Source organism: Lupinus angustifolius, chromosome LG14 (genome assembly GCF_001865875.1).
Source record: "Lupinus angustifolius cultivar Tanjil chromosome LG14, LupAngTanjil_v1.0, whole genome shotgun sequence".
Classification (NCBI taxonomy): Eukaryota; Viridiplantae; Streptophyta; class Magnoliopsida; order Fabales; family Fabaceae; genus Lupinus; species Lupinus angustifolius.
The window spans coordinates 1,496,218-1,640,396 of record NC_032022.1 but is presented as its reverse complement, the minus strand read 5'-3'; the positions used below and the strand labels follow the sequence as shown (position 1 = coordinate 1,640,396).

The 144,179-nt window shown below is 32.0% G+C and overlaps 14 protein-coding genes, 2 long non-coding RNA genes and 1 other non-coding gene across 27 annotated transcripts; 10 read left to right on the top strand and 7 right to left on the bottom strand.

The window, feature by feature from the left end:
- On the top strand, positions 4,303-11,193 carry LOC109327016 (casein kinase 1-like protein 2). 2 transcript variants are annotated; one of them, XM_019559983.1, is made up of 14 exons: positions 4,303-4,521; positions 4,636-4,676; positions 6,551-6,620; positions 6,758-6,906; positions 7,216-7,311; positions 7,396-7,466; positions 8,685-8,746; positions 8,853-8,916; positions 8,998-9,082; positions 9,163-9,289; positions 9,435-9,517; positions 9,603-9,666; positions 10,446-10,585; positions 10,751-11,193. In XM_019559983.1, the coding sequence occupies exons 1-14, from the start codon at positions 4,446-4,448 to the stop codon at positions 11,042-11,044; spliced, it is 1,422 nt and encodes a 473-aa protein (XP_019415528.1). In that variant the 5' UTR covers positions 4,303-4,445; the 3' UTR covers positions 11,045-11,193. The 2 variants fall into 2 exon arrangements, with proteins under 2 accessions (XP_019415528.1, XP_019415527.1); XM_019559982.1 differs by having other exon boundaries at positions 4,304-4,521; positions 10,443-10,585.
- LOC109326199 (diacylglycerol O-acyltransferase 1-like) lies at positions 13,745-23,022 on the bottom strand. Of its 2 annotated transcripts, XM_019558891.1 has the most exons (16): positions 22,596-23,021; positions 21,059-21,139; positions 20,816-20,889; positions 20,624-20,699; positions 20,370-20,437; positions 19,870-19,993; positions 19,424-19,522; positions 18,278-18,379; positions 18,016-18,152; positions 17,189-17,270; positions 17,051-17,071; positions 16,647-16,709; positions 15,806-15,853; positions 14,747-14,809; positions 14,367-14,420; positions 13,746-14,262 (listed from the first exon to the last, which is right to left on the bottom strand). In XM_019558891.1, exons 1-16 carry the CDS (start codon positions 22,938-22,940, stop codon positions 14,158-14,160), a joined length of 1,542 nt encoding a protein of 513 aa, XP_019414436.1. In that variant the 5' UTR covers positions 22,941-23,021; the 3' UTR covers positions 13,746-14,157. The 2 variants fall into 2 exon arrangements, with proteins under 2 accessions (XP_019414437.1, XP_019414436.1); XM_019558892.1 differs by lacking the exon at positions 17,051-17,071 and having other exon boundaries at positions 13,745-14,262; positions 22,596-23,022.
- On the bottom strand, positions 25,851-29,184 carry LOC109326853 (eukaryotic initiation factor 4A-8-like). Its single transcript, XM_019559729.1, has 5 exons — positions 29,043-29,184; positions 28,152-28,218; positions 27,874-27,980; positions 27,138-27,568; positions 25,851-26,740 (listed from the first exon to the last, which is right to left on the bottom strand). Exons 2-5 carry the CDS (start codon positions 28,214-28,216, stop codon positions 26,105-26,107), a joined length of 1,239 nt encoding a protein of 412 aa, XP_019415274.1. The 5' UTR covers positions 28,217-28,218; positions 29,043-29,184; the 3' UTR covers positions 25,851-26,104.
- On the top strand, positions 38,317-41,160 carry LOC109326047 (protein phosphatase 2C 77-like). 3 transcript variants are annotated; one of them, XM_019558688.1, is made up of 5 exons: positions 38,317-38,335; positions 38,544-39,358; positions 39,454-39,798; positions 39,894-39,999; positions 40,680-41,160. In XM_019558688.1, the coding sequence occupies exons 2-5, from the start codon at positions 38,681-38,683 to the stop codon at positions 41,018-41,020; spliced, it is 1,470 nt and encodes a 489-aa protein (XP_019414233.1). In that variant the 5' UTR covers positions 38,317-38,335; positions 38,544-38,680; the 3' UTR covers positions 41,021-41,160. The 3 variants fall into 3 exon arrangements, with proteins under 3 accessions (XP_019414233.1, XP_019414234.1, XP_019414232.1); XM_019558689.1 differs by lacking the exon at positions 38,317-38,335 and having other exon boundaries at positions 38,442-38,843; positions 38,898-39,358; XM_019558687.1 differs by lacking the exon at positions 38,317-38,335 and having other exon boundaries at positions 38,442-39,358.
- On the bottom strand, positions 42,234-49,201 carry LOC109326274 (pre-mRNA cleavage factor Im 25 kDa subunit 1). Of its 2 annotated transcripts, none has more exons than XM_019558978.1 (7): positions 48,906-49,201; positions 48,744-48,789; positions 47,886-47,979; positions 47,722-47,795; positions 47,022-47,108; positions 46,830-46,940; positions 42,234-42,419 (listed from the first exon to the last, which is right to left on the bottom strand). In XM_019558978.1, the coding sequence occupies exons 1-7, from the start codon at positions 49,088-49,090 to the stop codon at positions 42,348-42,350; spliced, it is 669 nt and encodes a 222-aa protein (XP_019414523.1). In that variant the 5' UTR covers positions 49,091-49,201; the 3' UTR covers positions 42,234-42,347. The 2 variants fall into 2 exon arrangements, with proteins under 2 accessions (XP_019414523.1, XP_019414522.1); XM_019558977.1 differs by lacking the exons at positions 46,830-46,940; positions 47,022-47,108; positions 47,722-47,795; ... (1 more) ...; positions 48,744-48,789; positions 48,906-49,201 and adding exons at positions 42,814-42,924; positions 43,006-43,092; positions 43,730-43,803; ... (1 more) ...; positions 44,752-44,797; positions 44,914-45,205.
- LOC109327226 (bromodomain-containing protein 4-like) lies at positions 54,576-57,188 on the top strand. Of its 2 annotated transcripts, XM_019560308.1 has the most exons (2): positions 54,576-55,452; positions 55,579-57,188. In XM_019560308.1, exons 1-2 carry the CDS (start codon positions 54,639-54,641, stop codon positions 56,637-56,639), a joined length of 1,875 nt encoding a protein of 624 aa, XP_019415853.1. In that variant the 5' UTR covers positions 54,576-54,638; the 3' UTR covers positions 56,640-57,188. The 2 variants fall into 2 exon arrangements, with proteins under 2 accessions (XP_019415853.1, XP_019415852.1); XM_019560307.1 differs by having other exon boundaries at positions 54,576-57,188.
- LOC109326188 (myosin-17-like) lies at positions 63,083-84,481 on the top strand. The gene is made up of 39 exons (XM_019558877.1): positions 63,083-63,107; positions 66,437-66,565; positions 68,362-68,505; positions 68,617-68,762; positions 68,843-68,999; positions 69,165-69,223; positions 69,700-69,859; positions 69,969-70,118; positions 70,195-70,331; positions 70,434-70,580; positions 70,975-71,076; positions 71,147-71,204; positions 71,292-71,393; positions 71,627-71,664; positions 71,881-72,007; positions 72,120-72,290; positions 74,157-74,288; positions 74,395-74,504; positions 74,692-74,752; positions 75,737-75,914; positions 77,316-77,521; positions 77,630-77,749; positions 77,853-77,951; positions 78,067-78,288; positions 78,959-79,098; positions 79,626-79,743; positions 79,829-79,879; positions 79,981-80,061; positions 80,368-80,538; positions 80,705-80,860; positions 80,962-81,165; positions 82,672-82,809; positions 82,898-82,968; positions 83,067-83,166; positions 83,243-83,299; positions 83,382-83,438; positions 83,523-83,603; positions 83,908-83,990; positions 84,129-84,481. The coding sequence occupies exons 1-39, from the start codon at positions 63,105-63,107 to the stop codon at positions 84,259-84,261; spliced, it is 4,599 nt and encodes a 1,532-aa protein (XP_019414422.1). The 5' UTR covers positions 63,083-63,104; the 3' UTR covers positions 84,262-84,481.
- Positions 88,776-93,509, top strand: LOC109327141 (protein PLASTID MOVEMENT IMPAIRED 1-RELATED 1-like). 2 transcript variants are annotated; one of them, XM_019560193.1, is made up of 4 exons: positions 88,776-88,931; positions 89,339-91,758; positions 92,060-92,326; positions 92,360-93,509. In XM_019560193.1, the coding sequence occupies exons 2-4, from the start codon at positions 89,339-89,341 to the stop codon at positions 93,219-93,221; spliced, it is 3,549 nt and encodes a 1,182-aa protein (XP_019415738.1). In that variant the 5' UTR covers positions 88,776-88,931; the 3' UTR covers positions 93,222-93,509. The 2 variants fall into 2 exon arrangements, with proteins under 2 accessions (XP_019415738.1, XP_019415737.1); XM_019560192.1 differs by having other exon boundaries at positions 92,060-93,509.
- LOC109327019 lies at positions 94,406-108,907 on the top strand. The gene is made up of 3 exons (XR_002105309.1): positions 94,406-94,416; positions 105,554-105,560; positions 108,794-108,907. It is a non-coding gene; the product is annotated as an uncharacterized LOC109327019 (long non-coding RNA).
- Positions 95,385-99,588, bottom strand: LOC109327017 (PHD finger protein ALFIN-LIKE 4-like). Its single transcript, XM_019559984.1, has 5 exons — positions 99,421-99,588; positions 99,109-99,141; positions 96,308-96,536; positions 96,056-96,191; positions 95,385-95,816 (listed from the first exon to the last, which is right to left on the bottom strand). Exons 1-5 carry the CDS (start codon positions 99,515-99,517, stop codon positions 95,553-95,555), a joined length of 759 nt encoding a protein of 252 aa, XP_019415529.1. The 5' UTR covers positions 99,518-99,588; the 3' UTR covers positions 95,385-95,552.
- LOC109327018 (nuclear transcription factor Y subunit A-7-like) lies at positions 103,399-106,886 on the bottom strand. 2 transcript variants are annotated; one of them, XM_019559985.1, is made up of 5 exons: positions 106,744-106,886; positions 105,057-105,179; positions 104,910-104,981; positions 104,477-104,656; positions 103,399-104,105 (listed from the first exon to the last, which is right to left on the bottom strand). In XM_019559985.1, exons 2-5 carry the CDS (start codon positions 105,129-105,131, stop codon positions 103,734-103,736), a joined length of 699 nt encoding a protein of 232 aa, XP_019415530.1. In that variant the 5' UTR covers positions 105,132-105,179; positions 106,744-106,886; the 3' UTR covers positions 103,399-103,733. The 2 variants fall into 2 exon arrangements, with proteins under 2 accessions (XP_019415530.1, XP_019415531.1); XM_019559986.1 differs by having other exon boundaries at positions 105,057-105,174; positions 106,744-106,850.
- Positions 110,556-112,605, bottom strand: LOC109326279. Its single transcript, XR_002105226.1, has 3 exons — positions 112,404-112,605; positions 110,717-110,839; positions 110,556-110,641 (listed from the first exon to the last, which is right to left on the bottom strand). It is a non-coding gene; the product is annotated as an uncharacterized LOC109326279 (long non-coding RNA).
- LOC109326761 (protein Brevis radix-like 4) lies at positions 115,085-121,002 on the top strand. Of its 2 annotated transcripts, XM_019559562.1 has the most exons (6): positions 115,085-115,418; positions 116,184-116,569; positions 119,185-119,320; positions 119,510-119,570; positions 119,601-119,910; positions 120,889-121,002. In XM_019559562.1, the coding sequence occupies exons 1-6, from the start codon at positions 115,296-115,298 to the stop codon at positions 120,965-120,967; spliced, it is 1,095 nt and encodes a 364-aa protein (XP_019415107.1). In that variant the 5' UTR covers positions 115,085-115,295; the 3' UTR covers positions 120,968-121,002. The 2 variants fall into 2 exon arrangements, with proteins under 2 accessions (XP_019415107.1, XP_019415106.1); XM_019559561.1 differs by having other exon boundaries at positions 119,510-119,910.
- On the top strand, positions 121,761-121,832 carry TRNAH-GUG. The gene has a single exon. It is a non-coding gene; the product is annotated as a tRNA-His (tRNA).
- On the top strand, positions 125,556-126,884 carry LOC109326762 (protein BIG GRAIN 1-like C). Its single transcript, XM_019559563.1, has one exon. It carries the CDS (start codon positions 125,597-125,599, stop codon positions 126,710-126,712), a length of 1,116 nt encoding a protein of 371 aa, XP_019415108.1. The 5' UTR covers positions 125,556-125,596; the 3' UTR covers positions 126,713-126,884.
- Positions 132,865-133,503, top strand: LOC109326764. Its single transcript, XM_019559566.1, has one exon. It carries the CDS (start codon positions 132,974-132,976, stop codon positions 133,343-133,345), a length of 372 nt encoding a protein of 123 aa, XP_019415111.1. The 5' UTR covers positions 132,865-132,973; the 3' UTR covers positions 133,346-133,503.
- LOC109326763 (40S ribosomal protein S3-3-like) lies at positions 134,797-140,279 on the bottom strand. Of its 2 annotated transcripts, none has more exons than XM_019559565.1 (6): positions 140,146-140,279; positions 139,904-140,051; positions 139,091-139,262; positions 135,466-135,520; positions 135,248-135,379; positions 134,797-135,154 (listed from the first exon to the last, which is right to left on the bottom strand). In XM_019559565.1, the coding sequence occupies exons 1-6, from the start codon at positions 140,176-140,178 to the stop codon at positions 134,975-134,977; spliced, it is 720 nt and encodes a 239-aa protein (XP_019415110.1). In that variant the 5' UTR covers positions 140,179-140,279; the 3' UTR covers positions 134,797-134,974. The 2 variants fall into 2 exon arrangements, with proteins under 2 accessions (XP_019415110.1, XP_019415109.1); XM_019559564.1 differs by lacking the exons at positions 139,091-139,262; positions 139,904-140,051; positions 140,146-140,279 and adding exons at positions 136,584-136,755; positions 137,397-137,544; positions 137,639-137,772.

The following is a 144,179-nucleotide window of genomic DNA, read 5'->3' as shown; positions in this document are numbered from 1 at the left end:
CTCCTGCTCAAGGCCTTTTTTCAACTGAATCCATAATGAATCTTACTGGTTTTACAGATTCTGGTTGGACCTGCTACTTAGATACACGAAAGTCAATTACTGGATTTTTTGTTTTATTTGGCAATTCTCTAATCTCATGGAAAACAAAGAAACAAAATATAGTGAGTCGTTCCTCCTTAGATGCCAAATATAGAGCCCTTGGCAGCCTTGTGTGTGAAATCCAATGGCTCAATACTTGTTCAATGACTTACATCTTCCTCTTACCATTTCCACTAATGTCTACGACGATAAAAGATCTACAATCTACCTAGCCCATAATCCAGTTTCCATGAGCGCACTAAATACATCGGAATCGATTGTCGCGTGGTTTGTGAGAAGATCAAGAAATGACTCATTCATTTGCTTCCAATCTCTTCTTCTCAACGACTAGCAGATGTCTTTACCAAGCCTATGCATTCTACATCTTTTCAGGGTTTCATTTCCAAGTTAGGACTTATGGATGTCCATTGTCCTACTTAAGGGGGGATGTTAAACTACACTGACCAAGGCTTTATTAATCTAGCTCATGGCTTGATTGAGCTCTCTATTCCATAACTCTTTTGTTGTTTCCTTCTATCTTAATAGCCATAATTTCTTTTCTTTTGTTTTACTAGGGCCTTTATTTTATAAACAGCCCAATACCCCTCTATAGATTATTAGGTTGTTATTTCAATTAGTTCAGTTAATCAATTGTTCCATTTTTAGTAACTTTCTTATATAAGGGGTTTTGCATCTCCTTTTTTGGATATTGAATAGAATAATCTTCTTCTTCTCCAATAGCTCTCTTTCTCTCTTATGCCTTTCGTTATTCTCAAGATATGTTTATGAATTGAGTTTTGGGAAGTAAAAGAAATAAAATACTATGTTATAAGTGTATTTCATGATACTAAAGTACTTTATTTTATTTTTTTCTCTTCAAATCTCAACTTGCTAATAGATCATAAAGGTCTATGTGTCTCACAACATGGGCTTAGGCGCTCACAATGCATGTTCACACTAGGGGTGAACATGGGTCAGATAAAACTTGTCACGTACCTGACCATAGATGTTGATCAGATCATTTTTTTGAAACCGGACCCGACCCTATACCAGATCACACACACCCAAAGTTATGACTCACCACATCTTCTGTCTCACAAATACCTTTCAATAAGCAACCCTTAACTAGTAGAATATGTTGTAAACAATGGGACTTAGTTGTAGAAGGGAGAACCACACTGAGATCCAGCCACTCATAAAGGAGTTTCAAACTCGATAGGAGAAGTGACAAGATAAGAAAAGATGATCAATAATCTTCTGTTGAGTTTGATATCAAGTACACAAAATATCATTTCCGGAATAGAGAACACCCCTCTTGGCAAGATTCCACTTACTTGGAATCCTATCCAAAATAATTCTCCAAGCAAGCACACGAGTCTTCAAAGGTGCCCAAGATTTCTAAACTTTATTCCATAGTTTGTAAACTTCTTCACCAACCTCGTCATCTTGCCAAATAACTTGGTAAGCTGACTTGACCGAATAACATTTAGAACCATCATGGACCCAAATCCATTTGGAATTGTCATAGACTGTCTCAACTACTCCATAAGCTCCTCTATGACAAGTTTTTCTCACTCGAAAGACTCTCATGTCCACGAAAGCTGCCATATCCACCTCTACTCCCTCCAAACTCCTAATTGCCCCACCCGAGCCTCTTTCTCACAACACAAAATTATAAAGCCTAACAAACGAATCCTTCAAAGGACCTTCCCCCACCCAATAATCCTCCCAAAATCTAGTACAACATCCATCCCCCACCACCTTTTTAAAACCTCCATCAATACTCCCTCTACCACTACGTGACCCTCTCACAACCCTCTTCAAATCCCTCCACAAGGATTCCAAAGACCCAGCAATATCATGCACACCCTAGTCGGAATCTCTCTGAACCCCATATTTGGATTTCAGAACCTTAATCCATAGGACCTCTCTCTCAGACAACAACCTCCACTTTCCAAGAAGAGCTAGGTTAAAAGATTTTAGATGTTTAATACCTAGGCCACCCCTAGCACAATCCTTATAAACCGAATCTCATTTAACCCAAGAAATTTTCTTGTGACCATTCACACTTCCCCACAAAAAAATATCTCTAGATTTTAATCATCTCCTTTAACACACCTTGAGGAGCTTTGAAGAAAGAGACAAGATAAATCGGGAGTGCATTAATCAACATCACATGCCCTCATAGGACAGAAAGCGACCATCCCATGAAGCTAGCCTCTTTGACATGTTAGAAAACATATCTTTTCACACCTCCTTTCTTTTATGATTCGACCCCACCGAGATCCCTAAGAACTTCATTGGCCCAAGACCCCTTTTATAATTTAAATAATGTGCCATACCATCTAAAAAATTGGTTGGATGTTAATACTAGACAAACTGCATTTTCTGAACTTGACCCTTAAACCATAACAAGCTTCAAAGAGACGAAGGATGTACTTCATTCAATATACCATCTTTTGTTTAACTTAATTATATTTATCACATTTTTTATAATTTAAATAATGTGCCAGACCATCTAAAAAATTGGGTTGGATGTTAATACTAGATAAACTACATTTTCTGAACTTGACCCTTAAACCATAACAAGCTTCAAATAGACGAAGGTTGTATTTTATTCAATATATCATCTTTTGTTTAACTTAATTACATTTTTTATTTTAACAGTTGTGTATGTGTAAAAAGGAGGAATAATTTATGTAATTCCACTAAAATTGAGGAAACATGTGAGTATAGATTACTCTTATATTAATTATTAATAATATACTTTAAGGAGATTAATTCCATTTTTTTCCATAACCCACAAAATTCTAAGCAAATTATCTCAAAATATAGAGCTTTTCAATATTGTACTTCTCCTCAATCAGCCACGTGACATATATCAGCATTTTAGAAAACATTTAAATGTGAAAAAAAAATCATAATACAATGGCAAATAATAGAATTAAAAAAGTCATAATAAAAAAGAATGGTAAAAATAGATTACAAAATCAAGTCAACAATGAGATTTAAAATACAAATAAAAGAGGAGAGATCTACTGGCTCTAGAAATAATTTTTTTTTATAAATTACTCTCCATCCTAGCTGTAAGTGAATTCTAACTCAAAACAACAAATAAAAGTTAAATTAAGAAATACAAATAAGATAAAATGGAGTAATGCACTCATAATCATATATTATTTTTACCATCTATACATCATAAATAATATAGTCATTAATAGAATGTTATATTTACCAGAGAGCATATATATAGAGAACTTGTTTTATGCATTGTTAATATATTATTCATCATTTATGTTTAATTATTATTGGTTCTTCAAAACTAATACAAATATAAATGAGTGATAAATAATATATTGTATATAAAATTTTAAACTATAAATATATACTACACTCATATATTAAATTAGATTAAATTACACTGACATCCCCTGAGTTGTTTTAGTGAAATTACACAAACCATCTATCACTTTTCTACACATATACAAACCTCAGGGGATATCAGTGTAATGAAAGTATAAAAATTAGGGGAGGTTTGTGTAGGTGTAGAAAAGTAATGGATGGTTTGTGTAATTTCACTAAAACTCAGGGGATATCGGTGTAATTTACTCATTAAATTATATAAGTAACCCTAAAATTTATAGGATGTATTATTGACTTTTAAACAAAGTGATGTTGGTCTAAATGATACATATTTGATTTCTTTAGATAAAAAAAATATTCACTAGAAGAATTAGCACCAATTTATGATATTAACAAAATAGTATTGCATCAAGTGCTAGACGTGGAAACGAAAATAAATTGTAGGAATGAAGTTGATGTGATATTATGATATTTGAATGAAGAGTAAATTACACTGACATCCCCTGAGTTTTAGTGAAATTACATAAATCACATCTCACTTTTCTACCCCTACACAAAACTCCCTTATTTTTTTTTACTTTCATTACATTGACCACCCCTGCATATTCAACATATCATGTTTTGTTGGTCAATGTAATGAAAGTTTAAACATAGTAGAGGTTTGTGTAGGCGTAGAAAAGTGAGGTATGGTTTATGTAATTTCACTAAAAATCATGGGGTATTAGTGTAATTTACTCTTGAATTATTGTATGTAGTTGAATACTTGATCACAAATTCACAATCATATTCACAGAATTACCATTCACTCACTTTCTTAATCCAAATTCCAAAACACAATTATCTCCACTTCTTCTTTTTTCTTTTTTATTATTATTATGAATCAAATCGATGATGAGCTCTGGTTCTTAGTTCCAACAATTTCCCGCATTGAACTCTTTTCCAATTAGGGTTTCACAAAATCGCTCTCTCTCTCTCTCTCAATTTCTCAATTTCTCAATTTTTGAATGGAACCTCGCGTTGGGAATAAATTTAGGGTTGGTCGGAAAATTGGTAGCGGCTCGTTTGGGGAGATCTACTTAGGTTCCTTAATTTTCTTTTTTAATTTTTAATTTTTTAGTTAAAACTCATAATGTTCGTAATTTTGATTTGTTGTTGTTGTTGTTGTTGTTGTTGTTGATGATGATGATTATGCAGGTACTAATGTTCAAACTAATGAAGAGGTTGCAATTAAGCTTGTAAGTCTTCACGAAATTGGGTTTTACATTCCAATTTCACTACTTTTGTTGATCATCATTTGTTTCGTTGAACTCAGCTTTTAATTTGTATTGGCAGTGATATCTGTAGTGGGATTGGGAAAGGTGGCTTAGGGCTACTCGTTTAGGCTTGATTCTAAAAAAGTGATTTTTTTCAGAAGCTGAAAAATGTAGCTTCTAAAAGAAAGATGAATTTCAGCTTTTTCTGGCTTTTGGTTTTCTGTAAAAGCTCAACCAATGTACAAGTGTTATAACTAATATTTTTAATCAATATAAATATATAATCATTTTTTTTGGAAAAACTTAAACAAAGTAGCCTTTTTGCTCAGAATTAAATTTTCTACAATAGGTTTGTTATATTTCGTGTTCAAGTTTGCATTTAGCCCTGGAATTCTTACTGTCATTTTGTGTATCATTTGCTTTATTTATTTCTCAGGGTTTGTTGTCTGTGTTTTCACTGAATTTATTGTTGTATATACATGTATATATATTGGGAGGGCGACGGGATGGTCATGTCAAGAAGGGTTCTAATGAGAGAGATTTTTTATGTTTATTTAGTCACCGGTCTTGTTTGGAATAAAAAATTGAAGCAAATCTGGGATTAGGATGAACAGGATGATTATGTTTAAACCGTAATGGACAAAGTGAGAATTTTGTTGGTAATCAGCAGGTCCGGAAGTGGTCCAGTGACTTCGATTGCTAGTGTTCAAAATCGTAATTACACTGCATTGCAGTATTATACTGCTTTGTTTTAACATCTAAGAGCCCGTTACAATCTAAATTGTACACATTTTAGCTATAAAAGTGAGATGGGCTAGCAAAAGTTTTATAGGCATTGGAATGGAGAAGCTTGGTAATGTCCACTTTCTAGCATTGTAATGACTGTCAAAGACAAGTGTTTTCTTAACTCTTATGCTATTTTTATCTATGCAAATAAGGTGATAAGATTTTAAAAAATTATTGACAGTGGTTTCAGATTGTAGAGTTTTCTTTTTAATAAATAATGATGTCAGTCATATCGCACATAACCTTTTATGATGCGGATTCAAATCCTAGAGACAATGATATTGTACATAACCTTCTATTACAACCATGAGGTTACAAGTTCAAATCCTAGAAACAGTTTCTCCGCTTGCTCGGGTAAGACTGCATACATGTATCCTTCCCAGACCCCACTAAGTGGGAGCCTCATGCACTAGGCCGCCCCTTTTTTACAACCTTTTGCCTGGTAAATGTCAAAATAATTTATTTTTCTTGTTGAAAATGAACTGATTATCAATCACCATTTACTTGTGAAAGCTAACTGCCCGGATGCTTTGTATACATTGCTCATTAAGAATTGATTTTCTTTTAGGCTTTAGCAGACATTAAACTTTAAAGAGATCTAAAATTGGCCTCTTTTCCTCAAGGTTGGAATTCGTTTTGTTATTGTGTACAAGTCAAACCTTTTATATCATGCTTATAAGAAACAATAACCATGATATTGTATTTTTACCGGGGTCCATTTTATGTATAAAGAATGTATGTTTACAATAACACTTGATCATTAGGCACAGTTGTTAGAGAGAATTCTCTTGTCTTATAAATGTAAAATGTATGTCAAAGTGAATCATCTGTCAAATTTAATGCATATCTGCTATTCTTGTGTCTCACTGCTGAGGTAGAGTAACATTCTTATATGGCTTAACTTTATTCTTAATATGGCCTCTGTTTGAACTTCACTTGTTATTTTGGACTATGTTTTTCTTATGCAATTACTACATTTAGAATCGGATATCTTTGAGTGCTCCAGTGCTGATTTTCGTATTTATTTTTATGTCTCATGTTCGTTGCTGCTTTCTTCTCATTTAAATTAGGAAAATGTCAAGACAAAGCATCCTCAACTGCTGTATGAGTCCAAGCTGTACAAAATTCTCCAGGGAGGAAGTATGTAGTAATGACTATCCTCACATTAATTGTTTTTAACTCTATTTGATTTGAACTTTTTGCAATGAGCCCAACCTTTTATAGATTGGCCTAGATTATATTGATTACATGGTTATAACTCAAGTTTGGTCTTGCAGCTGGAATTCCAAATCTGAAATGGTTTGGAGTGGAAGGAGATTACAATGTTCTTGTGATGGATCTGCTTGGACCTAGTCTTGAAGATCTGTTTAACTTTTGTAGCAGAAAGCTCTCACTAAAAACAGTTCTCATGTTAGCTGATCAAATGGTAGGGTAGGCCCTTTGATACCACAATACATTTCCTCTTCCTTCAAGTTAGGGACAGAACTCTGCTAAACTATTTTATTAAATTGATACAATGAATTAACAACTCATTTAGGTCCTATAGTTCCTATTTATATAACTGAGTACCACTAACTAATTACTTGCTTTTCTAATGAATTAGTAGTAACTACCAACAAGTACAATTGCTACACCGTTGTAGGCTCTTTTTTTCTTCTGTAAAATGCTGTATCAATTAATATATATTTTTATTCCTTGTAATGAAAACTTTTTGCCGTTGTAATTTTTTTGCCAGATCAATCGTGTTGAGTTTGTTCACTCTAAATCCTTTCTTCATCGAGATATCAAACCAGATAATTTCCTCATGGGCTTGGGAAGGCGGGCAAACCAGGTAGTTAATCTTGTTTACATCTTGACCTACCATGTATTAACGTTCATATATTAAGGTATTTAAGGCAGGTTGGTCTTCATGTAGGTTTACTGTATTGACTTTGGTTTGGCGAAGAAATACAGAGATAGTTCAACCCATCAACACATTCCATACAGGTAAAAGTATTCAGTTGGTTTGCGTGAGTATGGTATTAATTCTTGGTTGTTTCTCTCTTGTTAGGCCTTGGAGGCACAGCGAACTTGATATCACTTAACTATAGTTTTTAACCACCTTTTTCCGATGGCATATACTGTTCATCTTCACATGAGAAAAGATTAGGAGATATGTATGCATTAGGGAAGTTGTACTCATGATATTGAGTATATAATATCAAGGTTGCATTATCAAAGCTTTTGGTGGAGAAAGTAGATAGATCAATCATGTTTGTCTTTAACTAGAGTATATGTTGTTTTGGTATAACCAAAGGTATCCCCTCACCTTATGGGTAAGAAACTAGCCCCTTTCGGGGTGCATGGTTGTCCCTCCCAACAAGTGTCGCTCCCAGGAATCAAAACCTTGACTTTTTGGCTTACCTAGGGATCCAACGAGGCCTTACACCACTAGACTAACGTCTTGTTGATAACTAGAGTATATATGATACTCTTAATAGCGGTCTAGTCATATCCTGTACAATATCTGGATTTTGTACCTTGTAGCAAACCTTGGGGGTCAACACTGGCAGGGAGTCAGGGACTAGGGTTTTGAGGGAAACATGAAACAAGTTCAGAGCTCTTTAAGTTTAAACTAGTTGCTTAATTTTTGTTTCAATAATTTTTGTTTGTTGTGAATTTAGTTTAAGTTAAGTTTGATATCAAAATAATACAATTCTGTGTTAAGTTTTGCTGAATATATAATAAAGTACATAGAACATAGACAAATAAGATTTCAAAGAAAGCTGACTAGTTCAAGTCAACTTCGTTTGTGATTTATATTTTGATTAATAATTTTCACTTAAAAAACTGATCAAATTAGAATATCCTCCCGCCTCCATAAAGAATTGTGTGATGAAGAAGTCATATTTTAAAGCCAACTTTGTTATGTCTAATTATTCACTGTACCTCATGAGTGAAATTTAGGGTCTTCCATAGGTAAGAAGGTCAATGTTGTTTGATGCTAAAAAGAGAGATGGAAATAGTTGGGAGTATGTGAATAGTGTATGGGTGTAGACAGTGATACATGTAAAAACAGTATTAAGTATGAATGAAAGAAAATGAAGATGAGGATACATGTAAAAACAGTAACAAGTATAAATGAAAATAGTGTATTTCTGGTACTGTTTTGATATTACTTTATCTGTTGATGGCAAATAATCTATTTGATCATTATAACTTCAGGGAGAATAAGAATTTGACTGGAACTGCAAGATATGCTAGCACGAATACTCATCTTGGCATTGGTGTGTATGATCATTTGATTCTTCCCTGACTTCTTCTTTAATGTGGGGTAAAGTTGAATCTAACACATACATGTTACTTGGTACGTTTTTGGTGATCGATGTATAGAGCAAAGTCGAAGAGATGATCTAGAGTCTCTTGGTTATGTCTTGATGTATTTCCTGAGGGGAAGGTGATTATTGCTATCTACCAACTTTGTTGTCTTCCAGTACAGTTTTTAAAGCCTTCAGCTTGATTTGCATTTTATATGTAGTCTCCCATGGCAAGGGCTTAAAGCAGGAAATAAGAAACAGAAGTATGATAAAATCAGTGAAAAAAAGGTTTCTACATCAATTGAGGTGGGTTCAATTGTTTAGCCTCCCTTAATGTATATCACACTATGTCATGAATTCCACTGATAATTTATCGCTTATTTCAGGCCTTGTGTCGTGCTTATCCAACTGAATTTGCGTCATACTTCCATTACTGCCGTTCATTAAGGTTTGATGATAAGCCAGATTATGCTTACCTCAAAAGAATATTTCGCGACCTGTTTATTCGTGAAGGTTTGAAATTATTCTCATATATAAAATATATCTCATCTCAGTTCTCAACTTCATCATGTGTATATTTTCTTGTGTGATTTGCTTTTCAATCTATGAAGGGCCATGCTATTATATATGTCTTCTGAGTACATTGGCATTTGGACAGGATTCCAGTTTGATTATGTGTTTGACTGGACTATCTTGAAGTATCAACAATCACAGCTAGCTACTCCTCCAGCGCGTGGCATTGTAAGCAGAAATTTTATCTTCGTTTTTCCCCTCTGGGATCTTCCCTCATTAAAAATTGGCAGGATTATGAGATGCTTTTTTTTAGGGTCCTAGCGCTGGAACTAGTTCTGGATTGCCTCTGGCTGTGACCAATGCTGATAGACAGACAGGTAGTTTCTTCGAAGTTCTATAGAGTGATAGACCTTTCATTTATGATGTCTTTATATTTCTATTTGATATTCAAGTTTGGTTAGTAACTTAGTATAATTGACATAAAACAGACACTGATACAACACAGATTCGGGGACAAAAAAATACAAGTTTATGAGGATTTTATCCAAGAAAATATTTTCACTTAGATGAAAATTAATGACCTCTACTTTATAGGGACTAAAACATATTTAAGTCTTTTTTATTTTACTCCCTGCCGTTAGCCAGGGTCTGTTAACTGCTGACGTGAAAGGGTCCAAATCCAAAACTCACATTCCATGGACCAAATCCAAGATTGGTACTATGGAGACCAAATCTTAATAAATAAAAAACCAATGTAATGCAGTATGTCAACTAACAGCAGGGACTAAAATCATATTAAACTAGTCTGAAGGGACTGCAGCCAAATCTTTTTTTATAGGGACTAAAGAGCCAAGGACCCTTACTTTTCAGAGACTAAACATATTGAAGCCTTTATAATATTTTGATAATATGATATCCATAAGCTTCCACATTTACAGTATCTTGATATATGTCATGCACCGATATTAATATAAATTCAATTATTTTTTAGCTGTCTTGCACTCCTTGCTGTTACTTCGAAATCATCAATTTTTTTCCAACTACTTGTTAATTTAGGTTTTGTTATAGCTCTTACTCTGTCAAGTTTAAATAATAACTGGCTGGCTTGAGCTTTCTATTTTGTTTTTTCTTTTGGTTTGCCTGTCTCTTACAGGAGGAGAAGAAGGGCGACCTCCTGGCCTGGTCTCAGGGGATTCCTCACGTCGAAGAATGCCAGGGCCCATAGTAAACTCTGCAAGTTTTGCAAAGCAGAAAAATCCAATCATGAATGATTCTGCTGTTAACAAGGATGCTACGGTGAGTTGCTTAGAGTGCCTTTGTTTCCTTGGGGTTCCTTTTCAAAATTCAGATCATTGATCTTCTGTTTATTCTCACTGATTATGAGTGTAATGTGTGATGTCAAAGTATGCAACTCATCCTACCGTTACTCTTGAAAACTCAATATTTGTGCCATCTATGCAGTTATCGAGTACCAATTTCTTGGGTCAGTCAAGTGGATCAAGGCGAGTTGCTCTCTCTGGTAGCCATGAGGCACTTGTTGGCAGTGAGTCTGATATTCGTACTCGTACAACTGAGTTTAGCTCCGGAGCAGCGTACAAAATTTCAAGCGGTCAAAAAAGTTCACCACTTGGGTCTTCAGACCCCAAGAGGGTAGTACCATCTGGGAGAAATGCTTCTCATGTCAAGAATTATGAAGCTGCAGTCAAGGGCATTGAGGGTTTGCAGTTAGAGAATGAAGAGAGGGGCCATCACTGATTTCTCGCATTTTCTTTCGTCTTGTAAATGTAAAATTGAGTTGACAGGCATCGCGATGTTTGCTTATGTTGCTAAGGTGAGCTATCAAGGGATGTCAATTTGAACTCATAAATCTGGGTTTGTATTGTTTAATCAGACAGATTCTTCAACACACCAAACTCACCCACATACACTACAATATTTAATTTTATAATACATTTTTTTAACTTGTGAAAATCTATTGTTACCCTCACCCACTCCACCCGTCCCTCACCCTTAATCTTGCAGCGTTGTTGGTGAGGGTAATAATGGATTTTGACAAGTTAAAAAAACGTGTCGTAAACTTAACTAGTGTAGTGCATCCATGCACTAGGCGAGTTTGGTATAGTGAAGAATCCGGCTTCATCTGCTCATAACAATGCAGCTCCGTTGCTAAAGCCGGGATTGTTCTTGCTTTAAGTTCGGGACAAAATTGGCATCTATCTTCTTGTGGGAACTCCTATATTTTGTGAGCTTATACTGTGAATTGTTGTTGATTTACCAGATGACTAAAGTGTCATTATAGTAAAAACTACCAAATAGCTGCAAAAGAATGTAACTAGCAAAACAAGTGGCTCTGGAGATTTGAAGTATAAAAAATACAAGTGGCTATGATGATTACTGTGCCATTTGAATATTTAAGGTTGTTGGGATGTTTCTACCTTGTGAAATTCCTGTCAAGCTTAAATTACTATCTCTAGTTTTTCAAGTATCTCCTGGTAACCGGTAAGAGAGAAAAAACTTGTATGGAGACACATATAATACGTCATATTTGGAGACAAGTGTATTTTATGGTCTTTGATCCTATTATTTAAGATTAAATTTAATTAGAATTAAAATATTAATATGTTGTTAGAATTTTATTGGTTGTCTCTACATGGTTTTGTCTTCATACAAGTCTTTCTCCTGGTAACCTGAGATTACTTATTTCCTCAACCCAATAAAAATGTTACACTTGTCTTCCTACTTAATGTTTTTTAATTATTAAAAAAACATAAATATTCAACATAAAATACTATACATCACTACATGAGTAATGAAGATTGTTGGAATGTGATGTGTAGTGTTTTATGCTGAATATTTATGTTTTTTTAGTAATTAAAAAAATATAAAGTAGGAGGACATGTATATATTTTAAAATGGTGATTTGTGAATTCTACAATATCAATGAGTTAAAAAGAAAGGAGAGGACCGGTCCTCCACACAATAAAACTTAACTAGTTGTTTATAGTAAGAGAATAATATATCTTATGATATAAGGAGGTAAATTATCTTAAATCATGTCATATGTTCTAATTAATTACTTTCTGTAAAAATATTTTTAAAACTAAACAAAATATTACATGTGTTATATTTTTATTGGTTGAATGAAATAAGTTATTTTCTGGTACAAAGAGATATTTTATTCTTTAATAGCCAAATTGGGAAGTCAAAGAGGAGTTTGTGTTATTTTCAGTTCTTCATAATGATTTCAATATTCTACATTCTTTGGTATTTGATTATTTGAGATAACTTATATAGACTTAAATCATTTTCCATTACTAGTTGTCTTATCAGCTAAATTTATCAAATACGATCAAAATTTGAGATCGATATTATAAGATAATATTCTTTTTGGTTCTTTGTTGATTTTTTCCACACCATCTTTGCATCTAAGAATCTCAATATCCTATATCACACTAATATTCCTCTCATTAGATCTTAAGATTCTTCAAATTGCACTTCTTACATTAGGATTTAGGAGTCAATCCACTAACTTCATTCATTCTAATTATTTACTGTATGTCAAAATATTCCCGAAAATATCACATTAAAAATTTAAGAATTCAATTTATTAATGTCTGGATAATATTTTTCATTTCATTTATATATAAACTTTTTTATTTTCAAATTTTATTGTAATAAGAAGATAATTGATCAAATTTATAAAAGAATAAAAACATGGATGCAGAGTCCCACAATGCACTGGTGCAATTTTTATTGAGTACTATTTATATACTATTAGTATAAATATTTGTATTACTTATATTTATTAATAATGATTGAATATAAATGACAGAAATACTAAAACCTCTTATAATATTATTGTATACCTTTTTTTTCATTTTTATTTTATACCAATATATACTTCGACTTCAATTTGTGGGAAGAATAATCTATCACATGATCTATGTGACATATCACGTTGTGAATTTCAATTTATTATTATAAGGTAGTATTTTTTTCAGATGTCATTCAACTACCTCATGTTTCAAGAATCAGCTATACACTAATAAATGTAAAGTGTAATATATATATATATAATCGATATATTATTCATCATTTATTTGTATTATTTTTTTTAAAAAATTAATAATAACTAAAAATAATATTTTAACAATGTATCAAACTCTTATGTTGTGAACTAGTACATTTTTTTCCTCATAAATATACTCTTGCAGTTAGGAACGTTTTTGTACCGAAAATTATGCTAGCAATGGACTCTAGTAGTCTTGTCTAACTTTCCCACGTAGTATAATTAAGAGTGGCATTTGATATGCTACTATTTTGCTTCACTCCATATATTCGGAAAAAATATTTAATAATTTATAATTTTAACTTCAATAATTTTTTTCGATCAATTAGAATTAATAGTACATTAAATGATACAGAAAGACAGACAATAGATGTGATCCCGGGATTAACAGAATAATAGCCATCATGTCATTCATGCACCTCATGTTACTAGTGACTTGTGACCTAGACTTCATGGGTTCAAGTATTGAAAGTAGTATTTTTTTATTGTGATGGTAAGGTACGTAAATCTACCACTTCCGGACCTCCGGACCTCCGGACCTCACTAGGTAGAAGCCTCTACATTTAATCTCTCTTGATATTATTCTTACCTTTTGGAAACCATGAAAAAATATATTGAACCTAACTCATTGCTTCCAAAATTGTTTGCATTAGGAATCACAAGTTAACAAGTACATAGATCAAGATGAATTAACCTCAATGCTAAACCCAGATGAACCATCCCTCAACATTTCTACATCAATTTTAGTCTGAAAGCGCATGGTTCATCCACATGAAGGGTTCATGATGTTTTGGTAAGCTTATTCAACTTCCCCTTTCCTGTTCATCAAGTCATGATAGTATAGCAGTACACACATTGGTTGACCAAAAATACAAAATATGAACCAAAAGATCATATTTCCAACCTGACATGAAGAATATAATAAGTAGAACCCAGCAAATGAACTTGAAGGTGATGAAGTAGTACTTATAAGATATACTGTGAATTAATGACATTTTAGACACATACCATTGAGTTTCTGTATTTATTTTGCAGGTAATTGGTGATCAAGCCCAAAGGAACCTAGAACAGGGGGAAATGTTATCATTTTCATGCCAAGTGAAATTAAAATACAATGCTATCATAATCATCAACTATAACTGAACTAGCATAAATTTCTCAGGGGAACATTTTCTTTCATTTGGCCCTAGAAGAATAGGAATTAATATGTTACTTCAGCCTTTACTTCTTCTGTTTAAGGGCAAGTAATAAAGAAAGAGCGGTGCACAAGACTTCCATCTAGTGGATGTGGAGATGGTACATGTATACAGCCTTACCATTGCGTTGAGACTAACCCTCTATGGCAATAAATGGACAAACGTAAGTAGAATATGGCAATAAACCTTTACCTGAAACATAATTCCAATAAAAGCCCACAGCTTGAACATGTGGCAAGGAATGGCAATGCACAGCTGCACTCAAAGGAAAGACAAACTATGAGTAAAATTGCTAAATTAGGTGTCTTTGGCAATAAAGTTGACAAATAATTCATATCAACATATGTATTTTTCTCGAGGAAAAAATGAAAGAATCATTGAACAAATTATTCATATCGACATGTGTATTTTTTTCTCGAGGAAAAAATGAAAGAATTAATAGAAAACATAATTTCAACTACAGGTGTTTGAAAAAAAAATTACCTAGTAATTTCCTATCTTACACTTAGTGGGCACTTTCCTACTATGTTACAAGCCAACTTAATTCCCTCTCTTAGATTGGACAATAATTGTACGATTAAGGATTAATTTGGACTTCTATTTACAATTTAGATTTGTATTTTGATGAACTAATTTGAATACAATCATTGTATTTTGATGAGTTAGTTTAAACTTGCATTTGAATTTGATAAACTTGTATTAGCAAAAATTCTAATCATATACCAAAAAAAATTATCAAATACCCTCAATTAGATACATTATAACATGAGTACAAAAGGAATCCAAGAACATGCCCTATATTATATCAAGAATACACTAGTAAACATTAAAATAAATAACAGTTGGTGAATACCATAGAATCCATCTTTAAGACACAAGCAGTTGTATCAGTGCCATCTATTGAAGCCAAGCTACAGGCTGCTGCCAGGCACTTGAGATGTTGGTAACTAGCTCTTAGCTAAGTCACTGTGACCCTAGTGTGGGGTTGCCAGCTCAAGGACACTATTGTCTCGATCATTTATAGAAAATCAATCATATTTCTATCTAATTCTCAATGTCAATGCCCACAGTCACAACTCACACCACTTAAAGGGAAAAGGGGAAAAAACAGGACCAAGATTGGGGTAGCCTCCCCTCCCCATAGAAAATTTCAAACCATAAAATGGTAAATGCAAGATCATCTGCAACTTTGATCAGTCATTATTCCATAGTAAAGAAAGAGGAAGATATAAAGATAGATGAACAACATACCTCATGGAACACAGCAGAAACCAGGAAAGCAATAAATATAGCAGCACTCTGTACAATATGATAAAAACCACAATCAAGAATACATCTAGAACTAAAAAAAACAAGAGCTCTAACTTTAAGAAAAGAATATCCAATCCAAATATCAGTCAATGAGAGTAACTATGTTAATAAAAAAATAACTGGAAAAAAAAAGGCCAAAAAGAAAAAAGGACAACATGGTTACAAAACATGAGAAAAATAAAGCTGAGTTCTTGTACTGTGTTTGTTTAATCATGTCTGCTACATGCAAATGCATGTTCCTGCAAAAGCCAATGTCAATATCTGACGTTACAAAACAGAAAATGCCGAGTTTGAATACTGTAAAAGTTCAAAACTTCCCATGAATAAACAAGTCCTCAATTTCAACATTGAAAATTTAGTAGAAATTAAAGTGAAGGAAAATGGTATAACATGAAATGAGGGTCTGGTTTTAATAAAATCACATGTAAAGAGAAGATAAATTCAGCTGAAAATAGTTTTCTGAAAAAACTATGCATTCATTGTTAAGTTTTAGCAATGATAAACCTTTTAATTATTTGATGTAAAAAAATATTTTTTGGACATCATAATTCTTACACCAAAAACCAATCAAAAATAAAACCAATGCATGAAAAAATAAATTTATGTACTTTCATGTTACTTATATAACATTTATAAATTATTTTACACATTTATTTATCATGAGAGAGTGACAATATCCTAAACAGAGAATATTGTAAAGAGAAACTTTTCATTTGTACCCAAAAATATTCTTAGAACGTATTATACAGAGTCCACTCAAGATGAGAGGATGCTTGATTACCTTGGGTAGACCAATCCTTAGGCATGGGAAATATATATGGCGAACCATCCATTTATGCACAGGCTGCAATATGATAGAATACACTCAGTTATATTGTAATGAATTAGAAATACAAATGAAAGTTGTACACATTTGCTGTTGTGTTCCAACACATGGTTTTAGAACTGTATATTCAATGAAAGATGAAAAGTTAAGCCAGAAAGTAACCGGTAAAAGAACAACTGTCAGTCATCTTTCTTCCTAATTCCTTTGTTTAGATTTAACAACCTTTAGATATCAACCATATTGCCCAGTGACATTTTTATTACAATTCACACACACAAATATAAGTTAACAAGAACTTCAACCAAAAAACTAGAACAGCATATCATTTTGCAAAGGCAGGAGTGAAAAGGAAAACATACCATATTCCACATTCTCCAATACTGATGATGGCAGCAGCAGTTATGCATTAAACAGAAACAAATCAAGAGGTCTCTTCATGAAAGGAGTGTAATCGTGTAACTAAACAATTTAAGAATAAGTCAGGACAGAAAGCATACATCTTCAACAGTTTTGGCATTCCACCAATCTTTGTAGAACTCACGATCACCAAATCGAAGAAGTTCTGCAAGTATATTTAACCTACATTGCAACAGTGGCTCTAAGAATAAACTGCTTCAAATATAACTAAGAAAAATAAAGAATGAGAATTCAAAGCCACTCTTTACTTTTAATACACATAGATCAGCACACGTCAAATGTAAGCACTTGTGTATGCACACAAGAACTAACTATCTAAATCGTTTTCATAAAAGAAGAATTTTGTCAAAGAGAAGAAAAGGGTATGAGTAAAGACAGAGATATATCCACACAAGTTAAAGAAAATGTAGGCAAACTCGTCATAAATTAAAGCTCTCCTATTCATCCCAAAAAAAGCCTCTCTAATTCCTTTGCAGATCTGTAAGAGAGATTAACTTAAAATAATTCTGGGCAGTGTAGTGAAGAAGGTCATAAACTAATTTTACATCTTAATTCTTAAGGAGCATATACTTCGGACAACAATAATTTCACATGGACATACCTATTAAATCAGCTAGCTCTACCCAAGTACTCATCAATGCAGCAGTTAATGTTCAGCTGTATATGGTTTATATAATTTCGAGGATGGTTTCAGAAATCAATCTATAACAAGCTAACACGTACAAGCATCATTACTAAAACATTGCCTAGGCAGATATCAATTTTGGCTGTTCCTAGTGCTGATGCACCACAATCTTCAATGCAATAACACATCAGACTAGAATTACAATTCTCAATTTATAAGGCAATTTCCTGCCAATATTTAACATGTGCACATAAATTGAACCAAAGCACAGAAAATGTGTACCATAGGTGAAAAAAGCAGTAGAACATGCAGAGCCACACATATACATTTGGAACAGAAAGCTTCAGAACTCTCTCCATGGCATATAGAAGGTTTCCCTTTAAAGGATGTTGTGAGTTTTGGACAATAGGATTCATATACTACAAAATCATATGAATAAAACATCAGCACTCAGACTATCAATACAGTTAGTGAATAAAACATTAAAGGGAAAAAATGAGTAGACTGGAAATGAAAATGCAATTTACTAACATCTACTGCTTACTTGTTCTATTATAAATCCCATAACTCCTGTGAATATTATCAGCATGATAAGTTGACGAAACACCCAACCCTTTCGAACAGAAGGAGTGCGAGGATAGCTTGGCTACAACAATAATTCATTACATAGGAAAAACGTTCAGTATACACGTGACTAATTACTTCACAAATGCACTTGTCTTAGCAAGTTAGCAATTAGCAAACGCAAAAAATAAAGAACTTCAGAAAAGTACTCATTAAGAGAAAGACCAAGGAAAGTTCTGTAGTTTTTAATCCTATCAGGATGAATATAATACAATTTTCTTCGGTTCTTCCTGCCTTCCCCAATTGGTAAGTGATGAATATCATAAAGACTGTGATTCTTATGCAGAAGAACAAATAACAAATATAACAGAAGCTGCTCAAGAAAACCCAGAATTCTGAAGAAGTTCCAGAAGTGTACACTGCATTTATATTTTCATGCCAGTGAGTATAATACCAGGCCCTTGGAAAAAATTATCTATAAAACGAGAGACAACCATAGGATTTAGAATGCAAAGAATTTGAACTAGAAACTAGCTCATTACAGTGGGGAAGTATGTCGGCAATATAGTGTGAATGGAAGGTACAAGTGAAGCAGAGGTGAATTTTGTGAATTCTGCCACAGATTTCATGACAGAAGTCTTCATGATACAAAATGTTGGGTTGCCTAAGGACATACACAAAGGGGGTGGGGGGGGCAAAGAAAGCCTTGAAAGGATGAAGTTGAATGGCCAACATTTAGAGATGAAAAGAAAAGATAGGATAAGAACTGAAGAGATTTTGGGAAAGATATAGCTTCTGTTAGACACTTATGTGATAGACATTTGGACAAATCCCAATAATCAATGATCACAGTGTTGTTGGATGAGAATTAGATTCCTATCTGTGCAAATTCTGTGCATGTGACAGATTCTGGCTGGACCTCTGACGAAAGTACAAAACCTCCAACACAGCCCACACCAAACTGACCAAAGATATATCTGTAACTGTGTCCATATAATAGTGCCATTTTTGTGCTTCAATGATGATGGAAAATGCATGCAAATGTCTATGGCAACAATGACAAATCAGAATAATTTAACAAACAAAAAGTACATAAATAAATAATTCAATTAAAAATTGCTGCTACCTGGTAGCATAATGTAGGAGCAAGCATGAAGTATGCCAAACTCTTGAAGCTCACGCTGTATGGATATTCCATATTCAAAGTACTGGGCAATACTTCTCCCTGTAACACAGGGAACATGATTGAATAAAGGGGAAAACATATATCACTAATATGCACAAATTCTAGCAGAACGTCAGCATGCAGAAAGAAGGGAGAGATGGAGAAGGAATTAGGATGGATGTTATTCTGATAAAGAAACAAGACTGTACTTTGCAATGTGATTTAGTTTTAGAACACAAGACCACAGACTACAATATGGTCATGTAGGGTAGTCTTAATCAAAAACTAGCCATCACATAACATGAATAGCATATCCTCTTTCAATTTCAATATATTATTTTTCAAAGAGAGTAGAAACATCAAGCTTGAGGGTTATATCTAAGTTACAAATGGGAGTTAACCAGTACCTTTTCATTTGAAACGGTAATTGCTCTCATATCATAATTTGTATGCGCATATGACACCAATTTTAACCACACAATGCAAGTTAATAGCATCAATGTGACACCTGATACAAAAGCAGAATCGCACCTGCACCGAAAAGCATTATCTCCATAAGATATCATCAGCTAGTTTTCCAAATAAACCTTTTTTTAGTTTAGTCGGCTACAAATATAATGTATTTCAGCTCAAGATAATTTATTTAGGGAACATAAATACATAAATAAAATAGGCTAGCCAGCTGTCCATTATTAAATATAAGGAAGCAACAAAGTTGTATTCAATTTTCCCTTTACACATCCTTCCTCGATGATGACAAATTTCATAATCATAACATCTTTATCAAATCAAAATAATATTATGTTAGCATGTCATTCTAAAAGGGATATATATAGCGTGGTCACAAATGTTAAAAAGAAAAGGTCTAAATTGAAGACCCAGAATCAGTTTTGAAGTCTACACTGACCTGAGGATTACTAAAACTGGATAAACAAATGCAGTAGTTGTAATGATTATATGAAGTAGAACAACAACCTGCAATATTCAAATCAACATCCCCATGTTTGTAAATACGGAAAATTATGTGATTGAAAAGGTAACACCAAAATTAACCACAGTTTTAAACTATTGCAAATTCTACAACAACTAACGAATGCATGTGGTTAGAGATTATTTTTCCCCATGAAATCAAATAAGATCTTACTTGGCCAGGCCACTTACTGATTCAGAAATACTCTTTTTGTATGCCAACTTTTCAACAAAAAAGGCAGCAAGTGGAAATATTGCTAGACTAAGACTGCAAAAGAAGCATAGATATTGTTAGAGAATGTCAAATAACATTTTAAAAAATAATCTTCAAAAAAGATACACAATACACACTCAATTCTTTAGGGGATTCATCAAACTCATTACCAACACATAAAGAGGGGCCAATCTCTCAACGATTTTGAGCTAAACCAAAAGTCATACTTAATCAACCAACCATACTGCAAAACATATAATATAAAGATAAAAATTTAGAAAGAAAACATGAACAGTCAAAATGGAGGCCATAAATCAAAAGCTACTCACACAGATTAATCGTGAATGCATATGTATACAATGGAAATTAAAACTCTGCAAGATAGATGTGAAGAATAAATGGAAGAGGCAGACCTTCATTAAATTCTCAATGATAAGTCTGCTGTTCACTGCAACAAGAACTACTATACATAGATTGAACAGTCCTGCATGACTCTGTAATTCATTGATTAATAGTTATCATCAGTAAAAGAAAAGAATTACAGACAATGTGAAAAGAAAAAGAAAATTCTAAGCATACCCCTATAAGACAAAACAGGAGGTTGGACAACTTAACTCTCCCAGTCTATTTATTAAACACATAAAATTGATCAAGGTAACAACCAGTATATGCATAACGAAACAAGTAGCACACAGCCAAATGGTGACAGACCTAGGAATTTTTGTTTGCACACAAAAAAATCAACATGCAAAAAAAAATTATATGCCATAAACATAGTTGTTGACTGTCCTGGATGTCTTGTTTGCACACAAAAATCATCATACAAAAAATGAAATTACAGTGTATAAACACAAAATAAAATTGATTTCTAGCTTATTGTAATGTTTAAAAAATACGGATGATAAACCATGTTTCCATGTATATGATTATTACTACAAAATCATAAACCATTTCAGTAGTAAAATTATATGTTGCAAATAATAGTGTTTATATAATTTATTATATTTATTAATATATATATATATAACTTAACCGATATGTGGTTTAATTAGTGAACTATTGCTTGAACCGTTATACCACTATAACAATACTCACATATATGGTAAGCGGTACAGTATCAATAACAGTGCACTTGGGTTTACCATTTGTCACTCTTTACACTAATTTCACTTGGGTTGAAAAATCACTTGGGTTCATTTGGTAAGAATCATGTAACAATATTTCAAGTCATATTTATTAGTTGTAAAGTTGGTACAGAGTGTAGTAAGAATAAATTTGATGAACCAACCGTATTTGAATATATTGGTTCATTGAAAAGTGTAAGAATAGTACAAACAATCGTCAGAAGAATTTTGTGTGCACACCATTTTGTTCACATTACTAGGATTTTCAATGATTATTATTATTATTGACAGAATTTTGGTTAACATTGTATATTGTGCGATAAAAAAATGATGCATGTTATGCTATCAATTAAAAAAGTTACATGGCCATTAGTGTAAAACTCGTGTAGAAATATAAGCATTGTGGTGAATTACATTAAATAAATTACAATAAAATAAAAAAAATATACATAGTCAAAAATGAAATCCCATCACTAAACATGAAAGGGAGCACTCCATGAGCTCTGATTGATGAAAGAAAATGTATTTAACTTAGAGTTTTAAATCTATACAACGTTTACTATGTAAGCACATCATTCATATTACGAGTCAATGATATTAGTTAACATATGAATGATGAATGATTTGTTCGCAATATAAAAAAGCACTTAAATTGTCGGTGTATTAACTTCAAAATATAAGTATTTTTCTAATCAATTGCAGCATCTTTTTTTCGATGACAAACATCTCCGGCTTATGCTACATGGAGCGACACAACATTTTGTGGGACAGTGCTCCGAACATGACATGTACAATTCGAACCAAAAATTAGCTTAAAGAAATTGACCTGTTTGAAAATGTTATCGGAGCTGAGAGGACTCTCCTTAATTCTCCGGTGAACCGGAACGTAAGGACGATAGGTGAATTTGACGTCAGTGACTCGTTCTCGATCACCGTTATCATTCTGAATCCCGTTATCGACGGTTGCATGTTGTTGTTTCTTATCATCATCATTATCTTCTTCCTCATTGCTCTTCCCGTTCAAGGAATCACTGGAGCCTAAATCTCTTACCAAATTATCGGCGTCGAAACCGGGGGTAGCGCTGTGTCTCCGCCGTAGAGATGAACGGTCGAGATCTGAGTCGGTTCCGAAGGTGGCGCCTCCGGTTTCAGGCACATCGGAAATCGCCATCGGCGGAGGTAACCGTTTTTTACACTTCAGAGAACAAAACTCAGAATATTCAGTTCTATTAGGGAATATTTTTTATTCTCTTTTTATATGTAAGAGAATGAGAGAGATTGAAATTGAAATCAGAATCAAATCTTGATAGTGACGAAATTATCCTTCCAAATATAAGAAAATAAATTCATTCAAATTCATAATTAATAATGATATAAAATAGATACAATTTAATGAATATTTATACTACAAGGAAAAATACAAATAATTACATCACCATAGTGTAATTTGTGATTCTCTATTTTGTCTTTATTATCATCTCATTTCAACAACAAAACTACATAACATTATTTTTATTTTACCTTCACTATCTTCTTATTTTGAAAGTGTATTTAACAAAGTTTAACATTACACCAACCGAATAAATTCAACTACAAATTATAAATATTTATCACAAAATACTATATTTGTCGATTATAAAATACAAACTATACATTACAAATGATAAGAGAGCGAGTTGACAGACACAACAATAACTATCACCCTACTAGTTTTAATAATGGTGAATTCAAAGTCATATGTTACACACCATGGATATTTATCATGGAAATATTTATTTAGATGGAATCCATTCAAAAAACTAACATTTATAAACAATGTATTTTCTTTTCAATTTCCTTGGCAATCTTAACTTTTACCTATTTCTAATTCTCACTTTCATTTTAATGTTTTATTAAATAAAATTTGTGAGATATATTCTTATTAGTACTAGCTAAGATAATGGTAAAATCAAGATAAAGTAAGTTGGTATGATAATATTAAAATTTATCCTTAAATATATAACATATATATATACATATCTGTTAAAACATATTTATACATAAAATCTTAAATGTCTCAAAGTAAAGATGGAAAGCTTCAGGAAGAACGCATTCACGTACTCATACTCACGCTTATTTGCATTATAGTTCAATCACTAAATTCATTATTAAATAAAAAATAATACAATTAAAAAATTGATATATATATATATATATATATATATATGTAATATTTAATTAAAAAATAATTTTGAGTTATGCAGATACAAGTGGGGCAGGTGTTATAATATTTGTACTCATCCATAAATTATTATTACCGGTTGTTAAGTTATCAATGAAGTCAAATATTTTTGTCATTCTTAGATTCATATTTATAGAATTTCGCAAGTTAAGTGATTTTTTCAAAAGTTAAAAAAACATTTTTTAAAATGTTTCATAAAAAAATTAAAAAACATTTTTAGAAATTGATTTTTAAAAGTGATTTAAAGGGAAATGGAAGGTGTTGTGATTTATGAGTTGGTGAGGAGAATAATAATGATATAATACTATTAGGAAAGTTGTTTTGGTTTTTCAGTTTGTATTTTTCATTTATGCTATGGTTGGTTGTTTTTTGGGTGTGTGATTGTTTGTTTCTGAAATGTGATTGAGCTTATACTTTATAGAGAAGTTGATGTTGTTGCAAAAGGGCAAGGTGGGTGCATGGAACTTATAGTATAATTACGTGGGAGGTTCTGCTTTCTCCTAACACATTATCTTACATTTTTCATTATCAACCATTATTTTTTTTGGTACCAAAAATATCGTCTTATATTTTTTTGGTAAGGAATTAATCCATTTCGAATTTGTAATTCTTTCTCTCAACAAATGTTGTTCCCAGAAGTCAAATCTTCAACATTGGGAATCAAATGGGATTGGTCTTGTTGGTGCTCAACATTATATATTTGTTACCTTCAATAATTGTACCCCACATCAAAATATGGGTTTTCTTAACTTACTTTGCTACGCCATGTCTTGTCCCTTTCTTAAGCCTCCTTTTCCCCCTTTTTTTCTAGTATTGTGGTCTCAAATATCAACTTAAATCACCATAGCCCAAGGAAATTTTCCATATATATCTAGACATATATTCATGTATATAAGAAGAACAATTGTTACATTAACAACCAAGAAATAACTCAAAACAAGTTGAATCAGAGCTCAACTAGATAAGAATTGGCTCAACTCAAAACATGACTCCAGTTTGACTCAGTTTAAGATCACAAACTCGATTTAGTTCTATGATTCATTTGGACAACTCAAATAATTAATTAAATTTTAAAAAATACTACAAAAGTTTTTATATTTATAAATATAATCTTATTTATATATATAATAGTAATAAATATAAAAATTAACGTGTGAGCCATAATAAACATAAAAAATAGTTTATACATGTGTATATATATATAAATATATCGAGTCAACTCATCATGAATTTAATGAGTCAAACTATATTCAACTCAAATTCAGCTCGCTTACTTAACGAAATCAATTATTCGCTCAAATTCAGCTCATTTAATTTATAAATCAAATTTATCGAACTAAATAACAAATCGAAGTTCAATCAAATACTGAGTTAATTCATGTATATTAATAATCATCATTAATTGGAAGTGGTTAACAAATTGCTAGCTTAACGGGTTGATTTTAAGTTAAAAAGTGATTTACATTTGTGCTACGCAAGTTAAATATTTTATAATAGGTTATGTTTGGAAGTATAGTTTTGGGAGGAAATGGATAGTTTTGGAAATCCTTGAGTTGGATGAAGGACATGTGAAGGTTTTGAAGAGTTTCCCTAATGATCTGAATCCCTCTACGTATATATTTTCCACAATTTAAAGTTTTTCTAGAGATAAAATGTGAAAACAAATATTTTTAGTAAAATTATATAATTACATAAAAATAAAAAATATTCTTCCCTTACCATTATTTTACTCTTTTCCAAGACTTCAGGATTTTGGTATTTACCAGAATTATTTCAACTTAATTATTAGAGCAAATATCATGATTATCATAACATTGTAAAATTAGAGAAATTATGTGATCAAAGACAATAAAGTGACTAATAAGAGCATAGTACGTAATCTTTGAAACTCGCATAGAGGACCATGGAAATATACCAGTTCGGGCAATAATGTGAGTACTTAACACTTTGGACATTCAGCCCACTGAAAAAACTTCAAATTAAATTACTAGACCTATAAATTGTTTTAAACAGGGTTTAAAAGCAGAAAACAAAAGGGAAAACACAGAAAGAAACATTACATGAAACTTACCTCAGAAACCCAACTTTCCTCTAATTGATGGACCCAAAATTTATCAGAGGAGTTCAGCAACGTTCGAAGGCAGCTCCTCGATTATCACATTGTAGAACTTCTGGATGTCAAAAAGCATTCTATCATCGTCCTTTGTGACAAAGTTGATGGCAACACCCTTCCTACCAAACCTTCCACTACGACCAATACGATGGAGATAGTTCTCAGGCTGTGTTGGAAGATCGTAGTTTATAACCAGAGACACTTGCTGGACATCGATACCACGAGCCAAAAGATCAGTAGTTATTAAAACACGGGAAGACCCAGAACGGAATTCACGCATAATAATGTCACGGGTATTCTGGTCCATGTCTCCATGGGTTGCTGAGACAGTGTGGTCTCGGCTTCGCATCTTGTCAGTTAGCCAATCAACCTTCCTTCTGGTGTTCACAAAGATAACACTCTGAGTGATGGCCAATGTCTCATAAAGATCACAGAGTGTGTCCAGCTTCCACTCCTCTTTCTCCACATTGACATGAAACTGCTTTATACCCTCCAAGGTAAGCTCGTCACGCTTCACAAGGATCCTCACAGGTTTATTCATAAACTTCCTTGTGATCTCAAGTGCCTCGGGAGGCATAGTAGCAGAGAAAACTCCCACTTGAATCTTAGATGGAAGCAGCTGGAATATATCATAGATCTAATAACAAAAAAGAAAGATTAAATAACCTATGCATAAATAAATTCAATTAGGGCACTAAACCAATAGGTCAGTAAAAATATAGTACAGAGGAGCTAACTTTCACATTTTAATATAATGACTACTAGTATATGGAGTTTCACATAGATAAAAGAAACACACATCTGATGATTGAAACAGAGTTGAAGTTTCAAAACTATTTTAAACTGTGAGAAATATAAATAAGGAAAAAATAGAATTAAGGAAGAAATTTGATGAAATTGGATAAAAGTATGACTTTAGCATCGATCCGAAAAGTAAAGACATATGTCGCAGCATTGTGTATCAAACAAACATAGGATAAAAAAAATAGTAATTAAAAGAAACTGGACAAAAGATGTTGTGAATTAAAAAGCACCTGGTCTTTAAAACCCCGAGAAAGCATTTCATCAGCCTCATCCAATACAAACATCTTGATGTAATCTGCCCTAAGTGACTGTCTACGCAGCATATCAAATACACGACCAGGAGTACCAACAACAACATGAACACCGCTTGATAGAATGCGCTGGTCTTCGCGAACACTGGTACCTCCCACACAAGCATGCACCTTCACACCTAGATAGTCTCCAAGTGCCCGCATAACTTTCTCAATCTGCTGAGCAAGCTCACGAGTTGGTGCTAAAACCAAGGCCTGGCATTCAGTCACGCCATAGTCAAGCTGCTGCAGAATCCCAGAGCAGAAGGTTGCTGTCTTCCCAGTTCCAGACTGAGCCTGCTGTATAACATCAAGTCCCTGGCAGAATGGGACTATTCCCCTTTGCTGAATAGCTGATGGCTTCTCAAAACCTAAGCATGAGCCACACTACTTTAAGGATTTGAACATACAAGTACAAGGAAAAACAGTGGCAGGACAATGAACACTATGGTATATACCCACAGTACAGCTGGAGAAAATTGTCCAAAGTATAAACACAAGTACAGCAGAATAAAGATGTTTGAAAGATTTTTTGAAAAATAGAATCTCTAGGCATAAAAAATCTAGAATACGATTTCCATTGTTATCACCGTATGAAAATACTTCATTGGGTTATAAACTAAATAAAAAACAGAAAGTAGAAGTGCTGATAAACTATAAAGAACATTGAATCTACCATATGCATAAATGCCTCTCAGGAGATTTTCTTGCAAGCCCATAGCATCAAAACTATCATGAACCTCGTCATAAGATGTGAAGAAATCCTGTCCCTCAGATGTAAGCCTGTAGCCATCAAGTTAAAAAAATCAAACAAATAACATTAGCATCCCACTGCAAGTATGCATCTAAAAGAGGATAGAAACATGCACAACAACATTAGTAAAAGAAAATGCTAATAAAGTAATATTGCATACTTTTAGTTAAGGAAGATAAAAGGTTCAGTGAAGTTCTTACAAGTCATTCATCTTAGAATCAAATTGCTTAGCATCGAACTGTGACCCTTCAGGTGCTGCTGCCATGTCTGCAGTACAAAAAGAAACTGTATTACCATGAAATTTAGAAAGCATGATTGGTTTGGCATTCAGCCAACCGAAAAGCCTTTGAAAACTCAAACATGTCTCAAACATAGTGATAAAAATGATCTCATCTAAGGGAAAATAAAATTTACACTCAAATGGCATGCTAACACCGCAGCCTAAAAGCAACATTCAGTTGCTTCTGAGAAAAACCCATTTAAGTGAAAATACCCACTATATAACTCAATAATTTGTAAAAAACATCTTCTACAAATCTATATTTAAAATTAATTTACTTTCGATCTAATCTAGCTCAAGCAACAACATAATCCTTTTTTGAGTAATTACATCTCCAAAAGTAACTTTTATCAACACACTGCAAAATAAATTACAGTGATTAACAAAATCACTTTTCAGATAAAAAAAAATTTTAAAAACCATTTCACTCAATCTCACTTATAAATAAGCTCCAGTTTGCAAAATCTAATCTTAGCACACAAAACATATGAACAGAAGTAAAAGTATAAACCTAAAAGAGAGTAGCAGCAACAAACCATCATGTAAAAAAGAACAATAACATCCATATACAATAAAAGAACAATTAAATCAACGTCACTCTTCAAACAACAAAAATTACAATCTTAAACACGATTCAAAACAAAAACAATAAAATCATCAATTTTACTCATAATCAACATGAAGAAAACTTTTAAATAACTAAAACCTAACAAATAACAACATTAAAAGAAGCATAAACAGATCCAATAAAAAACAATATCTCGCATCGAATCGAATCGTAGAAGATTGAAGAATAAAAAGATATAACAACCTTAGGATTGTGATGAAAAAAGCGAAGGTTGAAAACAATTAGGGTTTCCCAAACTCCTCGGATCTACGCCGCGGAGTCGAGAAAGAAAGAGAGAAAGTGTGTTTTGTTTTTTGTTTTGCGAAAAGTGAATTTGGAATTGTGAGAATACAAAGGATTATAGCAACAACAATAACATTTTTTATGTTTCCGATTTTACCCCTGCATTCACACTTTTGTTAAAAGTGAGATTTGATTCATGGGTCATGGAGTTGGGCTCTAACTAGCCCATAGACAAAGATTCTAATTTATAAATCATTAATTAATTAGTTTCGAGTGACATCCTTGAAAGTCGGAATTGGATAGAAATTGTGACATGTGATACTAGAAGTCTAAAATTCTTTTAACGGTTCTAATTTTTACATATTTTTAAATTAAATAACTTAAAAATTTTGTATATTTTTTCTTCTCATATTTTAGTATTGGAGCGTTCAATATGGAAGATGATCTAATCTCATTAGTTTTGTACTGCTTAAGAAATAATATTTATGCTAAGATGATTGGTTACTTTAACATTTTTATGTTGATTAAGTATTTAATTTTTGTAAACATGTGATGTAAGTTAAGAAGAACTATTTGGAGCAAAAACATAAAAATAAATCATACATATGTTTAAAGAGAAAAATAAGCAAAATCTCTTTATACGCTTTTATTTGATTTGTAGCATAATATTTTGTTCACTATTTGTTTTAAAATTTTGAACAGCTAGAAGAAATTATCACTTCATCCTACCATTTTTTCAACAAGTTATAAATAGTTAGACACAGCCTCAATAAGCATATTACATTTATCGATTTAGACAATGATGTTCTCCACATGGAATAAGCTTGTATAAAGGATATGAGACATGTCTCAAACTTATCCTAGTGAGTAAGTCGGATGATATTGATTTTGTAAGCCACTTTGATGCTGGAAAGTGAAAATTAACAAAAAAACAACCTAGTCATTGGTAGAGGCTCAAAAAATAATTTTCATATATTATGGAGGGAATAAACTATTATGAAGAAGCAAATTTTGTTAATGTCTCCAAAGATATTTGGCATAGACGATTAAAGTACATCAATAACAAAACACTTTAATGCTCGCCAAAGATGAGCTTATAGATATAAAACTAGCAAGTTACTATTGCATTTGCACGGGGCAATATTTTTTTGCCGCATGATTAAGAACACATATTACATGTGCATTTATGGTTAAGAATATGCATGTTGTTTGTGCACTCACATGGTTAAAAACACATATATTGACAGTACATTCATATTGTTAAGAACACACGTGTGACCCGTGCATATGATTAAAAATAAACATGTTACCCGTTCATTCGCATTGATAAAAGAACACATGTTACACGTGCATTTGCATAGTTAAAACACACATGTTACTCATACATTCACATTATTAAGAACACATGTGTTAGCCTGTATTTGTTTGTTCAATCATATAAGGAAAATAAATGACAATTTTGAATAATATTTCAAATAGAAATTTCAAACAATATTTCACTTACTCATTGTTATATTTTAAATAATAAGAAATGCTTTTCTAGAACTCCACTCATTAATTTTAACCTTGTAATTTTAGATCTAAATAGAAATTAAAAATAATTGTATTTCTAATTTAATCATGATTAAATTGTTCAAAAGAGAATTAAGAATGCCTTCCATTTTGTTTATAATTAATGTTTTTTTTTCTTTCCTTGATCATGTGTTGGAATAATATTAGTTAATAGATTGGAGAGATGAGATTGAAAGATATTCAAATAATAAGAAATGATTTTTCCTTCAATTTTTTCTTACAATTAATGTGTTTTTCTTTCTTTATTTGATCGTGTGTGTTGGAATAATATTAGTTAATAGATTACAGAGAGGAGATTGGAAGATAAAGAGATAGACATTAAAAATTATTCAACTACGATAATTTGTCATTGCTATTTGAATTTAAACATTTATTATAATAATGGAAAAGTATAGAAACTCATATCTCATGTGTGAGGCTTCACCATAACAAATGGAGTTGTTTTGGAGGGAAAATATTGAATTAAAAGTTGACATGTGTCCATGATGATATGGTAAGAACTTTTTATTATTATATAGGTAATAGATGTCCAATTTTGGAATCATGTAATATTTGTTTTAATAATAAACTAACATATAATCAAATTTTAAAGATTAGACAACCCCTCATGAAGAAATGGGGTATTTGAACTTTTGTCTTTGAAAATTTATGCACCATCTACAAGATACATTAAATGAGTCTATTACTTGGTCACATTCATCATGATCGCTCAAGAAGAGTATATATATACTTGTTGAAAATCAAAGATCAAGTACTCTAAGCATTCAAAAAGTTTGATGCACTAGTGAAGCGTAAGACTTAGAAAAAGCTGAAGTGTCTGAAAGTAGACAATGATGGAGATTATTGTGATCCATTTGAAGCTTATTGCAATGCTTATGGTGTCAGACTAGAGAATATTAGCCAATATTCATCAAGTCACAAGCCAAAACAACAAAACAAATCAACATCAGAACATTTCTAGGCCAAACCAGATCAGCAGGAATGCACCAGATGTGAATCTGCACCAGACTGGCAAGGCGGCATCAAGCAGTAATAAGGCTATGCACACCTTTGGCCACACTAGGCCAACTTTGGCTGGCCAAGATACAAACAACATGGGCCATAGCAGTTTTGGCACTCTTGATTATGCATCTCAACCCGATAACTTGTTACACAAGTTTCACAGTTTATTATTTTTCTTTCTTCTTTTAGCACTTGTTCTTTTAGTTAGTTGAGTTAGTTAGGATTTGGTTTCTATAAATAGGTTTAGTTTAGTTTAGATAATTCAATTCAGCTTAAAGAATTCATATATCAATTCATTTTCTCTTCTTCATTCAATAAAAAGTTTCTTATTAATTCAAAGCCTTCTTGAGATCTTGTGATCTCATCTTCTTCATACTTCTTTTTCTCATAGAGAAAACGCCGCCAAAGACTCCTCAACCAAATGGAGTAGTTGAGAGAATCAATAACACAATTTAAGAGAATATATATGCATGTTATAATATATATGTCAATTCCTCAAGTTTTTCGGAGTTAAGTAGTAAAACTCTAAGTATATCTCATAAACCTAACACGTTTAGGACCTTTGAACGAAGAGATTCGAGAGGAAGTATGGTACACTAAGAAAACATCCTTCAACCACTTGAGAGTATCCAGATGCGGAGCCTTTGTTCACGCCACAAAAGATGAGAGAAATAAGCTAGATGGTAAGACCAAGATTGCATATACATTGAGTCCCCAAAGAATGAATTTGGGTACAAACCATGTGATCTGATATACAAGAAATTTGTGAGAAGAAGGGATGTTGTATTCTTTGAGGAACAAATAATCAAAGATATTTAGAAGAAAAATCAGCACAAGTCCAAAATTCGCATTGATTTAGGGGGGAAAAATTTCTCAACAAACAATATGTGATCATCAAATAATATCCTGAATAAACAAATTAAGAGGGAAATCTTGTTCTTACACAAAGACAGAACTTGATAGGGTATTTAACAATCATATCATGATGAAATAGTGGCAAACACACAAATGCATCAAGAATCTGAGCTAGCAAAGCATCTTATGCAAGTTGAACTTAGACGCTCTACAAGATGCATAATACTCTCTTCAAAGTTGACTAGTGATTATATGCAAGAAAACATTACACCCTTATTGTAGCTCTTACAAATCAGAGAACAAGGCCTCTTGTACATACATTTAATATTTCTAATAAAATCTGCTTTCATTGCTGAAATGATACCTGGCTTGTTACTCTTTGTTCATTTCCCTCCACCCTTATCCTGGTTTTGTTTTCATATTTTTATTTTGCAGATATATTCCATGAACATGATGCAGTTCAAGTTGTTCAATATGTTTCAGTAAGGTGTTGTTGTAGATTTTCTTGCTGTCAAGTTGTTATGTTGTTTATGCTTTAGATGTATGAAACATGTCTCGATATCTATCTTGATTCATTTTATTTAGAGTATTTTGCGAGTTGAGTTTTGGATGAAAAGTAAGATAAATGGAAGGTTTCGGAGACATCTCATTGATGTATTTCATATCTTTCAAACCTTTCATTTTCCTTCTAAAACTCTTTATTTTCTTTTAATTTATTTTTATGAAGTTAATCTGGATTATACATTTTTCCTCATCTTTACATATCGTTCTAGTTCATTGTGACTTTAGGGTTTTCCTGATATGAAAATTGTACTTGAAGTACATCTTTTGTCTTACTTTGTCTGTCATTCTATGTGGCATGAATTGTAATTGACTGAAAAATATATATATTGAAGTTAAAAGTTTAGTTATTAATTATTTTTCTGATCAATCACAGTTTATGGAATACAGAGTGGGACAAAAGATATAATCCTCATGCATCTAGTTTGAAACTTTTGTCATGTTAATATGCAATTGCAAATAGACTTATTGCAAACTTTTGTCAAATGTTCTTGAAATGATTCAGCTCATTATTCTATTAATGAAGAAATTCTTGAATTAAATAATGGAACAACATTTCAATGAGCTGAGCATAAGTTGGGTAAGACTTGTCCCTTACTCAATCTTAAATATTGATCGTGTTATTTTTTTGAACTTGAACCCGACTCTAGACTTGAAGCTAACCTGATCTCAAATGTCAACCGAGTCAACATTTAAACTCGAACCTGATCCTAGACCCGGTTAAATATAATGCATATTACTTATTATTATGGATATGTAGTTTAACATGAAATGATATATTTACATATATTGTTAATCATGTATATTTGATGAAAAATGAGAATCAATGATATTTTCAACCAAAGAGATGTCATTACGCTTTACAAAATTGAATAAGGACACATACAAATATGATGAATGAGCGACAATGAGACGGGTCGAGTCAAACTGAGTAATGTTTATCTCATATTCAACCCTAAATATTGACTGAGTCTAATTTTTTAACCCAACTCTAAACTCGATGAGTATTGATTCTATTTGAGCCCAACAATAATTGGGCTCAACCGAATGAACGGGTAGGGTCAAATCATGTTTACCCTACCACATATTTTCAAAATATCTCTCCTACTTAATATTTTTTGGTATAATATTAATTGGGCTTGCAACTATAACCTCATGTCAAACGGTCAACTATCAAGTTTCATAGTGGTCCAATCCTAATAACATATATAAACTATTTTTTAAACAAATATGATATTATTATTATTATTTTGCAAATAACACCCTAAATAATAAATTTGAGAACTCAGAATAAGTTCCCCTTATAGTTGTGCCATGAGTCCAACATCCAAAATTAATACTTATAAAAAATTCAAAACAAATTTGGCAATTAAAAAATCAATCATCCAATTTGAAATTAGACAAATCTGTAACCTTAATGACACTAATTAGTAAAATTTCAATAAGTGATATATATCCAACAAAAAAACAATTCAGTTAAACAATATTTTCTATAATAAAATAGAGAATTGATTTACAATATCAATTACATACTCTAAATAATAATAGATTAATCAACTTTTATTTGAACCAAAATATCAATAATAGATTCTTATTAGAATATTGGTATTATGATTTAATTTAAATATCACTAATTCTATGAACTTTCTCCATAGACCATAGAGCAATTCTAGATTTTTTAATTGTTAAATTATTAATCTTCATTAGAGAAATTCTATAAATTATCTTTTTAAGTTGTAAATAAACTCTTTATGGTTATATATTAATTACAAGATCTCGTTTTTGAACCAATAATTCAGGGAGTTGTCTCTTGAAGAATGTGGCCCATGCCATTTTTTCCAATGTCATTAGTTTATATTATTTAACAATATTAAAATTCATTTGATTTTTAAATTATTTAATAATAATTGTATAGTAAGCTAAAATCAAGATCTCACACTTAGTTTAGCCTCTCCAGGATTTTGACAGAATTCTTGGTCTTATATATATATATATATAGGACGATCTGTTTACACCTAATTTAAGTTACATTGTTACACTCAATTTCAATCATTCATTTTCTTAAGTCTAACAGACCAGATGAGTGAAACTTAAAATTATTTAAGATTTATCTTTTTCTCTTATCACTTATTGCACTCATGCATTCAGTCTGTTAGATCTAAAATAAATGGTTGAGATTGAGTATAACTAATATAACTTTGTAAATGGATCATCCTTGTATATATATATATATAGTTTTCTTAAAAAAGGGAGAAAGTTTAAAATTGTGTATCTTGTATATTGATCGATCCTTGTATCTTTTGAGATATTGATCGCTTGGTCGTGAGAATATTTTAATAGACATGTATTGTTAAATTTTTTTGATGAATAGATATATCATTTAATTGTGATTTTCTTGCGATAATGTTGTAATTGTTTTATACTACTAAAAGTATTTTTTATCTTTTTAATAAGAAACTAATCATTTTTAAAGTATATGACTCTCTTATCAACAAATATTACTCCCATAAATTGAACATTTGACCTTTAAATTGTTCTAAAATCTAACAGAGCTTTACACTATTAAATCAATGCATTCATCTACTAGATGTATAATATAACAACATATGCTATTATTTATTATTATATTTTAGGATTATGGTTAATTTATTATTATTTACTATTTAATAATAATTGCTATAGTATGTTAAAATCAAGATCTGACAACTAGTTTAGCCTCTGAAGGATTTGACAGAATCTTTGGACCTATATGTATGTAGTTCTTTGAAAAGAGGATAAAGTTTAAAATTGTGTAAATGGTATATTAATCAATCCTTCATCTTTGTTATACTTTGAGATATTATTACTCAATAGTGAGAATATTTTAATAGATATGTATGTTTAATTGTATAGTATAACAGGAAATGCTATTTCTTTTAGAATTATGATTAATTTAAATTCAATTTTAGGATTTAATGTCATTCGACTTATATATTATCTCGTAAATGAATATCTGTATTTAAATAGTTCGCGGGCCAAAGATTTATTTTTTGGTGCAATAGTTATTGGAAGGAGCAACCATATACATCGAGAATGATTAGTTCATTACTCATAAGATGATAGAATACTCCTGACAATACAAAAAAAATAGTTTGTAATCATAATCTAATCTCAATATGGATCAAATTCAATAACAATATTTAAAATGAAATATGTTAATAGAATACTTTATCTTCTATTCCTCCCTCTCACATATATAATATATATTTACAGCTGGTGCTAATGTACAAGTTTAAAATTTTATTTTATGATTTTTAATTTAGTATTTTTAGTAATTATTAATAAAAGTTAAAAGCAACAAATTATACTGGGATTGATACTTTTTGAGTACTAATAAAGATATCTCCACACCCTATGGACGATGAACTAATTTCTTTCGGATGGCATGATTGCTCCTTTCATCAAGTGTCGCTCCCACGAATCGAACTATTAATATTTTAGTCATCTTCAAATTTTAGTGTAGTCTTACACCGCTACACCAATATCTTGTTGGTTGAAAATTTAAAATTTGAAAAGTAACCATTCATTTTTTTTCCTTTTAAAATAAATTAAACATTTAAAACTATAATTTCAAATGACATGTAGCATGCCTATTTTTCTTGTATTAGATTTTCTGTATTTTTTTGTGGTTTGGAAAATTAATGATAAAAATTGCGGTTGAAGATAAAAGATAATAATATATGAGTGATTTTAAAATTTTCGATTGATCAAAATATATATAAAAAACATTTTATATTTTTTTATAAATTTATAACCTTTGAAATGCAAGAGATAGCTACTAACTATAAAATATATCAGTGCAACTCTTCTTAATAATGGAGAGTCCTGTACCATAATATAATGCAAAAAAAAAAATCAACTTTTTTCATTACAAAATAATTTAAATTCAATATTGTTTGATATTATTTTATGTCACATATAGCACATCTAAATCTTGGATTGTATTATAGGTGATATTAGAAAAATTCAAATGATATATGTTTGATTTCCTTTAAGCAAAGTCTCGGATTTGAGTTTTGTGAATAGAAAAAAATATTTGTTAGGAGGGTTAACCCGACATACCTGTAGGTATTCTCAACTCGGATAAAATTGTATTCAGTACGTGAATACCTATAATAAAAAAAAGAGGAATAGTTGCTTTCAAAGATATTTGTTAAGAAATGATGTAACCAAACCTTACCGACCAATTAATAAATCAAATGAAAGACTTCATATCTCAAATTCTTGCATAAGTATTTTCTGATTCCTTCTTTCTTTTTTGTTTGTGAAGAGAAGATATTGTGATTGACTTTGTTTGTTTATGAGTTGAATTCTTAGAGTAATGAATGAAAATATAAGTCTTTTAAATTATCTCATTAGTTATTTGATGGCTTTCACATTTTCTCATTTCTTTCATTTTTTCTTCATAATTCAATTTGTATTTTAAGTACAACCAAAATCTTAAATAATTTAAAATAATTATAGCAACTATTATACTAACAAGATACTGGTCTAATAGTGTAAGACTCAACTAAATCCTCGAGATGATTATAAGTTCAAAAGTTCAAAATTATTAACTTTGCTATGCTTTTTTTTTCTTCCAAATAACAAAGATATGCTATCACAGATCTTATCTTTGTTTCATACAAATAATAACAATAATAATGAATATTTAAAATTTTTAATCGACATGACATTATTTCATTGGTTTGGGACAATATATGGAAATGATCTGAAACACTAGATTTTGCCTCTAGTTTGGTATCATTTTGAGTATGGGTAGGCATGTTTTAGTTCACACATGAAAGGGACATAAGAGAAGCAAAATCCATGGAAATTTCAATGGTAGATGTGGTTTGCCTTTGATAAAGGGAACCTCTATTCTCATTTTTGTATCATTTGTTGTTTAAAAGATTTCATTTTCAATGACCCCATTTTCCTTGTCTCCTTGTTGTTAGAGAGAGATATGGCACCGACTTTGTCGATTATATGTTTGAGTGTAATATCTATGCATTTGCATTGATAATGTAAAGGTTTATACATATTTAGTGTATTATCCATCGTTCATTTGTATTACTTTCATTTAAGAGTCAACGATGATTTAAAATGAATGTTGGACGATGTAATGACAATGTAAAAAACTCGTACATTGTCGATGTATACATCGTTTTTCTTCTCTATTTGTTTATGTTTCTTGAATGATCTATTGCCTTATGTTTCAAGGAATCAAAAGGGTCTGTGGAGAGGTACAAATAGAAGAGTTTGGGGCACTACTACCTCTTACCTATATGCCATGTTCATTGAATAGGACCTAATAATATAAATGTCCAAAACAATGAATTCAAAAGTTTATATTTCACTATAAACTTTGATTAAATTTTGATGCCTAAAGAGCATAGCATTAAATAGCTTTTGTTAGATTCATTCTAAGATTCCCTTTATTTCTTGCTTTAGGTGTCTTCTAGGTGTATGTATATATGCCAAAGTGAATTCCATGTCTTAGAAAAGAGGCTTAAGGAAAACGTGGTTTAAAGAGTAGCAGTTTTAGGACGATTCTAGAGGATAAGGCTGCAAGTAAACCTGTGAAGGAAATGTTTCCGGCGGTTGCGGTGCCGTTTACGGTTGGGAATTTAATCCAGAAGGAGATAACTAGTCTAGAGCTTGTGGCAAGTACAGCAGCAACTTTAATATTAAATCCTGCAATTGAGGATTGTCACTCATACTCTGTTGAAACTGAAAAACAACACATGGATATTATTAGTCCGCAACATCGAAATTTAGTATATACAGAGGTTAAGGGGAATCAGGTTGTAGCTGAGATTGTTTCTGAAATGGTTATTCCTTGTAGAGAGGAATCTGCTACATTGAGTAGTAATTGTTCTGAAATTGATTCACCAATTGCCATCAAGGGTAAGTCCAGTTCGAATGAGCCACGCGGCAAGATAGAGCCAGACGAGAATATGGCTTCAGTTGCGAAGGGAAATGGAAGTGGATCAGATGGCTGTGATCCAAAACCAAATTCTGAGCTGATAGAGAAGCAAACATGCAGAACAAGCAGCCAGAATGCTTTGGAACTGAGTGGTAATGGCGCTCGTTATGGTTTCTCGTCAGTTTGTGGAATGAGACCGGAGATGGAAGATGCTATTGCTGTCAAGCCTCAACTTTTTCAAGTCCCTCCACAGACGCTAATGGATGACCATGTTGATGAAAACACAAACTACTCATTGGCCCACTTTTTCGGCGTCTATGATGGACATGGGGGCTGTCAGGTATGTCGAAATCCTTCTTGTCAATTGCGCAATTTGTTGTAATTGTTGAAGTTGGTCTTTTTCACTAAGACAATGTTCTTTACATGTTTACATAGGTTGCCAATTACTGTCAGGAACATCTTCATTCTGTGTTGGTTAAGGAAATTGAAGCTGTAGAAGCCGAAAAGAACGGGAGAGACAATTGGCAGGACCATTGGAAGAAAGCATTCTTCAATTGCTTTCGTAAAGTAGATGATGATGTTGGAAGAGTTCATGCTAATAGTGGAAACAATAGTGAGGATGAATCTGAGTCTAGTATTGAACTTCTTGCTGAGACTGTTGGCTCCACTGCAGTAGTTGCTGTTTTAACTCGAACCGATATAATAGTTGCAAATTGTGGTGATTCGAGAGCAGTTCTATATCGCGGAAAGGAAGCACTGCCATTGTCTTCTGACCACAAAGTAAGGCATTTCTTTCTAGTTTCACAAATTTTATGCTTGACTTTTGCTGTAAGATTAAGTTTTCTAATAGAGGAAACTTCATTTCTATGTTGCAGCCAAATCGAGAGGACGAGTGGACACGGATAGAAGCTGCAGGAGGAAAGGTCATACAGTGGAACGGATACCGAGTTCTCGGTGTTTTGGCAATGTCAAGGTCCATAGGTATATCTTGATGACAATGTTTTTTAAGTGTCAATAACAAAGTTATACTCTTTTCTGCATCATTAGACTCATTTCTGTCTCTTTACAATGTCACAAATATTCATTTGCCATTTTCTCTTGATAATCAATCTAATAATGAGGAAAAGATGATCAAATCAAGATTTCGATGATTTAGACATGATATAAAGACAAATTGAAGCGCCATTTAGAAGAGTTGATCAGATAGGGGTAGCCCTATAATTAGAGGGAGTGGAAGACTGAGAACAACTCTAGGGAAAACCACTAGAATGGGTTTATACCTAAATAGCTTATCACACAATATGGTTTTTGATAGAACATAGTTTCATCATTCGATCCATGTGGTAGACTTAACATAGTGTCAAAAGACATGGACTCTGTTGTTCTCGAAGATTGAACTAGCAAGACCTTTGAGTCAAAGTTCAATTGGTTCAACCGATCAAATTTTGATCGATTGAACCGTAATTAAACAATGGTTGAACAGAATACTATTTAAACTGGAACCAATTGATTTATGGTCCAACTAGCCACTTCGTTCTGGTTTTTAAACATATAGTCCTAATCAATTAATTGATTGTGCTTTCTTTAATATATTTTTCAACTTTTTTCTTCATATTCTTGTCATATTTGTTATAGAGTATTGTTTGTTTCTTGTCCACCAGGTGATCATTACTTGAAGCCATGGATAATTCCAGACCCAGAAGTCATGTTTGTCCACCGAGAGAAAATCGACGAGTGCCTTATTCTAGCCAGTGATGGTTTATGGGACGTAATAACAAATGAAGAAGCCTGTGACATTGCACGAAAGCGAATCTTAATTTGGCACAAGAAGAATGGCAACAATGCATCAACAGGACAAGGCCATGGAGCTGATCCTGCAGCTCAGTATGCTGCAGAGTATCTATCTAAACTTGCTCTACAAAGGGGAAGCAAAGATAATATCTCTATTATTGTTATAGACTTGAAGGCTCAAAGAAAATTGAAGACAAAAGGCATAAATTGATACATATCATTTGGAACATTTATGTATATAACTATTGTTTTATAAGTATTTTTGAAGTCATTATTTATCCCTTCAGTTTTTCATAAGGGCTAAGTTATATACTAAAATTTGCAGTGCAGAAGGATAAGTCTGCTTAATGAGTCATCATTGTAAGAGCTGCTTATATCATAATGTTGAAATTATTTTCAAAGATATAAAATTTGATGCTAGTTTAAATAATCGAAACCATAGTTCATTTACTCTATGTATCACATACCATATTTACTATACCTCGTAATATGTACCGATTTTGTCATTAAGAATGTCTCGTAAGATTAAGAGTTATAAATTGGTTACCTAAGTTTATTACATACCAGTATGATGTATCAGGTAAATGTGATCAAAATTTTAACAAAACCGTCTATTTGTCAACCCGGTCCACATTACAAAAAATTTAAGTACTTAAACTACTAATATGCACTAAAAATTCATGTTTCATGACTTAATTATGAAAGACCATAGAACATATTGTGTACTTTTTTAGGTTGTTCTTTTTTCCAATGAACCAATCTAAAACCATATAACAATGGAAAAAAAATAAGTTATCATGTCACCTGAACCAGTTCAATCATGTTTTTTCATCAAAAATCCACATTTCTTAATATCTACACATGCTAGTGTAAGGTTGTGTTTCCCTCTATTAATGTAAGGAGTGGGCTTTTGTCAACATAATGGTAACTGTACACTAACAATTCTTTTATCTATGGGCAGAAACAAAGGTTGAGTAAAATTGCGGGTCAATAATTGACCCTACTAGGTAGAAGGCTCGTGCAAATATTTTGACGAATCTAAGAGGTTTAGTCATACTATTATTTCTCTCATTCCTAAGGTTGAAGTGATAGATACTCCCTCTCAATTTACACCCATATATCACTATGTATGTTAGTTATACATTAATTACTAAGCTTATAGATAATTGAATTAGAAGCTTTCTGCCTAAGGTTATAGTCCCTAAGCAATGCAACTTCATTCTGGAAGACATAGTAGTACATCAAATCTTTGTCCAATACACGAAACTTCCCCTTAACGATATCGGAAAATGATGGATGTAAACAACTTTATCCTACAAACAAAAATATTGTTTCTAATATTTAAATTCATGACCTCCAGATTACAAGACAAATACAATTATAGGTTATATCAAAACTTCATTACTAGAAATAAATTTCACACCAACAACCATACAAGTAACTAGTAACATATATATTTATCTTTTCAACATTACAATATCATAGTTGTATAGAAAGCTATATATATATATATAAGCCTTAGACATATCACTGAAGTATTAAGATTCAATCATGTTGAAAGAGAATTTTGAGAGTAGATGTGGGACCCCTGATATAATTGGTCCATATGTCTGCAACATGCAAAAGCAAATGTGTCAAATCAATCATCAAAACAAAACCATAAAAATTCTTATAGGAAAAGTACGAGACAACATTATTCCATAACCATCTAAAGCATTCTGTAAAACATAACCCGATTTTCGATTGGAAACCGGCTCTGCGACTTTTTATTTGAAACCAGGCCAGCCACATGTGCTAACATCTTTGGAACCCTCAAATTGATAATAATATTTGAAGAACCCAAACTGATATGCTGAAAGTCTTATGAGACTAAAATGAGTGATTACTCTTAGTCATGTAACTGAACTCCGAAAAGTCACATAATAGAAAATCGGGGTGTGACACTCTTTCAAATGCTATGCTTCAGATAGAAGATTTAATCACATGGAAGTTCATGATGCTTACCTTGTCATTGTCCTGAATTTGGCATAATGGGACTGCAAGCAACCTTAGGTTCTTTGGCACAATGAACTTTCTACTCACTGGTAGCTTCACAAGAAAGAGTTTTGTACACTCCTACATCATGAAGCAAGACTATGAAACTAGGATTCTAGGGCATTTTTCATCAGAATTTGTAAAGAAAATTAAATTATGTACCTTTGGTTGTTTTACATTAGGTGGTAAGTAGGGATATAGTGATGCTTCAAAATCTGGTCTCCACCACATTCCAAGGCATCCACTCACCTAAATCAAGTAAAAATGTTGTGAGATTGTATCAAATTATGGATAACATCACCTCATGATGCGGCTGCAATATTGTAGTTGTGAATTGTGATGACCTCTACAACCACATCACCTTGCAATTACAATGTGACACCAAATCAAAATGAAAGAAACGGCCCGCACGCACCGGGCCGTATCGGGCCACACGCACCGGGCTGTTTCGGGCCACACGCACCGGGCTGTTTCGGGCCACACGCACTGGGCCAGAACAAATTGAAAATATTCTCTTAATCACAACAAACTTCGGCGCAGCTTAGCGACCACAATCACACTTTAAACTACTAGTTTTTATGAAATTATTACAAACATGAAAGAAGACAAGCTTGATACCTCCACAACAGCATCACCTCACAATTACAGTGTAACACCAAATCAAAATGAAAGCAACTACGTTCGGGCCATATCGGGCCGCATATCGAGCCATACCGGGCCACATACCGGGCCGCATATCAGGCCAGAACAAATTCAAAAGGATTCTTAATCACAAAAAACTTCACGTCGCACTTTGTGGCACAACAACCACAATAAAGGCAATCACAATTTAAAATACTGGTTTTTACGGAAAATTTACAAACATGAAAGAAGACAAGCTTGATACCTCCCATTGAGTCCCATTCCCATCTTCATTTTCAGAAAGATTTCTTGTGAGCTTACGCTTCAAACCATTGATATCTGGAAATTAAGAAATCCAAGCTTGAGTGAAAACTTAGTTAAATATTCTCAAACTTTTCAATCTTCAATATTTGACAGCTTCCTCCATACCTGATTCACCTGGCCTTAATCGACCACCGGGGAGTTTAAAAGTGGAATTTCTTACTTGCAACAGAAGCAAATGTGGATGTTTGAACAATTCAACCTGATCCAACCAAACTTTCATTCTCAGTTCAGAATTATACACATAACTGTTTCAAGTTTGAACAACATAACAGAATTAGAATAAATAACTAAGAGCAAGATTATGGAATTGATACACAGTGACTCAGAATTATGAAAACTAATGAATTTTGTTGCAGATATTACTCTGATCAGTACCTTCTGATTTTTTGAAATATATTATTATATGAAATCTCACATTACCTAGTATTAGAATATATTATAAGCACGTACAATTGGTCGAACCATTAACAAATTATCTTGTTTCTTCTCTTCTATTTATTCTATGCACATTATTTGATTGTTTGTGGTCAACACAGCGCAACAATCGCTTCCGCTGCAACATAACTGATATGGAACCCGAGATAGCTGCCCAACTAGTTTTTCCCTTCTCCCCTTTTACTATGTCTTCCGTTCACTTAATGGTTCGTTTGCGAATTGGTTATCTGATAAAATTCAGATGAAAAGAAATACTTGGTAGTTATAAAAGACACATAGGATGACTATGAAATCTTCCTTTTCACTTAATGGATTACGTGATGCGACCATAATATTATGGATATGAAATATTACAAAATAATATTCACACGACTACGACGACCATAATACGCATCATAACAACCATAACGCAATGATTCAATTATTTAATGAATACAATAACACTAACCACAACCGCGATTAACTAAAGTTCTATATAATATATTTTGAAAATATAGATAAACATTAAATATTAGTTTAAATACTAACCAATATCACAGCTTCCACACAAGTTCTTAGTCCATGGGCAGCATAACTAATATTAATCAACACAAAGAAAAAAGAAAAAAAAAAGTTAAAAGAACATATTAACATAACAAATACATATAAATTACAAAAATAGATAGATGAATAAGAGAAAAAAAAACAAACTTGGATTTGATCCTATGAAGTTGATGATGTAAGTTAAAGTTTTTGAAAAGAACAGCATCTTTGTAACCAAAATAGTAAAAACTCAAAGGGTATATATCTAACTCAACACTCTCATAATTTTTTCCTTCATTGCTTTGAATTTCAACACTAATGTTCATCACACTTTCACAAGCTTCTTCTCCCATAATAATAACCAATTACTGTTTGATTTGGAATAATATTAACTCAAAGAAAATGATAGACAAAGCTATATAGTGTGTAAGAGAATCAAAGAGACAAAGATAAGAAGGTTGTAGAAAAAGGTTGTAACTTGTGTGTTAGTGTTGTGTAACGTGGCGTTTTATAGAGACTTCCAACACCATTTTTTTGCACTAATGAGTCATTCACTAACCTGTGCTCCGAAAAAAATGAGTTCTTCTCTATTGTACCAATGAAAATATATTATATTAATTAAAAAGTTAAATATTCATATATTCTTCTCTCTTAATAGATGTATATGACTTGACGCATATACTGTAATAAAAAGTTAAATTATATTTGTATCCCTTGAGTTTTATTGTACAAAGTATTCTCATTTTTTGCACACCTTAATATTATATTTTTTCATTATTTTTTATTCGTTACTATATAATATAAGAGTGTCTTAAATAATATATCTTTAGAAATTTTTGATGCATTTTGTAACAACCAAAAAAATAATGAAGAAATATTGACTTTTATACTATTTGGATTTATCTTCATAATATATCATAATTTTGTTTAACTTAATTACATTCATCACATCTTTTTATTTAAAAATGTGAAATTACACAAATCATCACTCGTATACTGTTTGGATTTGTTTCAACAATACAACATATTTTGTTTACTTAATTATATTTATCAATTTTTTTTGTTTAAAAGATCACACTAATTTATCACGCAGAAGTAGTTAGTTTAATATATGTATATAAATTAAGAGGATTTTGTAGGTGTAGAAAATAAAAATGTTAATTATGTAATTTCACTAAAGCTACTCAGGATTATCAATATAATTTACTCAAAAATAAATAACGAGAGAGTCATGGTTATTAATACAATCCAAATACATATAAAATTATGTTTTCTACATGATTCAAATACATATATTAGAGGGAATAATTATTAAATAATCATCTATGAAATTATTAGATAATTTGAAGTACTAAAAACCATTTTATCATTTTAATTGTTATCCTCTAACAGGACCAATTGTCTCTATCTACCAATTAGAACTCCATTATACCAAGCAAACCTACATGGATAAAATGTTTGTGTACATCTAATCATGACAATTTTAAGACACTTTTAGGTTGATATCACCAAATAACAAAGTACTGATATTTTGTACTATAAACTTCAAAAGTGTAGTTCATCATAGTTAAAAAGTGTATTTCTCATATGAAAATAATAAAGTTGGGTCTTACAACTCATCATAGTTGGTTAGAATTAAAAGTTGGTTATTGATTACATGATAATCATGTGTACATATCTTTTAATCTTGATCATTCAGCTGATAAGATCTAATAGTTCATATTAATTGTTCTCATTTCTCATAGTAGTACACTATTCTCACGTGAGTATATATATATATATATATATATATATATATATATAAAACATAACCCGATTTTCGATTGGAAACCGGCTCTGCGACTTTTTATTTGAAACCAGGCCAGCCACATGTGCTAACATCTTTGGAACCCTCAAATTGATAATAATATTTGAAGAACCCAAACTGATATGCTGAAAGTCTTATGAGACTAAAATGAGTGATTACTCTTAGTCATGTAACTGAACTCCGAAAAGTCACATAATAGAAAATCGGGGTGTGACACTCTTTCAAATGCTATGCTTCAGATAGAAGATTTAATCACATGGAAGTTCATGATGCTTACCTTGTCATTGTCCTGAATTTGGCATAATGGGACTGCAAGCAACCTTAGGTTCTTTGGCACAATGAACTTTCTACTCACTGGTAGCTTCACAAGAAAGAGTTTTGTACACTCCTACATCATGAAGCAAGACTATGAAACTAGGATTCTAGGGCATTTTTCATCAGAATTTGTAAAGAAAATTAAATTATGTACCTTTGGTTGTTTTACATTAGGTGGTAAGTAGGGATATAGTGATGCTTCAAAATCTGGTCTCCACCACATTCCAAGGCATCCACTCACCTAAATCAAGTAAAAATGTTGTGAGATTGTATCAAATTATGGATAACATCACCTCATGATGCGGCTGCAATATTGTAGTTGTGAATTGTGATGACCTCTACAACCACATCACCTTGCAATTACAATGTGACACCAAATCAAAATGAAAGAAACGGCCCGCACGCACCGGGCCGTATCGGGCCACACGCACCGGGCTGTTTCGGGCCACACGCACTGGGCCAGAACAAATTGAAAATATTCTCTTAATCACAACAAACTTCGGCGCAGCTTAGCGACCACAATCACACTTTAAACTACTAGTTTTTATGAAATTATTACAAACATGAAAGAAGACAAGCTTGATACCTCCACAACAGCATCACCTCACAATTACAGTGTAACACCAAATCAAAATGAAAGCAACTACGTTCGGGCCATATCGGGCCGCATATCGAGCCATACCGGGCCACATACCGGGCCGCATATCAGGCCAGAACAAATTCAAAAGGATTCTTAATCACAAAAAACTTCACGTCGCACTTTGTGGCACAACAACCACAATAAAGGCAATCACAATTTAAAATACTGGTTTTTACGGAAAATTTACAAACATGAAAGAAGACAAGCTTGATACCTCCCATTGAGTCCCATTCCCATCTTCATTTTCAGAAAGATTTCTTGTGAGCTTACGCTTCAAACCATTGATATCTGGAAATTAAGAAATCCAAGCTTGAGTGAAAACTTAGTTAAATATTCTCAAACTTTTCAATCTTCAATATTTGACAGCTTCCTCCATACCTGATTCACCTGGCCTTAATCGACCACCGGGGAGTTTAAAAGTGGAATTTCTTACTTGCAACAGAAGCAAATGTGGATGTTTGAACAATTCAACCTGATCCAACCAAACTTTCATTCTCAGTTCAGAATTATACACATAACTGTTTCAAGTTTGAACAACATAACAGAATTAGAATAAATAACTAAGAGCAAGATTATGGAATTGATACACAGTGACTCAGAATTATGAAAACTAATGAATTTTGTTGCAGATATTACTCTGATCAGTACCTTCTGATTTTTTGAAATATATTATTATATGAAATCTCACATTACCTAGTATTAGAATATATTATAAGCACGTACAATTGGTCGAACCATTAACAAATTATCTTGTTTCTTCTCTTCTATTTATTCTATGCACATTATTTGATTGTTTGTGGTCAACACAGCGCAACAATCGCTTCCGCTGCAACATAACTGATATGGAACCCGAGATAGCTGCCCAACTAGTTTTTCCCTTCTCCCCTTTTACTATGTCTTCCGTTCACTTAATGGTTCGTTTGCGAATTGGTTATCTGATAAAATTCAGATGAAAAGAAATACTTGGTAGTTATAAAAGACACATAGGATGACTATGAAATCTTCCTTTTCACTTAATGGATTACGTGATGCGACCATAATATTATGGATATGAAATATTACAAAATAATATTCACACGACTACGACGACCATAATACGCATCATAACAACCATAACGCAATGATTCAATTATTTAATGAATACAATAACACTAACCACAACCGCGATTAACTAAAGTTCTATATAATATATTTTGAAAATATAGATAAACATTAAATATTAGTTTAAATACTAACCAATATCACAGCTTCCACACAAGTTCTTAGTCCATGGGCAGCATAACTAATATTAATCAACACAAAGAAAAAAGAAAAAAAAAAGTTAAAAGAACATATTAACATAACAAATACATATAAATTACAAAAATAGATAGATGAATAAGAGAAAAAAAAACAAACTTGGATTTGATCCTATGAAGTTGATGATGTAAGTTAAAGTTTTTGAAAAGAACAGCATCTTTGTAACCAAAATAGTAAAAACTCAAAGGGTATATATCTAACTCAACACTCTCATAATTTTTTCCTTCATTGCTTTGAATTTCAACACTAATGTTCATCACACTTTCACAAGCTTCTTCTCCCATAATAATAACCAATTACTGTTTGATTTGGAATAATATTAACTCAAAGAAAATGATAGACAAAGCTATATAGTGTGTAAGAGAATCAAAGAGACAAAGATAAGAAGGTTGTAGAAAAAGGTTGTAACTTGTGTGTTAGTGTTGTGTAACGTGGCGTTTTATAGAGACTTCCAACACCATTTTTTTGCACTAATGAGTCATTCACTAACCTGTGCTCCGAAAAAAATGAGTTCTTCTCTATTGTACCAATGAAAATATATTATATTAATTAAAAAGTTAAATATTCATATATTCTTCTCTCTTAATAGATGTATATGACTTGACGCATATACTGTAATAAAAAGTTAAATTATATTTGTATCCCTTGAGTTTTATTGTACAAAGTATTCTCATTTTTTGCACACCTTAATATTATATTTTTTCATTATTTTTTATTCGTTACTATATAATATAAGAGTGTCTTAAATAATATATCTTTAGAAATTTTTGATGCATTTTGTAACAACCAAAAAAATAATGAAGAAATATTGACTTTTATACTATTTGGATTTATCTTCATAATATATCATAATTTTGTTTAACTTAATTACATTCATCACATCTTTTTATTTAAAAATGTGAAATTACACAAATCATCACTCGTATACTGTTTGGATTTGTTTCAACAATACAACATATTTTGTTTACTTAATTATATTTATCAATTTTTTTTGTTTAAAAGATCACACTAATTTATCACGCAGAAGTAGTTAGTTTAATATATGTATATAAATTAAGAGGATTTTGTAGGTGTAGAAAATAAAAATGTTAATTATGTAATTTCACTAAAGCTACTCAGGATTATCAATATAATTTACTCAAAAATAAATAACGAGAGAGTCATGGTTATTAATACAATCCAAATACATATAAAATTATGTTTTCTACATGATTCAAATACATATATTAGAGGGAATAATTATTAAATAATCATCTATGAAATTATTAGATAATTTGAAGTACTAAAAACCATTTTATCATTTTAATTGTTATCCTCTAACAGGACCAATTGTCTCTATCTACCAATTAGAACTCCATTATACCAAGCAAACCTACATGGATAAAATGTTTGTGTACATCTAATCATGACAATTTTAAGACACTTTTAGGTTGATATCACCAAATAACAAAGTACTGATATTTTGTACTATAAACTTCAAAAGTGTAGTTCATCATAGTTAAAAAGTGTATTTCTCATATGAAAATAATAAAGTTGGGTCTTACAACTCATCATAGTTGGTTAGAATTAAAAGTTGGTTATTGATTACATGATAATCATGTGTACATATCTTTTAATCTTGATCATTCAGCTGATAAGATCTAATAGTTCATATTAATTGTTCTCATTTCTCATAGTAGTACACTATTCTCACGTGAGTATATATATATATATATATATATGCCCCAATTTGAGAGTAGGATTAGTTGGTAAATTTGCTGAACTGTGTATACGAAAGAAATATGATGGTAAATGATTAAGCCGAGAACATTCACAAATACGTATAGTTAACTTTCTCAGCGGGTATTTTTTTCATCCACAAGACTTGAACTCGAGACATTGCTTATTTACTTCATAATATGAGGAAAAGATAGGGTAAAAAAATTCAAATGACAGGAAAAGATATTGGATTCATATAATCTAATGTTAAAAAACGATTAGGAGGGGTCTTTATTTGAAATCCATATCTTTTATCTCAAACTTATATGTATCTTTATACAAGTCCAATGATATTTTGAGATATTTATATTTTTTGGTTTCTCACATGTATCCTTACACTGAAGACAATCTTGTCTGAGCCGGTAATATCTACACGTATATGAGGTTAACTCTCTCAGCGGCTCTTTTTCTATCCACAAAACTCGAACCCGAGACCTTGCTTAAGGGGATCAAACATGTACCACTTGAACCAACACCCGTTAGTATTAGATACCTATATCTATATCTATATATATATATATAAACCAAAATTATTTTTAGATAAAAAGTGCATACTTTTAAGACATAAAAGATTAATTTAATATATTTTGAATTATATTCTTTTCCTATAAGATTTTCACATTATTATTATAACACCCTACCTTAGTATAATTTAATATACAACTTTTCCTTCTTAAAAAGATTAGTATAATTTAATATATCAATAAGGAATTCGTTTAATAAAGTAATGTCCCACTAGATTATCGGGAATCATATAACATTTATTAGAGGAACAATTAGATACTCTGAAATGAGTAAATACATTTCTCATTAGTTGGGGAAATACCTGTACAACATAAAAAATTAACATCTTAATTCGAAAACCAATATAAATATACACTAAAATAAACACACTTGTAAAAAAAAATAGGAGAAAGTTTGGTATTGTTTCCTTACCATTGATAAAAAATACAAGTCAATTTTGTAATCATGGAATATCTCCTAAGGGATGTGATGTACATTATGAAGTTCAAAAACTCATATTTGATGTTCACTCTAAAAATAAACTCAGATTTATTGTTATAACATATAAGAAATATTTTCTCTTGAACCATTATTATTTATAGTTTCTTAATTCAATTAAAAATGTGGATCACTCATTAGTTAATGCATGCATGGTTGCTGAGATTCTTGCCAGACACTGATGTCTCACTCATTACACATGTGTGGATATATATTTGATGTCTATGATTGACCAGAAAAATATTCAATAATAACAATTTTAACTTAAATAAATTTTTTCTAATTAAATAGAAGTGATGATACATAAAATGATACGAGAAGTATGAATAACAAATGTGCTTCCCAATATTGTAATACTAAACAGTGAATGTAATACCAATCTTCCAGGGGTAATAAAATGGATGATAGAAATATATTTTAGATATAAATCACTAATTAATATATATTCAAAAATCAATTCAATCTAGTGAAATGGATGCTAGCTATTGTGGCTTACTAGCATGAGATAAATGAAACTTCATATGTCATAAGATATAATTGATTAGAAAAATATATAATAATTAAATTTTTAACTTAAATATATTTTTTCAATCGCTCGTAACTAATGGCACGTAGAAGACATAAAATATGAGATAAAAGATATGTTCTCCTAACTTTGAGTGGCAGATATTTTGGGGGTCACTTGATAGGTCCTTTGCCTGTAGGTATAGGTGTCCTTTCCCTCCAACCTGTCTCAACTTCCTTTATCTCATTTAAATAATAATATCCCATAAAAGATGAGACCCCATCACACCTTTCATTATTTAAGCACAAAATTAAGCTAATAAATGTTCCATTCATTTTAGTTGGTGTATTATCCACCCATTAAATCAATGCAAACACATGTTGGATATTTAAATGAATTGATGGTGTGGTCTATATGATTAGGCCATGGTCTTCTATTAGGTATATATAGCCCTATAAGATAATAAGAATTGCACTCTCAATGCCCCACAAGTGGGACAATTTAGTAGATAAGTCTTGTGCTTCAAAGGATGGCAACAAAAACTTTTCTCTTTTGGATATATTTTTGTTGAGTAAATATTATTTTTCATGCATAGGACTTCATTAAATTAAATTTGCATGCTACTATAAATTGGGATGTAACATTATTGGTGGGCATATTTGCATTATAATAAAAATGTGGCTTTCATTTTGTTTTTTGTTTCATTGGTTTTCTACTTCTTGACCTATAATATATTAGATCAAACCAAACTTTTTTTTGTGAATATGTTATGGTTAGGATTTTTAAAAAGCATATTTAATTTAATATATCATATATTAGGCAATCCGAAAGACATATTAGACCTAAAAATTCAGCATATTTATTATATAATATAATAGTATCCATATTATACTATTTTAATATAAGTAATATTATGCATGAAATTTTAATAGAAAAATATATACAAAAATATAATTGGATTGTTATAGTTAGATGTGACTACTTAAAAGTAGACTTATTAACATATTTAAATATGGTCATAGTAGTTTATTTCCTAACCATATAGTATAACAAACATTTAAACATGCTAACATGTCAAACCAAACTTTTAAATATATCAAGTTTAGACTTTGAATTTTTTAAACAAGCTAACATGTCAGAGTCAGACTCTTATATGTTATATATGTGTGGACTGTTTAAAACAAAATTTGTTTTGGTCTAACCTGTTTTTACCCATACTTGTACCTATAAGATTGCAGCTTGTAGTTATCAACTTGTAGCTTAAAAATATCCAGAAATATGTATTTATGTGAATAATTTACTAAACTAAAGTTATTTGATAGAAGTAGCTTTGGAATTAGAAAAAGGTAATATAACAATAATATTCTTTTAATCAAATGTAACTAATATAATTTTATATTATTTTGATTTTAAAATTAGTTAACAAATTTATTGAAAACTCTTTTTATTTTCTAAATACTAGTTTTTTGAAAACTAGTTTTCATGTTACAAACTTTTCTTTAAAAACTAGAAGTTCCCTTCATTTTATATTTATTGAACTACATTACTAGTTTATTAAGACTATAAATTACATAAAGAAATAAACTTTTTGTCTAGAGAAAGGTTTAGTGTTATTTAAATTATCCGTATCAAAACTTAGCCTAAAACCGATGGGTGTTGATTTAAATGGTATGTGCTTGATTTCTCTTAAGCAATATCTCAGGTTCGAATCTTGTAAATGAAAAATATCTGCTAGAAGAATTACCCTCACATACTTGTAGATGTTTCAAACTTGAACAAGATTTATCTCTAATACGATAATAATAAAATAAAAAAGCCTAAAACAATAGAAAGATTGGGTTTGTCTGTGGCTAGGTGTATCATCATTATATAGGGTAAACATACACTTTCAGCAACATACAAAAAAATAATAGTGAAATAGAGAAAATTTGAAAAAGCATTTGCTGTTTTTCTATGTTTTGCCAAGTGCTCCCTTAAAAGCAGGTTCATGTGTGCTATTGTTGTAAAGGAAGCCATTTTCAATCATTGCTGTCAAGCTTTAATGATTCAGATTTAAGGGTAAACTAAAATTCTACCAATACCAATTTTTAGTACTTTTCTCCAAAGATTCCTTATCTTTTTGTTACTTCTTAAAAAGATAAATAAGGAAATGAAGTATCTCCTCGTATCCTCTTATCAGTAAAATCATCACATATAATCATCACATATGTATTCAATATATCATACCTTTCTTTTCTAAATATCTAATATTATTTTTCACACGTGGAATACAGTTCCTAGTACATCAATTATTCCGTTGGAAAATATATAAAGAGAATAATGTATGTCCTAATGTAAGAAGAAAAATTATCTCCTCACACTCATTTAAGAATAGACACTTGTATTACTTTACTTTTTATTTTCTTATTTATTTTTAAAATAGGTAAAAAATAATCATGTATCATTATGTCCTCACACAAGGAGATACTCTATCCTGATATATAAAACATATTAAGTAGTTTCTTATTCCAAAACCTTTATTTATGTATGAAATATTGAAACACAACATAAGATACTAAACCACCACCATGCCTCACCGTGACACATCACCACCCTTCATTAGCCCTCCACTCCTCATCATTCTTTTCCCTATAATCATCTTAATCCTCCTCTTCCTCACGGTGCCTCCGCTTCTCTCCGCCACCTCCCACATTCTCCGCCCCACCTCCGTCGTTAAAAACAGTTGGGACTCCCTCAATATCCTACTTGTCGTTTTGGCCATTCTCTTTGGCGTTTTTGCCAAACCAAACAACGATGATAACACTTCACCTCTGCCACGTCAAGATGAAAATATAAACGACACCGTTCAGCGAAACAAAGTTAATAATAATAATAATAATAATACGTCGTCGTTTGAAGGAGAAGGAGGTGGTTATGTTTCGAATCAATGGTTCGAATTCTCTGAAGAGAAGAACCTTCCGATTCGGTCACCGGCTACCGGGGTTAGCCGGTTGAGAAGAACTAGTAGCTCTTACCCAGATCTAAGGAGTTTGGAAACCGGTGATGACCGTTACAAGTTCCGTTTCTTTGATGATTTTGAAATTGATAAGTTTCGCTCCACTCCGGCGAGGGATGAGGTCAATGCCGTCGTGGACCACCGTAAGAGGTGGCCGGAAGCTGAAGAGTTACAAGAAGATCGAGATAGTTATAAGTTCCGTTTTATAAATGATTTCGAAGTTGATAAGTTTGGCTCCACGCCGGTAAGGGATCAGGTTCCTGCCGTCGTGGACCACCGTAAGAGGTGGCCGGAAGCTGAAGAGTTCCGAGAAGTTCGAGACAGTTACAAGTTCCGTTTTATAAATGATTTCGAAGTTGATAAGTTTCGCTCCATGCCGGTGAGGGACCAGGTTCCTGCTGTTGTAAACCACCGTAAGCGGTGGCCAGAGTCTGAAGAATTCCAAGAAGATCGAGATCATTACAAGTTCGGTTTCGTAAATGATTTTGAAGTTGATGAGTTTCGCTCCACTCCGGCGAAGGATCAGGTTCCCGCCGTCGTGGACCACCGCAACCGGTTGCCGGAAGATAATGAATTCCAACAAGATCGTGTTAAGTTGATTCCTGTGGATACTTTTGAAGTTCAATCTTCATCTACTACTCCGCCACCGCAACAAACGTCACCGGCGCCACCTGCTCCACCACCGCCACCGCCACCGGAACAAACTCCTCGGAGACCAAGACGGACACATCAAAAATTGGAAAGTAGCAGTGAGATTACTGAGGCTGAGATTACAAGGATTAATCAAACTCCGGCACCACCTCCGCCGCCGTCGGTGAAGACGCGATCGGAGCATAAGCGCAGGAAGAGCAACGTGAAGAGAGAGATAGCAATGGTTTGGGCTTCAGTACTTTCGAATCAGAGAAAAAGAAAAAAGAAACAAACAACAAAGCGCGATAACGTTAATGAATTAACAAGGAACACAACAGCGCCGCCGCCGCCGCCGCCGCCACCACCTCCAACGCCGCCACATTCGGTTTTCCAGAGTTTGTTCAGAAAAGGATTAGGCAAAAATAAGAAAATACATTCAGTTCCAACGCCGCCGCCTCCTCCTCCTCCGCCATTGACATCTTCAAGAAGATGGTCAAAGCGTAAAAGCCAGATCCCATCACAATCAGCTCCGCCGCCACCACCACCACCGGAGGGACCCTTCCGGCGAAGAAACTCCGGGAGACCGCCATTGCCTAATAAAGTTTTCAACTATAATTATGAGACATTAAACAACTCCGGCAACCAGTCGCCGATGATCCCGGTTCCGCCGCCACCTCCGCCGTTCAAAATGCCAGCAATGAAGTTTTCGATTCGTGGGGATTTTGTTAAGATTCGTAGCAACCAAAGCTCGTTGTGTAGCTCACCGGAACGAGAGGACATCGATGAGTCGACCGCTTTTGAAAACGACGGTGTACCCATTTTCTGTCCTAGCCCAGATGTGGATGTAAAAGCTGCAACTTTCATTGCTGAGCATAAAGGCAAGTGGAAGCTTGAAAAGATCAATTCCATGAAGGTGAAGAAAAACAATGCAAATGGTCCATGAATTCATCATTGCATTTGAGAGGTAACAACTTGTAAAATTAATCAAGAAATTAGGCTCTAATCATGATTTCCTTTTACTTTCAATACTAGACCTTCCTTACTCATGAAATAAGAATCATGCATGGTTTTAACTCGTGGTTACAATTGCGTTCACAATATTATAGTTTTAAGGTATTTGTGATTGCATTATGATTGTATTTACCGCAAATCGGCTATATTTTCCCACGTTTGCGGTAAATACGAGTAGATTGTAACTACGACCACAATTACATGATTTGGAGTGTTGGATTTGTGTTTGCTTTGTTTTGTTTTCATATAGCATTTATTATGATTCTAAAGATGCATTAGAATTTGCATGTAATAGATATGTATAGGAACTTAAATAGGCTCTAATTGTGTTTTTTTGATGTCCTATTGGAGCCTTTATCGTAGATTTAGTGTGAGTAATAACTTTTTGTTTGGTTTGGCTTGTATTTAGTGTGAGCATTATTGGGTTATATTGTGTCCTTTTTTCCTTTATTGTATATATAGCAATATCTCTCATTCTCTTGCAATTGGAAGTAACATTTTTGTATTTGTGGAATAATAGAAATGATTTTTGTATTTGTGAACATTTTCAATGTCAATGGTGAATACACAATAACACAAATAATAAAAGATACATTTTTCATACATGTACTGTACCTTTCAAGGCATGAAGAGAAGCACTTCTCCTTCTGATCTTTGTTTTCTCGATCACATATTCTGATATAAAAGTAAATGAAAAAGTTTTCCACAGAAAAGCTTGTTTGAACTGATCTTAAACTTTTGTGTTTATGGTGCTGAATCAATTAGCTTTAAGCCACAACTTTTAGAAAGTGGATGTTAGTTCTATCAATGAATATATCAATCAATATGTTGCTTCAGTTCCACTCTCTCATTAGATTTTTATAAAATTAATAGGTTATGATTAAACAAAATATGATGATGTTTTCTCATATCTATGACCAAATTTGTATTTAAAAAATAGACTCAATTAATATTTAGGATTGAGTAATGTTATATCCTCCTGAATTTGTATATTAATCATCCTAGCTACAAAAGAACAAGACATGTTACTTGTAAACCAATCATTAATAAATAATGTATTAATTTATGACATACATCACTTTTTTGTGGATAGGAAAATTAATAGAAAAATTTAGCATATATAATTTTCCTTTAGAATTAAGTAAGGGACAAATATAATTGACTTGTCTCATCCCATATCATCGATGACTCATGTTTATATGTACCTATTTAAGTGTATACAAATGTACAATATTATATTTTGTTGGACAACCTATATATTAATATAATTTTATATTTGTAATCGTATTTTGTTTTTTGTTAGTTATCTAGGGCTTATATGATGATTTATTGACACAATATTTAAATCATTTTATATGTCATTGATTCTCTAATCTTTTCATATAGATAAATATATGTAAATTATTAACAAATTATCATTTCATATCTTAAAATACATACTCATACTAATAAGTAATATTTAGAAAACTTTATCTAAAATGGTAATGCATTATATTTAATCGAGTCTACACTACAAGAAATTTGTCATATACATACGGGCACTATAGTGATAGCGATAAAACTGTAGGTATAGATGTAATATACATATGGAGGTTAAATAACCGTAGGTATAGGTATAATATAACTATGAATGTCTAGGTTCGTAACTATATATATTAGTGACAACGAACACAACTGTAGATATAGATACATATACTTATGGACGTTAAATAAAACGTAGGTATAGGTGTAATATAGCTACATATGTTTAGGTTAGTAACTATATATATTAGTGACGATAAACAAAATTGTAGGTATAGATATATATACCTATATATGTTAAAAAACTATAGGTATAGGTGTAATATAACTACAAATGTATAGGTTGGTAACTATATGTATTAGTGACAGCGAATAAACTATAGATATAGATATAATATAGACGACTTACACCTACACTTACAACTACGTGAGACTAACTCTTCCGACAGATAGTAATAAATCTGAATGAATAATTTTATATTTTCCTTCTTCATTAAATATGGTATCTTTTAATTTCTATAATTTTATGGCACCAAAATAGTTCAATAACTTGTATTCTTTTTATTCTTTGCGGGTGAAAGTTAGCAAATAATTTCTTTTTTATGCAACAAACCGGGAAATGAACCATTTTGATTTTTTTGGAAACACAATTTGTATCTATTGAGAAGAGCATCCAAATTGTGTAATTTTTAGGATTATAAGACTTTTTATGTTTATGCTATATGTAGATATGTTGTTTTTAGATGGAGTTCACTCAAATTCTTCATCGAATTGTATGACTTTTTTTATTTTAAATATAATGATATGTTCATATATTTATTTTTCCATTATAAATTCATATTGTGATTTTGTATTCACATTAGTGACTAAAGCAAGTCGAAATGAAATTGTGAGTATATGTATGACTCTTTTAATATCACCAATACTTATACCAATGGAACAAAATTGTAAGTATAAGAAATCATATTAATTTATAGTGATGGACAAAAACTGAAGGTATATGTTTTAGCCTTATACCTATGGTAATGACTGGTATCACTAAAATCTATAATGACAAGGAAAATCTGTAGATATAAATACATTTAGTGACATACAAAATTCGAAGGTATATGTTAAAGTTTATATCCATGCTCTGACAGCCGTCACTAAAACCTGTAGTGATAGTGCAACTTCATAGGTATAACGACTTAAATACAACGGACAAAAACGTCCGTAGGTAAAAGTTTTTTGTTCTACACCTACAGTTTTTTATCTGTTACCTACGATTTTCGACTGTAGGTATGTGACAAATTTCTTGAAGTGCTAGGATTATCTTTAGGTTCAAAAGCAAGTTTGATAGTCATTTACAATCAGATTAAAAAATAATTCAATTAACATTTAAGGTTGAATAAGAATCTATCTTATCCACTTATACCCGACCCATGATCTCGTCTAGTAGTAATGAAAACAAAACAAACATAAAAAAGTTAATATAAGAATCATATGTTTCAAAACACCAAAAAATATCTCATTATTATTTCTCGGGATTCTATTAAAAATGTAATGTCTATATATTGTTATTATAAAAATTTATATATAGTATTGTTCATCATTCATTTAGATTATTTTTAAGAATCATTGATAATTAAATATATAAAAATGGAAGATACAATGACAATATATAAATCAATGCATACATTTTTTTCTTAGCCGAATTTTTAATAAAATTTACCCTTTCTCACCAAATTTCACACCCATCCTTCCTCTCCTAATACATCACCCCTAAAAGCAAAACCTCAATCACCTTACTAATGTGCAATGTATGCCGCAATTACTAATGGATTATATATACATGAAATAATTTAAAATAATATAATTGCCTTTTATTTCAATATTTTTGGGAGATTCCATCATAAAAGGTTAAAAATAGAAAACATTTTCTAATAATCAAATTCAAGTCATTGATATGGAATGAGATGACAATAAATTTAAATGGATCTCAATAGTGTATTATTTAGACCGCCTACTCATTCAATTTTGGACCAGGATCCACTTTAGATTGGTGTGGATACTCGCGAGTCCTTAAATAATAGCGGAGCCACGAGTACCCAAAAACTCGAAAAATATTAAAATAATTGTGAACAACTTGTACAATTGTTCTCTGTTTCTTATAATCACTACTTTAATATTGTGATTGAAATTTATTTATTAATAATTCTTTAATCAACATAACATCACATCATATTTATGGATTAACAACATAATATTATATCATATTTTTGGACTAACAAATGCTTAACAATATAATATCACATCATAATTGAAAATATATTTAGTTATATTTCTCTTTATATATATATATATATATATATATATATATATATATATATAAATTTAGGAATTGCGAGACTTGATACCTATTATCTGGACCTGAACTTGTTCAATAGCGAGTTTCAAAATCTTCAGTCCCAACTACTTATGAATTCGAAAACACAAACCTATACCCGATTCATTTATGAGTATTATCGGTGGATACTCATTTGTAATTGTAAATAATAAAAATAATGATTAGTATATAAATTAATTTTAAAACAACAATAATAATTTGAACAAGTTATATATAAATTGATTAGAATTGTTTTGTCAAGAAAAGGAAAATAATGAAACAAAGATAAATTAATGATATGTGAATACTAAATAAAGGAATTTGTTAGCATATTTGAAATAAATTTTAAATTTTATTTTTGCTAACTTTCTAAAATATGGTAATTTATTTTCTTTTAAAAAAGTATCATATTTGAGAAAATAAATGGTATGTGAATAGCAAATAAATGAATTGATTAGAATATTGAAATATTTTTTAGATTCTATAAGTGTTTAAAAATATAATATTGATTTTTTTTTATAGAAAATTAACATATTTGAAAATAATTTTCAAAACTAAAATATAAACATATTTGAAAATAATTTTCAAAACTAAAATATAAACATATTTGAAAATAATTTTCCAAACTAAAATATAAACATATTTGATGTTGCTGATGTAAAGTGGATGATATAAAAATACGTATATATAGTAAATTATGTTCATTAACAAAATATTAATTTTTATATTTAAGTCAACTATGTGATAGTTTTCTCTCTACAAAAGAAGTTACTTTAACTTTTTGTCCCAAGCATTCATTTTCAATCTCATATTATCTAAAGTTACCTAACCTGTAGAGAAATAAATAATTCTTTATATTCAAGATATTATCACAACTTATATATAACATGATTGTTTTAGTCTTAGTAGAATTTTTAAAAAGATTTAATATGTATATATTGTTAGTGTAAGTATTTTTACACTACCAATAAATCAACTATTATTTATATATTAATTATTATTGACTCTCAAATAAAAGTAATACAAATCAATAATAATTAATCTGCCAACAATATAAAAATTTTACACTAATAATATATAGATTTTAAACTCTTTTTAATATGATATTCATACTTATTATGATATGCTAGTATTGAATTAAAAGTGTGTGTTACACCTAAGAACTAAATTAATATATATTAGTATGTGGATGAAATTAAAAATACAATAGTAACACTATTACAAATTTCGAATAATATCTTGATACTATCAATATAAAAATATAGTCAATATATCATTTTTTTATTTATATACTATAAATACATACATTTTTTAAACTTATTTTCTGAGCTGTGATAAGGTATGGCAATTGATGTTGGGATTTTAAATTCTATAATCTACAATATTAAACGTATTATTTAATATAATATAGTATCTATGTATATAGTATATTTATTTCTATACTAAAATAAATTTCTATACTAAAATAAAAACAAGTCCCAACTTTCTTATTTTTAAAAATTAAAGAGTGAATATCCACTTTTCTCTTTATAAATTGAAATAGTCTTTCATAAAAATTAAAACTTTAATATTTAAAGTAAATTATACTGCCATACTATGAATCATAATAAAATTATATAAATTGTTTATCTTTTTTTTGTACCTACACAAATAACTCTTAATTTATATACATAATTACACTATGCTAACTATATCTACATGATGGATAAATGTAATTTTTTAAGAAAAAAATATAGTGATGAGTGTAATTAAATTAAACAAAATATGATATATTATGAGATATGTCTGAATAGTATAAGAATCAATCTCTATTCATTATTTTTGATTGGTTACAAATTGTATCAATATTTGTAAGAATGTATTTAAATTACTCTTATATCATGTCATAATGAACCAAAAATAATGAAGACGTATATATTATTATACAATTTAGCTCTATCTCTAACAAATATCATATTTTGTTTAATTTAATTATACTTATCACTAGTTTTTGTTTAAGAATTTATAATCATCTCTTATTGGGTGTTAGTAAGTATAATATACGGATGAAATTAAAGATGAGATGATATTTCATTAAAAGTAAGGATGTAAATGTAATTTAATATAATATTTAATACTTTTAAAAGTTATTTCAAAGCATTAAATTAGTATAAATATAATTGGTGAAATAGAAAAGAATATAATACATATACATGATCATCAATACATTATTCATCATTCATATGTATTTTTATAGAAAAGTTAATAATAACTAATCTAAATAATATATGATATAATAATAATATATAAAATTCATTCACAATTTATAAACTTTGGTATGTAGTTACGTCCATATTTTTCAGAAACGAAACTCTCTCCATAACGTTCTTTTCTTTCTCCGCTTCAATTTTTCAACTTCATTTCTAACTCACCGATTCAACTCACCGAGTTCCATTTCACCGCTTGAACTCACTGAGTTCTACTCCGCCGATTCAACTCACTGAGTTCCATTCCACCGCTTTATTCATCGCCATGGTAACTCACTAACTTCATTCTCCGACATTCTACTTTCTCATTCCGTTCCTTTCTTCTTCATTTTCCTTTCACTCTTTCACATGCACCGTTGAATTTGTTTCACTCGTACGGTTTTTTAGTGTAATATACCGTGTCGGTGTAATGATTTATAAACTGTCAAATAATGATTAAATATGAACGGTGGATGATGCAATTACAGTGTATCTAATGTTGTGATTTTCGAAACATCAAGGTTTTTGGAGTTTGATGTATAGTGTGTAATTTTGTTTCAAAACTTTGATGAAATTCTAATGTTTTTAATTCAAGAGGCGACAAATTATGATAATGGATGCATGCATTTCGAAAAGATCGTGTGCAACGTGGTTGAATTTTGCTGTTGACTTTCCTTTGACTTTTTTAGCTGTTTCGTTGAATTTGTTTGACTCCTAGTGTTTTTTTTTTGTTTCTTTGGAACTTTTATGTGTGGTTATTGTGATGCGTGTATGTAATTTTGTTTCAAAACTTTTATGAAATTTTAGGAGTTGAAAAATTAGGATGATTGAATCCGTGCATTGCTAAAAGATTGTGTGCAGTGTCGTTTAGTGATATACATCACATAGAAACATAGAATCATAAACAAATGAAGTAATTGAATCATAAAAAATAAATACATTTTTTGTAATATTCAGGTTTCAATTAAGCAAAAATATGTAGCTTGTTTCATTTTATAACAAATCAAACAACTTTGCAACACAATTTGGTGTTTTGCATGAGTCAATGACTTGTAATTGCGCTGGGATCACATCATTTATCCGATATTTTGTGTTACTCCTAGTATCAAGGTCTTGTAACTGGTTAAAACAAACGAAACTTAATTGGAATGTTAATAGATTATAATATTTTGACCAATTGCACTACTTTAGTGCATGCAGTGACGCAAAGTGTGCGACAAATGATGTTTTAGGGTGTAGGGGATTAGGTAGTGAGTAGTGAGTAGTGAGTACCCAATAAGCACTTATACCTCATAGTATCCGGTATGTATGCTGCAACCATTTTAGAGTTGCTTGTGAGGAGTTTCATTGATAACAGGACCACAAGAAACAAAGCATACAGAAGCCCTCTTCAACTAAGAAATAAAATAATGCTTTAACCTAGAAAAACAGTAAATGGCCATAACACAAGTTGTTAAATGGGGAAAAACTTAGAATAAATTCATATATTATGGATACAGAAGGTGATTTTTCAATCATTTATAGGCTGCTGGTTATATTTAATGAACTTCCCAGCATTATTTATGAAATCAACAGCAAATAAATGTCTGAGAACTCACCACAATGCATGCAACAATTTCATTTTGCAATACGTAAAACATATAAATACCATGTGTAAAGCAGGCAGGGGCTTGTAATTATGCCTAATTGGAAGATAGGAACAATTGGATCTATGAAACAACCATGTCTAATGTTGTCTAGCGAAGAAGGTTGAGGAGGCAATGTTCACAATTTGATAGTTTAGAAACAAAAACAAGAAATGCAACCTGGTAAACTTGATTGACTACTGCAACAAAGATTATTCATTAGAGTGTTGGGAGATTAAGATTTTAAAAGTGTTTACAATTCAGCATAGTTGCCTATAATTTAAGTGGGAGTGTTCTTCAAGTCCTATTGTAATAGTATGTTATGCATTTTTGCTTAATGTTAACTAAAGTGGAACTAAAGGCCATTAGATTTGAATGGTTGCTGAAAGAGGGAGCTAATTAGTATTGAAGAAAGAAGGGACTGATATGAGATTTTTCGTATATCCAATACTTAATAGAAATTTATTCCAGAAATAAATTATGGATGGATTATTTTTTCCTACCCTCTAGATTGCATAGAATAGAAACATTATCATAAATTAACTTAGGAAGGATGATTATGTGTCTGGTGTAGGAAGACTCAATAACAAATCTATCAGTTGACGACCTTAAAGCTCAATTGGACTTGAGTGTGATGTTGATGTTGGAGGTTTGATCCTCCATGATCCTTTTCCCTTCCCCTACCCAGGTGTTTGCACCTCCGAAATAACGAGAAAATAAATCTTTCTCAATAATGTTGAAGAAATTTGATCTCAGTCTTTTACTGGAACTTAGGAGTAGATTTGTGAGAAATTGTTCCCGTGTGGTGTTATTTTGAACTATAAGTTATAAGTTTATTGGCATGATTTTGGCCCTGTGTTTGGTTTGAGAGAGAAAGTAAGGAGCAAAGAAAACTTAAAAGCTGAAATTTTCTCTTATTTTGATGAAGGGAAATGTAAAAGGTTGAAAGAAAACTCTAGAAGTAAAAGTTCAAAACTTCTCCTCAAATTTCCACTTCATTCCAATATTTCAGATTATTTCATGATTCACAGTGGTCCGATTATGTCATACTACCATGGGACAATGATTTTGGTGAGTGCCAACCTCATTGCTTGTCTTTCCATATAATTGTTGGCTAAGCTACAAGAAATGACATTAACACTAATAAATGTTGAAATCAATATACAGAAAACAATCTATCAAAGTTGGCCTAGTGGTTAAGGAGGTGTGATCCTTGCCTTGCCTTCTCTGGTTAAAACCTTGACACTAAGGAGGAGAATTAACTCTTCTAATTGCATTGGGACAATGTACAGAAAACAATCTATCCCCTTGCCTTCGTGGATAGGGGACTTGGTCTTAGTTGACTTGAAAGCTAACCTGAGCAACCCCTAATCGCACAACCCAAAAGGAAATTTATCGACATTAATATCATCAACATGTATGTCAAATTCCAATTCTGACAAACCACAAATGTCATCATAATAATTTGTGTAGAACCTCCCTACAATTATTGGATTTCTTACAGAGATCAATTTGCATTTTAATTACTTTTCAATCTAACTACAGTTATCTCTTTATCTTTTTGTTTGTTGATTTAAAATTCCTTTGTTTTTCTTCTTTCATATCTTATTCATTATTGGCCTTGTTGTTAAAAGAAAGTTCAATTTTATGTGTGTACTCTTGTATATTAAATCTTTAGGGTTGACAATGAAGACATTTCCTTGCATTGTTTCAACAAATTTACTTGATAAAATGTATATGGGTTTATTAGCTGTAGTTGCTTGATGTTGACAACCATATATATATATACACCATTTTGTTTATATCTTCTCAGAATTTTAAGCTTAATGGGAAATTGTATAAATTTTTGTAAAATATTTATTTCCTCTTTTGTAAAATACTTATTTACTTTCTAAAATTAATATATCGTTAGTGATTGTTATTGTGGAATGACCATACTATTTATATGAATTTACATGTTTGCTTTGAATGTCCTATGTGTTTGTCTTTGCAGTCCGCTCTAGTGAACATATGTGTAGGCTCTCATGTCTGGGTTGAAAATCCAGTGCATGCATGGATTGATGGAGAAGTTTCTAAAGTTAATGGTGAAGAACTTCATGTTTGCACGACAAATGGGAAAACAGTGAGTAAATTCTGTGTACTCTCTGTGTTGATATTGTTTACATAGATTCTTTACTCAATATATTATTTTAATTAATTGCAAATGTAGTTTTCTCCAAGAATCTAGCTACCTTAAATCACTTTTTGTAAATGTTTCTCATATACAATGTGATCCTATTAAATCTTGCCCTGAATGCTTATATTGTATCTTTAATTAGCGAAATGCACTATTTACAATGTGATTCTATTACAAGACATGAATCCAGTTGGTTAGAGAAATGAATATCTTTTACCAAACCCAGTTATACCCCAATAATTCCAAACATGAAAGTCGTAAGATGATGAAAAATTAGTATCAGATCTCGAGTGGTACAGGAAGCCACTTGGAAAACTGAACAACCATCACATGTCTAGACTTCTTTTTCCTAGTATGTATAGCAGTCAGTTTCTGTCACCCCTTGACATTGTCAATGGGATGCACCTTTGCATATCTTGAGGTATCTAAAAGAAACCCCAATCCATGGTGTTCTCTATAGGACCATGGCCATTTATGATTAGAAGGGTACTGTGGTGCAGATTGAGCTGGGTGTCATGTAGATCGAAATCAAACTCTTTACTGTGTGTTCCTTGGAGGAAATTTGATCTCATGGAAGGGGAAAAATAACATGAGATAACAATGTCAAGTATAGAGTCTGAATATCAAGCTATGGTTTAAACTTTCTAAAAGTTTTTATGGGTGTATCAACTGCTTGATGAGATCGTTGAAGGTGTGCTCACCTATAAAGCTGTGGTGTAACAATCAGGCTGCCATTCACATTGCCTCAAATTTGGTATTCCATGAAAAAGAAAACCACTTATAAGCTCATTGCCACTTCATTTGGAAAATGATTCAGTAAGAACTTATAGGCTTATAGCAACAAGACATGTTAGAGCTGGAGAAGAGGTACATAACATCCTCAAGAAGGTTCTTAATGGGAGTAGGATTAACTTTGTTTAACAAGTTGGGCACGATAGCATGTTTGATCCACCTTGAGGGGTTTTTTTGGAGTAGGGTATTAAGAACATGTTTTGTGTGGTTAAGTATATTTTAGTCTTAGGTACAAACATGTACTACATTGTACTTTTGGTTATTTTATTTTGTATAAATAGTTGATTTGTAATCACATTGGGTAAGGTTTTCCTTTCAGTTTACAACTTCACATTATCTAACCGAGTATCATTCTGTTTGTCAATTAATTAAAGATACTTGATCTGTAATCACATTGGGCAAAGTTTTCCTCAGTTTACATTATCTATAGGAGCGTCCTTTTTGTTTGACAATTAATTGAAGAGTGCCTATTGTCATGAACCATCTCTCCCAAATGCTTAAGTTGTTGGATTGACATACATGAATGACTTTACTATATCTCTAGCACGCTCCCTCGCAAAAGATCCTTTTAGGCTTGAAGTATGGCTAATACATATACCCATTTTTATAGGGGCTACAAGAATTGAACCCATGACAACTTGGTTATAAAGAATTCGATACTATGTCATGAACTAGGCAACGGTAAGTTTGGTTACCTTGTTACCTAGAGGTCATGGTTTCAAATCCTGGAAACAACCCATTCGTTTGTGAGAGTAAGGTTGCGTACATATACTCTCCCCAGACTTCACTAGGTGGGACCCTTGTGCACTGGACCACTCTTATTTTTTTGTCATGAACCATCTCTACCAAATGCTTAAGTTGTTGGCTGAAGGCACATGAATCACTTTATTGTATCTCTAACACCTATGACATTGGATTGTGTATTTAATGGCATGAAAATATGATTGCAGATTGTCACAAATATCTCAAAGGTTTTTCCCAAGGAATGTGAAGCCCAACCTAGAGGTGTGGACGACATGACAAAACTATCATATTTGCATGAACCAGGAGTTCTTCATAACTTAGCAACTAGATATGAACTCAATGAAATCTATGTAAGATACTATTACTTTAATTATTTCATTGAATGCTGAAATTGCTTGGGTTTAGTTAAAGTAGAAACTTGTGGTTATTGTAACCATGCTACTCCTCCAACGTTGTTTCAGACATATACTGGCAATATCCTGATTGCAGTAAACCCATTTCAAAGATTTCCGCATTTATATGATACTCACATGATGGAACAGTATAAGGGAGCTGCATTTGGAGAGTTGAGTCCCCATGTTTTTGCTGTTGCAGATGTTGCGTACAGGTAACTAGTAGGTGTCTGTGTCATTGGCTTTCTGTGTTGTTTTTGTTATGATTCACTTATTCTCATGTCCGTTTTGTTAGGACAATGTTTAATGACGGAAAAAGCAACTCGATCCTGATAAGTGGTGAGAGTGGGGCAGGTAAGACGGAGACAACAAAGATGCTTATGCAATATCTTGCTTACCTTGGGGGACGGTCTGGATTGGAAGGGCGTACGGTTGAACAGCAAGTTCTGGAAGTATGATGGAGCTGTTTTCCCCCCCTTAGATACTCTATCTTTGTGTATATGCCTTAGTTCATTCTATTATTTTATTTCTTTGCATAGTTTTGTTAGATATGTAGGGTTTTAAAATAAGAATGGTAGTTATTTCCCCATTCTTACTTTTGTACTAAATACCTGCAGTCTAATCCAGTTCTCGAAGCATTTGGGAATGCAAAAACAGGTAGAAACAATAACTCAAGGTGAGATTTGGAAGCTGCATTGAGTTTATAGTAAAACAAACTTCGTTATTAAATGGTCTAGGAAAGTGATTATGACTATATTACTTCAATGAATGAGATTGATAGGGAGATCATGTAATGATGAGAAAGAACCATTTTTTTTCATAATTCTTTTTACCCAAACTGTGGTCAAATATGGTGGTTAAACAAGATGGATGAGATCACCAGATCACTACATCCGTAGCTAAAATATATTTAATATTGGAATAATGGGTTATGTTTGCTGGTATTATGTTGCACTATTGACTAAAAAGGTAAGCCCGCACTATGTGCAAGAAGGGTCGGACTCTCTACGTAGGTCTATAATATGCAACCTGACCTTGCATTATTTCATAAACCTTGTAAAATATAAATAAAAATGGATTATAAATATTTTCATGTTCAAAAATCAGAGTTGATATAACACTTATCATGTTTCTGCTGATACTGAGATGCAGTCGTTTTGGTAAATTTGTGGAGATCCAATTTGACAACAAGGGAAGGATCTCTGGGGCAGCCATACGGACATACTTGCTTGAAAGGTCCCGCGTTTGTCAAATTTCTGATCCAGAAAGAAATTACCATTGCTTTTATCTTCTTTGTGCTGCACCGGCTGAGGTAAAAAGGCTTTTTCTTGGTCTGAAATGCTCCTTTTTCCATCAAAAGATTGATCCTATGTTAATATAATATAGGTCCAATTTAATTTCGACAACTCCATATTTTATAGGTAAAAGAGAAGTATAAGCTGGGACATCCAAGCTCCTTCCATTACTTAAATCAATCCAACTGCTATGAACTGGATGGTGTCAGCAATGCAGACGAGTATGTTGCAATTCTAAGGGCAATGGATAGTATTGGAATCGGCAAGGAAGAGCAGGTTAGTCTTCCTACACTGTATTTGTTAATAGAATAGAAAGTTGAAGTTACTTTATTGATATTGCAATATATTTCAGGAGGCAATTTTTAGGGTTGTTGCAGCAATTCTACACCTTGGAAATGTTGAATTTTCAAAAGGAGAGGAGATTGACTCTTCAGTAATCAAGGATGAAAAGTCTAGGTTCCATCTTAATATGACTGCCAAACTTCTTAAGTATGCTCTAATCCAATCCTTTTGTGCATTTCATGATTGGTTTCATGATTGTATCATGATTACGTTATTACTCTTTACTTTTGATATATAATACTATTATAGGTGTGATACTATGAGCTTGGAAGATGCATTAATCAAGCGTGTGATGGTAACACCTGAGGAGGTTATTACAAGAACCCTTGATTCTATTGCAGCTGTTGGTAGCAGAGATGCACTAGCTAAAACCATTTATTCACGTTTGTTTGATTGGTAATAAATCTTTTGTGCTATTTCTGCTTTATTGTTTGCAATACTGTATTGTCCCTCATGGAGATCCACATTCTAATTAATGCAAACTGCAAAGTTCAATAGAGCTATACCTCAAGTCAATGTATTGTATAAAGAGACCTAAACAAGTTTATCCTTTCTCAGGACTGAATAGCCACACTTAGATATGATTATCAACTGTGAATATGGCTAACCATCTATAAACTATAAATTGTTACTTCAGAAAAACAATAATCATATTTATAGTTGAAATAACCTCACAACAACGTGAAGGAGTTATTGTTTGTTGTAATTTCTCCTAGAAAATAAGGTTATATGATTAGATCGATAATTGTTCTACATTCATTAGGTTTCTTATTCTCATAATTTCTTTTAGGCTTGTGGAGAAGATTAATATTTCAATTGGCCAAGATCCAAATTCAAAATCTATTATTGGAGTTCTTGACATCTACGGGTTTGAAAGTTTTAAGGTCAACAGGTTAGCTAATACTTCATCTGCATGTATGATTCGGTATTTAGCTTTGCATCTAATAAATTTCGTTTTAAAGTTTTGAGCAGTTCTGTATTAATTTTACAAATGAAAAGCTACAACAACACTTTAATCAGGTTCGATAAATTCTGATACAATTTGCCATCTAAATTTTGATATTTATTTTTTCCCTGATATATTTTATCATTGTTCAATTCTTGCAGCATGTCTTTAAAATGGAACAAGAAGAATACACCAAAGAAGAGATCAATTGGAGTTATATAGAGTTTGTTGACAACCAAGATGTTTTGGATCTAATTGAGAAAGTATTTACTATTGCTTAATGCATTGTTAGTTTCTTTTATGTCTGCTGAACTCTGAAGCATGTGATTTGTTTATAACCAGTTATAAGTACAAAACTCACTTTGTTCTCTTTTTTAAGAAAATGCATAGCTTTTCAAATGCTAATGAAGTATAATGTGCTCTTTAGTCGTACAAATTCTCTCATTTTCCTACAAGGAACTCAGATACTTACAATTTTATTATTCAATCTTTGCAGAAACCCGGTGGAATAATTGCACTTCTTGATGAAGCCTGGTACGGGACCAATAGAAACTTCACTGTTTATCAGACACTGCTAAGTTATAGAGAATGAAGATGCTTTATATCTTTTGCACAATCACTTGATTTTTGTTAGTTTTATAATTGTATGCTACTTCTAGTTTGTGGTTATTTGGGTGTGTAGGGGACTTATATCAGGCATTGCCTGGACATCTTAATTTGGTTGGACTCATTAGCTTGGTTGTGACACAGTATGTTTCCTAAGTCCACACGTGACACATTTGCTCAGAGTTTGTACCAAACGTTCAAAAACAACAAGCGCTTTATCAAACCTAAACTTTCTCAGACTAGTTTTACCATATCTCATTATGCAGGAGAGGTAGATATATTTGACTTTCTTTCATTTATTCCTTTGTGTACCATTTTTAACTACAATTGTTGCACAAATATGTTGCTTTTGTCTTCTTTATAATTTTCATTTCTTTGTCCAGGTTATATATCAGGCTGATATGTTTCTAGAAAAAAACAAGGATTACGTGGTCGCAGAACATCAGGATCTGCTGACACTCTCGAAATGCTCATTTGTGGCAGGTCTATTCCCTTGTTCTCCAGAGGTGTCTTCAAAATCGTCCAAGTTCTCTTCAACAGGGTCTCGTTTTAAGGTATGTTAGTTGATAGTATTTTTTTAGGAGCTCTTTTAAATGGACCAAGGTCTCTGGTTTTGCCTACTTAATTTGTAGAAAGCATACCTGATATTCAATGGTATTTGATTATGGTCCTTTTCTTTTATGGTAAAAGGGAAAAATTAATTAGCAGAAAGTAATAGAGTGAATTTCAAAATGAATTTGATTACATTCTCTAAAAAAGAGAACAAAGTGAAATTAATATAAACACGAATACATTAATATTGTGGGCCTTCCAATCTCTATGACCAAATAAAAAAACCAAGCCTTAATCTCACTAGGTGAGGTCTGCTACATGGATTGAACGACACTATAATACTCTATCATAAATTATGTTCATTGATAAAACATTGATTTCTAAATTTCTCCTAATCCTTTTGCCTGTAGTTTTTCTTGGTCTCCCTCTTCCTCTAGGAATTGGACTAACTTTCATTTGATCTACTCTCCTTATTGGGGCTTCTACCAGTCTGATCCACACATATCCTAACCTCCTGCGGAGTGATTCTACCATCTTTTCTATAATAGGAGTTACTCCAACTTTCCCCTAATGCATTCATTTCTAATCCTATCTTGTCTAGTGTTTTCACTCGTCCAACTCAACATTATCATCTCTACTACATGAACTTTATTCTTTTGTTGGCATTTCACCGCTCAACATTCAGTCTCATATAACATTGCAGATCTTATAATTGTACAGGAAAAATTTTCTAAATGCACTAAGATATTTATTTGTAGGCCACAAGAGGTGATGCCATATAAATGACTATATCCTATAATATCTACATTGGTTAATGTTATAGTCTGCATCCACTCCTACCAAATACTCTAATTCTACCAATATTGATCTTCTCTGAGATATCCTGTACTTTCTTGTAGGGAGAATCACTTATTTTAGTTTTTAAACACCTCTGTACTTAAGGTAGTTCCATCTCAATTATTCCAATAAACACTTTGAGCAGCTGAATTATGGATAAACAAATTGTCAGTATTTTTGGAGCTTATAATGTGGGTAGAAAAATAAATGTGTTGCAATCCTCACAATTTTTATCTTCTAAATGGTTAACCCAGTATCTAGAACCCCAATGTGGGCAGATAACTGTGATTGGCTCATATTCTGCATAGAACTCAACTATTTAATCAAGATCATTATGATTGTCCTTGTATAATTTACTTGTGGTGGTTCTATTTTTCCTGGTTGTAGAAGTTTCATTGGGTAGTAGTATTATCTTGAAAATGCTTACTATTGGTTGCATATCCACTATTCCACTTACTAGAAAGCCATGGGTACTTGAACTGCCCTTGAGATGTATCAGCTGCAGCTGTAAAGATGCCAGTGTTTTTTCATATTACATACTTTAGCAATTCATTACTTTCATCACTTGTTTTACTTTCCTTCTCATAGATTTGTTAATAATCACTATTACATGAAGAGTGAATTACTGACATCAAAATTTGATTCGGCAGACATTCAAAATTTGAGATGTATCAGCTGCAGCTGTAAAAATGCCAGTGTTTTTTCATATTACATACTTTAGCAATTCATTACTTTCATCACTTGTTTTACTTTCCTTCTCATAGATTTCTTAATAATCACTATTGCATGAAGAGTGAATTACTGACATCAAAATTTGATTCGGCAGACATTCAAATTTCTATACTTGTTCTTTAAGTTCTGGCTTCGCTTTTTGAAAGTCAAAGCCATGATGATACTAGGTCGATATGCATGCCATTTATATGAATCTCTTATGAATTATTAAATCTTTGACATCCACATCTCAGGTAAATGAAGTGCTTGTTTTTATGATTTATAACAATTAAATGATATATGTCTATAAAAATGTGCAGTTACAACTTCAATCTCTGATGGAGATCCTCAATTCAACAGAACCTCACTATATCAGATGTGTGAAGCCAAACAATGTCCTCAAGCCTGGTATTTTTGAAAATGTCAACATTATCCACCAATTACGCTGTGGTGTGAGTATATTGTGCTCTTTTATTGTCATTATTGAAGCATGCAAAGGAGCAATGTCTTTGACATCCGTGTACACTTGATTATTTATCTTATTGTTATTTGCTTCAGGGTGTTCTTGAGGCAATTAGAATCAGCTGTGCTGGATATCCTACCAGGCAGACCTTTTATGAGTTTCTTAACCGATTTGGTGTTCTTTACCCTGAAGTTCTATATGGAAAGTAAATTTCATCTCCTTTTTAGGCTCCTTTTGTCTTCAAATTGGTGCTTGTGTGTTTTCCTTTCAAACATATTTGTATGAAATATCTGATATCTATACCAGCAACTGTACTGCTTTATTTTTTAGTTCCTTGTTCTATTGCATGCATTGCAACCCCCGGTTAATTATTTCTGATTGTTCCATTTCAGCTATGATGAGAAGGTTGCATGCCAAAAGGTCCTGGATAAAATTTGTATGAAAGGCTATCAGGTGATTTAGTACTTCTAGTAAACTTGTGTTTAATTTGCTAAAAAATGAGGGTCAACACAACGCAAAAAGATTTTTCTCTTGTTTTATTTTTAAACTAGGCAATGGACAACACAATGGGCTAATTAGAGGACTTTACAAAACTCTTTTTTCATCCAATAACCAGGGACAAAATTTTGTCCACATCACTAAATATAGAAGAACCACAAACTCACCCCTAGCCCCTTACCTCCTTTCCTCACCACCACTGTCACCAATGCATCATTTTAGGATTACCCTTATAAATGTTGTTGAATCTTTAAATGGTATTGTAGTATATTTTGCACTGCTATGCTTGTGATATGCATATACCACCAAACAACATATAAAACAAAATGTTCTACTGTGACTCAGCTACTTTTGCTATGCCACTTCGCTTTTGTTGTCCCATGCACCAGACACCCTGAATTTGTTGATAGTTGTGCATGGTGGAGAGACAAAATATGAAAAATGAGGATTAGTAACCAAGCCACAGTAGTTGCCTATATGAATGATACCCTAAATATGTATAGCAATCCTTGTTCTTTAACCATACATGGTGAAACTATGCAGTGACTAGCACCACCAGAATTTTTTTGATTTGTTTGATTAGAAAATAGCATAGGTATGACATTGAAGCAACCATATGGAAGCTGTTGGAATAACCATTTAGTGTATCATGTTGTAGATTTGTCTATGGATAATGGTTGATAAAAGATAAAACTGAATTATAAACTTACATGAAAATGCTTTTCTACTTCCCGTAATTGAAAGTATTAATTCTAGAATCCCGCCCCTAATATCTTTGCATCTTCAATTGACTCTAGAATTGCTAAAGTTAAAATTTTCTAGTTTTTATGTCTAGAAGATAGTTTTGGTGCCTAATAATTTTTCAGAATTTTGGAAGCCTATCAATACCTTGGACTTTGTAAACTCTAAATTCATACAAGGTTTATTATGGTTTGTCAGATAGGCAAGACAAAGATTTTCCTAAGAGCTGGTCAGATGGCCGAGTTGGATTCAAGAAGAGCAGTGGTTCTTGGAAATGCTGCCAGAATAATCCAGAGACAAATACGCACTCATATTGCACGCAAGGAATTCATTGAATTACGTCAAGCTGCAATTCTTTTGCAATCTAATTTGCGAGGTATCCTCAACTCTCTTACTTCATTTGGTTTGATTTTTTTTGTTTCATAGTTCTTGTAAGTCACACTCTTTGGTCTAGAAGTTGCTTGTTTTCTTGTGAATTGCTACCACATTCCTATTTACCTGTCACATTGCAAAAAACATGTCCCATACGAAATGTAATGTTTGTGTTGATTTACATAACATTTATTGTGTTTCTTTGTGGTCATTAATTTTTTCCACTAATTACGTGAATCAAGAAAGTATTAAATAAGGGTAAACGTGGAAAATAGATGTTAATGCACTCTTGAAATTCTAAACGAGACAGATAAATAGGAACAACAAATTCTTCAAAATGGACAGATAAATAGTGAAGAAGGTGGATGTGTCTACTGGCTAGGTTCATTTATCCTTAGGCACTGATTTTATTTTTTGGATTTCTGAAGTTTTATGCCATTTAAAGCTTCATAAAAAACTAGGACCTTGATTGGTGCAAATCAATCATATCGAATTTGCAGCTCAACATATACTTTTTTACTTTTTAGGAAACCCAATTAGATCCTAGGAGACATACTAATTGCTGTATACAAGTATGTATTTCATGGTCATTAAATATGAACATGTTAGCATGGGGATCCGGGAAGCATTGATATATTGAAGATGACGCTGGTTTAATACTGTGTGACATTGAAGTGCATGTCACTGATGAAGGGCACCATTTAGTTTTTGGAAATATGATGGTATCATTGTAACTGGAAACTCGGAATATGCATTATGTTGTATGGAAGAAAAAGCAAAATGATCATGTATCTGGTGGTTGAAGAGAAAGTGATGGAGAACGAGCTTGAATTGGAGCAGCAAAAGATGATAATGGTGGAGATCAGGCATCCACAGAAGGATCGTCATTGGCATTGGCCATGACAGCGAGTGATACCACGTAAGAAAAGATGGAATGAGAAAGGGAAAAGAGATAAGAGAGAGTGAAGACGAGAGAGAAGAGTGTGGTAAGTGTCACTCTTCAATATTATTGACAAAATGAAAGTTAGTTACAAGAGAGAAGCTCACCTCTATTTATAGAAGGTGAGTTAGCTTCTCTCAAAAGTTACTAGTTAGTTTTAATAACTATCTCTACAATTACAAAAGTAAAGTAAACCCTAATCTGTAATACTCTTATATACAATACCCCTAACCCCTAGCATTATATCAATATATTTGTGTTTACATATGTTGATTATCTTAAATTTAAAAGTATTCCAATATCCATGTCGAACTAAGTATTTGAGCTTCTTTGCGTTCATGCTGCATTAAATAGTTGAATCATTCTCTTAAAGATGGTTTCTTTCTTCATATGGGTTCACCTATATGAACTGTTTGTCATAATATGATATTATTGATTCTTAAAGTGTTTTTCAATAACAAATAGGCATATTGGCTCGGAAGCTGTATGGGCAGTTACGACGAGAAGCAGCAGCTGTGAAAATTGAGAAGAACTTCAGAGGATACATTGCCAGGAAGTCATACTTAACAGCACGGTCATCTGCAATCACAATACAGACAGGTTTAAGGGCTATGAATGCTCGCGGCGAATTTAGATTTAGAATGCAAATAAAGGCTGCAATTCTTATCCAGGTTATCTTGTTGATCGTCTTCATAGTTTATAGACTTTTAGTTGAGAAAATGACCACACGAATTGCTTATTTGCCTTGCCATAATGATCTTCTGTTATAATCGCTTCAGGCTCATATACGACAGCATATTGCACATTCCTATTATAAAAGACTACAAAGGGCAGCGGTTGTCACTCAGTGTGCTTGGAGGAGAAGGGTTGCTAGGAGGGAACTTAGAAAGCTTAAAATGGTCTGAAATGTTCTCTTTCTATGTGTTTGTGTAATTAATCTGTACTTTCATTGCTTTACAAGTAGCTACCGTAGGGAGTAACAAATTGTATAACTTCATTCAGGCTGCAAGAGAAACAGGGACCCTTATAGAAGCAAAAGACAAACTGGAAAAGCGTGTTGAAGAACTTACATGGCGTTTTCAAATTGAGAAGCGTTTGAGAGTAACCTCATTATCATTTATTTATAATTTTATATTAATATCTGGTTGCGATCTTTATCACATATTAATGGTGCATTTTTTGCCATAAGCTAATCATGTTTTTGTCTGATTCACAGACTGATTTGGAAGAGGAAAAGGCACAACAAATTGCTAAATTACAGAATTCTTTGCACGCAATGCAAATACAAGTAGAAGAAGCAAATTCCAAGGTCATCAAAGAGCGTGAGGCAGCTCGTAAAGCCATTGAACAAGCACCTCCCATTATTAAGGAGACTCCTGTTATAATTCAAGATACTGAAAAGATTAATTCCTTGATGGGTGATATCAATAGTTTGAATGTAAGAATTTTTTTATTAAATAGATAATGCATCATCTGTCCCCAAGAGTCAGCTCATGCTAGAGCTGCGGGACATTAAGTGTGAGAACCTGTGTTCAAACCCGGCAGCTCTCTCTCCCCCCTCCCTGTGAAAAAGAAGAAAACAAACTTTGCCTTCCAAGAAAATAAAATATAATACACCATTTATTTATATCATTTACTGTATTAGCCATGTGTTCTCTTGAAAAACATCATTTGGAAAGGCAAAGTGGATACTTTCTTTAACCGAAATAGCTAAGTGGCAAACTATCAATTGACATTGCATGAATGCTTCTAGTTTGTTTCTTATTTTCCTTGGTCATTATTTTTTTCTGATTGATTCCTACAATGTCCAAAAAATCCTTGGACCTCACTCATCTCTCAAAGTTATTGAAGTAGTAATACATGATTATATCAAGACAGCTCATCCTGCCATGGGTGAGTTCAACTAAAATTGGATTTTTCTAGCTTCTTTTGTAACACACATCCATTGATAATTGGTTTGGATGGGATCGATTCAGCCTCTGCACCTAGAGAGTTTGAAAAGACAAAAGATGTCATCTTTGGTTTTCGTTAGAATCTTAAAACTTATTAGCTATGAATGACTGGGAACATATTGACTCTCCAATTTAATCTCCTGATTAATCATACAGGAATCACTGGTGTTGGAAAGAAAGGCCAAAGAAGAGGCCAGAAAAGCTCAGGCTGAGGCTGAGGCTAGAAGTGAAGAGCTGGTTAAAAAAGTTGACAATTATGAGCACAAAGTGGATCAACTCCAAGAATTGGTTCAGAGGTTAGTAAAAAGGTTGAGGGCTAGAGAGCTATATAGTTAGTGAGCACTACTGTCCATACTACTTACATGCAATTTAAACTTTTTCACTACAAGAAACTAAGAATCGGGTCCAATCTGGTACTGTAAACTTTCCCTTTTTACTTTGCACGCATCTGGTACTGCAAATCTCAATTCTCTAGTTGGGTCTACATAAAGGCCTTGGTTGCCTATATGGTCACATTCCTTCAGTAACAGCACTGTTCACTGGCCTCTAAGAATAAGAAAATAAAGGAGAAAATTGAAAAAATCATTTTCATGCACTTTCAGGGGTGTAGGGCACATTATTCCATACGGCATCACATTTTTGTGAAAGAACAAATATCCCAAGCCTTGGAATGTGGTTTATTTTGAATATGTTGTGTACTGTTTTTTTTTTCTGTGTGTGCCTCTGTTGTATGCATAATACACTTCTAGCATGAATAACCATCTAAAGCGGTGTTGATAAAAATCCAACTTATTCTCTTTGAAAAAAATACTCTACAATTCAGGCTGGAGGATAAAATTTCAAATATGGAATCAGAAAATCAAGTTCTTCGTCTGCAAGCCCTTGCAGTATCTCCAACTGGAAAAGCTCTATCTGGTGGACCAAAGACAGTGACTATTCATGTAAGGAAAAACATGTGGTCATTACTCTGAGTTCTTTACGTTTGAAACAAGATTTATAATGACATTCTTTGTGCACAATTTTCAGAGGACACCAGAAAAAGGGAATGCTCTAAATGGTGGAGAAAAGGATATATCAGTAAGAGGAAGTGTTGCCATTGATGATTACATATTTGCAATAGTTTTGGGAGTGGAAGGTTTTGTTTAGTTTGTAAAATGTTGACCTTTTATCTGTTCTAGGGTATGACTCTTACTGTACCACATGTACGTGAACCTGAATCTGAGGGAAAACCACAAAAAATTCTCAATGAGAAGCAGCAAGTGAGTGTCCAGTTAGATGCACTTAAAATATGAATCTGTTAAATATACTTGATTGTGAAAATACGGAATATTTTCTGAATGAATACACAGTTTCGTTACTATATATAAACCTAGCAAAATAACTATTTTGCTAAAATAGGCTAAATCTATGGCAACTGATAACCCGTCCTAATAACCATATAATTTACAACAGTTACAAATAATATCTTATTTTAATGTGTGGGATCATTGAAACCATGTTTGCTAATTTCAGTCCTTTTCGTCCTTGCTTGTCAATTTCACTTAAAATCTGTTTTTCTTGCTCAGGAGAATCAAGACTTGTTGATCAAGTGCATATCACAGGATTTGGGGTTTTCTGGTGGCAAACCTGTTGTTGCGTGTGTTATATATAGATGCCTTCTTCGCTGGAGATCATTTGAAGTCGAAAGAACGAATGTCTTTGACCGTATCATTAAAACAATTGCTTCAGTTGTTGAGGTAACTTATTGGATTTATGTCAGTCCTCATGCGCTTTTGCATTTAAACATGCTTATATTTCACTAGAAGTATTTCACTAAAAACATGCTTATATTTCACTAAAAACATGCTTTTGCATTTAAACACTAAAAGTATTTCACTAAAAACTGACTTTTGCACTATTAAGGCTCAGGATAATACTGATGTATTAGCCTATTGGTTGTGTAATACATCTACTTTGTCGTTGCTACTGCAACGGACGCTCAAAGCAAGTGGGCCAGCTAGTTCTACACCTCAACGGCGAAGAACAGCATCATCTCCTCTGTTTGGAAGAGTGTCTCAGGTATGAAGCAATTGCTTATCCTTTTTGGCTATGCTTTTACCATCTGTTTACTTAAATTTCTTATATATTTGTACACATTTGTTTCCCTTCTCTGATTCTAGGGGCTGAGGGCATCTCCCCAAAGTTCTGTGTCATCATTAAACAGTAGAGGACTTGGCAGATTGAATGATTTACGGCAAGTGGAAGCAAAATATCCTGCACTTCTTTTTAAGCAACAACTCACTGCCTTCCTTGAAAAAATATATGGAATGATACGAGACAATCTAAAAAAGGAGATATCTCCATTACTTGGATTGTGCATCCAGGTACATTGTGAAAAGTTTTTATTCTTTTTACATAAAGCTATGGGAAATTGAAAAACAAAGTTACGAGTATTTCTCTATGGTTACGAACTATAGATGTTTTAAAGAATTGGCAACCACATGTGACTTTTAAGTGAATAGCATGTTATTTAGAAAGAATCATAAAAGATGTTGTACTCAAATTTGAAAAAAAAGAATTGAAGTGATTGTTGAAGATTTCTGATTAGAAGAATTTTTTTTTTACTTTTGAGTCCATACTTTATGTCAGACTCGGATGTGCTTAGTGAACATATCCAAGAGTTGGTTCCAGGATGTATGCTTTTTGCAAATAATATACTCCTAGATAGAGAGTCGAGAAAGGAAATAAATGGAAAGTTCGAGACGTGAAGATACACTTTACAAGCACATGGTTTTCATTCGAGTAGAAGTAAGATAGAGTATATGGACTATAGGTTTAGTGGGAGGCACTAATTCTAGCTTGGAGGTGAATATTTTAGACCATACCATACTACAAGTCACACGATTTAAGTACCTTGTGTCCTTCATATAAAATTACAGTAAAATAGAGGGAGATGTAAACCATAGGACTCAAATGGAGTGAACAAAAAGGAAGAGTGTTTCAGATGTTATTTGTGATTAAAAAAAGTATCACTTGAGTTTAAGGGAAAATTTTATCGCACAACTATTAGAACTGTGTTGTTATGTGTGATTAAATGCAGGGCAGTAAATAAGAGTGTAAATTCAATGGAAACACTAGAAAGACACCGTAAAGAGTGAATGCATTAGAGAAAATTGAAGTAATGACTATTATAAAAAATATGGTAGAATCTCGTTTTAGGTGATTAGACATGTAAAAACACTCATTAGGAGAAGTTGATCAGTTGGAGAGTAGCCAAATTGCTATAGGAAGAATAAGACCTACAAAAACTGTAGGTCCATTAAGAAATATTTAAATGATCTGCCTTTTTGTTCCTATTTATTTGTCTATTTTAAAGAACTTTTTTTAATTGTCCTGTTTAAAAGTTCAAAGGTGCATTAATTGTTATTTTTCATTTTACTCTTATTTAATATTTTCTTAATTCAAGTAAGTAGTGGGACAAACTAATGATGAGACTTAGAAAGAGGGTAGAGTCTGGAAAAAACACAATAAATGTCATGTAAATCAACACAATCATTACACTTCTTAACGAACTTGTTTTTTTGCAAAGGAATAGATAAATAAGAATTAAGGTAATAAATGATTTTTATATATACATAATTCATTATAGGATATTATCACCTCATGTGTTCCTTGTGACCAACCTCACCTAGTGAGAAAAGACTTGGTTATTGTTTACATGAAAATGAGAAAAACATTGATTGAGTTAGGCAAAGAAATATGTTAGATTAATCCCTACATTGCTAGTGCATTTTTCATGGCTATGCTTTTTGTCTATGTAGGTTAGACTTCAGAAGCACAATTATGAGGGTTTATTTATGTATCTTTTCTTTATGATAAATCATCTGCAGGCTCCAAAGACCTCACGACAAAGCTCAATAAAAGGACGTACACATACTAATGCAGTTGCTCAGAAAGCTTTAATTGCTCACTGGCAAAGTATTGTGAAGAGCTTAGACAATTATCTAAAGATTATGAAAGCAAACTATGTGAGCTCTAACCTTGAACATTGGATGTTTACTCCATTTCCATTGTTGTCTGAATATGATCTTGAAGTCTGAAGTTCTTTCTTAATAGGTTCCATCCTTGTTGATACGTAACGTGTTCACCCAAACATTCTCCTTCATTAATGTTCAATTATTCAACAGGTAATCTCTCTCTCTGTTCATGTGTGTCTTTGAATAGCATGTGCTGCAACTAAAATGCAGTCATTTTGATGGGTTTAATTTAATGTGATCATTACCAGTCTTCTGTTGCGCCGCGAGTGTTGTTCATTCAGTAATGGGGAGTTTGTAAAGTCTGGTTTGGGTGAATTAGAACAGTGGTGCGTTGAGGCAACAGAAGAGGTGAGAACCAATCAGCCATTTTAGACCTTTTACTTTTTCCACTTTTTATGTCTCAACCTGAATTTGTCTTGTACAGTATGTTGGTTCAGCTTGGGAGGAACTAAAGCATATCAGGCAGGCTGTTGGATTCCTAGTAAGAGTCATTTTTTATAGATTCAAATTCGATTCAATATTGCTCGTAGTGACATCGGCTAACTTTCAATCTTATATCTCAGGTGACACATCAAAAACCGAAAAAGACGATGAATGAAATCACAAAGGAACTTTGCCATGTTGGTGCCTTCTTTCTTTTAACTTTCTGTAATATCACAGTTCTCTTTGATTTTCCTCCTAACTATGATCTTTTGGTGCTGCAGGTTCTGAGTATACAACAGTTATACAGGATCAGTACAATGTATTGGGATGACAAATATGGCACACACACTGTGTCCACAGATGTAAGTTAATGTTGCTGATTTTGTTAATACTGATTTGCTTATAGTATTTTTCTATTTCAATGTACACATCATGTGCCGAATTCCCAAGTTGAATCACGTGTGAATGTTTTTTGGTATAACCAAGGGTATCCTCTCACCTTAATGGTAAGGAACTAATCCTTTTTGGAGTGCATGGATGTCCCTCCCAACAAGTGTCGCTCCTAGTAATTGAACCCTTGACATTTTGGTCTACTTCTGAATCGAAACCTTCAGCAATTGTGAATGTGATAAATCTAAACATGTAAAATCTCTCTTGAACATGCAGGTTATAGCAAGCATGAGAACAATGATGTCTGAGGACTCTAACAATGCTATCAACAGTTCTTTTCTATTAGATGATGATACAAGGTATGTGTCGCGTAGCCGAAAATCAGGACGCGACAGCTGGTGATAGTATGTTATAAACTCAAGCAAACAATTTAATATTCCATTGCCTGGTCTTTAGATTCATCTTCCTTTCTCATAAACCATATTTTATGGGTGCAGCATACCATTTTCAGTAGATGACATTTCCAAATCAACGCAACGAATACAAGTAGCAGATGTAGAGCCACCTCCATTCATTCGCGAAAACTCGAGATTCGGGTTCTTATTATCGCGCTCCGAGTCATTCACATAGCCAGTGATTACTGCCTTCAACCCAGGGCAATGCATGCACAAGGTTCTAAGTGGTGAAAGTTGTGCATATAATCTCATTTTTGTTGTGAGTATAGTATATTTTTGCTAACCGAGGCTTCTAGTATTGGCTTGTTGCTAGGGTTGATTCATTTTTATACTCCAAAATTCATAAACACAAAGGGGTTTGAAGCCATGTCAAGGTTCATATGACCCTTGAGCTTGTTGATGGCTCTTAGAAAATCTTCATCATTTATTTATACTTATTAAACAATTGTATAATGAAAAAAATTTGTAATATTGATGTTCGGGTAAAGATTTATAGATAATCAGTACATCATACAGTGATAGTGTATAAAATTCTTATTATCAGTGCATATATTTTTTTTTATAATGAAAAATAAGCAATGTTTGAGTTTATTTAACAATCATTTTAATTAGAGGGATCAATTTAATTATATATATATGTGAGAGGTAATCTAATTAAAATTAAATTATGTCAATTATTATATATTAATAACTTTTTTTATAAAATACAAATTCATCATTGAATTGAAATTTCATATCCTATAAATCTCACATCAAATTTAATAAAAAAAGTTGTATAGTATTCTTATGTACATGAAGATTAATGTATATATGTCTAAATTTGTAAAAATAGAACCTATTGATTATGTATTTATTGAGGTTCAAATTTCAGACGGTAATGGTATATTATTAATATTGATGTAATTCTATATAAAATTGTTACTTGTATAACAAATTTTTGTATTACTAAATGTAATTCCTCACCTTAATGATAAGGAATTAATTTATTTTGGGATGTATAAATTTTTCTTCCAACAAGTATTCTTCTCGAAAATTGATTCTTTCATATTTTGGTCTTTTTTTCATATTTAATGGGGTATAGTATAAAATAATAAAGTATCTCTTCATACTAAGATCTTACTTGATTGAATTCTTGTTTAGTGGGTTCATTTCCCTTTAGGATTTAATATGTATACACTGACAGTGTAAGTGATTTTTACACTGTCAGCAGATCTCCACCATTCATTTGTTAGCTAGTATTGACTTTCAAATAAAAGTATTACAAATCAATAATAGATTATGTGCTGACAGTATAAAAAACTTTACACTGTCGGGGCATAGATTTTAAACTCTTCTCTTTATATATACTTTATTGAGGGGGCATGTTATTATGAAAAATCATTATACATGAGTATTTTGAGTTATCACATTAAGGTTTTGATGGAAAATGTAATATGGATCATTCAGTTTAATATAATGTTGGTTATTTAATCACTCATCTATTAAAAGAAAAAAGATGTATACACTCAGTGAAAGATTTGTTTATACCAACACTGAAAGATTTGTTTATATTGTTACTGCATCATCCACCATTTATTTTTAATTATATTGACTTTTCAAAAAAAATATTCCAAATAAACAGTAAATAATGCACTGATTATGTATAAAACTTTACATTATTAATGTATAAATATTATATTCATCATACATAAAAACGGTCTCCTCACTTCATATGCATCCCTAAAATTGATTCAAGAACATTGTGGAAAAGGTAAAATTAATATGAATAATTGAATTCTATTTCAATGGTCAAGATATATATTACTATTTTGAATGGTCATATAAATATTAATTAATTACTATCTTAATCATTTATTAAAAAAATATCTTACAATATTGTTGTAACAAACTTTCTACATTTTTTATTATTTCAACTTTTTATTTTAATTTTAGTGTATACAAATATTATTTCCTAAAGTATTAATCTATAATACATTGAATTTTACTGAATTACAAAACGATGCTTGAACCTTAGGTGTCAAAATGCTAGTTTATAACCATTATATTTATTTTATGGGATTCTAAAGTCACTTAAAAAAAACTCTATATGCACCATATATTTTAATTTTTTTTTGCTAATAATGCCAAAACTTATTGTTTCCAACTTATTCATAGATATGTATATCATTTATAAAGTTATGATTTAATAAAATTTTAATAATTTGACTAAGTTTTAAATTTATTTATCTCGTTTTTTCTTGATTAGAGTATATATTGTTTGATGGTGTTTACAAACTATTGGTGAAATTGTAGTAAAATTTTCCTTCTTCATTTCTATTTGGTGTTAAATTTAGAGTATAAAGTTAATAAACAACATTAACAAGCATTATGAGTTTTTTTTTTATGTAAATCGAGGTAATTAGTTCAACTAGTAATATATTTAATCCGATCAATCACTAATTGATTTAGTATCCTAAGTAAGTAAAAGAAATTGTTTTAAATCTATTATTAAATCTCCGTACTAAAAATGTAAAGTTTTTTATATTCTTAGTATATATTTACCATTGATTTGTAATTCTTTTGTTTGAAAGTCAATACTAGCTAATATATGAATTGTGTGGATTTATTAACAGTGTAAAAACACTTACACTATTAGTATATAAATATTAAATCCTAGTCAAATACTTTCACCATTTGAGAAATTCAACTATGCTAGGTATGGAGAAAATTAAATTGGATGTGCATAAAATGGGAAGGAAGTTATTATAGGTACACAAACACTTAACTGTCATGTAAATTAAAGTATATTTGCACTTTATTAAGGACCACAGGTTTATTTTTAATTTTTTATAAACTAAGCATTGAATTGTATGTTGACTATAATGAATATGAATTTAAAATCTATTTTCTTAGTGTATATGTTTTTATATTGTTATCTATCATTCCGCTCGTAGTTGTTAAATTTAGTCCGGATAAGCTAGTTTGACGAGTCCCACTTGAAACTGAGTACATATTCAATCCAAGTCACTCAACTGATCATGATCATACACCAAAACTTGTATGAATCAATTTGACTCGGTCATATTCAATCATTATTTAAAAACATTAAAATGACGTTGTTTTGAGAGAAAAAAGTGATGTTTTAAAGTATTTGTAATTATATTAATCGTTGTTGTAGTTATGCATGTTCTTTATTATATTGTGTTACAACAAAAGATTAGTTTTTAATCAAGTTATAATGTTATTTATTTATTTTTATTTTGACTAAAACATAAAACAAATGTATTTTAATAATATTTTCAACTTAATTATGAATTTGATTGTATTAAACAATTGTTTTTAGTTGTTTAATAGAGCACTTATGACTTAATTGAGCACTTGTGTGGTGATAATGATTTAAAATTAGAAGTATATAAATATTGAATAATATTATTGATTATAGATTTTCAGAATTTTTAAGTTCAACTGATCTAACTTGTGACTTAATGATTGACCAATGACCCATTATCATAATATCATAAGTGAGTCAATGGTGTGGTAAAACTAAGTTTAATAACACTGATTTTAATTATTTATGTATTCATTGACTTTTATATAAAAAATCTTTCAAATGAACATAGGTAACATGCAATTGTGCAAAAAACTTTATATTAACAATAAATACATATTAAACTCAATAAATATAAAATAAAATGATAGAATTATATCTCATGATCATATCATATGTCTTATAGAGTCCATCCATTGTAAGTCACTAAAAAATTATGGACTAACCAACCAAAGTATCATTCATTTCCAATAATTTTATGAGAAAATATCCACTTACTCCAAGAACAAGTTTTTTAAATTTATTCTTCATCTTAGCCATTCATTATATAGATATCTAATCGTTTGGATTTATTCACTAATTCAAACCATCGATTTTCCTAGAATTGATGGCTAGGATGAGGAGTAAGTAGATCTCCTTTGATTTAATTGGTGGCTCTTTTTTTTAATCTTCTTTATTTTTAGACAATATTTTAATTGATTGCAAATCTTTTCTTTTAGGAAAAAGACACATGTCAAATGATTTTATACATTCATAGAAACTATTTTTTATTTTAATAATTATCTAAATATAAAATTGTGTAATTCCTCCTTATCAAATAGAATGAGAGAATTTTTATTTGACTAAAAATAATTATTGAACCAAATTTATCAAATATTGTGATAATTTCTTGCTTTATGATTGTGTCTTTACTATTTTTTATTCAGTTTTAGATATTGCTAATGAAATAAGCTTTTAGATTAAAAAAAGGAAAAAAAAACATGTCAAATCTCTATCTTTAAAAAATCTTTCAAATGAAGTAAAAAAATCAATCTAAATCTAAGTATATTTTTATAGCATATACATTCTCTAGACAAAAATCTATTTTAATAAAAAACATGGTAACATGTTGAAATTAACTTTATAGGTGAATATTTGTTATATACTCATTGATTAAACTCTAGATTTTTCTATTTTTTTTTAAGTAGAGTGTGATATTTTACACCGTTAATGTAAAGATTTATACATATTTAATATATCATTTATTATTTATTCATATTTTTTTGTTGTGAATAATCAATTATAACTAAAAATAAATAATAAATGATACAATAACAATATATAAAATTCTTATCCTATCGATATATTTTTTCTCTATTAAATAATATGATTATGGAATATCAATATACAATGGGCGTTAATATTATAATATTAAATTTCACACTGTTTATTACAAGCTTCAATTTTTGAATGAGGTAGCTGCATTTCAAAGTGGAAACAAAGATACACAGAGATTGGTCTTGGAGAAAAAGATAACCCTTTTCTCTACTCAACATTCTGTAAGATTTTCATTTTTTTTCTCTCTCACACTTTTATTTTGAGTGAAAAAAATGGATTCTTTTTGGGTTCAAGAGTTTCAGTTTTGAATTTCAGAACCTGGGTACTCAATCTATTGATCCTTTATAGATTATATATGATGAATGTGGTTGATTTTGGTTATTGTTTTTTTAATATATGCAAAATGATTTTTTTTTAAATATATGTTTGATGGTATACATAGCCGGTGTCAACGTGGTGCAGGTTGTGTTAGGCAGTCGATAGATAACGTAACATTTTATCGAGTATCTATGATATGAATCAACAATGTGATATGCAAATTGATTTATTTATTAAAATGAAATTCTGGGTAGGGTTCTGTTTCATTTGAATTAATGTATTTTTATTTTTATTTTTTCCTGGGTCAAAGATGATGTTGTCAAAAGCTGAAGCTAGTAAGAAGAATGGCTCTAGTAACCTAAAGAAGTTGTTGAAAGATGGTGAAACTGTAAACAAAGATATGTTCTTGGACAGAAGTTCTTCAAAAAATCCAACATCTAGTGCGATTTCTCGATCTAAATCCACTCGGAAACCCCAATTGCCTGATCCAAAACCAAGGTCCAAAGGTGGTGGTGGTGGAAGTAGTAGTAGTAGCAGCAGCAGTAGGAATGTTGATCATAATTCGCAGAGCGATAAGAAGTCCATATGGAATTGGAGGCCATTGAAGGCCCTTTCACACATCCGACATAAGAGGTTCAATTGTTGTTTTTACCTCGAAGTCCATTTGATTGAAGGGTTGCCTTCCAGTTTTGATGATGCTAGCCTTAGTGTGTCTTGGAAGCGGCGAGACAGTGTTTTGATGACCCGTCCGTCGAAGGTGGTTCAAGGTGTGGCTGAGTTTGAAGATAAGTTGACTTACACTTGTTCAGTGTATGGCAGTAGGGGTGGACCTCACCATTCGGCGAAGTATGAAGCAAAGCATTTTTTGCTCTATGCTTCTCTTCTCAGTGCACCGGAGCTTGATTTGGGGAAGCATCGGGTTGACCTCACACGGCTACTTCCTCTCACTCTGGAGGATCTTGAAGTGGGGAAGATCTCAGGGAAATGGACTACGAGTTTTAGATTATCAGGAATCGCTAAGGGTGGTGTACTGAATGTTAGTTTCGGTTATATGGTGGTTGGCGATAACACTAATGCTACTAGAGACAGCCTCAATTCTCCTAATGCTTTGAGTTTGCGGCAGAATAGTATGCCTTTGATGAGACCGGATGTTAAACCCAGACAGCTTGATGGAAGCAGCAAGTTGAAGTCTATCAGAAGTTGGTCAACCAGTCAGTTTGATGACGTAAAGGATCTTCGTGAGGTATCGCCGGTATCAAAGTCAGCACTAAACAGCTTAATAGATGTCTTATACAAAAAAATTGACGAAGAAAAGGCGTGGAGTCCTTCGAACAGTGAACCTGAGTTTGATGTGTTTACAGAAAACCTTGACCCAACCAAACCAGATGATGTTTCTCCATCTGATAGTTGGAAAGAAAACCCTGAAGAGCATGCGTGCGATTATGGAAATACATGTCCAGTGCACAACAAACACGAACTGGATTTATTCAAAGAAAAACTGGAGATGGTTAAACCAGATGAGTATCCTTTACCTCATTCTGGAAAAGAAAACCGTGACGGTTGTCAAGGTAATGAATTTTTTGTTGTTGATAAGAGTATAGAGTCGTCATTAGATGATGAACCTGTTAAACTAGAGGAATCCATCATAAAGGCTCCTGAAGATACTGCAACAATAAATAGTACATATGCTCGTGATACTGCAGGTATACAAGGATCTTCTGAAGATAGTGTTAAACATGATTCCCTGGATGAGGTAAACGGTAGTAGTTCTCGGGATCAGGCCGTGTTGAATGAATTTTCTTGCAAAGAGGGTGACTTATACATGGAAGAACTTCTCCTGCAAGAGTTTGAATCAGCTATAAATAATTTCTCAGATTTGACGACTGTGGCACAAGAATCTCCTAAAATCATGGATGCTAAATCTAAATACGAGACGAGAAAGTCACATAGCTTTGATGATGTTACAGAGTCAGTTACCAGTGAATTTTTAAGCATGCTAGACGTAGACCACAGTCCCACAGGGTTGAGTTCTGAAAACGAGCCCGAATCTCCAAGAGAGCTCCTCTTAAGACAATTTGAGAAGGAGGCTGAGGATGGGAGATTTTCTTTATTTAATTTTGACGTTGACTATGATAACGAAGCAGATGATGGCGATGAAGCTTCTATTGGATCCGAGCAGTGGAAATTCTCTGAGGGTATTAAGTCATCATCCTTGCTGCAAGCTATGCAGGAGGAGCATCCGGTTGAATCTCATGATGTCAAGAGCAAACAGACGGCTCAGATGCTAGAAGACTTGGAAACGGAAGCGTTAATGCGTGAATGGGGTTTAAACGAGAAACCTTTTCATCATTCTCCACCAAAAGGTTATGGTGGTTTTGGAAGTCCAATTCAGTTACCCCCGGAAGAGACTCCTACATTGCCTCCTCTGGCGGACGGGATGGGTCCTTTTCTTCAGACAAAAGATGGAGGTTTTCTACGGTCTATGGATCCCTCAATTTTCAGTAATTCTAAAAATGGTGGGAGCTTAATCATGCAGGTTTCCAGCCCTGTTGTGGTACCTGCAGAAATGGGTTCGGGAATAATGGACGTTTTGCAGTGTTTGGCTTCAGTGGGAATCGAAAAGCTCTCAACGCAAGCAAAGGAGTTAATGCCTCTTGAAGATATCACAGGGAAGACAATGCAACAAATAGCATGGGAAGCTATGCCTGCCTTAGAGGGAGGAACAGAGAGGTTCGTCTATCTTGTTTGCATCGCTGTTTTACGATTTGAGATTTTTTAATAGCCATTCCTTAAATGTTTACTGATTGAAAATTTCCTATCTGATAGAATTTTTTTCGTTAGGGATAGTAGAAGGAACAGTTTTTCCGTATAGTTTGACAGAGAACCAAATGTTAGAGATTGACAATGAGAATTATTTTCTAAGTGGACGGAGAGGTTATCTATCCTGTTTGTAGAACTGTTCTTGGAGTTGAGAATTTTTAGTACTATTCGTTAAATGTTTGCTGATTAAATTTTGCGTTGCTTTATGTAGGCAATGTCGTTTGCAGCATGATTCAATTACAGGGCTAAATACTACTTTCGTGCAAAGTGAGTTGAAAGGAACACGATCTGGACTAAAGCTTGATAAGATTAGTTCAAGTTCAGTGAGAAACCCGACAGGCTCAGACTCAGAGTTTGTTTCATTGGAAGATCTTGCTCCATTGGCTATGAATAAAATCGAAGCACTTTCAATGGAAGGTTTGAGAATACAATCTGGGATGTCAGAGGAGGATGCGCCGTCAAACATTGTTGCTCAGTCGATTGGGGATATTTCAGCTCTCCAGGGTAAGGGGATTGATATTAGCGGATCCCTTGGCCTGGAAGGAGCTGGTGGCTTACAGTTATTGGATGTCAAAGACGGCAGCAGTAACGGAGTTGATGGGATCATGGGCCTATCATTAACTCTCGACGAATGGATGAGGCTAGATTCCGGTGAGATTGATGACATGGATAATATCAGTGAGCATACTTCCAAACTTCTTGCAGCCCATCATGCTAACTCGTTTGACTTTATACGCGGGAGTTCAAGGGGCGAGAGGAAACGTGGCAAAGGCAGAAAGTGTGGTTTGCTGGGAAACAATTTCATAGTAGCATTAATGGTGCAACTTCGTGATCCACTGAGAAACTACGAGTCTGTTGGAACACCAATGCTTGCTCTTATACAAGTTGAGAGAGTGTTTGTCCCACCAAAGCCAAAAATTTACTTTAACGTGACCGAGTTAAGGAACAAAAAATATGAGGAAGATGAGAGTGAAATAGTAGCGAAGGTGGAGATGAAGGAGAACACGGAAGAGGATAAAAGCTCTGAAGAGGAGGAAATTCCTCAGTTCAAAATTACTGAAGTTCATGTTGCAGGTCTGAAGACTGAGCCTCAAAAGAAGTTTTGGGGCAGTTCAAGCCAGCAAAAGTCCGGCTTCCGTTGGTTGCTTGGTAATGGAATGGGGAAGAACAATAAACAACCGGTAATGAAGCCAAAGACTGCAGCTAAATCTAGTGCTCCGGATACCAAAAAGGTGCAGCCTGGCGACACCTTGTGGAGCATCTCGTCTCGAATTTTTGGTACTGGAGCGAAATGGAAGAGATTGGCCGCACTAAATCCGCACAAAAGAAACCCGAATGTCATTATACCAAATGAAACTGTAAGACTTCATTGATGGAAGAGTGGAGTCAAAGGTTTTTTTCGAACATGGCTTATCCTTATAGTCAAAGGTTGTTACATGGTGAGTTAACGTAATTGAGCCATCCGATAATAAACTGTTCTTGATTCTGGAACATGTGCTTGGGGATTGTTTTTGCTTCTTTTAGAGCATCACAGAAACTGGACTCCCCCTTGAATAATAGCACTGTATTTGAGATATGCAGAAAACAACATGAAGGATTTTGTCAAATAAAGGTTGGATTTTGCTGTAGATTTTTCTGTTGTAAAGTTGTTTGTTACTTTTGCATGCAACTATTGTATTTGTCCTGTGATAGTGTTTATACATTAAATCAGGTAAACTATATTGCAGTGCATGAGTACTGTTGTATAAATTGTTACATCATATTGCAAAATTTAATTGATGAAATATTACATCATATTGCAAAATTTAATTGATGAAATGTTACATCATGTTGTATAAAATGTTACATCATATTGCATGCAACATTGTCCATGTGATGAAATGTTGGGATGTGTTTCTTTCCATTTCAAAAGCAATTGTGCATAATTTAATTGCTGAAATTGTGATGGAGACTTTACCATTAAAAAAAACTTGTCTCAAACTTTAGTAATCATGGGCCAACTTGATCACACTGGTTAATGTACATTAACTAAGTTTTCGATTCCTAAGAGCGATACTTATTGAGATTTGAGAGAGACAGTCATGTACCCAGAAAGAGTTAGTTCCTTACTAAGAGGGTCGAGATACTATTGCTTATACTAAATATCTACTTAATCAATTATAATTTTGTAAAATAAAATAAAACATAACTTATGATTGATTAATGAGGGATGTGGATAAATAATTTGGAGTATCAAAATATTCTGCACTTTAACACAATATCTTATGACATGTTAAGTAACAAGAACTATTCCTACTTGTCCTAACTAATAAAGTGTTTGACAAGAAGATATTTGTACTTAGTTTTTATTATTTAGAAAGGCATTTACATAATTGAAGTAACACACTTGATCAATAGATGATTTAATAGAATGTTCTTTTTAAGCATATAAATTGAGGGTGTCAAGAGTCAAGAAATCCAACACATGATTAAGTCAAACCAAAACATTACAAATAATAGCACAAAATTAGGATAAAACAAAATAGCAACTCCAAAATTACTGAGGATTGTGTAAGCTATGTAAACTATGTAAGTATTGACTATGCTATAACCTCACTCAATGTACGACTTATCTTAACACACCAACTTATGCATATGACATATGCAGCATAAAGTTTATATGACTGGACATCCACGGATGACCCATCAGGAAGTGTGTGCTCTAGTGTCATCTTAAGGTTTCATCTCAAAACCAATTAGCGATGAGAAGAGTAGTCCAATACTATTTAAATCTTTCCAAACAATGCTAAGGTCCTATCTCAAATTCACTTGGGAAGGAAGGGAGTAGCCCAACAAGTACATTCCCGAGACAAGATGTAGGCGATGTGATACTTACTTCCTATCATGCTCTCTAAACATAAGTTTGTCAGACCAGGTGATGGGTAACCTTTGTCGCCACACGAAAGGGCATCTTTTGGCATATGGCATCAGGATAGAAGTTGGACTATGCCTCATATGTCATATTAGAATGGTCAGATCAAACTCAACCACAAAAGTTAGCTCATAAAATGATAATTGTCTAATCCTTATTAACATCGACTTGATCATATCCACATCTGACCTGAACTTATCTTAACAAATGGTGTGAGAACAAAGGAAACCTTCTTCACAAATATGTTATCATGTACTAAAGGTTAGGGATAAAATTGTATGTTGCATTTCATATTTCATGCCATAACATTTTGTGATTGATAAAAAGGTTATGGAAATAATCAAAGGACTTCATATAATATAGAGATACAAATAGGCATGAACAATCTCTAATGTGTAGAGTGTTTTAAATTTGGTGAATCTTAACTATTGTGGATGCCTAAGTTACTAAGCAATGGAAAGCATCAAAAACATGTTATCATCAAAACCCAGAACACAATTGCTTAGAGAACAACATAACAAAGGGTTGGAGCAGAGAATTATAGCAGTGATCTTCACCACAACCAAATCTTGCTCCAAAGTAGAAGTACCAACGCCAAAGTAACAAACTAAAGATTCAAAGAACATAGGGCAAAAGTTGGTGAAATATTAAATAGTATATCCATACAAGTTCAGATGAACAAACTACTAAATACACACATGTTGCACTAACATGACACAAGAAAGAAAGCCAAAGTAACAAATTAGCATGATAGTTACAGGATTCGGGTATTAACCCAAATGACTATGATATCTCAAGGGCGTGCTCTCTTATTGCTGCTGCATAAGGGGCACTTATAATGGTTGATCTGATCAGCTTTGGCAGGAGTTATCTTCACACATTTACCATGGAACCATTTCTCGCACACGTCACAACAAATCCAGAATTCAACAGATTCAGATGTGTAAATCTCCCCACATGCACCACATTGTCCTTCATCTTCGTCCAATTCCTCCACCACCTCCTCCTCCTCCTCATCTTTTGCTTGCTCTGAATACTTCCTTGACTCCGATCCTCGCTATTTTGTTCCAATGACAAAACAGTGAAGTCAGAATATAAATAAGTAAATAACAATACAGCATACCAACTCTATTCTGTATTACAAGACATTTCTTGCTTCTATCCATGCCACATATATGGATCCACAATAATTACATGAAAGTTTTGATGCTTTACTCGAGTCAAAACATGGAGTAGTACAATTATGATACTAAAAAATGTATTCAAGGAAGGGCGAAGGTAACCAGATTTTTTTACCCCTTTAGAGCCGGACTTTGATTTGTTGCTGGTGTGGTTTGAAACTGATGACTTTTCCTTTGACTGTTTCTTCGCAGTTCCAGTCACAACCTCAAATATTGTTGGCAGATCATTAATCATAGCGAACAGGCGTTTCCTGTACAAAGAATCACAATGTATAACAGACAGGAGATAGTAACGAAAACATATTCTCATCCAAGGAGATGATTGCGTAGAGAGAATATAACAAAGGACCGGAGCAAAGAATTATACCGATCAGCATTATCAAAACCAAATCTTGCCCCAAAGTAGAAAGCCACTGAAAGTAGCCACGCATCACTGTGAACAGCCACCAAAGAAAGCCAGTCCTTTTCTTGCATCCCATCCCTAGCAAAGTTTATGCCCAATGCAGGCTCGGGAAGTTCAGGAGGAACTTCTTCAGCGGGTAAATTAACTTCCCATTTTTCAGTGGGGAAACCATACAGACAAAGATTCTCCTTTTCTGATGTACAAATGGTAAATAAATAAAGCATCAACATCTTAAACAAATTAATTCAATTCCATTGATGTTCTTTGTTATGCTTATCATTTATAACATGATAAAGGAATATGGCAAAGGAAAGAGAAAAACCAAAATCAGACAAACTTATTTGATAAAATAAAACACATTGCAATTTCAAAATTGGAGTGACGTGCACAAAATAATCACTTAATACAACCATATAATGCAATGAATAGAAACTCAAAATCAAACTTCAACTGTAGAATTACTTCGGTAATGAAGCTTCTAAATAAGCACAGAACAAAAAACATTGAAAAAAATATGCTTAGCTGCAGCAGCTATTAAAAGCAACAATATAACAGATGCAAGGGTAGTGGTCATACTGAAGCAAAATAGAAAACTACAAAATCGAGATCTACCAATTTTCCGTTATCCCAGTCATACAAGTAAACAAGATATAATAACAAGGGTGCCAAAGTTATAGATCCTATTAGGGTTAAACAAGGGAGGTAAGCACATAAAACAGGACATCAGCAAAGTAAAACTCTGCCTTTAAAATAAATTTAATATAGACACATAAAAGTAAAACAAAGAGGCAAAACACACTAAAATCTACAAGAAACATTTAATGATTTAAATATACAATACGTTTGAGCTCTATATTAAGAACTAACTTCACCATATATTTAAAGGGAATTTCGCCACAGGTAGATGAAGTAAATAATATTTACCTTAGATTTCATAAGAAAAGTAATACAAAGCAAAGACAGCAAATATGTGCAGCATTTGAGATCACATTTAGATTATTTATCAAAGTAAAAATTCGTTAAAGAGGAGGGATCCATTTACTCTACGAGTAAGTTTCTATACTTACTCCTCATACTAGCCATCAATTCTATGGACATCTAACGGTTTAGATCTACTCACTAATTTAAACCATTGGATTTCCCTAGAATTGATGGCTAGGACGAGGAGTAAGTCTAAAAAACTTACTCTTGGAGTAAGTGGATATCTCCCCCTCGTTAAATAAAATAATAATGGAAAGTCCATTTTTCTTTAAAAACAGAAAGTTAAGAATGCTATGCTTTCAACATCAATGACCTTCTAGTTGGGAAAAGAAGCAAGAATAAATACAAAACCAAAGATGTGATTTAAGAATGCTATGCTACCAATTCCAATGCTAGGACAGGACACCGGCACTATCAGATCATTTCAATGGTCTAACACTCCAACCACATAGACGCATACAATTCTACATGTTAAAGTGTGATTTTGACAACAATTACATAGGATCTTAATAAAATAAGAACATTATGACCTTCTTTGATGCATGTATATGTGCTTATCACCGCATTTGTATTGAATATATATATATATAAATATATGATACTAATACACTCTAGTATATCGCCGGTCCATATTAGAGAAGTGCCCAAATCATTTTTTTGTACTTCCAGTATGTCTCTGATACTGATACACATCTAATATTCCAATATCGCCACTCACCACAGCTTGACAGAATTTTCTGATTCTTTGCTAGTGCTAATTGAGTGCAATAAATGCAACTAAAGCTCTGAGTCTCTAACTTCATCCACTCACAGTCTCTCTCTCTCTCATCATATTTATCCTTTGAAAAATGTTTTCTCTCTTAACTCGTTTAGCAGCTCCCATAGCTCATAGAAGAGAGCCAACTACACTGTCGCAAGCCTGCAACTCGATCAAATCAAGGACAGATCTATGTTCAATTGTTGTATATTCTTACACACTTCCTAATTTGTTACTTTCCTACTTTTTTTGTTGGTAGTGGTTTAAATATTTCTGCAATAATGTAAGTGGCGACATCACATGCTTAACAAGTCCATACAATTACTTCTAATGCCAAGGAAAAAATGGAACTTACATAGTACCAGTGAAATTTTAAAAAGGGGAACTTTTTATCACACATATAAGCAGAAACAAACAATGCAGTAACCATCACACACAAAAGTGACATAAGTAACACATGCAAGCTCCCAGTAACATAAAATCATCGACACTAAAAGGCACATCTATATATGCAGACACACACACAGACGAGGAAGGATCCGATTACATCGGTTCAATTATACCAAATCTCAAAAGTTAATCTTACTTTCATCCAACAGTTAGTGTGTTTGGTTCCACATTTTGGAGCTTCTAAAGTCATTTTTGAAGTTTAGAATTTATGCCAACCTCTTTGTCAATTTTATCTTAAAATCGATTTTGCATCAAAACCATGGAAGTGTCAAAATGTAACTCCGGTGCTAGGTTGAAACATTTATACTGAATTTTCCAAAGAACTTGATTATAGAATATAAAAAAAATCAAACATAAATCACTTTGCTTTAAACTCAAATTTAACCTAAATCAATTTAACAAATTCAATTCATTCAAAACCATGTTTTGCAGTTAACTTCACTATCACTAATGCATGAAAATAATAAGATCAACACTTAAAGATTAATTGCAAAGCGACCAAAATTCCGAGAATGAATAAAAAAAGGCAAAACAATTATAAAAGAGGAAGAAAAAAAAAGAAAGGGATAACCCTAACCTGGATCACACTGCTGATAAAATTCCACTACATCTGCAAAATAAATAAATATTAGAATATACAAAATAAAAAGTAAATACTCGCTTTAGTCCTTCCAAATTTTCACGTTTATTATTTTTTGTCGGTAAAAAGTAAAAAAATTCAAACTAGTACTCAAAGACCGAGAATGTAAGTCAAATAAAGTACTCCATGGTAAAAAATGTTAAAAAGTACGAGGTACAAATCTAGCCGAATCTTACACCACTAAACCAACGGAGTGTTTAGTGTAGTAAAAAAGGAGATCAGGAGAGAGGGAGGGAGGGAGAGAGAGACCGGTGGTTAGGGCTTTGACAAGGGCGGTCCTGCGGCCCTTGAAGTCGCGGAAGACGGCTTCGACGGAGCGAGGGTTGTAGTGAGCGGCGGCGTCCATGAGTTGAGTTGGGGGTATTATAGGAATTACAGAGAAGAAAGAAAAAGAGAGGGAAGAAGGAGATGATGCAAATTTGGGTATTTATCTCATTCTATTCTTCTCTCTCTATTTATTAAGTTCAATAAAAATAGTACAAAGTCACATCACAATAATCAATTATGTCAAAATCTAATATTTTATTAGTAAATCGGAAATTAAATAATAGGATTCAAGTTAATTTGTACCTTATTTCAATAATGATTAGTCATTCTTGGAAATAATTATGAAAATGTAATATAACTTAATTGAAATATTAACACTTAAATTATATTGATATATAAAAAACAATGAAATTTTAGAATATAAAATATACATGAGGAAGAAAGGTGATAAATAAGAGCATGATTATAAAAAGTATTAAATAGTTTTAGGTTTATAAAACATCAAAAAATGCAATGTGAAAAATGTGAAATAAGGGGAAGACTTATTTGCACTTATCTTTAATTGAAGATAATTTTATATGAGTGAGGATCTATTTAGTCAAAAATAAGTTTTTTAAACTCACTTCTCATCCTAGCTATCAATTTTATAGACATTTAATGCTTTAGATTTACTCACTAATTCAAACCATTAGATTTTTCTAAAATTGATGGCTATGATAAAGAGTAAGTTGGAGTAAGTGGATCCCTCTTCATTTCATATTAAGAAAAATGATAATTATAACCCATTAAGGCAAAGTATAGATAGCTATTTTTTAGTCGATAATCATGTTGAACATTTAACTAGTAGCCATGCTTAAAATGTAGAAACAAGTTTTAGAAGTAGTGACTAACATATAATTCAAAATGAGACGAGGTATATGATACATAAATTTAATAAGAATTAAAAAGTAAAAATTTGAGATTGCATCATATCATGATTCATGAAATTTAACTATTTTGGCCCATCATACAACATGAAGAACAATATGTCACTCAAGCATAAGAAAAAATTCACCTCACAACCATATATAGGACTCAATGTTAGATAATGCAATGACAACAGAATAATAAACGCAATGTAACTAGGGATGGCAATATGGGCTTGGCCCGACGGGCCAGCCCGTTTGAGTTGTCATTTTTAGCCGGTCGAGCTGGGGATTTGAGCCATTTTACCAATAAGGGTCGAGTCAGACTATCTCATATTTTGGCAGGCCAAAGGCGGGTCGGGCTAGCTTGTATTGTCACCCCTAACCTTGGGTTTCCATGTTTATCTAACAAAATTGTAAAAGAGAAATACATGTTTGTGGTCAATATATAAAATATGTACCTTTGCTCAATTATACCAGTTGATGTCAATGATTGAGATGCATTATCATCACTTTTGTTATGTACATTTTTAAATATTAGATGCACCACATATTTATTACCATGCTTAGCAAATTCTAGTATTAGATCTTCAATATGACTTTCATAAATGTGTATTTTTTGTCAAATAATAACATTGTACTAGAGAGATAGATCATGTTCCATCTCATGTAGCTATTTCTATTAAAGTTCAATTTCCAACAAGGCATGTGGGCCCATCAAGCTGAAGATGGTTGTTTGTGGTACCTTTTCATAGCAACCTAAGATCAAATTATTTGTTCTAATGATTTTTATTTTTTTATGAAACCAAGGATAAAAAATGTAATTATCTTTTAAATATATTAAGTTTCATAAACAAAAATATACCTATGAAAATTTCATCAACCCAAGATCAAGAATGTAATTATCATTTATTTGTTCTAATAATAATGTAGATGATGAAGAAGAAGATTGGAAAGACGTTGATGGTGGTAGTAATAGAAAAGTGGATGTATATTCTTCTAATAGAACATTTAATGTTTAAAATTTAGGAGTTAAAAACTTTATTATGAACAAGGAGTCTAAAAGTTTAAGACTATGTTGACTTGTTATTTAGAACTTATATGTTTTAAATTAAGACTATATGTTATTGTGAGATTGTTGACTTTTTGTTTGTGATTTCTTGTTTAAAAATACATTTATGAGGCGTGATGATTATTTATTTTTGAAATTATGATTGAGTTAATTACAAATGTGTATTTTAAAAAAACGGGTCAGCCCGCCCTACCAAATATGGGTTAGGCTGACATTTTGAGTTTTTTTAGCAATAAGGTCGAGTCGGGCTACCCATATTTTGGTGGGCATAAGGCAGGTCAAGCAGGGTCGAGTCAGACTGGCCCGTATTGCCACCCAAAATATAACGAATGTAAGAATGTTATGTTAAATAATTAAATACATCAGCCAATATCCTATTAAGAATGAATGTATTAAGAGGACGAATGTATTAAGAGGATGAATGTATTAAGAGGATGAATGAGTACCTCCATTTCTAAAGATAATACAAGCACATATTATCGTAAAAAGATAATAAATCAAACAAAAATTATTCCAATTTCTAGGTTGGGGAAGCTAAAAAACCACAAACAAAATGATTAAAATATTATGGTTATGGTGCCTTTTCCGTAGAGATTACAAATTTTGGTCATTGCTATATGAATTAGAGCTGTCAAAACGGGCGGGGCCGGTTGGGCTAGTTCATTAAAACCTGAAAATTTATAGGGTTTTAGTATTATTTTAGGTACTTTTTATTAAATTCGGATTTTTTAGCCTGGCCCGGTCGGGCTATTATAAATCTGGGCTCGGGCCGGGCTTACCCTAGTGGGTTCGGGCTACTCGTTTTACTTATATGTTTTAATTTTTTTTGAGACTTTTGGCTTCGTAATCAGCACTAAATAAAAATTTAAAAAACAACTTATAATAAAAAATAGATAATAAGTATTATGTTATTATGTATTTAATTAGATTTAACTTTACCACAAAAATATAACAAAGAAAATAATGTTTACAACAAAACTAAAATCAACATAAATTGTTTATCATAGAAAACTTCACACCACCAAATTTAATATAATAGTTCATAGTAAAAGTGTTGATAAAGAACATACAAAAGATAATATTTTATTAGTATCAAATGTTTATATATTAAAGTGAAATTACAAATTATATCGTATTACAGAGTGAGAGTCCAATAGAAATGAGAGATTTAATAAAAGAGTTATGTTAAAAATATACACGTGGACTTAACATCACGTCTTAATTCAAACACAATGCATTAGATCTATATGTTTGATTGCATTTGGCATAATAAATATGTTAAGAAAAGTTATTCGTTAATATCAAATAATACATATTTTTTTGAATAAATTAAATATGTTAAAAAAATTTAAAAAAATATTTTTTAGTTTATGCAGGCTGACCCGCCATAATCTGCAACCCGCTTAGGACGGGTTTGAGCTACCATTCGATATGCATAAATTGTATCTGGACTTTTTAGCCCGGCTCAGCTCGAACCAATATGAGCTAACCTGAACCCGTCTGGATAGCCTTTTTAACACCTCTAATATGAATAGAATAGATAATTTTGAGTTTAAGGACGTACTTATTTATATATATTATGTATGGTTCACGCACGGAAATCTGTCTTGGAAGAAACAAAGAATTGGTGTCATTGAAAGAAAAGTTAGGGGAAAAATTAAGAACAAAAATAAAAACGAAAGCGAAAAGACAAAATTATATTTATTTTTGATAAAAACATTTACAACATTATATTTTTCTTTTTGAATTTTAGGAAATTACGGACTCTATAAATTTGGCTAACACGAAATTCAGACTTTTTTTAAGTGTATAAAAAATCGGCGACAAGAAAATCTATCACTAATCATCTCCACTCGAATTTTCCTCTCAATATTGGAGAAAAAACAAAATGGCATGAATCCCATCATTTTTTTTCTTTCCTCCAAACAATGGAAAATTTTCTTTTCCTTCATGTAATGTAAGCATGTTAGGGCATAGATATCACAAAAACTTATAACTTCATGGAGATACTACTCTAGTACTTTGATCCAATTCAAGTCTTCAACAAACTAGTGTATAAGCAATAACAACTTCAAAATACACAACAATGCACCACAAAATGTCTCAGTGCTAATATGCAGAGTCTCTCAAAACATAACCTTTTTTTGTAAGAACACATCACAGCAACTTTAAAATACTCGGCAAAGCACTCGGAATTAGGAATGATCTTCGTGCTAATGCGGTTTCTCAAATGACGAGTTTTTTTGTAAGATCGTGTAAAAGCGTAGAAAGTAAATTGATTAAGCCAAGGATGAATTGCCAATACGGTGATCAACCTCTCACCGGACAATTGGAGCACGCTGCTGTGTTCCACCGAAGGTGAGTCCACTACCACTGTGATCCTCCCCTATGTTTGTAGAGTTCCCTAGGAACATGTGCTCTGTCTGCCTAAAATTGAAGCTGTTATTCGATAAAAATGTCCGGTCAGAACAGGTAGTGATGGAAGATGCATTTTCTCCGGTTCTTGTGGGATGACTTTCCACTTCTGGTGTATCATTCTTTTGATATATGTTGACAGGGTCTGAGCCAGAATGTGCACCAGTGACATGTTCTGCATTGGAATGTTGAAGCTGCTTGGTACTCAGAAAGCGTCCCCCGGATCCTCTAACTCTATTCACAGCATGGCGATGCCGAGACTCATGAAGATATGGCTGCAATCAATTACAGGGGGAGGAAAATAAGATTCAGATACTTACTATATCTCTTGGTCCAAACCAGACTCGGAAAATCAGACAACACCTTCGCTATATGACTCAACATTCAATATAATGGAATAATAAATAATTCTACTTTATCAAAACTTCATCTAGAAGTTTTAAACCAATCCTTTCTTATTCATAGTGATTCCATCATTATAACAATATTTGGGTACATTGCGAATAATTTTCTGTACACGTTATCCTAGTTTTACCCCTTGCATGCCACATTATGAAAATAGTCCACAAATACTTTTCCTGCTCCAAGAATAATGTGCTATCAGAGAAGGAGAGAGTTCAAAGCATTCCCATCGTATGGAAAATACCTTACGGCTTTTAATGAGTTTGTTTTGAGCCTCAAGCTTTGCTCGTGATTGCCGCCTTCTCAGTATGCCATGGTATTGTTTCGCATTGACATAAATGGGTCCATCTTCTGCAAGATCAAGTGGTAATGCAACTCTGGTGGTAGCTAATCCCAGCATCTGGGGCAATATTTGAGATTGATTCTAAAATATTTTAAAAATAGAGTGACATCAAATTCAAAACATTATACTAGGAAATCAAAATGGAACAAAAGTTTCCTTAAAAAATGCAGCAAAAATTTCATGTCACCAAAATTACGCATATGATGCATCTAAATATTAAGAGCATAGATAAAAAGTTGTAGTCGTCACGAGACATTTTACGTTTTTTCATCATGTGGGAATTAGAATTAATTCCCGTTTATCTACTTTTATCGATGTGGGAAGCGTAACTTACAATAGCCTGTGGTCCATAAGCAGCTAAGGAACCATCGTAAAAAGGATCGCCATAAGGATAAGAAGCATGAGCCTGAAATTGGAGGACAAAAACTAGTAAGTCGCTTAAAGTGCAAGAAACAAATGCACAAACAGCGGCATCACATACCATTGAGTGGTTAGAATCAACTTGTCCACAATTAAACACAGTATCAGGATGATTCAACGAGAGAAACGGCTTCATGTAACCTTCAAGTTCGACATAGCCCTTACTTAAACTTTAGAATCCGACCTGAGGATATGGTTTCATGTTAGCCGGGTCCAAAGGTGAATGAGACTAGGAACACATAAATATAGAAGAAAGTTGTGTAATGCATAATGTATAAGAAGAACAAGACTAAAGTAAAAGTACACATTAACACTCCTCAGGCACGGCAACACAGCCTATATTCCGAAAGGGTGTGAGATAGGAAAGCAATGTTTGAAAAATGTAAGTTCTTAAAATAGGATATTGTTGGGAAGCGCGTCCCACGTCATCTGCCTCGTTCTCCTAGACATGGTTTAAATATATATTGGGTTACTCCTCTCATTGTCAATTGGTATTGAGATGGAAACTTAACAAGTATTAAAGTCAGAGCCCAACTTCTTAATTTCTGGTTGTCATAGGTCAAATGTAACCCTTCGCCTAGTCCAACAGACTTCTCTGGAGGGGGCGTGATGGGAAGTAAGTCCCGCATCACAAATAGTCATCAAAATTAAGAAAATAAACTCAAATTAACAAGTCGCTCAAGAGGATAAAGCGAAGATATACAGATAAAGCCACTCACAATTGAACTTACTAATTACAAATAATGTAGTCCTTAGCTTAACTTCATCAAAATTATTTGATCAATTATGACACATGAGATTGATATTTTGTTACATAGTGATGTGTCAAAGAGCTATCTTTTGAGGTGGCTTTCACTCGGAAAATATTTAAAGTGACAAATCCTCTTTGTGGCGGCATGGTGCCGGATAACGAAAAATGCAAACCTTAACTCTCTACCTAAGAACTCGAATTCAAAATTTTCGGTCAGGATCTTGGGGAAATGAGAACAAAAATTAAAGTTGGAACAGATATAAGATGTTCATTGCAGCAATTCCCAATTATAAAAATTTGTGATTTCCATTTCACCTAATACATATAAATCAGGAAATCAATAAAAACAAATACAATAAAGTACCATCAATCCAACAAATACCCTTCATAAAATAAAATGGTATTATCTCATCAATTCAATCTATGACACATACAAACCCAAGTTCCATGTTCATACAGCAAAAAGCTTTATAACAAAACCACTTTGGAAATCTTAAGTCAGCAATAGTAAGTACTAAGTAGTGACCTTAACAACATCAAGCTGACCTCAAACTCAACATGCAATAACAACAAGACATTGGTCTAGTGGTGTATGACTCGAATAGGCCAAAAAATGTTCGATTCATAGAAGTGACACTTGTTAGAAGGAACCGTCTACACCCAAAAGAAAGAGACTAGTTCATTACCGATATACATTGGTTATATCAAAATAACCAACATGCAAATTGGTAAACAACAAGCTTAATCCTCACAAGTATGATCCCACATTCTTAAAAAAAAAACCCAAAAAATGATAAAAAGAAACTAAAGGGCACCCCATCCTCCTAATAGTGACACACCAGGAGGATAGATATACACAACTTTTTCTAAGATTTGCATGTCTATCAAGTTTATGAAGAGTTTGTTTTCAGTATTTGAACTCGTTACCTCGGAATAAAAATAAAATGTGGATAATAGATAGAGGAAAATATAAAAGAAAGAGATATAAAGAAAGTACCTTTGGGATGTGGTAAGAAGTAGAAAGTGTTGGGTTGAAGTTGGGCATGTTTTCTCTCACTGAAAAAAGCCTTTCTTTTTTAACATTGTCTCACTCAACTCACACACACTCTTCATTCTAGAATCATCTATTATCTATTTCTCTCTCTTCCTTGTTCCATGAAAGTGGGCCATGCAATACTGTTCCTTAATCCTTGGGCCTTGGGCTTTCCTTTTCATCTCATCGTAGCCGCCCCTCCACTACTCATTACTTTCCACGTGTTTATCACTCTCGATTTTACTCTTGTCCATCTGCTGTCACACACTTAACGTCATGATCTTATGATTAGTCAAAAAATTACTTAAAAATTAAATTTTAACTTAAATATATATTTTTTAATCAATCACAAGGCATGGCACATGAATAACATATGCACCCAACTTTATATGCTCACTTACTTTATCATTTGGTTGATATTCACGCTATAATATTTACTATGCTTTATCGACATAGTTTTTTTAATTAAAATTGAGTTTATAGTCACTATAATCTTATGACCAATAAAAACCCTCTTCTGTTATTGAGTAGAGAAAAAATATATCTACTTACATATGAGTTTTATATATTATTATTATCTACTATTTATATTTTATTATTATTAACTATTCAAAATAATAATAATACGTAAGTTACTCGATTAAACATTAAATTTGATGTAATTATTAAAATTTTCTTTAATATTTTTAAATTCACCCAATTAGGTTAACAAATTACAGATCAAATTGTCCTTACAAATAATTTCAACAGATGAAATTGTCTAAAAAGTTTATATTCAGGAATTGTTTGGTAACTTTTTTCTTCATCAGTGGAGAAAATATAAAATTCAAAGATTACTTAAATAGTTTATTTTCTTTGAATTGTATTGGGTCAAGATAACTAAATTAGACCAATATTCTATGTTATTTTGTTTATTCACTATTTTTATTAGACCTCTAAATATCTTCACCATATGTTTCTTTGTCTTATTCAAATTATAATTTGTCTTATTCAAATATCTTGTTTGTTTTATTCATTTTCTGTATCAATTACCAAAGGCTTTCTTTATCACTATTTTATGTATAAATGACTTGTTGTAGCTGATATGATGGGCTTTATTCCCTCGTTCGAAGCCCAATCCCCAAATGATAGGTACCGATCGAACAAGTACTTAATTTTTTTTATTTCTTCTTTTGTTTTTGTAGGAAATACTCGGCTATGTTAGGTTGGGGTGAAAAGAGATGAAAGAAAGTGGGAGGAATGAAAATATTTTTTTCTATTGTTTGGTTGCATTGAAAAGAATGAAAGAAAGAAAAAAATTGGTGGGGCTCATGTATTATGTTTTCTCTCCGCTATTGAGAGGAAAACATGTAGAAAAAATTGTCCCAGAATTGATTGTCCAAAGTATGTCTTAAATCATGTTCCAAACCAATGACTATGAAATAAAATCAGAAAAAATAAGAAATATTTAATTTTTTAATTCACATTGCTTGTTTTCATTGGTTTAATACATGATTTGAGATATCATCTCTTTGATAGTACAAAAAAAATATCATTATTAATAATAATTATATTATTTTTCTCTTCACTTTCTTTCCATTTTCTATCATACCAAACAACTAAAAAAAGCATCATATTTTTTACCCATTTTCTTTTCTCAACTTTTCTTTCTTTGACTTTTCTTCTCTAAACCAAACACAGTGTCAAAGCTTACGCAAAAAGTAGAAACTTGATATTAAGGGTTAGAAATATGCTAGAGTATTTATTAAGGATCTATTAGCCAGATTTATAATAAGTTAATGTGAGACTTTTCTTTCATACTTTTCAAAAAACATGTTTAGATTATTTTAGATCATTTAAAGGTTATATTAAGCTTAACCGATCAACTTATATAATAATATTTTTATATAACTATTATTATTATATATTAAATTTTAATATATAACATATAATATAATTGTTAATGTTAAATAAGATATCAATAAGACGTTAATCTAGCAATGTAAGGTTCCATTAGAGTCATAGATGATCAAAGGTCAATTATTCAATTCATGAGAGCGACACTTGTTAGAAGGGACAATCACGCACACCGAAAGTAATTAATTCCTTACTATAATAAGGTGAGAGGATACCCTTAGTAGTACCCAAAAAATGTTAGATAAGTTTTTTTAAAGGCATAGGAAGGAAATCCATGTACTTGAAAAGTAAGTTTATGAAACATAATTCACATCTTAACCATCAATTATAAGAAAATCTAATAGTTTAAATCTATTAAATTGTCTTTTGACCCGAGTTATAATTTTCTATATTGATATACATTACAAAATACATTATAGAAGACAATCCTAGTTAGTTTCAGCCTTATTCCATATTCGTTTTCAGGTGAGAGACCCTGACCCAGGACAAAAAGCAGATTGGGAAGCACCCTCCATAAAATCAGAACACACCCTGATTGATTGAAAACAATTATTTAAGTTAAAAATGTAATTATTAAATAATTTTCTGATCAATCATACCTCCTGTCGTACACAGTGATACAAACAAACGAGACATCAGATGTGTACCCATCGAAAATCAGATCCTCATCTCCCATTATAGCCATTCCCTAAGAAACCAAATCAAAACCAAAATCAGAGATCTTAAAGTCAAAAAAACCTCTCCTCTTAATTCTCTTTTGTTACTTTAATTTCCCTCAAACTTTTTATATTATTTCATTTTCAGAAACTTCTTACTCTCTGTTCCCATTTTAGTATCCATTTCAGAGAATCTCTGACACCGTAATTCCAAGTTACGCATGCCGTGGCTTTTTCGTAATTTCTTCTCGTTTTTCTAGATTATAATCTTCAGTTTCTATTACTACTACTACTTCTCAAAAACATGCTTACATGCATACCTCGAACGAAGAAACTCGGTGATGACTCGCTGAGTCATCAGGACGATTCTGATCCAAACAACAATGCAAAAAATAATAACCAAGCTGTTAAGTCAATTACTTCTCAGGTACTCATAACTTCAAACCCCATCAATTCTTCATCATGTTTATGTCTTCTTACTTTCAAGAAAAATACAGAAAACAACAAAAAATTGAAGCTTTAAATTTCTAGAACTTCAATTGTTGCCTTAAATTTTGTAATTTTGGATGTTACCACAATATCAAAATTTTAAATCTTGGTTTGAGATCTCTACGTATGTGTCGATAAATTCTGAAACTGTATCGTGACCACAATTATGACCGAACAATGATAAATGTTTGAAATTGTCCGAAAAGTTAATGTTTTTTCATTATTTTTTTGCTTCCATCCGTGATTACTGTTATTTTTGATTAATGATTGAAGTTTATGTTAAGATTGTGTCATTAGGATTATATATGAAAGTGTTAACAAATGAATCCCAACCTCAAATTTCATGGTGGCAACATTTTTCTATAATGTTTTGCAGCTTATGATTCTGGAATCTTTGCAAACATCGTTGTACTATTCAAAACCTTAACGTTAATATTTAATACATAAGACAAGTTAATGTTTTATAGATACAAAATTGACATGAACAAAAATGAATGTCGTATGATTTTTCTGTTGGATGTGTTTACGAGTTGAGTTCTGAAGGGGAAAAAGTAAATTAAGGACTTTAGAGTCATTTAATAGTTGTATTTCAGAGGCCTCAACTCTGAATTATTTCATTTCTTTTGTTCTCATCCAAAACTCAACTCGAAAACTCAGACATTTATTTTAACACATATATTGAAGGATGCATCTATGTTTCTAGATAAAGGATATGGCGTTGAAGGCATCAGGGGTAAAGCGTAACTTACAATAGCCTGTGGTCCATAAGCAGCTAAGGAACCATCGTAAAAAGGATCGCCATAAGGATAAGAAGCATGAGCCTGAAATTGGAGGACAAAAACTAGTAAGTCGCTTAAAGTGCAAGAAACAAATGCACAAACAGCGGCATCACATACCATTGAGTGGTTAGAATCAACTTGTCCACAATTAAACACAGTATCAGGATGATTCAACGAGAGAAACGGCTTCATGTAACCTTCAAGTTCGACATAGCCCTTACTTAAACTTTAGAATCCGACCTGAGGATATGGTTTCATGTTAGCCGGGTCCAAAGGTGAATGAGACTAGGAACACATAAATATAGAAGAAAGTTGTGTAATGCATAATGTATAAGAAGAACAAGACTAAAGTAAAAGTACACATTAACACTCCTCAGGCACGGCAACACAGCCTATATTCCGAAAGGGTGTGAGATAGGAAAGCAATGTTTGAAAAATGTAAGTTCTTAAAATAGGATATTGTTGGGAAGCGCGTCCCACGTCATCTGCCTCGTTCTCCTAGACATGGTTTAAATATATATTGGGTTACTCCTCTCATTGTCAATTGGTATTGAGATGGAAACTTAACAAGTATTAAAGTCAGAGCCCAACTTCTTAATTTCTGGTTGTCATAGGTCAAATGTAACCCTTCGCCTAGTCCAACAGACTTCTCTGGAGGGGGCGTGATGGGAAGTAAGTCCCGCATCACAAATAGTCATCAAAATTAAGAAAATAAACTCAAATTAACAAGTCGCTCAAGAGGATAAAGCGAAGATATACAGATAAAGCCACTCACAATTGAACTTACTAATTACAAATAATGTAGTCCTTAGCTTAACTTCATCAAAATTATTTGATCAATTATGACACATGAGATTGATATTTTGTTACATAGTGATGTGTCAAAGAGCTATCTTTTGAGGTGGCTTTCACTCGGAAAATATTTAAAGTGACAAATCCTCTTTGTGGCGGCATGGTGCCGGATAACGAAAAATGCAAACCTTAACTCTCTACCTAAGAACTCGAATTCAAAATTTTCGGTCAGGATCTTGGGGAAATGAGAACAAAAATTAAAGTTGGAACAGATATAAGATGTTCATTGCAGCAATTCCCAATTATAAAAATTTGTGATTTCCATTTCACCTAATACATATAAATCAGGAAATCAATAAAAACAAATACAATAAAGTACCATCAATCCAACAAATACCCTTCATAAAATAAAATGGTATTATCTCATCAATTCAATCTATGACACATACAAACCCAAGTTCCATGTTCATACAGCAAAAAGCTTTATAACAAAACCACTTTGGAAATCTTAAGTCAGCAATAGTAAGTACTAAGTAGTGACCTTAACAACATCAAGCTGACCTCAAACTCAACATGCAATAACAACAAGACATTGGTCTAGTGGTGTATGACTCGAATAGGCCAAAAAATGTTCGATTCATAGAAGTGACACTTGTTAGAAGGAACCGTCTACACCCAAAAGAAAGAGACTAGTTCATTACCGATATACATTGGTTATATCAAAATAACCAACATGCAAATTGGTAAACAACAAGCTTAATCCTCACAAGTATGATCCCACATTCTTAAAAAAAAAACCCAAAAAATGATAAAAAGAAACTAAAGGGCACCCCATCCTCCTAATAGTGACACACCAGGAGGATAGATATACACAACTTTTTCTAAGATTTGCATGTCTATCAAGTTTATGAAGAGTTTGTTTTCAGTATTTGAACTCGTTACCTCGGAATAAAAATAAAATGTGGATAATAGATAGAGGAAAATATAAAAGAAAGAGATATAAAGAAAGTACCTTTGGGATGTGGTAAGAAGTAGAAAGTGTTGGGTTGAAGTTGGGCATGTTTTCTCTCACTGAAAAAAGCCTTTCTTTTTTAACATTGTCTCACTCAACTCACACACACTCTTCATTCTAGAATCATCTATTATCTATTTCTCTCTCTTCCTTGTTCCATGAAAGTGGGCCATGCAATACTGTTCCTTAATCCTTGGGCCTTGGGCTTTCCTTTTCATCTCATCGTAGCCGCCCCTCCACTACTCATTACTTTCCACGTGTTTATCACTCTCGATTTTACTCTTGTCCATCTGCTGTCACACACTTAACGTCATGATCTTATGATTAGTCAAAAAATTACTTAAAAATTAAATTTTAACTTAAATATATATTTTTTAATCAATCACAAGGCATGGCACATGAATAACATATGCACCCAACTTTATATGCTCACTTACTTTATCATTTGGTTGATATTCACGCTATAATATTTACTATGCTTTATCGACATAGTTTTTTTAATTAAAATTGAGTTTATAGTCACTATAATCTTATGACCAATAAAAACCCTCTTCTGTTATTGAGTAGAGAAAAAATATATCTACTTACATATGAGTTTTATATATTATTATTATCTACTATTTATATTTTATTATTATTAACTATTCAAAATAATAATAATACGTAAGTTACTCGATTAAACATTAAATTTGATGTAATTATTAAAATTTTCTTTAATATTTTTAAATTCACCCAATTAGGTTAACAAATTACAGATCAAATTGTCCTTACAAATAATTTCAACAGATGAAATTGTCTAAAAAGTTTATATTCAGGAATTGTTTGGTAACTTTTTTCTTCATCAGTGGAGAAAATATAAAATTCAAAGATTACTTAAATAGTTTATTTTCTTTGAATTGTATTGGGTCAAGATAACTAAATTAGACCAATATTCTATGTTATTTTGTTTATTCACTATTTTTATTAGACCTCTAAATATCTTCACCATATGTTTCTTTGTCTTATTCAAATTATAATTTGTCTTATTCAAATATCTTGTTTGTTTTATTCATTTTCTGTATCAATTACCAAAGGCTTTCTTTATCACTATTTTATGTATAAATGACTTGTTGTAGCTGATATGATGGGCTTTATTCCCTCGTTCGAAGCCCAATCCCCAAATGATAGGTACCGATCGAACAAGTACTTAATTTTTTTTATTTCTTCTTTTGTTTTTGTAGGAAATACTCGGCTATGTTAGGTTGGGGTGAAAAGAGATGAAAGAAAGTGGGAGGAATGAAAATATTTTTTTCTATTGTTTGGTTGCATTGAAAAGAATGAAAGAAAGAAAAAAATTGGTGGGGCTCATGTATTATGTTTTCTCTCCGCTATTGAGAGGAAAACATGTAGAAAAAATTGTCCCAGAATTGATTGTCCAAAGTATGTCTTAAATCATGTTCCAAACCAATGACTATGAAATAAAATCAGAAAAAATAAGAAATATTTAATTTTTTAATTCACATTGCTTGTTTTCATTGGTTTAATACATGATTTGAGATATCATCTCTTTGATAGTACAAAAAAAATATCATTATTAATAATAATTATATTATTTTTCTCTTCACTTTCTTTCCATTTTCTATCATACCAAACAACTAAAAAAAGCATCATATTTTTTACCCATTTTCTTTTCTCAACTTTTCTTTCTTTGACTTTTCTTCTCTAAACCAAACACAGTGTCAAAGCTTACGCAAAAAGTAGAAACTTGATATTAAGGGTTAGAAATATGCTAGAGTATTTATTAAGGATCTATTAGCCAGATTTATAATAAGTTAATGTGAGACTTTTCTTTCATACTTTTCAAAAAACATGTTTAGATTATTTTAGATCATTTAAAGGTTATATTAAGCTTAACCGATCAACTTATATAATAATATTTTTATATAACTATTATTATTATATATTAAATTTTAATATATAACATATAATATAATTGTTAATGTTAAATAAGATATCAATAAGACGTTAATCTAGCAATGTAAGGTTCCATTAGAGTCATAGATGATCAAAGGTCAATTATTCAATTCATGAGAGCGACACTTGTTAGAAGGGACAATCACGCACACCGAAAGTAATTAATTCCTTACTATAATAAGGTGAGAGGATACCCTTAGTAGTACCCAAAAAATGTTAGATAAGTTTTTTTAAAGGCATAGGAAGGAAATCCATGTACTTGAAAAGTAAGTTTATGAAACATAATTCACATCTTAACCATCAATTATAAGAAAATCTAATAGTTTAAATCTATTAAATTGTCTTTTGACCCGAGTTATAATTTTCTATATTGATATACATTACAAAATACATTATAGAAGACAATCCTAGTTAGTTTCAGCCTTATTCCATATTCGTTTTCAGGTGAGAGACCCTGACCCAGGACAAAAAGCAGATTGGGAAGCACCCTCCATAAAATCAGAACACACCCTGATTGATTGAAAACAATTATTTAAGTTAAAAATGTAATTATTAAATAATTTTCTGATCAATCATACCTCCTGTCGTACACAGTGATACAAACAAACGAGACATCAGATGTGTACCCATCGAAAATCAGATCCTCATCTCCCATTATAGCCATTCCCTAAGAAACCAAATCAAAACCAAAATCAGAGATCTTAAAGTCAAAAAAACCTCTCCTCTTAATTCTCTTTTGTTACTTTAATTTCCCTCAAACTTTTTATATTATTTCATTTTCAGAAACTTCTTACTCTCTGTTCCCATTTTAGTATCCATTTCAGAGAATCTCTGACACCGTAATTCCAAGTTACGCATGCCGTGGCTTTTTCGTAATTTCTTCTCGTTTTTCTAGATTATAATCTTCAGTTTCTATTACTACTACTACTTCTCAAAAACATGCTTACATGCATACCTCGAACGAAGAAACTCGGTGATGACTCGCTGAGTCATCAGGACGATTCTGATCCAAACAACAATGCAAAAAATAATAACCAAGCTGTTAAGTCAATTACTTCTCAGGTACTCATAACTTCAAACCCCATCAATTCTTCATCATGTTTATGTCTTCTTACTTTCAAGAAAAATACAGAAAACAACAAAAAATTGAAGCTTTAAATTTCTAGAACTTCAATTGTTGCCTTAAATTTTGTAATTTTGGATGTTACCACAATATCAAAATTTTAAATCTTGGTTTGAGATCTCTACGTATGTGTCGATAAATTCTGAAACTGTATCGTGACCACAATTATGACCGAACAATGATAAATGTTTGAAATTGTCCGAAAAGTTAATGTTTTTTCATTATTTTTTTGCTTCCATCCGTGATTACTGTTATTTTTGATTAATGATTGAAGTTTATGTTAAGATTGTGTCATTAGGATTATATATGAAAGTGTTAACAAATGAATCCCAACCTCAAATTTCATGGTGGCAACATTTTTCTATAATGTTTTGCAGCTTATGATTCTGGAATCTTTGCAAACATCGTTGTACTATTCAAAACCTTAACGTTAATATTTAATACATAAGACAAGTTAATGTTTTATAGATACAAAATTGACATGAACAAAAATGAATGTCGTATGATTTTTCTGTTGGATGTGTTTACGAGTTGAGTTCTGAAGGGGAAAAAGTAAATTAAGGACTTTAGAGTCATTTAATAGTTGTATTTCAGAGGCCTCAACTCTGAATTATTTCATTTCTTTTGTTCTCATCCAAAACTCAACTCGAAAACTCAGACATTTATTTTAACACATATATTGAAGGATGCATCTATGTTTCTAGATAAAGGATATGGCGTTGAAGGCATCAGGGGTATATAAGCATTGTGGAACATGTACAGGACCGAGTCGACTCGGAGTGAGCAACAAGGGCGAGTCATTATCACCGGAGTTGGAATCGGAGCGGTTCCGAAGGTTGTACAGGAGAAACGGGAGCGGAAGCTCGTCTAGGAGGATGTGGGGGAAGGAGTTGGAGGAGAGGTTGAAGGGGATTTCGAGTGGTGAAGGAACGCCGAGCTCCGGCGGTGGTGGAGGAAGTGGAAGAAGGGTGGTGGTGGTGGTTGAAGAGGAAGAGGGTAAGGAATGGGTGGCTCAGGTGGAATCAGGCGTTTTGATCAGTTTTGTGTCGCTTCCGGGTGGCGGGAACCACCTCAAGCGGATACGGTTCAGGTACTTTCACATCTTCTATCCCAAAGTTTGCTTCACTCTATGTATCATATGTTTTACATTACTTAACAAATATAAAGTTAATATATTAATTCATATTTTACTTTTTTGATTAATAAAAAATAAAAAACACATGACACATAAAGTTATACAAACTTGATAAAATGTGTGATCATTCCGTGTCTCAATCAGATTAAAAATTGATATTTGGAGAAAAATTATGAAATTATAAAGTAACATTTTTATATTATTTGTTAGAATTTGATTGGTCAATGACATAAAGACATGACTTTTTTTTGGAACATGTATTATTTGTTCCTAAGTGAAGAGTGATTTTTTGTCCTAAATAATATATCGTACCAATAAAATCAAACAAAAACAGAAAAAATAATTAATGTTTCATTTTTTGACATGAAATATTTTCATTTATGCTGTACATAATTTAGGATATAATTTGAGACATGAGGTACTCTTTCTCATTTGTGAGGAAGAGGAATGACTTCATAAAACTCATTGGCAACAAATTTTGCAAGTCTAATAGAATAAAGAGGAAAGATTGAGGGAAGAATTAAGTAAGAAATCCACACTTGAAAGTGGTAAGCATGATAATACATGAACTTAAGGTCACATATAAGAAATACAAGTAACTTAAGGTCACATTCGAGAAAACAATGATTATAAAAAGAAGTATTTTTGACATTTTCAAAAAATACTAGGTAATCAATCTTAAAGAGTAAATTATGAAGCCTAACCAACGAATGTTGGTTCAACTGGTACATACTTACTTCCCTTAAGTAAGGTCTCGAGTTCGAGTCTTGTGGTTGGAAAAAATGTCCGCTAGGAGAGTTAGCTCCATATACCTGTGGATGTTCCCGGCTCGGACAAGATTGCCTCGAGTACGAGGATACCTGTAGGAAACCAAAAAAATATGAATCCCAATGAGAATGTAGAAAGGGTTTGGGTAAGGGCCCACTTCCCATGCAATTTCACAGCCATGGCAAAAGGAGACTAAAAAGTGGGTCCAAAAGGAAAACTTATTGTGACTCGTAAGTGGTGGTGGGCCAGTGCTAATTATGTTTCAATGCCTTTAAACCAAGCCTTGTCTTTTGGTCGGAGGAAATTTCTTTTCAATATCTTCATACCTCATTCCGGATGACTGACTCTCATATCAAAATCGTGAAAACAATAAACATGAGTCTTACAATCATATATAGATGATCAAAATTAAAAATTAGTTATTAATAATATGAACATTTTCTTTAATTTTGATTGTCCAAATAAGATCTATTCAATCATATAAATTGTTCACTGAGTCATTTAGTCTATCTATATATATATATATTTGTCTTTTAATGCACAATTTGCTGATAATAATGAATTGAACTTCTAGTCCTCTTGTAAGTGGGTTCCAAAGTAAAGTTAAAGATAGATATTAAGTTATTATAGTCTTATAATCTTGCCAAATTATTTTGTCTTTTGTTTTATCTTATTGTATGATAAATAAAGCACCAATGACATTAGTGTATATTGGATTATTGGTCACTCCTATATAGTGTGACTTGTGGTGCAACCCAACCAATATAATGCTGGTGGGTGGGTCAATATTGGATCAATTATTCTGTTCTCTTTCTCCTTATTTATTCTTTTCTAGAGTGGTATTAAGCTAATATTAGAACCTATTCAATCATCTAATCATTTCATTTTTTTGTGCGTTTAGTAATTTAATTAATACTAACATATGGACCCACCTAACCGACGGGCGTTGGTTCAAGTAGTACATGTTTGATTCCCCTTAAGTAAGGTCTCGGGTTCGAGTCTTGTGGATGGAAAAAATACCCCCTTGGAGAGTTAGCCCTACGTACGTATAGATGTTCCCGACTCAAACAAGATTGCCTCCAGTGCAATGATATATGTGGGAAACCAAAAAATATGGACCCACCTGCTTTTGATTTTAGACAACTTTCTTGTAAGGTCAATGTTGGCCTTAGGACTACTTTATTTCAGGCAGAATAACTGGTTCTGCTTTTCATTATTAAACTGAGAATTCTTTGTCAAAAAACATAGGATGCCATATATAATTGACTAAGTGTCATACCCCACTAAATTAACAGTTGATCTAAAAAACTTTAGGTCAACAAAATAACATAACTATAATAGGATAAAATTAATATTTCAGGCTTAAAGTCTCTTTAATTTTCACTGTTTTTTCCTTCTATAGGGTAAAATGGTAAATATATTATACTTTTTTTAGATTATGGACACATCACTCTTTTAAAAAATATAGATATTAAGTCTTACATCGTCTGCCTTATTCTTCTAGGCATGTTTTAAATACTTATTGAATTATTTCTCTCATTGTCATTTTGTTTTGAGATAAAACCATAACATGATATATGAAATTAACCCTTCGCCTGATCCAACCAACTTTTGTGAGAGGAAATGTTGGGAGATAAGTCTCACATCAACTGCCTCATTCTTAAATATTTGTTGTGCTACTCCTCTTACTATTATTCGGTTTTGAGATGCAACATTAACGCATGTCATAATGTTTAATTGTCATGTATAGTTCATTTGATTTAATTTGATGGCTTCAAAATTGTGTTATTTTTTATATACAGTAGGGATATATTTAACAAATGGCAAGCTCAAAGATGGTGGGCAGAGAATTTTGATAAGGTGATGGAACTTTACAATGTTCAAAGGGTTAACCATCAAGCTTTCCCTCTTCCAACTCCACCAAGATCAGAAGATGAGGTAAATTTGCCGTTGTTTCCTCGGCTATCAACATTGGCTAACATGTACTTCTGTGTTGCTAGTACTATTATGACATCGTAGTATTCATGCAGCCGACTCTATTGAGTATGACTAAGATTTGATTGTTGTATTGCTTGTTTGTATTGTTTATTGATTTTGTGGTGTGCATTATTTTGTGATTGAAAACAGAGTTCAAAGCATGAATCGGTAGAAGACATTCCAGCCACACCACCACTAACCAGGGAGAGACTACCTCGAAATCTATACCGGCCAACGGGGATAGCAATGGGGTACTCTTCCTCAGATTCCTTTGATGTTCAATCAATGCAATCCAGGCACCATAATGACTCAACTGGTATGAACTCAACCCCTAAGGTTTCTACCATTAGTGCTGCCAAGACAGAGATATCTTCAATGGATGCTTCGATAAGAAGTTGCTCTTCTAGAGAAGCCGATTACTCGGAGGATATATCGATCAGTAATGTTAGTGATATGGAGACTGAATGGGTTGAGGAGGATGAACCCGGAGTTTACATTACCATCAAAGCAATGCCGGGTGGTAAAAGGGAGATCAAACGAGTCAGGTTTAGGTACAATTTTAAATTCTCTCTTATCTAAAGTATTCTAAACCAACTTTATGGCTAGACTATATAAATCCTTGCATATATCCTTGGTTATACTAAAAAACAGATAATTCAGTTCCCTTATATTAAAACAAGGGACTTTACTCGAAGGGAATGGTTATCCTGATCATTGTAACTTGCTCTTTACTCGTATGCTCAATTGATATTGGATGTTATCACTAAAGGCACTCCCTCGCGCCCACAACTAGACATTGTGACCCGACATGAAGATAGACTTCGATATTATTATATTAAAATAACTAGGTCTAACTCCACCCCAACTAAATTTGCAAATTGTTGTAAATGGTTCTTTACTCATGTTAAACCAATGTGAGAGTTTAAAACTTCACATCTCAAGTGGTTAAGTGGTTCTTCCCTATGTCAAATATAGAATGATTTAGCTCACCAGAGATTAACGATCTAAAGCGCTAGATATCAATCTTTGGATTTGCTGGTTCAGTTGTCGCACCCAGATTTTCAATTACGTGACACTAGTAGTTCTCAGTGGTTCACCTTGCTCAATTGTTAGGTATGAATATATATAGTCATCCTTGCAAGAGATATAATGTCATCATTTCTAAGCCTGTCTACAACATTATGTTTTCATTTGCATGGATACTTAACATAACCTTTATTTCCAAATTGTCCACAATTTTTCATTAGTGAATTAAAATTAAGAGAAAGTGTGCATGATTCATGGTTTAACATATGAGTGATAGAGATAAAGGTATATAGTATCTAATACCATATCCAAAACTTGATATACAAGTAAATGAAGTAATGTAAGTCTTTTAAACTTTTGTATGTATTCTGATCCCACAAATCATAGTCCTAGTTTCATAAGCATGATGTAAATCTAGGAATGTTTACTGTTATAGTTGCATTCTGATGTAGAATTGTATCAATGGAACTCATTCTTGGGTGGTTTCCTCGTTTTCGGTGCAGCCGCGAAAAATTTGGGGAGGTGCATGCTAGGCTATGGTGGGAAGAGAACCGTGCCAGAATACATGAACTATACTTGTGAGATTTTATCGAACGGTGGCTGCTAATGCATTTACAAAAAAATGTGGAGATGGTGTTTCTGATTAAATTGTTTCATATCTGTTTGGCTATGTAAAGTATCACTATAGGTGATGCATGTATGAGAATATGTGCTAGTGGCACTAATCTTTTTGGGCTATATATCATAAAGATTTGACAAAGTTTTACGATGGTTGTCAACTGCCTAATATAATCTTCACCTTTTATATGAGCTTTGAACCGACTATATATAACATCAAACACTATAAATTCGGTTATTCTATTAGATATGCGTGGTAAACTTGGCCTATATTAACCCTTCTAACTGTGAGTGTAATTATGTAGTAAAATAGTTTTCGAAAGAGAAAAAATACATTGAACAATATATTAATGTAAATGAAAATTGTATGAATTAAATGTATTATTTGACATCATATAAAGTGCAACTTCACTATCCATCAAAATCATTTCAAGATGCCTTGGTTTTGGTGGCATTTGAATATACCAAGGATCGGAAATTCTAATAGCAATCTTCCATAGTTGTATAGTCATTTAAATCTTTTATCATCTCTCTTTTTAAAAAATAATGGGTTTTTAGCACTTGTTTTTTTAGCAAGACTTTGATAGACATTGTATTAAATTATATATTGAATGTTATCAATCAAGTTAATAAGTAAGGTGCTATCAAGAAATTGATAAATTATAATATTCAACCATTTTGGACATTAAACCAACCTGAAATGGCTCTATTTTGATGCACTTTATTTCTCTATAGAAATTGTACTGCAAAAACATGAGTGGCTGTAGTTTAGTGGTAAGAATTCCACGTTGTGGCCGTGGAGACCTGGGCTCGAATCCCAGCAGCCACATTTTCGGTTTTTTTTATCATAATCAAATTTTAATTCAATTATTTACAATGTCTATTACTCTTTTTTCTAATATATGTTGAAGAATTTGGTTCTAATTCTTTTCATATTATAATTGTAAAAGAGTAATAGTTACATTGTATTATTTTTATTAAGGCACGTCTCTCTTTTAAAAAATAATGGTTTTTTAGCACCTGATTTTTTTGCAAGACTTTCATAGACATTGTAGAATCAGTTAAATTCTTAAAAGTAGTAGTTAGAAAAATATTTAAGTTACTTTAATGAAAATAATGACTTTTATTATTTGTGTCCATTGAACATGGATATATGAAAGTTTTTCTGAGATACATCATATATTAGAGATCATAGACAAATGTAGAACTTTGTATAGGGAAGGGGCAAGGTATAATTAAAAGATTAATTACAAGTAAACCAAATATTAAATTATACATAGAAGGTTATCAATCAAGTTTATAAGTCAGATATTATCATGAAATGGATAAGATATAATATTCAATCATTTCGGACATTACACCAACCTTAAATATTGATATTTCTCTGCCTTGTTGCACTTTATTTCTTTGCATAAATTATATTCCTGAAACATGTTGTCAACCATTCGATTTTTGTCATTCGTCTGAAAAATAATTTAACGATTCGGTCGTAGAAACACAAAATAATACATGAGTGGTTATAATTTAGTGGTAAGAATTCCAAGTTGTGTCTGAGGAGATGTGATCTTGAATCTCAATAGCCACATTTTTTGTTATCGTTCCCCCCTTTTTTCATGTATTTTTTATCATTATAGAATTTCAATGCAATTTCTTTTAATAATAAAATTCAATTGCTCGATCAACTCATATTATAATTGTAAATGAGGAACAATTAGATTGTATTATTTATTTTATTTTATTAAGCTATTTCTCTCTCTTTTAAAAAAAAGAATGAATTTTTAGCACTTGATTTTTGTAGCAAGACTTTCATAAACATTGTAGAATTAGTTAGATTCTTAAAAACAGTTGTCAGAAAAATATTGAAGTTACTTTAGTGAAAATTTATTACTAGTATTGTTTATTTCCATTGAACATGTATATATGAAGGTTTTGCTTATATACACCATATATTAGAGACCGTAGACTAAACCCAAACTTGGTAAAGGTAAGGGTCATGATTTAATTTTTAATTAAAAGAGTAGTTAAAAGTATAGCAATATTAAATTATATATAGAAGATTATCAATTAAGTGGGGTATTTTTAAGAAATGGTTAAATTATAATATTCGATCATTTTTGGCCCTTTATATTTAGCAAGACTTGGATAGACATTGTAGAATTAGTTAAATTCTTAAAAGCATTTGTTAGAAAGATATTTAAGTTACTTTAATAAAAACTAATGTCTAGTATTATTTGTGTCCATTGAACATGGATATATGGAAGTCTTGCTTATATACACCATGATAAGTAATGGTAAAGTTTTAAAATAATGATTAATGTTGTGTGATTTTTTTAAAGAGACAGATAAATATCAATAATATTTCCCATTAAGATATCTATTTAGGAAGAAATAGAAATATATATTAAATATTTAATATTTTTACATTCATAGCCAGGAATTATAGCAACTTTACATATATTGAGTGAAGTAAAATCTTAGTACCAATTTCTCATTCATTTTTATCACTTGACAAAATCCACTCCGGTCAAATAATTATTACTTTGCTTTTAAAATGCTTTCTTAAATATAGAAAATCCTAATCAATTCAAAACCCACAATCACTTCCCTTTCCTTGTCATTTTATAATTATGCACTTTCTATATAGAATGATAAGTTCTTTATAAGATTGATTATCATTACTAAATATAATTTATTAAAAAAAATATACATATAGTTTCACTTAATTAAATTATTTTGTTTTTAAAATATTCGAAATATTATCATTGATTATTTTGAGTAAATTATACTTATAGTAATAAAATTACATAAATCACTTCTTTCGTCTCTACACTTACACAAACCCCCTAATTTATATATATACATTACATTGTTTACCCGTGCAACAAGAGGGATAAGTGTAATCTTTTAAACAAAAAAGATGATATGTGTAATTAAGTTAAACAAAATATGATATATTGTGGAGACAAGTCCAAATAAGTTTGCATACATGATATTCTTCGATATTGATTCTAAATTCTCGAGTTTTATACTTCATTCACCGTTATTATATGCTTGTATGATCACATGATATACCTGTACTCATGTGTTGTCTTGGTGTATTATTCCGTGTAATTCCACGACGTTGATGACAAGTTTTTCATAGATGTTTTACTCTCTCTCTCTTTTCTTCTGGTGTATTTGTATGCATGTTCATATGGACCTATCAGTACTGATCTGAGGTTATCGCTTCACTATGTCCTAAGAGAGGACATGGATTGTTGAGGATAATCGACACACTTACACAGATCCTTACGACCTGGAGCTGGATTGGGTAAGCAATGACTCAGTTCTGCATCCTCCACTGTACTATACAGTTCGGGAGGCATCATTCACTTTGCCCGACCGAAGACCTTCAACCACCGGACTTTCTATACCGGCTGAAGCTCGAGGCGTACCAGAAGTTGTTAGGACCTGGCCCCAAACATGATTCTCATCATTAGGATCGACGCCAAGAGAGACAGACGGGGCCATGCCAAGGGGGTACACCCTGAACCCCTCGATGGATTGAGGAGCGGATGAAGTGGAGGAGGAGGAGGAAGACAACGATGACTGTGTAGAGCTTATCTGCACAGAAGATTCACTTCAGGTGATTGAGATCTCTTCTGACTCGGAGATGGAGGAAGACCCTAGCGAGGCTTCCAGTGCACCTCTGATTTAGGATGTTTATCTTTTGTTTTGTTGTGATAGGAACCTGGTACTTTTTGTAATGCCAATACCCTGACATATTTTCTTTGTATTTTCAGTTTTTTTTTGTAGCGATGATTAGATTTCGCTGTGGAAACAATTCTATATTTATTCAAGAATTTTATGAATGAGAAGTATTCAGAAAATAATTATGTTCATTTAATTATCTTCAATGTGTTAAGAATTTTATTTCCGGAAGGTTTGAAAATGTAACGTCTTGAAAATGGAATAAGGTAAATGTGAAAATGATTTGTAAGTTATAGGTTACATAAAAAAAATAAAAATAAAAAATAAAGAAAATTTTACCCATTTTTCTAAGAGATTAAATATATTAAATATGAAATGATTTTCGGGGCGTTACAATATACATCTTAAAAAAACCAATCAAAATAACATTATATTAAACTAAACCTTATTAAAAAGACGTTGGTTTAGTAGTGTAAGACTCTATTAGTTCTTAGATATGCCAAAAGTTTAAAAGTTCGACTCATGAGAATATCACTTATTGGGAGAGATATCAACGCGTTGCGAAAGGTACAAGTTCCACAAATAGGGATCACTTGTCTTCAACGATGTTTCATTCCATGTCTTGGGCTAATAAGATATTGTCACATAAATAAAAAGTAACATTTTTATATTACTTATTAAAATCTAATTAGTCCGGGACAGAAAATGAGGACATCGGGCAAATAATCTCTACTCCTAGTTCCATGAGGTATATGGTTGGTTATAACAAAAACTAAACCTCACTTTCCTACTCCTCTCATGATCCACACACAAAGACACAACCTCACCAACTTCTCCAATAAATTCCTCTATAAATTCATGTTCTCTCTATAGCACAAATTGTACTAATGCACTAACACAAGAATGATGGAGAGAATGAAAGAAAGCAACAAAGCATACCCACAAAGAAGAAGAACCCCATCTTTCTCCTCCACTCTCCTAGACATCATTTACCATTCCATTGATGAATCAAAATCCAATCTTGACAATGGTCCATTGATGAACCAAACCACTCACAATTCCAAACACAACAACCATGTAGAGAAAAATGTGAGAAAAGAAAAGATGAATCTTCATAGAGCTATTATGATAGAAGATTGGATGGAGAGGAAGAATAATACTTCAAGAAGATCTCAGTTCATGAACTCAACAACAACAACTTCAAGCTCATCAGAAACAGACACAACATACAAACCTAGACACAACAAGAAGAGATCAGAGAAGAAGACAAATAGAGAGAGTGGTTTTGCAAGAACAACAAAGATAAGAGCATTGAAAATCTATGGTGAAATAATAAATCAGAAAGTGAAGCAACCAATTTCACCAGGGAGTAGAATAGCTAGCTTCATAAGCTCAATCTTCAACAACTCAACAAGGAATAATAATGTGAAAAAGACTAAGAAAATGTGTTATTTTGGTGATGATGCTGTTGAAGATTTGATGAGTTTTGAGCACAAATATTCCATTTCCAAATCATCATCATCATCACCTTGTTTCTCTTCCACTACTTCTTCATTTTCAGTAAGGTCTTGCATGAACAAAACTCCAGGGAAATCAAATAACAATGGAACCAAAAGGTGTGTGAGATTTTACCCATTTAGTGTTATCCTTGGTGAGGAAGATTATTATTCTCATCATCATAATAGTGTTAGAAAAATGACAACAAGTTCTTCAATAAAGGATATCATGAAGAAGGACTCAGAAGAAAAATGTGTTGAAGCAGCAGCAGCATCATCATCATGTGGTTTTATTAAGGGTTACAAGAATTCTTGTAAGGGTAGTAGTAAATTTGATTTTAGAAGTTTTTATAGTAATGGTGAAGATGATTGTGATGAAGATGATGATGATGCTTTGAGTTATTCAAGTTCTGATTTGTTTGAATTGGATCATGTTATTGGAAGGTATCAAGAAGATCTTCCTGTGTATGAAACTACAAATTTGGAAACAAATAAGGCCATTGCTAATAGTTGTTATCTGTAATATCCGTCATCAGAAGGTAGTTAATACACGAGATTCTAACTTAGTGATATTTGAAGAGGTAGATGTATACAATCTTATGAGCTATTTCCAGGGTCGTAGTATCTAATATAGAGAAGAAAAATTAGTGTAATTAATTTCATGGTTTCCAGAGCTTAATTCTAAATAATTCATAATTCTTTGTTGATGGGTATTTATTTTAAGCTAAGTTAAACCTACTTATAATTTTCCTTTTTATCCTATGGTTGGTGTGCACATATAGGGTTTATGCATGTTAGTGTGATTAACAAATTTTGATCCCAAAGCAATGAAACTGGTGAATTACTAACACCTACTTAATTCCACTCAGTCTTTTCCTAAACAAAGGTTTTTAGATAGATATATATATATATATAACTATTTTAAATGGAAATATAATGTATTTAATATGTATAAACAAAGAGATTTACTTACTTCAAGAGTAAGTTTTTTAAACATTCTCTACATCTTAACCATCAATTCTAAAGAAATCCAATGGTTTGAATTAGTGAATAGATTTAAACCATTAGATATCTTATAATTAATAACCGTAATGAAAAGTAAGTTTAAAAAAACTTACTTTTAACATAAGATCCTCACTCATAAAAAAAAGGTTCAATAATATGATATGTTTAAAAAAAGGGTGTAAGGAAAAGTGGCATAAGAATATTTGTTAGTGTATGTAATAATAACATAATTATAATAATAATATTTTTCTTTCTATGTTAAATAAGGATTCGCTCAATTGACCTAAAGGCTAATCCTTTTCAAGAGAAGAAGATCGATATCATCACGATAAGTTTTGTTTCTATCGATAAAGTTTTTTTCTATATTATTTATTTTAACTAAAATATAAACTCTTTCTTCTTATGTCAAATAAAATATTGTTCTTTCTAGGAATGGGAACAGGGCGGGTCGGGGTCGGGTTTGCACATACCCAAATTCGAACCCGAAATTCAAAACCCAAACCCGAACTTGAACCCAAACTCAACGGGGTTGAAAATAAAAATATCATTCTCGAACCCGAAAAAAAAATCCAAAAATGATAAAATGTTAAGGAAAATATGATATTATTTTCGTGTAATTTTACTCTAACATTTCTATTTTCTCCTGTATTATTTCATTTCTTTTATGTTTGAAGATCCAATAGTATATAAAGTAACATTAGAAATTAAAAACAATTGGCAAATGATAGAAATTTCAATTTTAAATTGAATTACCTTACTTCGGGGCGGGTTCGGGTTAGGGTCTTTGCTATACCAAACCCGAACCCGAAATTTAAACCTGGTTAAAACCCGAACCCGAACCCAATCACATCGGGTTTCCCCCCGTTAAATTCAGGTTCGGTTCAAGCGAATACCCACAGGTTCGGTTTTTATTGTCATCCCTAGTTCTTTCTCCTAAATAAAAATTTAAATTCTTAAAAAATAACTTCTAACTCTGTCAATTACACATTTACTCAAAAAAATTCTCACTTTTTTATAAAAGAGGGGAGGGTGAAGGAAATGAGAGTGCACTCACAATTAACACCCAAAAAGCCACCACTTAATTAATTAACATGACTTTACAAGCCAAGTTTACTTAATGATTTAAAATCTTATATTGTCAACATATCATCTACTATTGATTACTTTTGTTTAAGAGTTAAGAGTTAATAATCAACATATGAATGGTGAATGATTTGCTGGCAATGTAAAAAATACTTACAATGTCTATATATACATATTAAATCTTGGGTACACACTTGTTGTCTCATATTTTGTGTCACTTCATGTATCATAGGCATTAAGTTAAAATTTAATTATTAAATATTTTTCTGACAAATTATAAGCCTATGATACATAGAGTAACACAAAGTGTGGGACAGCAAATGTGCTCTCATCCTGGTTACACATCTGTTGTCTCACACTTTGTGTCACTTCATGCCTCATAGGCATGTGATTGGTCAAAAAGAATATATTTAAGTTAAAATTTAATTATTAAATATTTTTCTGACAAATTATAAGTCAATGATACATAGAACGACACAAAGTATGGGATAGCAGATATAATCTCTTAAATCCTTGCTTTAATTTTTACTTGTAAGCTTTTTTATATTGGAACCTCACGTTGTCTTGCACAATTTGTCAAAAGCTACCAGAGACAAAACTGAAAAGACAAAAAGTAAAAGAAGAATCAAATTTTTCTAACAGATGAGAGATGAAAAGTTAAAAAAAAAAAGCTTAAACTTTTCCACTGGCTTAGCACATGGCCTTGCTGGTGAGACATAGTAAAAATTTGGTCTACTTTAACGTCATAGAAGTTTAAATAAATGATTACAACTCAACTTTATGCCGGTTTGAAAATCTCAACTAGAGTGTGAATTTGAACTTATGTCATTGATTGTAAAAAAGCCAAAATTGAAGCAAACTAATGATCACATCAAAACAAATTTGTATATAGCCATAAATTTTAATTAGCATGGTGATTTTTTTCTCTAAAGAGAAATTTATTCACTTAATTTATGTCACTTTTTAGTAGTGTTATAAAAAGCGGTTCGTGTCGGCCGGTGAAACGGTCTCAATACTGGTACGGTACAGTAATTATATCAGTCATGCAATCATATCGTTTAAAACCGGCCAAAATCGATCATACGGACCGATTTTCAATTGAACTGTACTGGTCATACCGACGTATTTTTATTTAAAATTAATTTTTTAATGAAATCAAAAAAATATTGACTTTTTTATTGATTTTTCAACATTAATAATAATATATTATATTTTTATATCTAATTTCATCGATATGCGGTTTAATTAGTGAACCACCAATTAAACCGGTATATTACTATAATAATACTTTAACTGATTTGGTGACCGGTACGGTATAAACAACACTCCTTTTTAATGCCTGTGATTATTGGAGAAATCAACATATGGTAAGATCAGGCATGATGAGTTGATGATTCATATTAAACTAAATTTTTTACACACCAAAGATAATAAATGGAACCAATCAAAATTATTTCTCACTGATGATAATATGAGACATGAGAATCTCAAACAGAAAGGTTTATAATTTATTAATTATTGTTACCACTGAGATCAAGAAAAGACATCGGAGGACATCTATTATTCAAAAAATATATCACTTTGTGTGTCACTTATTGTGTTTGGACAAAAAAAAATATTTACATTAAAAGTTTAATTATTAAGTATTTTTATAACCCACGCGAAGAATAATAGATTATGAAAGCTTGATTACAAAGTTTATTATATACACTCACCCAATATCAAAATTATTTAACATGTTGGCCAAAGCACACGTGAGTGCTAAGTTATTCAGCAGCTTTTGTACAGAGAAGCCATCACGGGTGCACGTGTGGTTGCCATTTGTGCTTTTTCTGTATCAATTTAAATATATTTTTCTTATCTCTCTCTTTTTTATTGTGTCAATTATTAGTGCACATGGCAAGTATATATATATATATATACTAATTTTAAACATAAATAATATGAATGGTTTAGGGTAGATATGTCAAAATTAACCACAATTCATCCAAATCAATTCGTTAGAACTAATGGATTTAAATGGATATAATCTAATTTATAGTATTGATAATGAATAGATTCAAATCTATTTATTATATCCGACAAATATCTATGAATATATTTATTTGCATGAATATCCAATCTATCCAAAAAGAAAGAAAAATTAAAATTGATTTTTTTTGTTTTTTCAATTTATTTAATATTTAAGAAAACTAAATTTAAAGCAAATTTATCCATGATTCACCTTCTCATTTTTAATATTTTATTAAATTGATATCAATTATTGGACATGTGTATGTAGTTAATATTAAAATTTTATTCTTATGCATTAACAATGTATAAGTTTTACTACATATGCATCATCCACCTTTTATATTTAATCATCATTGATTCTTCAAGAAAAATAATTCAAATGAATGATGGATGATGTAGTGATTATGTATAAATCTTTACATTGATAGTACATAGATATTACACTTTATAAGTATTTATTAGAAACTATACACGTAGAACATTAATCCTAGTAGAATATTAAAAAAAATATTTTTCTGTACAACTTCAAAAAATCACATTTTTAAAAAATTGTTTTCTAAAAGTGTTTTACACATGATTTTAGAAGTGTTTTTTGAAAAAAAATGATTTTAAATAATGTTTAGTTGAGATAATAGTTTCTAAAATAATGATTTCCTTCAATAGTGTTTTTAGTTCCAATAAAAAATCAAATGCATCGGATATTTATCTATCCAAATCCATGAAAATGGAGTCATGGGTAAATTGGATGGATTGCTATTCATCGGTTATGGATGAATTAGATAACTTAAAATATAATTTAACAGCGTTTATATGGATAAACGGATGACTTTCCATCCATCCATTAGCATACAAATCCAAATTCATCCATCCTTTTGGGAGAAAGATCTAATTGAAGAATTGGGTATACAACTCGAAGAAACAATCATCTATTGTTATAGTCAAAGTGTTATACATCTGGCAAAGAATCCAATGTATCAGGAAAGAACTAAGTATATTGATGTTTGGATACACTTTATCATAGACATATTGGAGAGAGGAGTTGTTAAAGTGGATAAAATACTCACTGCAGATAATCCGGCGGACATGATGACGAAGCCAGTTCCAACTACGAAGTTCAGACATTGTCTGGACTTGATTAATGTTCAGAATCTCTAGTGAACATGAAGAAGAGTAGCAGGAGAATAACTATGTTAGTCTTTTAGCCAAGGTGAAGATTTATTGAATATTGGGTAAAAGAAAAAGATGATGAAAAGACTTTCTTAAGTCAAGCAAAAACAAAGTGGCTAAAGATCATCTTGAAGAAATGGAGAATTTCTAGCCAAGTAAAAAGAAGTGGCTATGGTGAAACCAACATTAATGTTCTTTCTATTTGACCACATAATCTTCAAGAGCTTTGGCTATAAATATGAGTGATTCATGTCATTGTAAGACACACCAAATACTTAGTTTAGTGCATATTCTCTCTCCGTGTTATCTTGTTCTAATTGTGTGAGAAATACTTGAGTGAGAGTGAAATCGGGTGTACTTAGGTTTTGGGAAGTAACTGAAACACTCGTAGTTCTCTTTTATCATATTGGAATAAACCTTGTTGCTCTTCAGTTGTGGACGTAGGCAAATTTCCGAACCACATTAAATTATCAGTGTCATTTTCTCTATTGTATTTTCTCTATGAGTCTTCTGCTCCAACAAATATTGACTTTTAAAAAAAATGATAGATAATAAACTTATTATGTATAGATCTTTATACTAACAATCCACTCTTCATATATTCAACAAGGTAAGAACATATCTCACACGTTAGAGAGCATTTACATAGATTGAGATTTTTTTGTACTACCTAGAGTACTCCCTCGTCGTTTTGGGTAAATATCTAATCTCTTTCGAGGTTCGTGACTATCCCTCCTAACAAATTATTAGGAATCAAATTTTCACTCTTGAAGATCCAATAGGGCCTTACACTATTAGACTAACGTCTTGTTCCTTCGAGAAGGAGGCTCTTGTATTGTTACACATGACAAGTGATGAATCAATTCCTTACAAACCAAATGAACAAATATCTGATGTCTGAAATGGTGTCTCAATTCATGTTTTATATATTGATGATATTGTAGTAAAAATAGAAAAAATAATGAATATATAATTTTTTTAATTGATAAAACATATTTTTATTAGTTCAGGATATGATTTAGGACATCAAGACATGAGATCTTTATCCGAACTAAAGTAATAATCTAATATGTCAATAACATTATTATATGGTTAGGATCAATGGCAGCAATAACATCTATTTAGAGTAAAATTAAGACATAAATATGTAGGTATACATAGCGTAAGAATCTTTTTTATATTGTATTATATCATTTACTATTTATTTTCAATTATCATTGACTCTTAGATTAAAATAATGCACAAAATAATGAATAATATATTAATTATGTATAAATTTTTATACCATCGATGCATATTAGTGGAGTATCTAATATTAAAGTTTGATCATGTAATAATTTTAATAAGAGGTTGATGATTGTTCCAACTAGATAACCTTATCCATCAATTTCCACCTCTCATTCCACTCTCTCATAACTCATACCACACCAAACCCTTTACCTAAAACTCTTCACACAAACTTCAACCAAGTGATTCAACAACTAACAAGGAAAGAACAACATTCTAGAGAAAAATAATGGCTTCAACTTCAGCACTTTCAATGACCATGCCACTAACTCATGCAAACCAGAAAAGGGTCTTGGTTCCAACCTCTGAATCATTCTTCAAGCCACTTCCTCTAAGGGCTTCAAAGGGTGTTGTTGCAGCATCAAAACACAATGTAAGGTTTCAAGTCATAGCTTCATCCATGAAGGAGAAAGTTGTGACAGGACTCAGTGCAGCTGCAATGACAGCTTCAATGATTGTTCCTGATGTGGCTGAAGCTGCTGCAGTACCACCTTCTCTTAAGAACTTCTTGCTCAGCATTATTGCTGGTGGAGTTGTGCTTGGAGCTATTATTGGTGTTGTGGTTGGTGTGTCCAATTTTGATCCTGTTAAGAGAGGTTGATGAAATTCTAAGGCACCATTTGAACTTTTAGAGTCTCATTGTTATATGTATCTTTGTATTATATGTATTTGTAATATTCTTCAATTATGCATTGAACCATCTTGTGTGTCCTAATGTGTGATTCTTAACTCTTGAGTAGCTGCTTTTCAATTCCTAAAGTTTTTGTTTTAGCAAATCATAGAAACAGATTAGTTACATGTTTCTGTTGCATGGATGTGGAATTAACAATCAGAAAAAGATTAGATTTTGATATAATCCAACACTAAGGAACTTTTTCTGTGTGTACGAGACTCTCACTTAGTGGAATTTGAGTAGAGTAGTTATATGCAGCCTTACCCCGCAAGTGGAGAACCATTTCTAGGATTAGAACCTGTAACTTCATGTCATAAGGAACAACCTTACCTTCAAACTCACCATTTTTAAAGTATAAACATAGTGTACAGAAAATTAGAATGGAACAAATGGGTAAGAAGAATTAAACATGATAAAATAGACAAATAGTGTATTGACATAAAAGCTCAAGTTAGAATATTATAGAGGTTCCACATGTTATATGAAGGCAAATCCACCCAAAAAGGAAAGGAAAATTCAGAAGTTGAATGTATTGTATCTAGATATATTTTTTAAAATGAGCATACAACATAGATAGCAACCCATAGTCACTAATAATTGATTGTGTTAGCTTGTAAACTAATACTAATAGGTATGGTTCACTATAAAATACCAAGCTACAATTATTGCTTAGTGCTTACAAATCAAATCAAGCATGAATCTATTCTCTGAAGAAGTTATGAGACACTGAAGGGTTTTTAGCCTCTCATCATCACAAGTATATGTGATATCATTGTGTGTACTAATATCTGACTCTTGAACAGAAACTATTTAATAGTTGTGGGAGTTCATAGAAAGATCGAGTGCATGTTTCTGCTGCATGGGTATACATTTTGAAATAAGCCAGCTATATGTTTAAACATTGCTCTACATATCTCAATTAACAAAAACAAATTGCTTCATCAGCTTTGGCACACGCCAAGATGTAGTCCAACTCAACATTGTCACGATAACATGTACTTATATTTTCAATGATATAACCATGGTTTTAAAATAATAAAAACTGGTAAATTTGAGTGGGGTTTCATATCCACAATTTCATATTATACACAAAAACAAACCAAGCTACATTTGTGCATTCTTAAACACAATCAAGCAAAGTTAAAAGCATTCAATTTTCATGTAATTAGAAAGAAGGAAAGAAAAAACAAATCATTCAACTTTATTTCCTAGCTATTGTGTGTAACCAACCACTAAGATTTCAAATATCATTGCAGAGAGACGCAGACCTTAAACTATTGAACAGATTTTTTTGTTTAATAACAAATAAACAATTTTAATCATTTCACACATTGTTTTTAAGAAACCTAGAAAAGCAGGATGAATAAACCACACTATAAGAGATCACAATGGAAGGAAACAGATTATGCTTAAAACTGAAGTATAGAAGTTTCTTAAACAGATAAGAAACTATAAATTTTTAAATACCGGTCTTTGGACTTGAAAGAAAACATACAAAAAAACTAGCACTCAAGTTCTATGAAACCCACTATTCCAGGGAAGGTGAAAACATTTTCATCAAGCCACAGCCACAGGGACTTCAATTTCATTTGCAATAACAGCAGGAGGAGGCCGAATGTATTCTTCTTCCTCCTTTGGAGTGTGGATTGTGACGATATCAGGAAGGGGAGTTTTGGGACCCTGCTTTCCTTTAGGATCCCAGTCAAGCATGATCTTAACCTTGATACCAAGAACACCCTAAAAAAGCAAAACAAAATGCTTAGCATGACACTCAATGATGAAAGAATAAATCCTTCAATGTAATCATGTCTGAGTATCAGAAGCAAAAACCTGTCTGAGGAGCACATGTCTCACTGCAGAGTCGATGTAATCCTTAACTGGTTGCCCGGAAGAAATCATGTACCCATCCTTGAACTTCATGGATTTGGCTCTCTGGGCCCTCAATTTTCCACTAACAATGACCTGCTCAACATAAACAATGGTTACAATCATCTCACTTGATAAAGCAATATAAAACCATGAATTCAAAGCTGCCTTGTAGAACAAACCTCGCATCCCTTAGCACCACTTTCCATGACAAATCTCAAAACACCATAGCAGGCCCTAAAAAACAATAACAGTTGTTAGTGATGCAAAAAACACACAGCATTGCATATTCATACGTTTGAAGAAGTTAAGTGAATGAACTTGAAACATCCCATTACTTATAAGTTATAACACCTAATTCACTTTCAGCAGCTATAATAATTAGTCAAACCATAAATCTTTCTGTAAAATTAATCAACCATTGCAAAACATGAAATTATGAGATTGTTCAGTCATACATATCAAATTTGATACATAGATGTCAAATTGAAGACTCTATTAGAACTGAGTATTTGTGACTAGACAGCTCAACAAAAACAGAGAAACACTGGGCAAATGGACAAAGCCAAACAAAATCAAGCTACAATACAATGGTTAACATCTACGAGAAGGAAGCAAAACTTACTAAAGGATATATACATTATAAAATAGTATTACAATGCATGGTCAACTTATAAAAAATAGATGACATTTTAAGACTTAAATTTTTTTAAGGAGAGACAACATAGGACATGTATCAATTGAGACCCTTGAAATAATAGATGGGAAACAAAATAAATCACTGCATCAAACCACATCAGAGCAAAAAAGTAAATATTGAAACTGTTTGAGATTACAAATTGTATCCCCCACAATAATACTGCCTGAATACAAAATAATTTCAGGAGTTTTGATAGAACAGAGGATGTAAAATGATTTAGTCACCTTCCGACACAAATTTGGTACAGAAGCGCCAATCTGTTTTATAGATGACCAAATATGGTCTCGAAAAAATAATCACATTAAAATAAATTTCAGTATGCATCCCAGACACATTGACCAGAACATCACACACAAAGGAAAAACAATGCATACATAAATAACAGAAATCTTCAACACCCAACTTTCAGAGGAAAACTTCAAGAGATATTCATTGGAAAATAGTTAACAAAATGAACTAGTGTGTTACACAATCATCCGAGCAAACGTTCAGTTAACAAAACATGACAAAATTGAAAACTACCATGCTAAATATTATCAATAAAAATCATTTTCTACATCCAAAATGACCGACTTAAAGCATTGAATTAAGAATATATACCTCCGGACAGCAAGGCCACCAAGTAGTTTGTAGCGAAGAGACTCGGCCTGGGCAATAGCACACAGACCCCTGTTATTCACCTTCTCAGCATAAAGCTCCACAGTGTTCTCTGCAAACTTGAACCTCTTCTGCACCACTGAGGTCAGCTCCCTAATTCTCCTTCCCTTCTCACCTATATTTCACAAACCAATTAAATTAATTATACCAGACCCCAATAATTAGGAGCTTCGTGCAATTGCCACCCTTTATTCAATATTCAATACATTGCCGTATCAATATATCAGGAAAATCATAAGCAACCAAATTAACTAAGTATTTAATATTTTGTTATATCAATACATAAGAAACCAAATTAATTAATTATCCAATATTCATTACATTGTTATATCATTATATAAGAAACAATAACAACAACAAAGCATTTTCACACACACCCCATATGATGTGCTACATTAATCCATCCACAAAATTATATCCTATTGTAAATCATGCACCTTAGGCATCAACTAACTAATAAAAAAATCATTCAATATCAAAAATTAAAGGAAGAATGTACTATCTATGCTATCAGTGTAAATATTTATATACATTCAGTGCATTATCCATCTAATTTTTTTTTCCGAAGAGACAATGATGATTAAAAATGAAGGTTATATTGAATAAAACTCTTAGGTAAGTGCATACATTTTTTTCTCTTATAACAATGGGGTAAGCTACATCTCATAAATTATAAATTATACAAAATCATCTATAGAGAAACCAATTAAATATGAAAATAAATAAATAACAAAAAATTGAAATAAGAAATCTAACCAAGAACAGCTTGGGTACGAGTGGCTCTGATAATAATCTCAGTGCGCATAGGAGTAACCCTAACCTCAACACCAGAATAACCATCCTCAGCGAGCTCTCTCGTCAGAACCTCGTTCAGTTCAGCGAAGAAAACTCCATCAGCTACGAACTGCAAAAAAAAATGCAAAAAAAAACAACAAATTTAGAATAAAATGAATGGTTATGATGTTCATTTCAGAAACATTAACGAATAAAAATGCGACCTTTCTCTTCTTGCTCATTTGGATTTGTGCCATTTTGCCACGAATCGGAAGATGAGGATGCAGATAAGATCAAAACTAACTCTTTCGTTGCTGTGACTTAAAACCCTAATTCTAGAATGGGATCGTATTTATATCTAAGGGCGGTTATCGATCCAACGGTTGAGATTTGGTGTAGTTTTAATATTGAAAGTGTATTAACACTTTTTTCCTTTAATAATTGTTTAACATATTTTTTTAAAAATAATCTATTATTCTTAAAATCACTTCTTTTTAAAAATAATGGGCCATTCGTTTTATCTAAGTACCTGAACTAACTTATTTTATTATTTAATATATTATCTTAATATAAACAAGAGGAGAAAATACAATCTACCATGTTAATCAATTTACTAAAAAACAATAACAGTTGTTAGTGATGCAAAAAACACACAGCATTGCATATTCATACGTTTGAAGAAGTTAAGTGAATGAACTTGAAACATCCCATTACTTATAAGTTATAACACCTAATTCACTTTCAGCAGCTATAATAATTAGTCAAACCATAAATCTTTCTGTAAAATTAATCAACCATTGCAAAACATGAAATTATGAGATTGTTCAGTCATACATATCAAATTTGATACATAGATGTCAAATTGAAGACTCTATTAGAACTGAGTATTTGTGACTAGACAGCTCAACAAAAACAGAGAAACACTGGGCAAATGGACAAAGCCAAACAAAATCAAGCTACAATACAATGGTTAACATCTACGAGAAGGAAGCAAAACTTACTAAAGGATATATACATTATAAAATAGTATTACAATGCATGGTCAACTTATAAAAAATAGATGACATTTTAAGACTTAAATTTTTTTAAGGAGAGACAACATAGGACATGTATCAATTGAGACCCTTGAAATAATAGATGGGAAACAAAATAAATCACTGCATCAAACCACATCAGAGCAAAAAAGTAAATATTGAAACTGTTTGAGATTACAAATTGTATCCCCCACAATAATACTGCCTGAATACAAAATAATTTCAGGAGTTTTGATAGAACAGAGGATGTAAAATGATTTAGTCACCTTCCGACACAAATTTGGTACAGAAGCGCCAATCTGTTTTATAGATGACCAAATATGGTCTCGAAAAAATAATCACATTAAAATAAATTTCAGTATGCATCCCAGACACATTGACCAGAACATCACACACAAAGGAAAAACAATGCATACATAAATAACAGAAATCTTCAACACCCAACTTTCAGAGGAAAACTTCAAGAGATATTCATTGGAAAATAGTTAACAAAATGAACTAGTGTGTTACACAATCATCCGAGCAAACGTTCAGTTAACAAAACATGACAAAATTGAAAACTACCATGCTAAATATTATCAATAAAAATCATTTTCTACATCCAAAATGACCGACTTAAAGCATTGAATTAAGAATATATACCTCCGGACAGCAAGGCCACCAAGTAGTTTGTAGCGAAGAGACTCGGCCTGGGCAATAGCACACAGACCCCTGTTATTCACCTTCTCAGCATAAAGCTCCACAGTGTTCTCTGCAAACTTGAACCTCTTCTGCACCACTGAGGTCAGCTCCCTAATTCTCCTTCCCTTCTCACCTATATTTCACAAACCAATTAAATTAATTATACCAGACCCCAATAATTAGGAGCTTCGTGCAATTGCCACCCTTTATTCAATATTCAATACATTGCCGTATCAATATATCAGGAAAATCATAAGCAACCAAATTAACTAAGTATTTAATATTTTGTTATATCAATACATAAGAAACCAAATTAATTAATTATCCAATATTCATTACATTGTTATATCATTATATAAGAAACAATAACAACAACAAAGCATTTTCACACACACCCCATATGATGTGCTACATTAATCCATCCACAAAATTATATCCTATTGTAAATCATGCACCTTAGGCATCAACTAACTAATAAAAAAATCATTCAATATCAAAAATTAAAGGAAGAATGTACTATCTATGCTATCAGTGTAAATATTTATATACATTCAGTGCATTATCCATCTAATTTTTTTTTCCGAAGAGACAATGATGATTAAAAATGAAGGTTATATTGAATAAAACTCTTAGGTAAGTGCATACATTTTTTTCTCTTATAACAATGGGGTAAGCTACATCTCATAAATTATAAATTATACAAAATCATCTATAGAGAAACCAATTAAATATGAAAATAAATAAATAACAAAAAATTGAAATAAGAAATCTAACCAAGAACAGCTTGGGTACGAGTGGCTCTGATAATAATCTCAGTGCGCATAGGAGTAACCCTAACCTCAACACCAGAATAACCATCCTCAGCGAGCTCTCTCGTCAGAACCTCGTTCAGTTCAGCGAAGAAAACTCCATCAGCTACGAACTGCAAAAAAAAATGCAAAAAAAAACAACAAATTTAGAATAAAATGAATGGTTATGATGTTCATTTCAGAAACATTAACGAATAAAAATGCGACCTTTCTCTTCTTGCTCATTTGGATTTGTGCCATTTTGCCACGAATCGGAAGATGAGGATGCAGATAAGATCAAAACTAACTCTTTCGTTGCTGTGACTTAAAACCCTAATTCTAGAATGGGATCGTATTTATATCTAAGGGCGGTTATCGATCCAACGGTTGAGATTTGGTGTAGTTTTAATATTGAAAGTGTATTAACACTTTTTTCCTTTAATAATTGTTTAACATATTTTTTTAAAAATAATCTATTATTCTTAAAATCACTTCTTTTTAAAAATAATGGGCCATTCGTTTTATCTAAGTACCTGAACTAACTTATTTTATTATTTAATATATTATCTTAATATAAACAAGAGGAGAAAATACAATCTACCATGTTAATCAATTTACTTCAATGTTATCTCTACCTCATGTTAGTTTCTCTTATAGACGTCTCTTCTTAGCATATATCTGGTGGTCTCGATGGTAGTATAATAATACAATCTTTGAAAATTGTACTTTGGACATTTCTTACATCTCACAAAATGTGCATGACGATTTCAGGGATTAATGGGTATTGATATAATGTCAAATGAGACAACCCGGACGAGCATCCATTTGTGTCGTCCAGAAGTTGGAAGGGTAAAACTTAATGTGGATGGTAGTTGTAGTCTGCATGATCAAACGATTCGAGGAGGTGGTGTGATCTACAATCATAACGATCTTTGGTTATGAGATTTTAGTGGAAACTTTGAAACTGTATCTTCTATTCTAGCCATTGAACTATTACTTTGGAAAGTGACTGCCTTGAAGTAATTCATCTCATTTCTAATAAGGTGCATATTCACTTAGATCTTATTTCTCGAGTACTTCATAATATATGTGGGTTGTTTATGAGGAATTGGAATGTTCACCTTCAACATATCTACAGAGAGAGAAATATGATGGTGGATTATACGTATAAACTTAGTTTGAGCCTTCATGTGGACTTGAGAATCTGGGATTATCCACCTATAGGGACATTGTCCATCCTACAGATGGATTTTTCCGATATGCTTTAGTTTCCTTCTATTCTTTATTTCCGATGTACCAAAGCTAGAAGATGAGATGATAATGGACATATTCTTATAATATAGCACACAATTAGAAGGCTAATAGAATTACACTCGGCAAAACACAAGCTCATTATTTAGTGAGATGTTGAAGTTGATGAAAGGAATGCTTGGAATTGATTAGAAGTACGGGTCGACAAATGCAACTTCTTCATGCCAACATAACAATCAATATTAATATAAGAAGTCAGAAAAGCAACATAAGACTTGTGTATGCCAACTATGTCAAAATCTTGGATGTCTCAAAACATTGTAAGTGTTAGTCTTTAAATTTTAAGATTTCAACTAGATCAAGTACGATTATATTAAATCTTATGAATGTTCTAATTTGTCTATCTTAAGTATGTAGAAAATCACACAAGTACCAAAACATATTTGAAGTATTGAAATATTATCTTCTCACTAACATTATATTCTTAAGACAATATCATAAGCTAAATTTTAGAATCATGTATATATGACATGTATGTGTTCAAGACTCGTATGTATTCAATATTCATGTGTTTAAGATCTGTCTAATTTTAGACATATCTCAAAACTCGCTAGATCAATGAATATGAACATTCATTTAAGAAGATGCACATTTAATGTGAGATATTCAAAGTTCAAAATCGAGAACTCAAGTCGCCAATTAGAGAAGAATGAAGAATCGACATAGTTAAATTAAGAATGTGTAAAAGACTTGTCGACATTCATGAAGATTTGTTTTGAATTGAAAACCCAAAAAAGGGGATTGTCCAATGAACAAAGCTTATTTTGTCAGTCTATTTTTGTAGAAAGCAAGATGTATTGTTGAAGAAGAAAAGTTTTCACTACAAGTACAAAAGAAGCTTGCCTATTATTACTTTTTTGGACTATCACAATCTCTCTTCTATCATAATGTTTCAACAATCATGATACATTAGAGGCTCAATTCAGGACGACTGTGAAACAATAATAATGTTACTTGAGTAGAAGTGAAAATCAAGTTGAAAAGAAGACAAGTCTTAACGAATATTAATTTTCAAAAGAAGTTTTAGCGAAAGTTTCAACAACTATATTTAATGTCTTATGTCTCATATTACAACTAAAATTGAAGAGTTAATTTTGTCCAAAAGTCTTGATGCACAATGCTAACCTAATTCAACTAAAATATCTCTTTATCCAAGTTAGCAAAACCTATATATATATATATATATATATATATATATATATATATAACATGACAATGTTTTGGTTTATTAATCTTAAGCATACACATTTCCCTTCCATAGAAGAGAAAATGTTATATGGTACATGACCAAAGGTTCCAACCAACGATAAAAAATTGTATCAGACTGGTTGATTCGAGCGAAAAACTAGTGAACCAGACCCTTACGAGTATGGGGGATATCATTTGTACCAGCTAAGTATCAAAACTAGTAGAAAACGGTCAAAACCGGTGAGCCAGACATATTTTGGTTGAATCGATCAATAGGCTTCAAATTTGTTGTTGTTGAAAAAATGAGTCTAAAATGATATCGTTTTTAAGGCGTAAGGGTTTCACAGTTTCACTCACACATTTTCTTTACACAAAGTGTCTTCTGCAAGCTTTAATTGATTATTCACTTTGTAAGTATTATATGACAATTAAGATGAGATGAATTAGTTATCTCGTCTCTTTGGACAACTTTTCTGCTATGAGAAAAAAAGTATGTAGCAGCGGAAATAATGCAGAAAAATTACCAAGTAAGAACAAAAAAATAAGAGATTAAAGAGGAGAGAGAAAGTATAAAAAAAATTATATTGGTTCACCTTCTTGTCCACTAAAGACTACATCCAACGTTTTTACAACACAAGAGATTTCTTTATTATATATTATGAGTTGCAATTACAATTTCTCTTTCCGAGACTCATTCTACATCACACACTCAGTAATAACTTTCACCCTTAAAAGACAACCTCTTCCAAGTACACTCTCCCGGTTATCACCATGCCTTTGTGATAAAAAATTTACAATAATGGATGAAGAATAAAATCTAGGGCAAGGATTGCCTTACAAGATATAAAAATGCTATAACTTGCAATCTTCTTGTTTTTTCTCCACTTATTATACAATGCTCAAATATTGAGTGTAAGATCGAGTTCAAAGAATAGACTTAATCAATTTTTGGGGTCGAGTAAGACACAAGTATGACCTGCCCATGATCATCAATTATCATGTTTATATGTGCATATTCAATTGTGTATAGACAAATATCATATCTTTGACCTAAAATATCAGTGTTATTAATACTGTATTGATCATCAAATTTACCTAGGTACTAGTATAGCGGTTCACTAATAAATTACATACAATTAAAGTTAGATGTTAGATAATAAATAAAAAACCAATAATTTTTCAATGAAAATTAAAAAATTAATTTTAAATAAAAATCGATCAGTATGATTGGTAGGGTTCAATTGAAAATCGCTCGTTATGACCCGTTTCGACTGATATAATTACATGACCGGTAAAATTAGTATACTGCAATGACATTGGGACCGATTCATTGATTTATCGGTTGAACCGGCCGACACGAACCAACTTTTACAATACTACAAAATGCCATTAATTCTCTATTTTCTTTATATATATATATATAAATAAATGATTAACAAAAATATCTACATATATCATTTCGTATGTCAAATTGCATATCCATAATAATAAGTAATATTGAGAATACTTTGTCTAAAAGAGTATGCATTATATATATCAGTTTTAGGTTAGGGTCTGATATAAAAGCTAGCCCGATTGACATTTGGATTAAGTTAGTCTCGGGTCTAGGACCAAATTAACATTAAAACAAGACATTTGAGATTAGGTTAGCCTACAATATCGATCAATATTTAAGATGAGGTAAGGAAAAACCTAACCTATACTAACAAAATTTTATTTTTAAAAGATAAAGTTTTAAATTTCAGATTTTACCGAGAATATCC

Bases quoted from the DNA above. Each gene is read 5' to 3' on its own strand.
- LOC109327016 (XM_019559982.1), top strand. From the start codon at position 4,446: ATGGAACCTCGCGTTGGGAATAAATTTAGGGTTGGTCGGAAAATTGGT. The intron at 4,522-4,635 runs GTTCCTTAATTT...ATGATTATGCAG, and splicing joins GTTTGGGGAGATCTACTTAG to GTACTAATGTTCAAACTAAT. The intron at 9,290-9,434 runs GTTTGAAATTAT...GCATTTGGACAG, and splicing joins CGACCTGTTTATTCGTGAAG to GATTCCAGTTTGATTATGTG.
- LOC109326199 (XM_019558891.1), bottom strand. From the start codon at position 22,940: ATGGCGATTTCCGATGTGCCTGAAACCGGAGGCGCCACCTTCGGAACC. The intron at 20,438-20,623 runs GTAAGTGGCCTG...TGAATATTGCAG, and splicing joins AAAAGAGTATTTCTGAATCA to GTTGTTGTTCTACTTCATAT. The intron at 18,153-18,277 runs GTAAGCAGTAGA...ATGATTTTGTAG, and splicing joins TGGGATTTATAATAGAACAA to TATATGAATCCTATTGTCCA.
- LOC109326853 (XM_019559729.1), bottom strand. From the start codon at position 28,216: ATGGCAGCAGCACCTGAAGGGTCACAGTTCGATGCTAAGCAATTTGAT. The intron at 27,981-28,151 runs GTAAGAACTTCA...TGATGGCTACAG, and splicing joins GATTCTAAGATGAATGACTT to GCTTACATCTGAGGGACAGG. The intron at 27,569-27,873 runs GTAGATTCAATG...GCTCATGCTTAG, and splicing joins GAGAGGCATTTATGCATATG to GTTTTGAGAAGCCATCAGCT.
- LOC109326047 (XM_019558688.1), top strand. From the start codon at position 38,681: ATGTTTCCGGCGGTTGCGGTGCCGTTTACGGTTGGGAATTTAATCCAG. The intron at 39,359-39,453 runs GTATGTCGAAAT...ATGTTTACATAG, and splicing joins ATGGACATGGGGGCTGTCAG to GTTGCCAATTACTGTCAGGA. The intron at 40,000-40,679 runs GTATATCTTGAT...CTTGTCCACCAG, and splicing joins GGCAATGTCAAGGTCCATAG to GTGATCATTACTTGAAGCCA.
- LOC109326274 (XM_019558978.1), bottom strand. From the start codon at position 49,090: ATGGGAGAAGAAGCTTGTGAAAGTGTGATGAACATTAGTGTTGAAATT. The intron at 48,790-48,905 runs GTTTGTTTTTTT...GATTAATATTAG, and splicing joins CTTCATAGGATCAAATCCAA to TTATGCTGCCCATGGACTAA. The intron at 47,109-47,721 runs GTATCAAGCTTG...TACTTGATTTAG, and splicing joins GGAATGGGACTCAATGGGAG to GTGAGTGGATGCCTTGGAAT.
- LOC109327226 (XM_019560307.1), top strand. From the start codon at position 54,639: ATGCCTCACCGTGACACATCACCACCCTTCATTAGCCCTCCACTCCTC.
- LOC109326188 (XM_019558877.1), top strand. The intron at 71,394-71,626 runs GTATTTACTATT...CAATCTTTGCAG, and splicing joins TTTTGGATCTAATTGAGAAA to AAACCCGGTGGAATAATTGC. The intron at 83,604-83,907 runs GTAAGTTAATGT...TTGAACATGCAG, and splicing joins CACACACTGTGTCCACAGAT to GTTATAGCAAGCATGAGAAC.
- LOC109327141 (XM_019560192.1), top strand. From the start codon at position 89,339: ATGATGTTGTCAAAAGCTGAAGCTAGTAAGAAGAATGGCTCTAGTAAC. The intron at 91,759-92,059 runs GTTCGTCTATCT...TGCTTTATGTAG, and splicing joins TTAGAGGGAGGAACAGAGAG to GCAATGTCGTTTGCAGCATG.
- LOC109327017 (XM_019559984.1), bottom strand. From the start codon at position 99,517: ATGGACGCCGCCGCTCACTACAACCCTCGCTCCGTCGAAGCCGTCTTC. The intron at 99,142-99,420 runs GTCTCTCTCTCC...TTTATTTTGCAG, and splicing joins TGTCAAAGCCCTAACCACCG to ATGTAGTGGAATTTTATCAG. The intron at 95,817-96,055 runs GTAAAAAAATCT...GGAACAAAATAG, and splicing joins CAAAGTCCGGCTCTAAAGGG to CGAGGATCGGAGTCAAGGAA.
- LOC109327018 (XM_019559985.1), bottom strand. From the start codon at position 105,131: ATGAAGCCGTTTCTCTCGTTGAATCATCCTGATACTGTGTTTAATTGT. The intron at 104,982-105,056 runs GTATGTGATGCC...CTCCAATTTCAG, and splicing joins TTGATTCTAACCACTCAATG to GCTCATGCTTCTTATCCTTA. The intron at 104,106-104,476 runs GTATTTTCCATA...AATTGATTGCAG, and splicing joins AACTCATTAAAAGCCGTAAG to CCATATCTTCATGAGTCTCG.
- LOC109326761 (XM_019559561.1), top strand. From the start codon at position 115,296: ATGCTTACATGCATACCTCGAACGAAGAAACTCGGTGATGACTCGCTG. The intron at 115,419-116,183 runs GTACTCATAACT...CTATGTTTCTAG, and splicing joins TTAAGTCAATTACTTCTCAG to ATAAAGGATATGGCGTTGAA. The intron at 119,911-120,888 runs GTACAATTTTAA...TTTTCGGTGCAG, and splicing joins ATCAAACGAGTCAGGTTTAG to CCGCGAAAAATTTGGGGAGG.
- LOC109326762 (XM_019559563.1), top strand. From the start codon at position 125,597: ATGATGGAGAGAATGAAAGAAAGCAACAAAGCATACCCACAAAGAAGA.
- LOC109326764 (XM_019559566.1), top strand. From the start codon at position 132,974: ATGGCTTCAACTTCAGCACTTTCAATGACCATGCCACTAACTCATGCA.
- LOC109326763 (XM_019559565.1), bottom strand. From the start codon at position 140,178: ATGGCACAAATCCAAATGAGCAAGAAGAGAAAG. The intron at 139,263-139,903 runs GTTAGATTTCTT...TGTGAAATATAG, and splicing joins TCGTACCCAAGCTGTTCTTG to GTGAGAAGGGAAGGAGAATT. The intron at 135,155-135,247 runs GTTTTTGCTTCT...TTGCTTTTTTAG, and splicing joins GACATGTGCTCCTCAGACAG to GGTGTTCTTGGTATCAAGGT.